At 53.3% G+C, this 140,649-nt stretch overlaps 2 protein-coding genes, 1 long non-coding RNA gene and 2 pseudogenes across 5 annotated transcripts; 3 read left to right on the forward strand and 2 right to left on the reverse strand.

The window, feature by feature from the left end:
• Positions 1-3,021: 3,021 nt before the first annotated feature.
• On the forward strand, positions 3,022-11,285 carry LOC100405634 (putative keratin-87 protein; annotated as a pseudogene). The gene is made up of 7 exons (XR_013522336.1): positions 3,022-3,824; positions 6,248-6,456; positions 7,067-7,127; positions 8,108-8,203; positions 8,704-8,865; positions 9,129-9,254; positions 10,016-11,285. The product of XR_013522336.1 is annotated as a putative keratin-87 protein (transcript).
• Positions 11,286-13,642: 2,357 nt separating this feature from the next.
• On the reverse strand, positions 13,643-29,188 carry KRT7 (keratin 7). Its single transcript, XM_002752494.7, has 9 exons — positions 28,811-29,188; positions 27,154-27,365; positions 24,969-25,029; positions 23,716-23,811; positions 20,882-21,046; positions 19,378-19,503; positions 16,895-17,115; positions 14,351-14,385; positions 13,643-13,975 (listed from the first exon to the last, which is right to left on the reverse strand). The coding sequence occupies exons 1-9, from the start codon at positions 29,132-29,134 to the stop codon at positions 13,800-13,802; spliced, it is 1,416 nt and encodes a 471-aa protein (XP_002752540.2). The 5' UTR covers positions 29,135-29,188; the 3' UTR covers positions 13,643-13,799.
• A 170-nt stretch (positions 29,189-29,358) lies between these two features.
• LOC118144497 (thiol S-methyltransferase TMT1A-like) lies at positions 29,359-35,171 on the forward strand (annotated as a pseudogene).
• Positions 35,172-35,274: 103 nt separating this feature from the next.
• LOC144577772 (uncharacterized) lies at positions 35,275-82,851 on the reverse strand. Its single transcript, XR_013522337.1, has 3 exons — positions 82,633-82,851; positions 46,133-46,261; positions 35,275-40,420 (listed from the first exon to the last, which is right to left on the reverse strand). It is a non-coding gene; the product is annotated as an uncharacterized LOC144577772 (long non-coding RNA).
• Positions 71,395-93,334, forward strand: KRT80 (keratin 80). Of its 2 annotated transcripts, none has more exons than XM_017976069.4 (9): positions 71,395-71,804; positions 77,726-77,934; positions 82,296-82,356; positions 82,651-82,746; positions 89,098-89,262; positions 89,660-89,785; positions 90,436-90,656; positions 91,144-91,199; positions 91,300-93,334. In XM_017976069.4, exons 1-9 carry the CDS (start codon positions 71,505-71,507, stop codon positions 91,332-91,334), a joined length of 1,269 nt encoding a protein of 422 aa, XP_017831558.3. In that variant the 5' UTR covers positions 71,395-71,504; the 3' UTR covers positions 91,335-93,334. The 2 variants fall into 2 exon arrangements, with proteins under 2 accessions (XP_017831558.3, XP_002752537.4); XM_002752491.6 differs by having other exon boundaries at positions 91,335-93,334.
• Positions 93,335-140,649: the final 47,315 nt, after the last annotated feature.

Below are 140,649 nucleotides of genomic sequence, written 5' to 3' on the forward strand. Positions count from 1 at the left end.
CTCTGTGTACCAGCCCCATGCCCCATTTACTCACACACCTCTGAGCATGGCACTTCTAGGACTTTGCTACACATTCTAAGCCCACCCTGCCAATCCACCGTATCACCGTGTGGCCTCCCCTGTCCTCACCAACTCCTATTTTTCAGCCAAAGCAGATGACCTGCTATTCCCTTCACATCCTCTGGCCTCCCTTGCTTGCTGTCATTGCTGACACCATTCCCTCTTGCCTGAATCCTCCCCTCTCTCAGCTCAGCATTTCCAGGTTTCTCACCTTCTTCAGGCCAAACCAAAGTGTCAGCTCCTCTAAGGACCCTGCTCTGACCCCTGGTCCCAAGCTCCCATGGCATGGTATTGCTGCACTATAGCCAGATCCCCTGCAGCTTTACACCAGGGTCCTGTGTGCGTGCCTGCGCTGCCTGAGGGCGGCAGTCTCTCCTACATGCTCTGAGCCTGGTTCCTGATGGGTATTCAGTAGAAGTTTGCTTCCTGCCCTGGGACCCACTGGGAGACTGAGGAAGAGGCATGGTAACCCAAACAGGACATTAGCTTTTCACTGATAGGCTGGTATCTTGGTGATAAAAGGGGTGCTGGGGGGTAATTTCTAGAAGATCTGGCTGAGAATGAAGAAGCCCTCCTCTTGCCTGGCACTTGGGACAATCAACCCACTCTATGAAGAAGTATGTCCTTAATTGTTTCTGAAATTTCTCGGGCTTCAGCCCATTTCTCTCCCCTGAGTTCCACGCATAATAAAAAGACCACCAGGCATATGTTTCCCTCAGGCTGGGCCAGGGATGAGCATTAACACTGTGGAGGATCACTGTGATCTAGGTGACAAACCTCTCCATTCCAGCCCCTTCACAGTCTACTCTTAGCAGGCACAACCCAGCCTGCAGCTCTTCTGTTTCTCTGGATTTTAAATGCACGGAATTATCTGAGTGGACAAAGGCTGATTATTAACATCCTCATCGATTGTGATAGCATAGAAAGTCCAGTCCATCCACCCACCAAACCCCAGAAAGGGATCCAAGCAAGAATCATGTAAGTGCCTCCATATGTCTAATTTAAATCCCCCATGCTTCAGGTTAAGTCCAATTCCTCTTGTCTGGGAAACACCAAGGGAAGACTCCTTTAATACTACTTATTCCCAAAAGAAAATTGGAGTCAAAATACATAATCCTGAAGCCAAGCATTAGTCACACAACTGGTGACTGACAGAGCAGGAGCACTGTCATCTCAGACAAACACCACCATTCTCAGTTCCAGCTCCCCTTCTAGCCTCATGCATTGCAAGGAACTCACTGCTAACTACAAGCAGACATTCCCAGTCAGGTAAATGGGCACAACAATACCCACCTCAGAAGGACGCCCTGGGAGCTAGACAGTAAAACACAGAAAAGACAGCTCAGGTACAGAGGGAAGTAGGGGGAAAGTCTCATGGGTAACTGCCCAACTTCACCCTGATACAATGGGCCCTAGTAAAACAGTGGTCCTGAATAAGCACATTCCTTCCCCTTCAGGTACACTGAGATAGGGAAACTAAAGACAGCCTCAGGGGACATGCCTGCTGCTGCAAAAAAAATGTATGGAAACAGACACTCTCCCTCCCAGATAAGCACAACAAAGACACAGAGACAGTCCAAGCCTCCAAAAAACTCTCCCACCCTAAATCCTGAAAAAACTCTTAGTCTGTAAGAAGAGTGTGCCTCTGACCTTACTCAGCCAGATGTCCCTCTCATGTTTGTTTTCTCTAAAATAAACCTGTCTGACTGGCAAGCCACCTTTTGTGTTTCTTTCCTCTTTCTTTAATTCTTACAGTCTCCCAGCTGAAGCTGGGGACAGCGCACAAGCCTGTGGAGTTGCGCTACAACTTCTACAGAGGACAGAACTAAGGCTGGCCTTAAGCTGCTGCAAAACAGACCAAGGCTGGACCAAAGGAATCCAAGCCTATGAGAGTGCAGAAAAGACAGGAAAAGGGATCATAGGGCACTCCCTGGAAATGAGATGCCAGGCAGCTCAAAGCCAGGACTGGCTGTGATGACCTCCGGAGTCCTAAGATTTAATTGCTGCTTTCACAATAATAACTCATATTTAAAAGCAAGGGAAGCTGAGTGTGATTTGCGTGCTTCTCTTTAATGCTGGCTGCTGAGTGCACACTCCTGGTTTCCTCTGCAATAATTGGACACATAATTAACCTCCTTTATAATGGATTATGGCCTTCTAGAGTTGGTGACCATGACCAAGCCTCAGTTAAGGGGAAGGCCTTGGATCGACCAATTTCTCCAAGGGCCCAAAGCCCAGCAGTCTGTGCTCCTGCTGCCAACAAGAACTCAACCCTCAATCAGCCCCCAGAGATTCAGACCCTGGGTGAGACCCATGTGGAGGAGGGCCTGGAAGAGGGGTCTTCTCTAAGATTCTAACTCTGCCCCTCTATAGAGCCATCTATGTATGACCTTAAACAAGTCACTGGGCCACCCTGAGCTCACCTTCCCAATCAGGTGGGCACAATAATACCCACCTCAGAAGGATGCCCTGGGAGCTAGAGGAAACAATATAGTATAAAGAGGCCTCAGCACAGTACTAGGCACATTGTGGGCACTCCATAAAACAACTCCCTCCCCCTCGCCCAAGCAGAATGGAGAGAGGTACAGGAAGGCGGGACATTTGGCCAGAAGAGGAGGTATGAGCTGAGACCTGAGATAGACAGAAGGGAAGAGAAAGTTTTTGCCCAAAGGGACACAGGATGAATGATAAATTAGCAATAGAATAGAACAAATAATAGACAAAGAAACAAACATTTACAGAGCTCTTATTAAGTGGCAGGTAGGGCCCTAAATGCTTTCTGGTTATTATCTCATTAGATCCTGGCGACAGCCCTCAATGCTTACTATTATTATCGCTATTTTGCATCGAGGAAACTGAGGCTCAGAAAGGTTATTCAGCTGCCCAAAGTCATGACATGAACCTGCAGGACTGACTTCAGAGGCCCCACCCTCTCGACACGCACGCACACACTCGCCCCCCACACCGTGCAGGGATGTGCAGATAACTAAAGCCAAGCTTCCCCGCCAGCAGGGGACCAGGGCTATGTATGGGACTGGGATCCAAGTGAGGGCCCGATCCGACGAGGCAAGGCTCGGAGTCCCGACAGAGGGGCTGACGAGCGGCGGAGTTACATGCGCACTCCCGCAGAGCACCGGTCCGGCGGCGGAGCTGATCAGGCGCTTCCCGGCCCCATAAAGCGCGGGCGGGAGGCGAACGCCGTTTTATGGAGGCGGCCTTGAAGCCGGGCCCGCTTTGATTCCCGGCTCCGCGAGGAGCGAGGACAGAACCCTCCAAGCTCGTAAACGCCTGGCCGGCGAGCTTCCTCCCCGGGTCCACGGGCAGCCGTAGAAGGCGCGGCGCGGGCCTGGGGTCCAGCCGCCCGCCCCTGCCGGCGCGGCACCATGTCCGGCCTCTCCTCCCGCCTCGGCGCCCCCTTAGGGGTCGGCGCCTTCAGCTGCATCTCCGCCTGCGGGCCCCGGCCCGGCCGCTGCTGCATCACCGCCGCCCCCTACCGCGGCATCTCCTGCTACCGTGGCCTCGCCGGGGGCTTAGGCAGCCACAGCGTGTGCGGGGGCTTCCGCGCCGGCTCCTGCGGACGCAGCTTCGGCTACCGCTCAGGGGGCGTGTGCGGGCCCAGCCCCCTCTGCATCACCACCGTGTCGGTCAACGAGAGACTCCTCACACCCCTCAACCTGGAGATCGACCCCAACGCGCAGTGCGTGAAGCAGGAGGAGGAGCAGATCAAGTGCCTCAACAGTAGGTTCGTGGCCTTCATCGACAAGGTGGGTGTCCTGGATCACACCCTTCCTAAACCTAGAGATCCTGGGAGGAGATGGGCATTCCCAGGTCGGTCTCTCTAGAAATGGGGAATGAGGACGTCTGATAATTTATACAATTTTAGGCAGTGCTGGCCCGTAGCATTAAATAACAGTGAAACACCTGATGGGAAAATTCATCTGCTTTAATGTCTGTTTCAATCCTTAAGATTAGGTGGGGAAAAGTCTCACTGGATGCTAATATTTTTAGCATCTCTCCAATACTTGCTTTCCTCCTGCTTCTAATAAAGAGAGCAAGCCTTGGGTTCAGAACTGTGTAGGACAACTGTGTCTGCTAGAATTTAACTGTTTCTGCTAGAATTTAAGAATTCGCTTTACGTATGCCTACTAATGATGGTTTTGCATCTCTGGTAGTAATATCAAGTTACTTTTTTTTTTTTTTAATTGAGATGGAGTTTCACTCTGGTTGCCCAGGCTGGAGTGCAATGGTGCTATCTCGGCTCACTGCAACCTCCACCTCCCAGGTTCAAGTGATTCTCCTATCCCAGCCTCCAAGCAGCTGGGATTACAGGCACATGCCACCACACCCCGCTAATTTTTTCTACTTTTAGTAGAGACAGGGTTTCACTATGTTGGCCAGGCTTTTAACCCCATACATGTAAATGTTAATTGAATCCACTTATAGATAAATCATAGCTATAAAATAGCATATAGCATGGCAAAATCCTGAAGTCACCTTTGAGTGTCCACAGAAGAGAAAGGAGGCAGGGAGAGGGTGAGGGGCTGGCCCAAGGGCCCCCAGAGAGTGGGTGCCAGAGCAGGGCTCCAATCCCAGGCCCTCTCCAACTCTCCAGCCCCTGGACTAGAAGGTCCACGGCTTGGGGCCCCAGCTGCCCCACTCCCTCTAGCAGGGGCTGGCTCACCTCAGCAGGCACTGCACCCTGGAGAGGTGACCAAGAAATGGCTTGTGGAATGCACACTAGCCCAGGAGCAGGTGGCCTGGCCTCCATGCCCATTTCCTCTACTAATGTACTGTGTGGCACTGGGCAGAGGCTTCCCTTCTCTACCCCAGTGGCCTCCTCACCAGGGCTGTGTGTGGTACAGCATGTGAGCTGGCCATGACTCTGAAAGGGAAGACGGGGTCCAAAGCAGCCATGAGACCCCATAGCAAGACCACCTAAAATTATGCCATGTAGCCATGTGTGGTGGCTCATGCCTGTAATCCCAGCACTTTGGGAGGCAGAGGCGGGTGGATCATGAGGTCAGGAGTTTGAGACCAGCCTGGCCAAAATAGTGAAACCCTGTCTCTACTAAAAATACAAAAAATTAGTTGGGCGTGGTGGTGGGCTCCTGTAATCCCAGCTGCTTGGGAGGCTGAGGCAGGAGAATTACTTTGACCCAGGAGGCAGAGGTTGCCGTGAGCCAAGATTGCACCATTGCACTCCAGCCCAGCAACAGTGTGAGACTCTGTCTCAAAAAAATTATCCCATGTAATATCCACAGTCCCCATTCCCCATGTCTACAAGTTCCAACCTGGGAATTCCCAGCTGCACTCATGGAGTTGGTTGAAAAGGACCCCAGGGCAAAAGGCAGGAGGACATCTCAGCTCCAGCTCAAATGTATGAGAAGTGGAAAACTGGGGGACCTAGTTTGTTTGCTGACATCCTTTCTGGCCAGCCCAATGTATCGTTGCCATGTGTTCCTCCAGTTTCAGTGAAATCCAGGAAAAGCATACAAGCCTCACTTTGCCGGGGTCCTCACCCACCCCATTTTCCAAAACCTCCCCCCATTCACATTACCTGCCTGGCCTCCAGAGACATATGACACAGTGTTCAACATAAGAGTTCAGGCCACCTAGGACCATCCCTATGGCTCTTCAGGCCCCAGGCATCCTGCCTGGTAAGAGCCTAGCCTCTGTGACCTCCCCAGCTAGAAAGTCCTTTCCACCTTGACCACCCATTCAATCAAATGTTCACCAAGCCAAGGGCTGGCTATGAGGACATCAATAAATAAGCCACAGGCCCTGCCCTGAGGGGCCCATAGTAAAAGACATTCTCCCTACTCTATCCCTCCCAACACTGCTCTACATTACTTTCCTCCAGGAAGTCTTCCCTAATTATCACTACCCACTACCCCCATTTGTCCCCTGTAGCCTGACAGTAACATCTGTCCCTCCCAGGCCTCTCAGTTGCTCACTCATCCCGTCCAGGCTCAATCTGGACAGACCCTCACTCAGACCTGAATAAGCAATTATGAAACAAGGATTCTCCAGCTGCATCTTCCATCCAGGAGAGGCCAGCAAGGGCCATGTGGTCTACCCCTTGCCTCTGCACCTCTCACTGCTAGTTCTGTCTTGACTCTGGCTGTTCCCCAAGGAGGGCTGGGGATATTGGCTCCTCCCACCAACTTTTCTCCCACTTCCACACCAGGTGTGCTCTCTGGAGCAGCAGAACAAGCTGCTGGAGACCAAGCTACAGTTCTTCCAGAACCTCCAGTGCTGTGAGAGCAACCTGGAGCCCCTGTTTGAGGGCTACATCTAGACTCTGCAGCGGGAGGTCAAGTGTGTGGAGGCCGACAGTGGGAGGCTGGCCTCAGAGCTCAACCACGTGCAGGAGGTGCTGGAGGGCTACAAGAAGAAGTGAGTGCAGTGAGAAGAGGGTCTGGAGAAACTAAATGGGATTAAGTCAAAGTATGATAGATTTGGGTTAGACCACAAGAAGAACTTCCCAGCAGGAAGAAAATAGTGACAATAATCCTGTGGGGTGGGGGGGAGTTTCTTTTCTAGGCTGGGAGTTTATACATTGGAGATTCTGAACCGTTCCAGCTGCTTCATCATTATGTGTTTATTTCATTAATTCATCAAACATTTTATCGACCATCTACTCAATGTTGTAGGTGGGGAAGGAGTAAGGAAGAAAGAAAGAGGGGAAAGGAAAGGTGCCAGAGTTGGGCAGGGTTCCTCCCCCCCACCAAGGGAGTTACAGCCCAGAAACAGAGAGGAGGTCTTTGAAAATGTGCAGGGCCCTCACCCTGATCCATATCAGGAGTGAGAGTCCCTGAAATAGAGCTTTGAGTAACATGGGTTGGTTTGAATGCCCACAAGGAAAGGATGGACAAGTTCCCTTCAGTCCAACACTTTTGATTCTTGTGACAACCTCCAAAAGATCCAGTTCCTGGAGTGTGTTTACCTGTACCTTCATTCCCATTTTTTCCTCCCCCAATCTGAGCCTTGTGTATTTTTTCCCCAGGTATGAAGAAGAGGTGGCACAAAGGGCCACCACTGAGAATGAATTTGTGGCCTTGAAGAAGGTGAGCAACCCCAGAATCCTTGTCCCCTCTCTCAGAACTGAGGTCAGAGATAGACGGGTCCTAGAACCAAAGGTTTGAGCTGGGAGGCCTTGGCTAAAATCAGGCTTTCTGTAATTTGGCGAGGTGGAGGGACTCCCTTAGAATCACACAACCCAGCTTCTTTCTATTCCTTTCCCCAGTGCTCCAGTGCTCCCTGGGTGCCACTGGCAGCAGAGTACACTGCTTCAGATGGAGCAATATTCTCCCCCATCTGAGGGGGAGTGCTCCCATACAGCCACTGGCTTTTCACCTCCTTCAGCCCTGCGCCTGCATAGAGTATGCACCCTAGAAATATCTGTGAGTGAAAGAGCATGTGAATGGTAGACAATGGCTGCATCCTCAGGCCAGCAACAGCTTGAAAACAGGCGGGGACAGTGACCATCATCCCTGGCCTCTTAGACTTGACTCTGTACAAGTGCCATCACATGGACTCTGATTAGGCCCTCAGCCACCTCCGTATGAGGAAGGCCGGATTTCTGTGAGAAATGAGGCACAGAGGTTAAGGGGACTGGTCAGAGTCACACTGACTTGGAAGGGACAGAGTTGATCCCTGAGCCCTCTTCTGACCACAGATGTAGATTTATCTTCCATGAGATTTCAGAGTGGAGAGGGATGGGACTTCACTAGAACTGACCCATTGTACACTAGACCCTAGTTTTGGTGATAGTGCACAACATGGGTTCTAGAGGAATCATCCCAGTGGGTACCAGAGGAAGTGCCTGCAAACCTCAGCATCCCCCTCCCTTACCCAAACCTGCTGTTGACCCCACTATTAGCTGTATAAGGGGCTTTGCCACGGCATGATACCAGGCTTTGTGATGAGCATCTACAGAGGGTCTCCAGGGAAGCTGCTCAGCCTGATGGGGCACCCCTCCCTGGTAGGAAAAAGCATTCTGCATTGTCTCTCCAGGGCAACTCCTGTGCCCTCTTCTCCCCTTTAGGACATGGACTGTGCCTACCTATGCAAACCAGACCTGGAGGCCAACACAGAGGCCCTGACCCAGGAGATTGACTTCCTGAGGCGCCTATATGAGGAGGTGCGGGGCCACAGAGCAGTGGGGCAGCAAGGAGAATGAGTTAGACATTGGAAAAGGCTTGTCACCATTCAGCTTCTGAACCCCATGGTAGGGCCAGGGGAGAAGCCCCAGACAGGTTCGCAGTGAGCAGGTGAAGAAGTGTGGCTTGACCTCCCACTCCCAAGCCCCAGGCAAGCTGGTGCTCCCGGTTACCAAAGTGACAGTTGCCAAAGGTGGCAAACTCTGGTTTTAGACCCAAACTTTCAAGCTGGAAGGCCCTGATTGAAATCAGGCACTGGGCCTCAGACATGGACTCTCTACCTCCGAGTCCTCTAGGTCTCAGGGCTCTGGGCTTCAGGAGTCCTGAGGGGGTTCCAGGGTTGAGATGGAAGACTGTAACTGGGAAGGTGGGGCTTTAGACACTGAGGAAGCAAGGAAAGGGGACAGGGGACGATGATGAGCATGGGCTACCAAGAGTGGGGCTGGTCTGAGAAGCTCTTGCCACTCTCCTTCTCCTGCAGGAGATCTGGATTGTCCAATCCCACATCTCAGACACCATGATCGTCAAGCTGGACAACAGCTGGGACCTGAACATAGACTGCGTCGTTGCTGAGATCAAGGCATAGTACGACAACATTGTCACCTGCAGCCGTGCAGAGGCTGAGTCCTGGTACCACAGCAAGGTGAGTGGGGAAGTCTACACCTGCCTGCTAGACATAGCAGTGGGAGGGATGTAAGGCATCTATTAAATAGACTTCCTTTTCTGGGGATGCTGGTCCCTACAGATGAGAAGAGAAGGGCTGGCTCTCTGAGGCTGGGATGGCAGAGCAGGACTGCCACGTGTGGTTGCACAGGCTGAGCACTGCACAACTGCACAACCATCCATGGTATCCTGAATGGACGGGACGCCCCACCCAGAGCCTCATGAGCATCTCTTCTTCCCCAGTGTGAGGAGATGAAGGCCACGGTGATCAGGCATGGGGAGACCCTGCGCCGCACCAAGGAGGAGATCAACAAGCTGAACTGCATGATCCAGAGGCTGACAGCCGAGGTGGAGAAAGCCAAGTGCCAGGTATGAGGGCCCAGCCCACCCCTCAGTGTGGGAAGAGTAGGGATTTGAGTTAGAGGGATTTGAGTTGGAGGGATATGAGCAGAGGGATTTGAGTTAGACCCCTTGCCAATGTGTGGGGACACGGGCAAACACCAAGCATGAGGACAGCCTCCTCCATGGAAAAGGTTCTCCATTCTCACTTAATGGAGGCATTGGAGCAGTATAGAGGGAATGAGGAGACAAGGGCTTTCCTGCTTCCAAGGGCAGAATGGGCCAGAGGAAACAGCACCAGTCTAAGGGGCAGGAAACCTGGGCTCTCAAACCAGCTCTGCCACTAGCTTGCCCTGAGACTTGGGAAAGGCATTTAACCTCTCTGGCCTGTTGTTCTAGATCAGTGATCGCACATTCAGAGATCAACAGAGGTTGGTAAATGAGCAAAGCAAGCAAGCTGTTCCCAAGGCTCTTGCGTATGGTAGGGACTTTAGCAAACTGGAAAGCACAAAGGGCAGGGCTAGGCAGATCCAGCTGAGGCAGGCCATGAAGAAATGCAGGTCCAGTGTGGCCAGATACTCTGAGCTTTTGAAAGAAGCCATGAATTTCAGTTATTGTGTTAAGTTTCCAAAATTGAAGACACTGCAAACACTCCTGGGAGCACTAATTTGCAACCCCTGGCCTAACAAATAGATAAGGCCTCTTCCTCTGCTAGTCAATGATCAGTGGTTACCTGGCCTCTAACCTGAGGCCAGAACAGACACCCTTAATAACCCTCCCTTGCCTCCCAGAACTTTAAGCTGGAGGCCGCGGTGGCCCAGTCTGAGCAGCAGGGTGAGGCAGCCCTCAGTGACGCCCACTGCAAGCTGGCTGAGCTGGAGGCCGCCCTACAGAAGGCCAAGCAGGACATGGCCTGCCTGATCGGGGAGTACTAAGAGATCATAAACTCCAAGCTGGGCCTGGACATCGAGATCGCCACCTACAGGCACCTGCTGGAGGGCGAGGAGCAGAGGTGAGGACCACAGCTATGGGGAGGGTATCCCCTCAGTTTCCCCAGGTAGTGCTGCAGTGCTTCAAGAGCCAGGAGCATGTCTGCAGATTACTTACTTCTACCTGGAGGAGAGAACTTGCAGGTTAACAGATTTCACCAGCTTTGGTCCCCACAACTAATTTCTGTCTCTTTGCTTTCCCCATAAGGTTGTGTGAGGGAGTTGGTGCTGCAAGTGTCTGTAAGCAATCTATTTTGTGGGTTCCGAAATAAGAGCCTGGGGTTCTGGGCAAGCAATCTTTTTCTTAAAGCTTCAGACAGTAAAAACTTTAGGCTTGTGGGCCATGCAGTCTCTGCCTCGACTGCTCCGCTCTTGCTGTAATATAAAGCAGACACAGCCAAAGGCAACCCTTAAAGGAAGAGGTGTGACTGGGTTCCAAGAAACCTTGATTGACAGTCAGCCCGCATGTGGCCATAGTTGGCAGACTCTAAACACAAAGACGGAGTGGGGCAGTGAGTGATTATTGTAACTTAACTACAGTCAGGCACCACATAAGGACTTTTAGGTCAAGGATGGATGGAATATAGGACAGTAGTCCCATTAGATTATAATACCATATTTTTGACTATACCTTTCCTAGGTTTAGCTCTGCTTAGATACACAGATGCCTACCATAGTGTTACAGTTGTCTTCAGTCTTCAGTACAGTCACACGCTGCACAGCTTTGTAGCATAGAAGCAATGGGCTGTGCTATATCTCAGCCAGGAACCTGTGGCCAGAAGGCTGCATGCAGCCCAGGACAGCTTTGAATGTGGTCCGACTGTGATTGTTTTAAGCTCATCAGCTATCATTAGTGTTAGTGTATTTTATGTGTGGCCCAAGACAGTTCTTCTTCTTCCAGTGTGGCCCAGGAAAGCCAAAAGATTGGACACCCTTGGGGCCTGAGTGTGGTGACTCACACCTGTAATCCCAGCACTTTGAGAGGCCAAGGCAGGTGGATCACTTGAGGTCAGGAGTTCGAGACAAGCCTGGCCAACATGGTGAAACCTCGTCTGGACTAAAAATACAAAAATTATCTGGGCGTAGTGATGGGCGCCTATAATCACAGCTACTAAGGAGGCTGAGGCAGGAGAATCACTTGAACCCAACAGGCAGAGGTTGCAGTGAGCCAAGATCACCGCACTGCACTCCAGCCTAGGCAACAGAGCAAGAGTCTGGCTCAAAAAAAAAAAAAAAAAAAGATTGGCCACCATTGCCATAGAGCCCACGTGTGTAGTAGGCTACACCATCTAGGTTTGTGTATGTGTACTCCATGATGTTCGCACAATGACAAAATCATTCAATGCTGCATTTCTCAGAACATGTCCCTGTTGTGAGGCAAAGCATAGCTATGTCTGCCTAAGAGAGGACCTGGGCTAACAGTATATCAAGACTACAGGAACCAGTGCCCATAGGAGGGTGTTGAGGGGAGCGGATAGAAACAGGGGAGAAGCTCTGAGCAGAAGGAGCCTCTGGCTGCCAGGAGACTGAGCCCTGTACTCCCCCTCCGACAGTGTCAGCAGCTCCCGCAGTGGGGTCGTGTGCAGGGACCTGTGCGTGTCGGGCTCCCGGCCGGTGACGGGCAGTGTCTGCAGCACCCCCTGCACCGGGAACGTGGCGGTGAGCACCGGCCTGTGTGCGCCCTGTGGCCAGAGCTGCGGCAGCGGCCGCTCCGTGCGCTTCGCCTGAGCACCCAGCTTTGTACCGACACCACCCCACCAGCAGCAGCCCCAGCTTCCCGAGGCAGCCCAGAGCTCCCTCAGCCCCCAGAAGAGTGGAAGAAGCGCTTCGGGGCTCAGCCGCCCCATCGGCCCCCACGCTGCGCCTTCTGGTCTCGCATCCCCGCCCGCTGATCCCTTCACTGCTTCAGGAGCACAGGACTCCTGGTCCGCAGCTCTCCCCACCCCGCGTCTAAAGGACCGTTTCCTCGCAGCCCAAGGCAAAGACCCGGGTCCGGAGGCCTGGAGGCCTGTGGCCTCTGAGGGACAGATGGGCCTGGAGCCCCTTGGTGTGGACTTGCTGTGCCTTCTAATCCACGTGCCGGGCAGGCCACCTCTCGAGCCTGACTGGCTGGCTCTCTCCCTCTCCTCTGTGCTTGTCTCAGCATTTCCAGTAAAGCTCCTGGTCACATGCAGTGCGCCCTGACAGTCTCTCCTCCCTCCTGCCGGCTTCATCTTCCCATCCAGGTTTCCCATCAGGGGCAGACAGAGAGCTGTGCGGAGCAGTGGAGGAGGGCTGGCCCACCCCCGCACCCTGCCCCACCCACAGGCACTGCATCCTGAAGGGCGGCCCCCCAGAGTCAGCAGATGGAAGGGCAATGTGGCAAGCCTTAGGAGGTGGGAGGGGCTGGATCTCCTGACACCTTGGGTGGGAACCTCATCACTGTGGCTGCTGGGACATCCCTGGTCCACTTTTTCCACTCTCCACCCTCAGTCCCCACCTCAGCATTTGAAAGTTCCCTGACCATAGGGTCAAATATACACACTTCCCCTCAGAAGCCAACACATCCCAGAGAGCTCCCCCACCTACACCACCACCATCACCCCCTGAGGTCCCAGACACAGAGACTTCCCCACCGCTCCATAGCGCCCATCATACATGCTGCTGCCCGTCAGGGACACATTTCCCCATGAATAGGCCCTGCCCTGCCACAGAACACCTGCCACACTCACAGGCACAGACCTGTGCATTAAGGATCCTGACATACAGAGTTCCCCATCAAGCACTGACCTGACACACAGATATCCTTCCCCACTCCCATGGATCCAGGTGTAAACCCATCCTGCCAAGGTCCTGGGCACAGACCTGTTACCAGGGATCTAGACTCTAGGACCCTCCTCCATGCACACACACCTCCTCCCCCAGCCACCACCCCCACAGAATTGGAGATGCAGAGGACCTCTCCAGGGCCCCACCTGGCTGACCATGAGCCTGGCAGACCCAGCACCAGGAAGGGCTGAGGACGGCTGGTGTGAGAGTTGGCTAGGCCACCCGAAACTGGGGCCTGGGGCAGCTGAAAGTTTGTGGCCTCCTCACAAAAGGAATGTGCTCTGGCAGCTCCAGGCATGGAGGTAGGGAGGCATACAGCCTTCCCACCCCCTTAATAGGGCAGCATTCCAAGGCCCGGCTGCTAGCAGAGCCTGCATTTCCCCATGGCTCTTCTGGGCTTCCTTAGGAGAATCTTTGGGATCAACACCAGCCCTGGAGGCCAAGGCTCACCGTAGGAAAGCGTCCTGCCCCTTAGAGCAGCACCCCATCCCAGCACGTGCCTTCTCAGTCTCCTGCACAAAAGGCTTCCTAGTCACCAGGGGGACCCCGCCTTCTCTAGTCCCCTGTCTTTTCCCCTGCCCAACCTAATGAAGCCAGGATACCAGGCACGGGCCACACGGATCACTCAGGCCTCAGAACGAGGCTGCTTTATTGGATGCTATTCTGACATCACTTTCCAGACTGTCTCTCGGTCTTGGGAACAGGCATGGGAGGCAGGGAGGGGAACCTTCCTGGGACTGTGGGCAGTGGCTGGGGAAATGGAGGGGTGGGAAGCAGCTCAGTTGCGGGCGCTCCTGCGACTGGTGGATGTGGTCCGGATGGAATAAGCCTTCAGGGCCCCAGGACCCGCACTGCTGGAGAAGCTCAGGGCATTGCTGCCCATGGTTCCCCCGAAGCTCAGCCCAATGCCACCACCACTGCCACTGCCACTGCCTCCAGTGGAATTCACCACAGCTGGGAGAGAAAAGAGGAGGGCTCTTTTCAGTGCAAGACTCCCTACCAGGGACCCCATCCCTTCACTGCACCCCTCCCTCCTGCCCCAGCTGCTCTTCCTCACCCCCTGCCCCCTCCATGGGCCAACCCAGAAGGAGCCTCTGACAGGGGTAGGGCTGCCCCCCAGGTGCTCCCAGCCCCACCCAGCCCTCTTGCACTGCTTCCTAGGCCATTGAGCCTGCCTGTATGTGCTCCAGGTGACCTGCCAGACCCTGTGGAAAGAAAGGAAGCTCCTGGCCCCTTCGGCAGGGCCCTGGGCCAATCCGCCATTATCTAGGCCCAGCCCACCTGAACAGCACAAGGGTTGCTTCCCGTGGGCTGCAGCCAAGGACTTACAGATATTCACGGCTCCCACTCCATCTCCGGCCAACCTGGAGGCAGAGGACAGACTGTGAGGGCAGCTCTTTCTAGTGCCGGAGGAAAGCACTCTCAGCCCCCTCTCCTTCCAGGCCCCAAGCAGGATCATTGCTTTTCCTTCTTGCCCCACACTTCCAGCCTGACTTCAGCCTTGTAAAAGACTCGAGGAGGAGTATAGGAAGGGAGTGTTCACCTTGGCCCTTCTATCCACTGGCCACATGACCCCAACAGTGTCTCAGAGCCTCCATTTCCCACTTATACCTTGGGCCTAAATACAGGACCAAATTAATGGGCTTGTTTCTGAGGGTTAAATGACATGATTTGCCTAACGCCCTGCGCACCTAGGATCTGGTGAATGGTAGCTGTGTGTATTATTTACGTAGATGGCTGCCTTTCCTCGCCATATCAAAAAATCCTAAACGTGTCTGTGGCCTATTGATACTTTATCCCCAGCATGAGGCCTGGAGAAGTCATTGCTTACTATATGGAAAAATAATTAATGAATCGTTGACTGACTAAATGGGGTTCCAGCCAGGATCGAGCAGGGAGCCAGGAGTGGGGGTGGTTTAAGCAGCCAATGGGGCTGAAACAGGTCTTGCAGTAGAAATTAAAAATCCATTCGAGACAGCTGGGTATGTTTGTTTTGTGACTCACAGCCCCGTTGTCACCAAGCCCTTGGCCTTGGGGATCAGTTTGCTCTGTGGGGGGAGGGAGGACCTCACTTTGGTGGAGGGAATGAAGAGAGCTTCGCTGGCCTCTGTGGCCCCAAGCCCAGGAAGCAGGCAGAGCAAAGGCAGAAGGAAAGAGAAGTTTGCTGAAAGCTTGCAGGGGGCTTGCTTAAATGGCCTCTGCTGGTGCTGGGAGTTGCTGGCACCTGTGGGTGGGGAGAGGGAGCCAGGTGGCAGCCAGGCAGCAACTCAGAATCTCTGGTCCAATGCCTAAAGAACCCAGATGGAAGAGGCTGGAATGTCCGAGGCTCTAGTAGTCTGTGTGACTTCTCTCATTCTAAGTCAGTGTTTTTTGGCAACTGTATTCTTAAAGTAGGCCTCCTAGTTTGAGTGAGTTTCTGGACCACAACTCTGAAGTTAAGGGATAAAAGCAAGGTATCCACCTCCAGATCCCCCAGGGTTGGGGGGGACAGTATCCTCTCAGAGTACCCAGATCTAAGCCTGGTTATAGCAGCTCAGACTGAGATTAACGGGATGTCTCTACAAGCTGTGTGACCTTGTGCACACTACTGACCATTTCTGAGCTTCAGTCCCCTTTTCTTCCCATGGAGGAAGCTGGATCAGGTACTACTCTGGAGTCCCCCAATGGACTTCTATGAGAAGGCCCAGGGTATGGGTTCTAAAGATATGGGGGCCCTGTGTCCATGGGGGAGGAGGAAGCAGAGAGAGGCAACTTGGCTGGAGCTCCCTGTGCCCAGATCAGCTTCTGTGTTCCCAGAGGCCTTTGGTGTTCAATTCCTCTTCCCACAAAGACTTGGTGCTAACCCAGGGAGGAGGCAGGTCAACTGCAGGACAGAGCCCCTTCCTCTTCCTCTCCGCCTCCCACTCATACCCTGCTCCCCTGTTCTTCCTCTCCTCCCAGCACCTAACCCTCCCCCAGCCCTAGCACCCCTTCACTCCCCAGTCCCTTCCCCGCTGCTCCATCCACCCCCCATCATGTCTCTCCCTGGCCCCTCAGGAATCATGCTCAGAAAAGAAAAGGTTCTTGTTTACACTCAGCATTTTACAAATGCAAGTTAGTGGTCTCTGGGGGTTCCCTTGGCAGATATTTTGTCTCCTCCACCAGTCGGCAACCTCCCTGAGGACAGAAACATGACCTACATATTCTCTGTCATCATGGTGTCTTATAACTAGCCGAGAATGAAGAGGTTGAGTTCTATCCCAGCAATATGCACATGCACACGAAGGCCCAGCTGCATAGACAGAGGTGCCATGGGGTTCATGAAGAAGTTCCACCAGACTCACCCACTCCAGCCTCCTCTCTGACTGCAAGTGAGTCTGCAGATATCTCTGGGGACAAAACTGCCCCCGCCCCCACCACAGTCAGTCAACACCACATGATGTAGCACTTAGTCTGTAGTGAGGAGCAGCCTGGCATCCTGGAAGATCCTTGGAGTGGGAATCGGCACCCCTTGACTACATACTGGCCCTGTTCCCTCAATTAATGAAACTCAACCACAGCCTTCCCCTCTGGAGACTAAGGATTCAATCCTCTCTGACCTGACTGCCTGAATGTGTGCTGAGGAACAAACACGATAATCCTAAGAGCCACACACACAAAGGGACTGTTGCCACTTCAACCTGCCCGCTGAGCTTCACACTCTACGGTCTTTCCTTCTAGAAGGTCATCTCATTGAAGGCAAAGACATAAGCCTCAGCTCTGGGTTCCCTGCATCCCCACACCCAACGCCCTTCAGAGGAGGGGCATACAGGAAATGCTTGTAAATGAATGAATGTCAAGCCCCAGACCCCATGGAGCCCATAAGGATCCCGTTTCCAGCTTCCTTGTCCTTACCGGCTCTCCTCGCCCTCCAAAAGCTTGCGGTACGTGGCAATCTCGATGTCCAGGGCCAGCTTGACGCTCATCAGCTCCTGGTACTCACGCAGCTGCCGTGCCATGTCTTGCTTGGCCCGCTGCAGGGCAGCCTCCAGCTCCTCCTGCTTGGCACGAGCATCCTTGAGTGCCAGCTCCCCACGCTCCTCAGCCTCAGCAATGGCGGCCTCCAACTTGGCACGCTGTGGGCAGTAGTGCAGCTGTGAGCTGAGGCTCACCAGTCTACCTTCCTTCCTACACAGCCTGCAGTGAGCACCTGGGCAACTTGCTTAAGGTGGCTTCATTGTCACCACCTACTCCCCCAAGCACCAGAGAATCCCAAGGGTTAAACACATAGGTTTGGATATCCAGTGCCTCGGCTCTGGCTCTGCCACTTACTAGCTATGTGACCATGGATGAATCAACCCTGCTAAGCCAGTCTCCTCTTTTCTAAAATAACAAAAATCGCAGTGTCTACCTCATCAGGAGGTTTTGAGCATGAAATGAGATCATATACAAGATGTCCTTGGTGCAATGTCTAGCACATAGCAAGTGCTTAATAAATGCTATCGTGATCATTTTTAATGAGTGCTACTATGATTTTCAAACCCCCAGTCCGCCAGCCCCAGCCCCCAGCGGCAGGAGTTCCAAGACCCCGGGATCTTAATTGAGTCCCCAAATGTCAGGCAGTTGACAAGGACCAGAAACCACTTATAAAATAGGAACCAGTTGAGAACAGGCCCAGAACAGGAGGGCTTGGAGCATAGAGACCCTCCTAGATGCCCCCAGATGCCATGAGATGCATGACTCACAGACCCCGGGTTTGGTCGGTTCCAGACCTATGCCTGCCTGGAGCAGCTGCCACTTCCTGCCTGGCCTTAGAGTGCCCTCTGCTTGGGCTTAGCCCCCACTGCCAGGAGCCTGAATAGTCCTAGGCCTCATCTTGTTTAGCTCAGAGAGCCACCATCCCTGTCCCCTGGACAGACTTCTCCTCTCCCTTCTCACCGGCCTTTCTCTGTCCTCAGATGCTCTTCCCTCACGGAGGCAGCCTGCCCCTCTGCCACAGACAGCATTCCCCAGGAGGCCCTCTGATGCTCTGCCCCTCAGCCACAGCTCAGTGCCCTGCCCTGTCACACTGGTGCCCCCAGAGCCAAGGCCATCCCTGCTGCCTCTGGAGACCCCTTCTAGCTTCCCCTGATGCCCCTCAGTGGTGTAGACACCAGCTCTAGGCCTGGATCTGCCCTGTTGTGTGAGAGGAGAACCAGATGTGGTGGAGGCTGCAGGGTTTGGGAAACCACCATTTGTTATTCTGGGCTTCCCCTCCCGGCCTGGAAGCTGGCCCACTTCATGGGGTGACTCGTGGCCCTGCATTTGTGCCATGAAGCAGGCTCCACCCTGCTGTAAACAGGCCCACAGGGCTCCAAAGGGAGGCCATTTCTGGACAAATCACTCCTACATCCCCCCCACCCAGCTCATCTGGAAATCAGCTTTGCGGAGCTTCCACATGTGCCCCCTCCCACCTCTCTCCACTGCAGACACCTGCACAGGCTGAGCTGCCCTGGCCACACTCTACTCAGCCAGGGCTAGGGGCCCTTTCCCCATCAACACCTCCAACCCCAGCTTCCAGCAAAGCTCATCCTCCCAGGCAGTCTCGTTTGAGACCCATGCCCCTGCCATGTGCCAGGTACTGGAAGAGACGAGCAATGAACTAGACAGACAAGGTCCCTGCTCTCCTGGCATTTGTTATATTCCAGTGGAGAAAGGGATCATCAATCACTTAATGAATAAGACAGAACATTTCAGAGAGTGGCAGGGGCTTCAAAGAACTTCAGACAGGCTGCTGATAGAGGGGCTGGGTGTTTAAGGATGCCGTCTCTGAGAAGGGGTCTTTTCCTAAACCCCAGGGAGAAGAAAGGAACAGCCATGGACAGAGCTGGGAGAACCGCATTCCAGGGGGAGGTAACGCCAAGTGCAAAGGCCCTGAGGCATGACCATGCTTGGCAAATGCAAGACACAGGGAGCAGGTTAGCATGGCCAGAGCATGAGGGGAGTCATGGAAAGTGAGGCTGGGTTGGGAAAGGGCCATGTGAGCCATTATAAGGTCTTCCGCTGGCCTCTGTCCCCACAATGAACGATGAGCTCCCAGGGACAGTGCCCTGCACCCAGAACCAGGTGCTCAGTACCTATGTGGAGCCAGGGGTGGCTTTCCTCTGGCCAGCCAGCCTGAGTCTCCCTCCACAGGCTCTGTGCACATCCAGAACCCTTCTCCCATCAGCCCATGCCAGGACCTGGCCAAGAACATTCTGTCCTGGAGATCTCACAAGGGAGTCTGAGACAGCAGCACTGGGAGAGTGGAGCCTTTGGCCCGGAGAGGGGAGCCTCCTGCTCCTCATCCTGAGTTTGGCCTCAGCTGGCCACACCCACATGCCCCAAGGAGCAGGGGAGGCCAGGAGGGCTTGTCCCACCTGGTTCTTGATGGCGTCGATCTCAGCCTGCAGCCTCTGGATGGCCCGGTTCATCTCTGCAATCTCGCTCCGGGTATTCCGGAGGTCGTCCCCATGCTTCCCAGCCTGGGCCTGGAGGGTCTCAAACTGGAGGGGCCATACAGAGAGTTATGGCAGGGAGGTGGACAGTGAGCACAGGTAACTCATCCTTCTCCCCACCCAAAGAAGGCTCATCCCAGCTTATATTTTCAGAAGGACCATCTGATTTCCATCAACCTTTGCCCCATGCCAGGCGACCAGACGGTGGGCAGCAGTGTGAGGAAGGCATTCAGTCTCCTCCCAGCCAGGCAGGACAGACGAGGCTCCCCAGGCCCATCCCTATGGATCTTAGGGCTCTTCCACTCCCACCATGCCCTTCTGCTGGAGAATCACCGAGAGTCTAAGATTCTCACCTGTTCAACACCCAGCCTGCCCATCTCACAGGTGAGGAGAGTGAGTCTCAGAGGAGAGAAAGCATCATCAAGGGACCACACAGCCAGTCAGTGGCAGAACAAGGGCCTGAGCCCAGGTGTCTTTGTTGGCACACCCGTGTTCTTGCCCATGAACGTGAATGACTCCCTATCTCTGCAGGGGCAGACCTCTCAACCCTTGCCTTGGGACCCCTTCTCCAGGAATGCTGGTTCACCCCAGTACCCCTCTTGCTCCCTCAGTCCCTGCACCATCAACTGTCCTGCCACCACGATGTACATGTGATGATTAAGCCTCCCAGGTCTAGGACCCTTGCATTCAGGATCTAGTCCCTGCTCTTCCATTTACTAGCTGTATACAGTTAGGCAAATTACTTAGCCTCTCTGTGCCTCAATTTCCTCATCTTTAAATGGGCCTAATAGGCCAGGGGTGGTGGCTCACACCTGTAATCCCAGCACTTTGGGAGGCTGAGGCAGATGGATCACCTGAGATCAGGAGTTCCAGGCCAGTCTGGCCAACAGGGTGAAAACCTGTGTCTACTAAAAATACAAAAAAAATTAGCTGGGCATGGTGGTGCATGCCTGTAATCCCAGGTACTCGGGAGGCTGAGGCAGGAGAATTGCCTGAACCCAGGGGGCGGAGCTGCGGTGAGCCGAGATCGCGCCATTGCACTCCAGCCTGGGTAACAAGAGCGAAACTCCGTCTCAAAAAAATAAAATAAAATAAAGTAAATAAAATAAAATGGGGTAATAATGCTGCCTATCTAATAGGGCTGTTCTGTGGATCACATGAGTCAACAGTGGCAAAGCATTTGAAAACTGCCTAGTACTGTGTAAGTATACCACATTTTAGCTATTATAATCACTAATCCATATCTCTTTCCTCTGCCCTGTCCTCCCACCATGGGATTTCCTCCAGGGAAGAGCGCCACAAACTTCACCATTGGTGCCTACCAGAACAGAGGGACCCAGGCCCTCAAGGCTTGAGATAAGTTGAGTAAGGGAGGCTGCCACCAAGGATCCTGGCAGGAGTAAGTATGCCCCCAGTGGCTTCGTACCTTGGTCTGGTACCAGGCTTCAGCCTCAGCCCGGCTGCACTTGGCCATCTCCTCGTACTGAGCCTTGACCTCGGCGATGATGCCGTCCAGGTCCAGGGAGCGGCTGTTGTCCATGGACAGCACCACGGACGTGTCCGAGATCTGCGACTGCAACTCTGTCAACTCCTGCAGGGACCAGACAGAACATCAGGCTCAGGGCAGGATCCATCCCCACCCACGCCCACCTGAGATTCCCCACTCACAGAGGAAAGAAAAAGAGAACAGCCTGGGCTGAGTCACCAGGCAACAAGGGCCCCAGCCCAGCACATTAAGTTATTTCATTCTGCCCAGCCTTGGCTCCCTGAGAGCCCCTTAGCAGTGTCTCGAGCGAGAATCAGGCAGGATTAAAGGGGATAAGGAAAGGGACAGTGTGGTGCGCTGTGCCGACTTCACACTGTGACGTGCTGTGGGCACAGGAGCTGTATTGTGAGGGAGGCTGTGGGGAATGGATGAAATTATCGTACTCCACCCTGCTACAGAATACTCTGCAGTCTGTACACTGATAGTATGGTTCCAAGTACCTGTGGAGAGTGTGTCCATGACGTTCTGTTGCATTAAAAAAGTATGATGCTATTTTTATTGAAAATATATGTTTTCATATCTCTATGTACATGTAAGCACAGAAAAGTCTGGAAATGTAGACATGAAGATGGTAACAGTGGGTATAAGTAATCCATTTTCTCATTTTTTTTTTGAGACAGAGTCTCACTCTGTCACCCAGGCTGGAGTGCGGTGGCACAATCTCTGCTCACTGCAACCTCTGCCTTCTGGGTTCAAGCGATTCTCCTGCCTCAGCCTCCCAAGTAGCTGGGATTACAGGTGCCCGCCGCCACACTCAGCTACTTTTTGTATTTTTGGTAGACACAGGGTTTTACCACGTTGGCCAGGCTGCTCCCGAATTCCTGACCTCAAGTGATCCACCAGCCTCGGTCTCCCAGAGTGCTGGGATTATAGGCGTGAGCCACCGCACCCAGCCAAGTAATCCATTTTCAATTTATGATTTACTTAATTTTTCAGATTTTTTCAATAAGTATGTATTACTTTCACCATGAAAAGAAAACAACTTTATATATATATATATACACACACACACACACACACATATGTGTGTGTTTACACGTAAATAATGTGGTGGACACAGGAAGACCTGCGTGCTGAGATTAGAAGCACCTGAAGCAAGCCTCAAAGAAACCTCCCCTGAAAGCGGGCACAGTGGTTCATGCTTGTAATCCTAGCACTTTGGGAGGCCAAGGCAGGAGGCTCACCTGAGGTCAGGAGTTCAAGACCAGCCTGGCCAACATGGTGAAACCCCATCTCTACTAAAAAATATAAAAATTAGCTGGGTGTGGTGGCAGGCACCTATAGTCCCAGCTACTTGGGAGGCTGAGGCAGGGAGAATTGCTTGAACCCGGGAGGCAGAGGTTGCAATGAGCCAAGATTGCACCACTGCACTCCAGCTTGGGTGACAGAGTGAGATTCCGTCTCAAAAAAAAAAGAAAAGAAACTTCCCCTGAAATTTACAAATGTGTGGACATTTGCTCTGAGGGGCTGGATGTGCAGACAAAGACTAGACTGAAGAACTGGTCTGTAAACTCACATGCTAATTATGCCCAGCCTAGCCTCTGCCAGGTGACTGGCTACCCTACCTTCTGTCTAAGGCCAGAGACTCACATTGATGAGAGTGGAGAGGTTTTTTAATTCCCTTGAAGAAAAAGAGCTGGAAACCCTGGAGGACAAGGGTGAGAGGGAAAGAGTGAAAAGGGAAGGGAGGACAGAAGAATGGTAAGTTGATGGGCAGCTATCCACCCAGCCCCTTCGGGAGTAAACGCTCAGGCACTCCAGTCTCTCCTGACTTGGGATCTCCTGCTGGCCCCACCTAGCCCACCTTTGAACCCTGTCACAGCCTGGGGTCCCCTGACCTCCTCCTGGTTCCTTTCAGTCCCACCAATCCCCCTTCCTTAGAAATGTTTCGACCATCTCATGTCTCTCCAAGGTCAATCCTGATTGACTCACCCCCCAGCTCTTCCTGTACCCCAGCCCATCTTGAATTCCTGAGTCCAGCAAGGACAAAGAGCAGGATAAGTGCTTCCAACCCCTGATGAAGGAAATAATGTATATTGTGGTCCATTTCCAAGACAAAGTGCCTTAAATTGGCTTAGGGCAACAAACTACAGAAGAAATTGAATATTCTAGGCCCCTGCTTGGATAGCCAATGCCTGCTTGTCGGCCCCCCAGCCTTTCTTGCCCTCACCTGAACCAAAGAAGTTTAGTCTAAGATGAAGATTTACTAGCCTGCAAAATAGCTCACTTTGTCTGCTCTTATCAGCCTGCCCAGCTACTTAGATCATAAGTCAAGTACTTAAATAGCCCTTGAGCTGACCAGGATTGCAATGCATTGTGGGCTGCAACAAAAAGCAGCAAGCCAACCCCAAAGAAAACACCTAAAGAAAGCCCCTACCCAACAACCAATAGGCTACATCCAGGAAGACCATGACCCCATAGTACTCAGCCTGTGAGGAACTGGGGAGGGACCTGCGCACTAGGGGATGAATTGCTTGCTGTGGCTGTGCTGGGTGTGCCTGCCCATCAGACACCTGATCTTGCAAGACCATCATTAAAAGCCTCACTTTAGCTGTTCTGCAGGTTTCTGAGTCCACGCTTTGGGTTTGGATGGGTGAGTTTGTTTCTCACACTGACACACATCTGGACTAGCCCAGAGGTAGGGGGCTGGACCAGATGGCTCCCTGGTTAGAATGGGTAGGATAAGGCATGTCACCCAGCCCCATGGTCCTCACCGTCTCATGGAGGGTCCTGAGGAAGTTGATCTCATCATTCAGGGCGACCACCTTGGCCTCCAGCTCCACCTTGCTCATGTAGGCAGCATCCACATCCTAGGGGTTGGGGCAAGATGGGGCAGAAGGAGACCATGGCCTCAGTACAGGGAGCATTTAGTAGGGGTGGAAGCAGGCCTGTCCTGTCCAACCCACAAGCCAAACACTCCCGCCCTACCCAGAAACAGTTTCTCTAGCTGCCTGACATGGTCACAGCAGGAAGCTTGCCCTGCTGACCCACCAGACTGCGTGGTGCGCATCAACACTGGTATCCCAGAGGAGATGAAGCCCCAACCTAGCACTTGACCAGTTCCTAAAGACCTAGATGGTTTCAACACACCCCTAGCTCCACCTACTAACCGTGTGACCTAGAACAAATCAACTTCAACTCTGGGAATCTCAAATTCTCATCAGTCAGTAGCAGAACACAAAGTCATTCGGATTTCCAGCCCTCTTCCCAGAGATGGAAAATCTCCAGCCTAGGTGTTCAATTTGCAGCATGATAACTAAGATGCAGGTGGGCATCAGATAATACCCCAGGTGAAGATGGTGTCTGGGCCTCTTCCAGCTGCACTTTCCTGAGGTTAAACTCCTATGGAGGCCTCACTTTTACTCATCCCTGAACCTCCAAGGGCCCAGCTCATGCGGCAAGTTGCACTTCTGTAGTTTAAGCTTGGAATACCAACTGCTCAGTGTTTTGAAGAGAATCTTCAAGGCATGTAGACAAGACTCCTAAGATGCTTCTAAGGACTCCCAACCTTGCACATCTCCAGGAAGAGAGAGCTCACACTGCCTCAAGGCAGCTCATTGCATTCATTCAGCAAATATTTCAGGCCAGCCAACCATCACTTTTGTGATTAAAATGTTCTGGCTTGAATAGAGCACATCCTTGAAATCTCCCTCTATGACCTCCATCCTTTGCTCTTAGTTCTAACCCCTAGAGGCCTAAAAATAAGTCTAATCACTCACCACACACAAACACGCGCGCGCACGCGCACACATGCACACATACATACGCACATACACCCACAGGACAGGCTACACAGTAAGGGCCTGGCTTCCAGACTTCTCCCTCTCCAGGCCTATTGCTTTCCTCTTGGACAGCCCAGGCAGGCCTTGGCCCTGGGGCCCCATTGGCTGCTTAGGTGAGAGGGTTCTGTGGTCCTTTGTCCCATATGTTTTTAGACAACTCTCCTCCAGCCTGTCTTCCCGCTCACCTTCTTCAGCACCACAAACTCATTCTCAGCAGCCGTGCGGCGGTTAATTTCATCTTCGTACCTGCAGTAGAGGAGGGCCTGGTGTTGGTGCAGCTTTGCCTCCACCCCCTCATATGCAGCATGAAATCTGCCCTGCCTCCCTTCCCCTATTCTTTAAAGACACACCTGAAAAAACGTGTCAGCTACAAAATTAAATTTCCCTGACTTCCACGTGATCATTCCTAGGGCTTTGAGTCTTGGCATGGGGGTTGTTGGCAGGGCACATAGGAAACATGGGAATCACAGCACAAAGGCTGAGTGTCCGGGGAGAACGAAAGCAAATCATAATCGCTATATGCATGGCCTGTGTGCTACAGGCGTACACTATTATGTGCTTCCTGTGCATGAACTCCTTTCATCCTCACATCAAACCTATAACGATGGTACTGTGGTTAGCAGAGAAGGGAACAGAGGCACAGAAAGGCAGAGTCATCTGCCCAGGTCACTAAGCTACTAAAGGGCACAGCCCAGACTTGAACCCTGGCAGCTGACTCCAGCCATGCCCTTACCACTACCTAATCCCAACCCTCAGGGGCAAAGTAGGGGTCTGAAGGGGAAGAACCTTGTAGAATCAGGACGAGGGATACACAAAGTCCTGAAAGAACCAGGTCCTCACTAGATGATCCAGCCCCCATCCCTCCTCCCACAGCTCCCATCACTTTTCCTCCCAAGGAGCCACTCCTAGCCCTTAGGAGGACCTGGGCAAACAAGGCACAGAGGAAGAGACCACACTGGCCTAATCTAATGTTTATGTAGAGACTCAGAAAAGGTGGTTGGAGTCTCTACATGGGGCAACCTGGGGTGGAGAACAGGACATCCAGGTAGGCAAGGCCTCTCCAGAAGCCCAGGCTCAGGGTGGGAGGCTGCCCACACCCAAAAAGTTGCACTCCTTCAAGTCCTATAGAAGCTGTAGCAATATCTGCAAGGCTCCTGTCCACCCCTGCCTCGGCAGTGCACGGCCAGGTCCACAGGGTGTACAGATCAGAACTCCTGAGCAGCTACACACAGGGACCCTCCCATATCCCTTCCCCAGACCCCCGTCCAGCTCCTCTTTCAGTCCCAGCCCGGATCTCAGCCTGGCTCCACAGGAATGTGCTCTGCAGGTCTGCAGTGGGGGAAGTACGCAGGGGTGGCAGGTGTGCACACGCATGTACACAGTGTGAGTCCTGACAACAGGGCTGCATGGCGGCCCCAGGCTTTCACTGCTCTGCACCTGTCTGCTTCCACCTGCTGTGGGACTAATCCTGTTGACTTTTGCCCCAGGAAAGTGGGGGTGTGGGGGGGTACTCCACAGAGACCTTGTTTGCTCTCCTCCAGTCAGAGCCAATGTACCTGCTCCTGCTTAGTCACACAGGCACAGGCAGGGGACAGAACTCACTCACCGCCCCCCAGGTGTGTCTGGGTGGGGCACCGGAGTTTCAGGCTTTTGTTTCTATTTAATGAGAAAAGAGCACAGGGAGCACCTCAAAGGCCTGTCCTCAAAAGCCCCAGTCCCGGCCTTCCTGGGCCTCCTTCTGGCTCCTGCCCTGACCAGACCCACCCTCAGCCTCCGATGAGCGGCCCTTTGATGGCTCATGATGACAATTTTCCCTCCCCACTTCTTTCCTCCCCAAGCTGGGTCCGTGTCCCCTTGTAGGAGTCAAGGACCTAAAATTCAATTCCCAGCTCTCCCAGCAACCTTTGCTGTGTGAGCTCAACCAAGTCCCTAAACATCTCTGGTCTCTAATTCCTCACCTGAACAACAGAGGGTTGTTCTAGGGCAATCTGTGAAGGTCATACAAGTTCTGAAACACCCCTATCAGAAGACACCTTCTGCCCCACTCTCTCTCAGGGCCTTGGTCAGGCACACAAAGGAGATAGTGCAGGTCAGGCATGCAAAAGAGATAATGCAGGTCAGGGCTGGGCTGAGACATGTCACTGGGACTGAGTCAGGGGAAAAGACCAGAGTAACTTGGAAACAGCCCCCAGGGACAAAGAGGAGAGAGGAGAAGCAGGAAATGTGTGGGTCAAACTGGCCCCTTAGGGAGTTATTGGATTGAGCAGCTGCTTGCTGGCTCCTGAAGCAGGGGGACTTGCAGAGGGTCAGCTGATGAGGGCCACATAGGCCCGGGGCAGGGGTCCTCGCACGGGGCACTGGGGGCATTACTTATTCTTGAAGTCCTCCACCACATCCTGCATGCTCCGCAGCTCCACCTCCAGGCGGCCCCCATCCACCTGCAGCGCCTCAAGCTGCCCCCTAAGGCCAGCAATCTGGGCTTCAAAGATGTCTGGGAGGCGGCTGCTCTTGGCTGACTTCTGCTCCTGCAGCAGCGCCCACTTGGTCTCCAGCAGCTTGTTCTGCTGCTCCAGAAAACGCACCTAGAAAGGGCAAGGAGGAGGAAACTCAAGAGGAGCCAGAGCACTCCACCCACAGTAGGATTGAGGAGCATCGCCACTAGCCACTTAGCAGGGCCACATTCCCGCTGGCTGCTCCCCTGCCTGGGGCCCCCAGCCCCTCCCCTTGGATTCCAAATCAGGTGTCCTACAGAGTGATCCAGGAAGCAGAGCTGCCTGGTTCATGGATGTGCCCCAAGCTGGACTCCCAGGAATGTGCCCTAGAGCCTCCCCTCCACTTCACTCTCCATCGCATTACAGGTGGTCTTATCCACCTCCCTCTCTGAAGAGCCACCTCTTCCTGTCTATGGATCATGAGGATGACCAGGCCTGGCCCTTCCTTTGATCTGGGACCTCTTCTCTTCCTTCTTCAGTATCCTTTCTCTCCTTCCCCTTTCTCCAGCAAGTCCTCAGGACAGGTCAATCTATGGTAAAATGAGCCCAGCCATGGAGCCAAAAAAGGCCCTTAAGGAGTGGCTGGTTTGACTGGGGGTGGGAGGCAAGAGAAGCCTCTGCAAAACCAGCAGCTCAAGGCCCCAGGCCTTGGGAACCAGAGAGTAAGACGGTTTGGGGAGGTCCCCACAGAATCTAAAAGACCCATCTGGGTGAATGGTGAAGGAAAGGAGGACATGACAGGGGAGGTCTGGGAGTAAACTCGGTCCAAGCCTGAGGAAGGGAGCCCTGCCTAACAGGGCCAGCCCTGAGTTCCTGGCTTTGCCTAAACTCCTCCCAAATCCACCAGTGAAGTCTGCCCCCAGGCCCTCCCTATGTGTGGCAGAGGCCAACAGCCAGGAAAAATATTTCCAAAATGGCCCCTTTTGGAGGCCCCTCTCTGCCACTCCCTGCCCCCAACTGGGCTGTCTTCAGGGGCAGGTGTAACCTCTCCTCCTGCCACCTAAGGGAGGCTGGAGGACCAGGCAGGTGGGGGCAGGGCGGGAGCTTCCCCCACCACAGCCCTCACCTCCAGCATCTGCACCCTCATCAGCATCTGAGGGAGCCTGTGTCTCCCCCTCTGGGAAGGGCGTGCCTCCCAAGGCCATCCTTGACTCCACACGGTTCCCTCTCAGGGAAAGGGTCCTAGAGAGAGAAACTCCCTGGCCTTGGCCTCTGTAACTCCCAGCCTGATACCGGGGGCAAAACTGGTCCAGGGGACCCACACCAGCCAGCGAGGGCAGTCCTGCAGCACCCAGGCCCGCACTCCTCGAGGAAAGAGAGGGGCAGCTGGGCAGCTTGCTGGAAGGGAGGGAGGGCTTGGAGACCGAGGGGATGAAATAGCCACAGAGTTCACGCGGAGGAGGAAGGCCGCCCAGATCGAGCCCCCAACATTGGCGGAAAGAGAGAAGGGCGGCCGAGCGCAGGCAGGAATAGTTAGGGCGGGTGGTGTGAACCGGGGCGCGGCTGGAGGCGAGGCGAGGTCCAGTCCCGCTCACCTTGTCGATGAAGGAGGCAAACTTGTTGTTGAGGGTCTTGATCTGCTCACGCTCCTCCTGGCGCACCCGCTGGAGGGAGGGGTCTGTGTCCAGCCGCAGCGGGGCCAGCAGGCTCTGGTTGATGGTGACCTCGCGGATGCCGGCGCCCACCTGGCCCCCATAGGCGGAGCGCATGTTCACGCGCGGCCGCGAGGCGCCCAGGCCGTAGAGGCTGCTGCTGCCGAAGCCACCGGGGCGCGCGGAGCTCAGGCGCACCTGAGCACCGCGGCCGGAGAAGCCGGCGGAGCGCGAGCTGAACAGCGGGGAGCTGAAGTGGATGGACATGGTGGCTGGGCCGGGCTGGACCTAGCGGCGGGAGAGGAGGAGCACGCACTCGCTGACCTCGGGGACACTCGGCGCCTTTTATCGCAGGCGCTGGCGGCTGGGTTTCCACAGGTAGGGGCGGGGCTGGCCGCGGGCCACAGTTTGCTGCCAGGCCCCTCCTGGAGCCGCCCTCCACTCTCTGCCCGCCCGCCCCGCCGAAGCCCAGGCTTTCAGTCCCAGCAGTAATGGTCCGGAGGAGGCAGGAGCGTCATCCACAGACGGCCGCAGAGAACAGGGGGACCGCATTTGAAGCTGATCAGAAACAGGGGCTCCGCAGTTCCAGCAGCTCAATGAGGGAAGGCTTCCGGGAGGAGGAGGCTTGGAGAGGAGGTGAAGAACATAGAGATTCCTGAGCCCGGAGTAGAGAGACCCAGTGGCAAGAGACTCGGGGAAGGGGTGGCCAGAAAAGTTCCAACCCAGGAGTCAACGCTCAGATGCCCCCACCCTCCAGGCTGCTGAAGCCCGAAAGGCATTCCCTGCTGCTCTCCTTCACTCATTTGTTCAGGAGTCAGACCCCACCTGGCCCAGCTAGTTTCCCTGGCTGAGTTCCCTCCTACTTCATTTCCCATGGAAACTAGGCTGAGGGGGACAGGATGGCATTTCTGGCTCCTCCCCTCCCCACTCCAGTAGGCCTCGGGAGCCCAAGGGCCTTGGGAATGATTACCCCGGACCTGCACCTCCCCCACTCTCCACCATATTCCTGCCCATTTATTTTATGTGTTCCGGTAGAGGAAGCGGACGCTTGTGTGTATTTGTGATACTTTGTGGATATGTATACACATCTGTGTGTACACACCTGCAGGACTCTGCACTCTGCTTTGCTCACACTCCCAGGCATATACACATGTGTGTCTGAGCCTGCTTACACAGATAGGGGTCTGTGCGGGCATCCTGGCTGAGGGGGCAGCTGTGGCTACACAATGGCACACATTCACATGCCTGCCTGAGTGCCTGTGCCTCTGTTGGCACTTAACACCCCTCTCTCTCCCTCCACCATTTTTCTGTTTAAAGGCTCTCAGCCGTCATCATCTTCCTCCCGTGAAGCCACCACCAAACATTTCCCAGCAGTTTCAAACCCAGTCAAGGCGAGTGAGCCTTGTGCTGGAGCAGGGAATACCCGACAAAGCCTGAGTGCTGGCCTCACTTCCCAGTAGGCCCAGCCATGCCTGTCACACCCTCTCTTCTCAGGCCTGGCTTCCTCTGCCTTTAGCCCACCTCTAGCCCCTCCCAACGAGCTGGCCGGGGTTGTTACCTCAGACCACGCCCTTGGGGGAGCTAAGGGTGAGGACAGAATGTCCTTCCTGGTTGGCCATTTCAGTTAAAGCACAAGGACTTCCAGCAAGGCTAAAGAATGTCACCCCTTCTCAGTGATCTTAGTGGAGACTCACCAGCCCCCTGCCTACTCCGGACCCTAGCCATGGGCATTGGGTCAGCTTAGGCCAGAGGCAGAGAGGTGCTCAAGGAGACCTGCTGTGGCATTGGCCGCAGAGCATGTATGTGTGTGTAAGAGAGAGAGAGAGTCAACCTGGAATTGCGCCTGGTTGTAGCTTGAACAGCCCATGGATTACCTGGCCCTGTGATATTTGCATTCATAGGAATCTCACTGCCCTCCTTCTCCAATGCCCAAGCGGGCAAAAGAGACCAATTGTTTAATTTACACACACACACACTCCAACTTCCTTACCCCTCAGGGCTCATCTTCGACTCTTTGTTTCACCACTGCCTCTCACACCAACACCTGCCTTCCCATACCTCCCCGACAAGTTCTGCCTCTGGTCCTCTCATCCCCCGCCCCCTTCCCCTTGCAGGATCTGCACTCTGGAGGCTGTGCCCACCTAGGCCAGGAGTTCCTGCACCCACTTCTCCCCTAAAGCCTGGCTGGGAAGTCTTTGTCAGGACACTGCCGCTGCCTTGGGGCCCTGGACACGTCACTGCCCCTCCCTGGGCCATGGATTTTTTCACCCAAGATGAAATCCCCAGATTCCATACCTGCAGAGGGCTGGGGAGGACAATGGCAAGGAGAAAAGGTCTCTGGGCTTTTTCAGGCCCACATCTGGGTTTGGGGGTGGCACTTTGAGCAATATTTCCCCATTCCAGGGCCTGCCTGACATTCACCCCTTGGCCTCTCCTCCCCTCCCTGAAGCATTCCAGGCCGTTCCAGCACCAGCCAGTCTCTTCCTGCCTCTCTATTCACAGGCCAGCACTAGGAGCCCACTCGGTGCCAGGCAGTGCACACAAACATCCTCTGGAGGGCTTCCCAAGGCACCACCAACTTGAGAGGCTGCAGACAAGATTCCTGCCCACAGGAATTCACAGTGCAGCCATCCATCCAGCCTCTGTCTCCATTGGCCTCACCGAGACCACCTTAGGAAATCCTGGGCAGAACTGTGAGGCAAGTTAATCCTACAGTCTTTCCCCACTGGTCATCTGCCTGCCCAAACGTGGGCTCCCATCTCCATAGCACTCTGTTACACACACAGCCAAGCACACCCCCACTTTCTTCCCACCACCCTCCTAGCTGTCCCACCTCACCCTCTAGAACCCGGCTGTGAACTCCAGGCAGGCCCCAGTCCTCTTGCTTTGCCTGGCTCCGCTAAACCTGCCCTAGAATCCTCTGTCCCCGCAGCCCCTGCGACTACTTTCCCAGAGAGGAGGCATGCTGTTTGCCTCCTTGCTGTACTTTGAGAACTATTACTCATTGTCTATCCCCTAAAAACATGTACTCTGACTCATAAAGAAAAAAATAATTTTTTCATTATCTTGGAATGTGAATTGGACTGTGGCATATTTGTGAAAAGATAGAGCAGCCTAAATGCCTGTGCATAGGGAAGTGAAGTGGTCAATTCATTTAATCCTGTGAATTGATCATTCAATGGAATACTTTCTTCATGTACTGATTAAGTTTTTAGCCTTTATATATTGATTGCACAGATCACTGTGGTTCTAAAACTCCTGTGAGTTTTAGAACTGCCATCCAGTTCCACCAGGCCTGCCTGAGGCTGATCTCTGCTGGCCCCACGCCACCTCCTGACCTGACTCTCTTCATGCTCACTGGGGACTCTGGCACCTGGGTCCTGCTTCCTCTCCACCCTGAGCTCCCTCGCTCTCAGTGCAAATGGCCCAGCCAGCAGCTTATCCTTTGAGTTCCTTGAGCTCCTCAATTCTTTCACTTGCATCCTTTTTCTCTTGCCTATACCTGAGGTCACACTCTAGATCCTAAACTGCAGGGCCATTGATGACAACTCTCACTGTCATGGGTGGATTCCTCAGCTACACCGGAACCCCCAGTCCTGAACTTGGCTGTTCCATTTTCTCCCCACCTCCCACCCTCCTTTCACCTTTCTTTCCAGCTTGGGTTCCCTAACTGTTACCCTCACGCTCTCACCCCTGACACTTCAGTCCCCACCTGGATAAACCTCTAGCCCTACTCTGCTTAAACCTCAGACTCCTCTCCTCGAGCACTAGCCTGCAGAGCATTAGTAGAGAAACCACATCTTCAAGGTCTGGTGTGACCACCAATGCGGTCCCCAGCTCAGCAGCGTCCATTTTGCCACTGGGCACTTCTCTCTGCCTTTGGTCAACAATGTCTCCTGAGCCTCCTGGTTGCTATTGCAAAGCTTCTCAACTCCCGTCCTATCCCCTACCCTTCGCCCTCACCTCTCATCCTCAACAAGGAATCACAGCATCCTTCTTCACTGCAAAAATCAAGACCATCTGGTAAAAACTCCTTTACCTTCCTTTCCCCACCCTGCTACCCTTCCTCCCTCCCTCAAGCCTCTAAGGACAGACTCTCCTTCCACCTATGCCCCAGACACTGTTCTCTCTCACCTCCCCTCATGCTGCATCCCATCAGTTGTTCCCCTTCCTATACTTCCACCGATTCTTTCTCCCCACGTCTTCCTCTCCCTCTGGCTACCTGCCCCTTTCCCTTCATAGCTAAGTTTCTTGGTAGAATTGGCTGCATGAATTTTACTGGAGCTGTGGGGGAAGAAGTCAAAGGTCAGGAGCTGAGGTTTCAATGGGGAGAGGAAGGAGAAACAATGAGTGCCGATTACCAAAACTAAGCAAGTTCCGTAGGAAGAAAAGCTGGGATGGAAAGTAAGCTGGAAAGGAAAAGATGGATTTTAGAATGGGGGAGACCTGAGCATATAAGTTGGCAGAGGAGGAGACAGAGACATGTTTAAGATCTCTTAAACACGAGAGAGTGAAGCTAAGTAATAGAGCAAGGTCCAGCGAGGTGGGTTTAAGAGTCTGGGTGAGGAGAGAGAGCATGGGGAGAAATGCCAGATATAAGTGAAGGGGAGGAAGGCAGCAAATCACACTGCCACGTGTGTACCTATGCAGCAATCTTGCATGTTCTTCACCTCTACCCCAAAACCTAAAATGCAATTAAAAAAATACAATAAAGGCCGGGTGCGGTGGCTCAAGCCTGTAATCCCAGCACTTTGGGAGTCCGAGGCAGTTGGATCACGAGGTCAACAGATCGACACCATCCTGTTCAACATGGTGAAACCCCGTCTCTACTAAAAATACAAAAAATTAGCCGGGCATGGTGGCCCATGCCTGTAATCCCAGCTACTCAGGAGGCTGAGGCAGGAGAATTGCCTGAACCCAGGAGCCTGAGGTTGCGGTGAGCCGAGATCGCGCCATTGCACTCCAGCCTGGGTAACAAAAGCGAAACTCCATCTCAAAAAATAAATAAAATAAAATAAAAATGAAAAAAAAAAGAGTCTGGGTTAGACCAGTCATTGTGCCCAGGAGAGACACCTTGATGTCTATGGCAAAAAGGAGGAGCTGACGGCAGCCAGCGATATAGATATATATCCACAGGTGGAAAGGAGGCTAATTCAGAGAAGGCTCTACCGACTCTAAGAGAAGGACTAGTTCTGCTGCCAGGGGAAACAGAGACAACACTTCGTAGGTCTGTTCTGTCCAACTTCTCTACACTTGAACATCCTGCACATACACTTTCTTTGGTCTCAGTCCATGTGACGGTTACTCTCTATCAAAGAGATCAGTAGTCTCAACACTACAGTGCTGTGGCAGAAGGTGTGGGCTCTCGTTCGACTCAGAACACCTCTTCCTAGCTACATGACCTTGTAGCTGACCTCCATGAGACTCAGTTTCTTCATCTGTAAAATGGGAACTCAATAGTGATTATCTCATGAGGTTTGAGTATGGAAGGAGATAATGTATACAATATACCTAAAGCTCTCTGAACACATTTTAAAAAGTCAACAAACTGAAGCTGTTGTTGAAGTGATTGTAGCAGACGGTCCCTGAGACATCTGCCATGTTTGTGCATATTCCTAGCCTCTCTTCCCGATGGGGGCCCAAGAAGAATGGGACTAGGGACATCACCTCCCTTAATTTGTCCCGTATTTGGCCACTACGTGGTTCTCAGGGAAGGCATTCTACAGTGTCCTACCTTCCCTCAACATGCTCCCCTCCTCCCCATACCTGTGGCTGTGGGTGCGCCTTCCTATACACTGACAGTCCTCACTCACCTTCTCTTTCTGGCCATTGGCATCCTGGCATTTCCCATGTACTTGCTGGACTTTCTGGGCTTGTGGAGCTGGATGTGCAAAAAGTGGTTCCCCTACTTCTTGGTGAGGTTGTCTGTGATGTACAATGAACAGATGGCAAGCAAGAAGCGGGAGCTCTTCAGCAACCTGCAGGAGTTTGAGGCCCCTCCGGGAAGCTCTCCCTGCTGGAGGTGGGCTGTGGCACCGGGACCAACTTCAAATTCCACCCACCTGGGTGCAGCGTGACCTGTATTGACCCCAACCCCAACTTTGAGAAGTTTTGATCAAGAGCATTGCTGAGAACCGTCACCTGCAGTTTGAGCGCTTTGTGGTAGCTCCCGGGGAGAACATGCACCAGGTGGCCGATGGCTCTGTGGACATGGTGGGTCTGCACCCTGGTGCTGTGCTCTGTGGAGAACCAGGAGCAGATTCTCCACTAGGTGTGCAGAGTGCTGAGACCGGTGAGTGAGTGAGGGAGGTGTGCGAAGCTGAACAGAGCATCAGGCTGCACGAGGACACCTGTGGGTTCAGGCACAGCTCACAATGAGGGCGACTTTTGACAAGACATTTTACTCATTTGTTTGTTCATTATTTATTCAGCAGACATTTCGAGAGATTTTAAGAGTGCTGACTGCGTGCAGCAACACAGTTTTCCTGGAGTGGGAAAATTGGTCTCAGAGGGCTTAAGTGAGCTATGAAAAGACACATGGCTCACAAAAATGGCAGAGACACAACTAAAACTGAGGCACCTTAATTTCTAGGCCAGAGATCTTCTCAGCATGCTGCTCTACTGATGGCCTTCAGCCTGGTGTCTCCCAAATCCCATCACAGAGTCCAGTTTCCTAAAGGTGAGAATTACCAGTCCCCTGTAGTACATGCCAGAACATCTCCCTTCCCTAACAAATAAAAACTTGTAAGTACGCAGATAGCCATCTTTATTTGCATCGCATGTTATTCAGTTCTTACTCTGGGGCCTCATGAAGTCACCTACATGCCATTCTCTAGACCTTTTCCCTAGTGACAGTCATTAGTCATTGTTTCTGGGTAGTGGGGAAAGCATACAGGGAAAGAATGTAAGAGATGGAAGAAAGGAGTTTCTCCAAAGACCTTGCTTATGTCACCATGGGGTGTCTTTGAACACTATTAACTTTTCAGGGTTTCTTACTTCATTATTTATAATTGCGAAGGCAATTCATCAATGCAACCTCATTATTAAAAATAATTCAAGAATTAAAGAACACTGGCAAGGTGTGGTAACTCATGCCTGTAATCCCAGCACTTGGGGAGGCCAAGGCAGGCAATTGCTTGAGCTCAGGAGTCCAAGACCAGCCTAGACAACATGGCAAAACCCTGTATCTTCAAAATATACAAAAAAGAAAAAGAAGAAGGAGGAGGAGGAAGAGGAGGAGGAGGAGAGGAGAAGAAGAGCTGGGCGTGGCGGCACGCACCTGTAGTCCCAGTTACAGTTACATGGGAGGCTGAGGTGAGAGGATCTCTTGAGCCCAGGAGGCAGAAGTTGCAGTGAACCGAGATTGTGTCACTGCACTCCAGCATGGGTGACAGAGTGAGACCCTGTCTCAAAAAAATAATAATAATAAAATAATTAAAGAACATGGGAAAGAATTGTAGCTACTCAAGTTTCCCCTCCCTGGTAGTTGGAAGTTTTTCTATCTACCACAAGTCTACTAATAGTTACTTTCATCTTTCGAGTTATATTTGAACTCATATTTCACTAGCATCATACCAAAAGCATACAGTAACACCATCCCCTCAATTTAGATCACACCTAGAGCACCTTCTATTTCCTGTCCTCACCCCCACAGCCCTTCTATCCCAAATCCTGGGTTTGGTGGGAATAATCCATCATTTTAGTTTCAAACTAATACTAAGGGTTTTTCTTCCTTGTCTTCTCTTTCAGAAACTCTTTCTAATTTACAGTAGTTTAAAATCACTTTCTCATCACTCGTGTATTTAGTACACGCTTCACTAGATTTATTGCTCTCCACTGTTTCTTGTTTTTATCTTCCTCTATTGTGAGTTTTAAATTGTTTTGTTCGTTTTTCAATTTAAGTGTCAATTGCTTAGACTAACTTCTTGGATAGTTTCCTTAGGAATGGTTCATGGAATATCTCTGTATATCTGAAAATGTCTGTCTTCTCCCGTCACACTTAAATAACATTTTGGCCACGATTCTTAGATCTGAGAACTTTCCCCAGAAATTGTGAGTATTGTTCTATAGTCCTTGGGCCTCCCAAGTTGCAAAAGACGCTGTTAGTGGCCTTCTGATTCTCTTTCCTTTTCAGGTAACTGGTTTTGTCGTTGGTTGTTTTTGCATCTGGAATTTTTTTGGATTTTTTTCCTTTCCTTTGAAGTTCAGAAACTTCACAGCATGTGATTACCTATGGGTCTTGTTTCATATTTCTAGGCACTCAAAGAATGCTTCTGAGCTCAATACTCAAGTCTTCCCTGGGTCAGAGACGTTTTCTTGTTCTGTTTCTTTCTTTATTGATTCTACTCCATTTGTTCCTTTCTCTTCTGGAACAAATACCCACAAGATCTCCTAGCTTTAGGATCACTGCTCTTATCTTCTCACTCATCATTTCCATTTCATTATGCTTTTGTTCTGTGTCGCAACATCGTTTCTCCATTTGACATTCTAGATGACCTCCCCCATGGCCCAGCAGTATTTATTCTACATTTTACTTCCTCTGTTGAATTTTAAGTTTAAGATTTTTTTTAATTGCCAAAAGCTTATTCTTATTTCCAGATCATTTCTTAGTAATATGCTGCTGGATTTGGTGCTGTGGATTGTTTTAAAGTACTATTTTCTAGGTGGGGCACAGTGGCTCATGCCTGTGATCCCAGAACTTTGGGAGGCCCAGGTGGGTGGATCACCTGAGATCAGGAGTTCGAGACCAGCCTGGCCAACATGATGAAATGCCATCTCTACTAAAAATACAAAAAATTAGCTGGGTGTGGTGGCGGGCACCTGTAATGCCAGCTACTCAGGTGGCTGAGGCAGGAGAACCAGTTGAACTCAGGAAGTGGATGTTGCAGTCAGCCAAGATTGTGCCACTACACTCCAGCCTGGGTGAAAAGAAGGCAACTTCATCTCAAAAAAAAAAAAAAGAAAAGTTCTACCTTCTTTGTTCCATTGTCCTCAGTAGGAGGCACCTGTTTTACTGTTGGTTTTCTCTTTCAGGCTGGCAGCACTCTGAAGAGTGAGGAGAGCCCGCAAGTTATCTGGCTGCTCCAGGTATGAACAGATAAGGGCAATTTTCTTCCAGCTCAGGTAAACAGAGTGAGTCTCTCTCTAGGGCAGCCAGCGTCCATAGATTTTACGGCCACGGCTGGATCCTTCTCTTGTCCTGAGAGAGTGGATCCACCCAGCTCAGGTAACTCAGAGGGTCTTGGCTCTGCTAGACAAACAGGCTTCTCCCAAGGCCTTTGGCTCCAGGGTTCAAGGAACCTGAAGCTTCTGATGAAGCTGCTTTGAGCTCTAGCAAAAGACCAAATTTATCTATCCACCGTCATTAGCTCATTAGCTTTTTATCCTGTTAGCTGAGTATCCCAGCACAATGGGGAAAAAAAAGACCTTTCTCAACTTCAGCCACCACTTCCCAATATGCTCTTCAGACAGATAAACATCGATATGAATATATACATTTTTATCAAAGCTATACATGCTGGCCAGGCATGGTGGCTCACGCCTGTAAGGCTAACACTTTAGGAGGCCAAGGCAGAAAGATCATTTGAGTCCAGGAGTTCAAGATCAGCATGGGCAACATAGTGAGACCCTGTCTCTACAAAAAAAAAAATGTTTAAGACCAAAGTGGCATGCACCTGTAGTCCTAGCTACTCAGAAGGTGAGGTCTGGGAGGATCACTTGAACCCAGGAGATAAGGGTTGCAGCAAGCCGTAATGGTGCCTTTGCACAGCCTGGATAACAGAATGAGACCTTGTTTTAAAAAAAAAAAAAAAAAGTTATGCAAGTGTGGTTTAAAGATGCGAACCATAAGACTTATTTTGAAAAATAACAGCTCTTACCTCCACACAATGTCCACTCCCCAATGGCAACCACATTCAAGTTTTAGCCTATTTTAAATTTTATATCCATATCTCTAAATAACATGTTTATACTGCTACTTCTCAACTTCTTAGGTTTGAGCATTAACTATTGACTTCTCACTCTGCAAAGTAAGCATTTACTTCTCTTTAACAATGATCCCAGGACCACCACATCTCCCACCTCCCCTCATCCTTATAGAATTATTTCATTAATTGATACACAGAGCAAAGGGGTAGAGTATACTTCACTTACTTTTGGAACCATTTAATCCATATGTTTCCCTACTTTCTCTTTTCCCGGAGTTAATAAATCATTCCAGAATCTCCTTCATGGACAGATTAATTGAACATATCAACTGTTCTATGAATTTTATCATCTGGAGCCATTTTTCCCAGAGCGTCTCCCCAATCCCACCTGGACTGGATGCTCTCTAGACCTGATGCACTGTTCTCACCTTGGTACCTCATGTCACCATCATCAGGCTAGGATTTGTCTCTTGCTGGAGACTTTCTGTCTCCTACAGTCTATCTCTTCCTTGGTTTACTTTTTAGTTTTGATAGAGCATATCCTCTGGTAGCTTTCTGAGGTTTGTGAGGAAAATGTGTTGAGAGTACATGTCTGAATCTTTTTATTCTCAAGACTAATTCATAGTTTTGGCAGCTGTGGAATTTTGAGTTGTACAGTGCTTGCCCTCAATATTTTGAGGGTGTCCATTGCCTTCCAGCCACCAGTATCACGCTGAGAAGTCCGAAACCATTCTGATTCTAGATTTCTTATGTGAAATCTCCCCCCAACTATAAGTTTGCTGAATCTTCCCGTCCCAGTGAAATGACTTGATCTTTTGGGGATTTAAGGCACTATTGCAATCAACAAACTCGTATCTTTCCATTCTGGAAATTTTCTCAACTATATCCTTGAGTTTCCTTCCTTTACATCCTTTGTTTTCTCTTTCTGGAACTCTCCTTATTCCGTTTCTGGAACTAACTCCTGAACTGGGTTAGTTTGCTCTCCTGTTTCCTAGCACTTTGTCCTTTTTCTCTACTATCTAGATTTCTTTCATATTCCCTTCAAAGCCTTTTACTAAATTTTGCATTTCTGCTATCGTTGTTTTAACTTCCTAAGGCTCATCTTATTTTCCGACTGCACGATTTTTATTGTATTTTGTTCTTGTTTCCAAGATGAAATATCTTCTTTTTCTCTCTGAGAATACTAATAAAAGGGAGAATATTGGTATTAATTAATATTGATAATTTTATTTTTATTTATTTTTACTTTAAATACATTTTTAATATATTAATTTTTAAAATAATTTTTTAAATATTTCCATCTTTCCGCTTAGTGTCTGCTCACAATTTGTTATTTTTTTATTTTTTGGATTGTTCTTGTTGTTGCTGTTTGTGGTCTAAGCTTACATGAGAGGCTCTTCTCCAATGAGGAGTGACTTATGGATGACTCACGTTTCAGGGGGTATCACTAAAGCCTAGTCACTCCACAAGCATGAAGGAGGCAGGTCAGCCTTGGCGAACCAGCTAAACCGTTCACATAGAGAAATCACAGTGTCAGTGTTCTGGGGGTATCTTTCTCAGCTGGTCATGCACAGAGAAGAATCTTCCAAATCACTGCCTGGAATGTATAAGCTTGGCTTCCAGCCATCTGAAAACAAAATGAGAAAAGAGGACAGAGGGGTCTCAGCATTCAGTTGTAAACTTTCACTTATTCTTTTATCTTTTCAGTGAAGTGTCTATGCCCTCAATAGGATGTACCCTCTATTTAGCCATCTCCAGAGAATAAACCTCTGCTGAGGTGAGGATGGACAGAATTTGGTTATTCTGAGTGGGGTAAGGGATCCTAAGTTCCAATAGCCTATTAAACAGACTTCAACCAGACCTCTAGGATTTTTTTTTAATCGGCTTTTTTTTTGAGGTACAGTTTCCTCATGTCTCTGTGTACACTGTTAAATAAAACAAAAAGAACACATGCTGTTACCACAGGACCTCAGCAACTCGGGGGCTTAAGGCCTGTCCTTTATCAGTCAGGTTCAATAAGAAGACAATACCCATGTCAGTTACTTGAACAGAGAGAAGTAATGTCATGAATTATTAACTGAGGCTGGCACGTGGCTCACATCTGTAATCCTGGCACTTTGGGAGGCAGAGGCAGGTGGTGGATCGTTTGAGCCTAGGAGTTTGAAACCATCCCGGGCAACATTCCAAAACCAGGTTTCTACAAAACATTTTAAAAACTCGTCAGGTGTGATGGTATGTGTCTATAATTCCAACTACTCAGGAGACAGAGGCAGGAGGATGGCTTGAACCCAGGAGACAAAGGTTGCAGTGAACCAAGATCACACCACTGCACTCCAGCCTTGGTGACAGAGTGAGACCCTGTCTCAAAAAATAAATACATAAATAAGAATTATTAACTAGGCATAGAGTCGTTGACTGGGTAAGTGAAAGAGTAACTAATTCTAAAATATCACAGAACTAGCAGAAGTAGCTACCATAGATAGGGCTGTGGTGACAGAGGGAAGAAGTTAGAGGTTATAAAAACTTGGAAACCAGCCGCTCATGCCTGAAATCCCAGCACTTTGGGAGGCCGAGGTGGGCAGATCACCTGAGGTCAGTTCGAAACCAGCCTGACCAACATGGAAAAACCCCATCTCTACTAAAAATACAAAATTAGCTGAGCATGATGGCACATGCCTGTAATCCCAGCTACTCGAGAGGCTGAGGAAGGAGAACCACTTGAACCAGGAGGCAGAGGTTGCCGTGAGTCAAGATCGCACCATTGCACTCCAGCCCAGGCAACAAGAGCAAATCTCCATCTCAAAAAACAAAAACAAAAACAAAAAAAACTTGGAAACTTAGAGGAGGAGCCCCTGAAACTCAAACTTCTAAGTTGAATTTCAGGGGCTCCTCCTCCAAGTTGGGTGCCAAAAGCAGGGCCCTGTGGGCCTGGGACCCAGAGCTCTAAGAAAGGGTACTAGCTGGCTGGTGCTGGCATCTCTGAGTGGGAGGGCACAATGAGGCTAATTCTCCAAGTGCAAGGAAAACTGCCAACCGGATGGCAGGGTGAAGACACACCACTCACAGAAGCAGCAAGCAGAGGGGATGCCCACAGAAAGCAACGCCTTGCAGTCTCCCTCTGGCGCCCCCTATCTGCACATCCCAGCCAGGAGCCAGCTGACAAGGTGCACGTGAGCCATAGAGTGGGCTCCAGCACCCTAAAGCTGAGAGTCTAATCTTGAGTTTGGAGCTAAGAGACAATAACTTCATAACTGTCAGCTGGCAATGCCACCTACTCTGCATCACATTTTCCCTGAGCTGAGACCTACCCATTTTTATGGCATTTGCACCCATATCACCAGGGCTTCTCCAGCACAGCCCCTGAAACCATCAGCGGAGTCATGGGTTAGAGTGACTGAAGTGCCCTGGTTCTGGCTTTCTGGGGGAGTCATGTAATACAAACAGCTTCCATTCCTACCATCATTCCTGGTACACAGCAGGTACCCCCAAATATTTCTTGAATGAAGCCAAGCCTGTATGCAACTATGTGCTGATTAAACCAAGATACTTTTGCCTTAAAAAGCATCTACTATTTTTTTAAATAATAATATGCTATTATGGTATAAGTCTGGCATTCAAATTAGGGCAACCCTTTAGAAAAACAACCTGGTTGAAAGTCATATCCATGAAGATGTTAATCACAGTGCTATTTATAGAGTGAGAGATAGTAGCTCATGTGTTCTACAACAGAGGTGTGGTTACGTTGTGAAACCATCTGTCATTAGCATACTATGTCTGCATGTAAAATCGGAGTTATGGGAATGATGGCGTACTATCAAAAAAATACTTATGCTTTGGGGAAGTTGGATACCATGATGGGTGGAGCAGAGATTTCAGAGTCAACACCGTCTGGGTTCCCATGCTAGCTCTATCGCTTATCCGAAGTACAACTGAGACTCCTTGAGCCTGGTTTCTTTATCTCTAGTATCAGGAAAATGCCTACTTCCCAGGATTATGTTAAGGATTAAGTGAGAAAGAGAAAGCAATCTATACAAATCTTGGTACATGCCAGGTATTTTGTAAGCAGTGAATGTTTTTATTGTCTAAAGTAAATCTGCAGAATGGAAAGAGGTAGCACCATTACACTCACAATTATGCTTACAAGAAAAACAGGTGCACTGCAGGAAAAAACTAAAAGGAAATACATTTAGATACTAAACAATGATTGTATTGAGGGCTGGAATTATGATTGACTCCCTTTCCCTGTTCTCCAGATTAAGTCATAATTCAGTATATATATTGGATCTCTGCCCCCAGCTTCTGACACAGAGCTCCTAAACCCTTGTAATATCCTGAGTGATGGGATGCTAGGAGCACCTTTTGTTCCAATATTTAGTCTTCGATCCCTGTTCCTGACACAGAGCTCCTAATTTCCTGGACAATAGGAGTAGGGTTTTTGTTCTAATGAGCTGACTGCCGGTGGGCTCCTGGATAGTATCAGGATAGGGGCTGGTCATAAGAAAGGTCAATGTCTGATTAGAAGCTTGGAACTTTTAGCCCCATACCCCACACTCTGGGGAGGGGAGTAGAGCTAAGGGTTGAGTAATAATCTTTCATGCCTATGTAATAAAGTGTCCGTAAAAATCACACCTGTAATCCCAGCACTTTGGGAGGCTGAGGTGGATGGATCATAAGGTCAGGAGATCGAGACCATCCTGGCCAACATGGTGAAACTCTGTCTCTACTAAAAATAGAAACATAGTTGAGTGTGGTGGCGCGTGCCTGTAGTCCCAGCTACTTGAGAGGCTGAAGCAGGAGAATCACTTGAACCCAGGAGGCGGAGTTTGCAGTGAGCCGAGATGCACTCCAGCCTGATGATAGAGTGAGACTCCGTCAAAAAACAAAAAATAAAATGTCTAAACTACAGGGTAGGCGAGCTTCCAGGTTGGAGAATACATCCATGTGCCAGCGCCAGGAGGGTGGTGCATCACAACTACTTGAGGACAGAAGCTCCTGCACTCAGGACCCTTCCAGACCTCGTCCTGTTTCCTCTTCATCTGGCTATTCATTTCTCTCTTGTACAACCTCCTCTATGATAAACCAGCAAACCTAAGGAAAGTGGCTCTGAGTTCTGTGAGCCATTGATTATTGAACCTCAGGAGGGAGTGGTAGGAACCCTGGATTTGTGGCCACACTAGACAGAGCTGTGAGTGCCCAGTACTTGCGACTGGCATCTGAAATGGGAGCAGTCTTGTGGGACAGAGCCTTGAACCTTCAGGCTCTCCCCTACCCTGGGTAGTTAGTGTCCAAACTAAAATCATGGGACACCCAGTTGTCTGCAGAGAACTGGGGAATTGTTTTGTGTAGAAAACCCACACATTTGCTGTCAGCAGTGTTGGGCGTAGAGAAATGGTTTCCTTTGCATATATTATTAATGAAATTTCATACTTTAATAACGGCAAAACAGGCTGAGCACAGTAGCTCGCTCCTATAATCCCAGCTCTTTGGGAGGAGCTCAGGAGTTCGAGACTGGCCTGGGGGAACATAGAAAACCCCATCTTCACACACAAAAAAAATAAAATTACAAATAAAGTATTGTTTTTAATAATAATTTTTAAATTATTCTTTTAAAATTTAAATGTGGCATGAGCCTGTGGTCCCAGCTACTCAGGAGGCTATGGCAGGAGAACGGTTTGAGCTTAGGAAGCAGAGGTTACAGTGAGCAGAGAGCATGCCACTGCACTCCAGCCTGGGTGACAGGAGTGAAACCTTGTTCAAAAAAAAAAAGGCAAACCTATCATTTTTAAGAAGTTATAAGCAAAACACTCCAAAGATCAAGAAAAGCAATGATTCATTGGTCAGCAAAAAGTCCAAAGAGTTGCCTGCCTTCCTGAATAATGCAGTCCCAAAGCTATTAGGTGGAGCCAGGAAGGCAGGCATCATGCCGGGACACCAGTGGGGAGGGTGTTTGTCCCAGTAGAGACAAGGGAACCTGTGCTGGCAGTGGTGGCTACACGGAGAGACTGGTTATACACACAGGTATGATGGAAGACACGCTGAAGGAGAATGGCTTTGTAAGTTTGGAAAGGGAGAAATTGAATTAACCATGTGATCATGGGTTTGGAATTAGAGATTTCAGTGTGGACTCAAGGCCTTCAAGATAGGCAGGTAGACAGACAGACAGACAGATAGACAGATATACAGATATAAATTGTGTAGATGTATATTTACATAAACACATAGATATGTACATATACACATATTTGCTAACTCCACTGATGGTTTTATTTCCCATAGAATATTATTTATTCAGTCAATAGGTTATATATCTTTTTTTATTAAAAGTCTCATTCTTTCCATGTTGCCCACCACCCAAACAAGCCTTAGAGTTGCTGGTTTAGAATGTTTAAGCTTAAAGGCAACATCCTGTCCCTGACTCCAGTCCAAGAATCACTGACAAACTCAAAAGCAGTGAGGGGAGCTAATGCCAAGATCTCTGTTTCTATATCCCATTCTCCATCAAGAGAAATGACTGTACCTTGGAGAAATGGCCAATGCCACGGGTGGGACAGGGAAAGCGCAAGATGAGCTAGGAATATCTTACTTCAGAAAGCGAGGAAGTACCTAAAGAATGGGGTGGGGGTCAAAAAAGGACACAGAAGCCTGCTGAAGGGGTGACCCCTTGGCCAAGCTGGGAGATTTTCAGCGTCAAAATAAATAATGAGGCCAGGTGCTGTCATCGCAGCACCTTGGGATACCAAGGCAAGAAGATCACTTGAGGCCAGGAGTTCAAGGCCAACCTGGGCAACATAACAAGATTCAGTCTTAAAAAAAAAAAATTAGCCCAGCATGGCAGTACACACCTGAAGTCCCAGCTATTTGGGAAGATGAGACAGGAGGACTGCTTGAGCCCAAGAGTTCGAGGTTACAGTGAGCTACAATCACAGTGCTGTACCCCAGCCTGGGTGGCAGAGCAAGAACCTAGCTCAAAAATAAATTGCAATTAATAAAATAAAACCAAAATAATGAGTAAAATTAAAATCCCTGAATCTATACTAATATAAATAAAATATGAATAAATAAATGCAGAGAAGATAAAGTATTTTTTCTTTTATTACACTTCTTCTGTACAGAAGATGCCAACTAATAAATGCAGAAGTAATAGTGAACTTGGCAACTATAACAGTAATAATTAGGCCAAGAAACCTCCATGATGCTAAAACTAGTGGGAGGAAGTTTGCTGAAAATCGAGATACCTAAGGATCTCTCCATAAAGTGCTTTTTACACTTGATCTTAGCCAAAAGGCCGAGAAGTGATCATAAAGTGCTTTTTAATTACAAAGAGAGAAAAGTAATTTACCTTGGAGAAGACTGGCACACACCATCTTAAGCCATCAGACTTAGCATCACCGGTCATAGAACAAATTGAGATGGTGCAGGGCCTGACGGGATGCCATGGGAAGAATACAGCATGGTGTCTCAGATTTTCCTGCCAGAAATGCAGAACCAGAATCGATTCATGAAGAAACATCGGCAAACCCCATCAGAGGGACGTTCTACTAAATAACTGGCGTGTCACCCTCACAAGTGTCAAGGTCACGGAAATCAAGACGAAGGAACTATTTTAGATTCGAGAACACTAACCAGACATGACAGCTGCACGCAAGCACGCCTGAGTCTGAACTGGAGCCTTCGCTCTAAAGGACATCATCAGGACAACTGGGAAAACTCATGGGGTCTGAGGACTCGATGGCAGCAACGGATTAAGATGAAATTCCTGGTGTTAACGGCTGCACTGTGGTTGTGTGAGAAAGAGAATGTCCTTGTTTGTAGAAAATACACATTAAAGAATTCAGGACTGAGCGGCCATCAGGCCAGCAACTTCCCAAATGATACAGGAAAAAAAAGGTTCTTGCAACCTTTTCATAAGTTAGAAATTATTTCAAAGAGAAAAAAAAATGTCCAAAAACTTTATTTTGGCTGTGGCTGAAAGCTCCAACTCTTCCTTTATCTTACTAAAGGCAAAGGCTGCAGCCAGTTCAGGTGGCCAAACCTGTTCATCCTGACTGACTCGGGGCAGGTTGCCAGGTGCGGGCAGACAAGCACCTCCCAGTGCAGGGGTTCAGGCCCCAGGCTGGCCAGGGAGGGCTGGCGGCTGGGTGCAGGCAAGGATCCAGTGAGGAGCCTCAGCACTGAGCACTCCAGGAGGAGGTCAGACGCCTGTGGCCTCTGGGGCTTGGAATAGAAAGCAAAACAAATGGGGATTTTTCCTACCCTCCACTGGGACCAAGACCTTCTCATCAGGCCCTAAGGCTCAGAGAAGGAGTAGCCTGGGGAAGGGAGGAAGGGAGAGGAAGAGAGGGAAGAGAGGAGCACCTTTGCTCTCGTATTGTCACATTTTATATATATATATTCGTATTCATTTTATCTAAGTCACCAGACCCTGTTGTCCTTGGCCCTCTATGCCATTTCCCTACACTGTTTCCCCAGCAAGGGTGGCAGGGCCCGGCCGGCGCAGTTGCCAGTGGAACCAGGAGAGGGCTGCCTTACAAACCCGTGTTCAGCGGCCGTCACTACGGGTTTCTGAGGTTTGTATTTCCCTACAGCAAAGCTGCTGCTTCACTTTTTGCATATTTTAACAGGTTTGATGTTTTCCCCAGGATAGTCCCATAAATTTCAGAAATGGAAAAGCAGTGTTTGCTGATGCGTATCTTCTCCATACAACTGTGAGCTGCTAAAGGCAAGTGCTGTGCAAACTCACTTTTCTACCCACTCCCTCCCAGTGCCTAAGAAGGCTCGGTCCACAGCAGGCACTCAATGAACGCTTTGTTTCTCTGTTCGGGTGTGTGTGTGTTCCTGCACTGCCTTTTTCTGCACATCTGGGAGGCAAAGAGGTAAGTCCCATCATCACGCCACTTCCCTCCATGTTTCAGCCTGCAAAGGCTCTCTCTGAGGCACCTAATTCTTAAATAAGGTCGTTCATATTATTGACTGTCTAGAGCGGTGTGCTTAGTTCCTGAGAGATAGATAAGCTATTGTCATCTGCCACAAGAAACAAGAGAGATAGTGGTTCCCAGCTATAAGGAGCTGGGCACTGGGCATGTGCCTAGTGTGGCTGAAACGTTGCCTACTGCACAGCACAAGCTCGCCTCCACCCGACCCTCTCATGAGCACTGTCCATTGTACTGAACAGTCACAGTTTGCAGCAACAGGGGATGATGGACCCCGCTCGGAGTCAGAGGTGTGAGAAAGAGGGTTAAAATGGGAATTTCCACTCCTCAGATGTTCTCTAAAACCTGGTGGAAAGCACAACTGGGCCCTCACTAGTGACTGCGATGATCTAGATAAAGAACAGAGGCTCTCTGGAAATCAGAGATGGGCTCTGAACTGGCAGGCTAGCTTCAGGAGCTCTGATGCAGGTGATGGGGGTCCCCAGGCTGGGCAAGCTCTAGAGCTGGGGGTTCTGTCCCCAGCAGCAGCAGCTGTGAAGACAATGCCTTTGGGGACATGCTGGACCTTTTCAAGCTGTGCTATCTGAAAAGCATCTATGCATCATACAGCCCACGTCAACAACAGAGCTGGAATGCTTCATCCAGCCCCAGGGCCTTAACTTCTGAGATCCAGTTACTAGCAACGGGCATCGTGATAAGGTGGCAGCCAGGTGCATGTCTGATCCTGCCTGGGTCCAGCATCTGACCCCAATGTGACCTCCCTCCTCTCCAACCTGGGCCTGACTCATGCTTCCAGAACAGGAACTCGAGGATCCCTGCTGCCCAGCCATAGTTGACTCATAGCTGGTCCAGGAGTTGCTCTGGAAGGGGCTCAGGACAGCTGTCAGCTGTCGAGGAGGGCACACTTGTCATTTCCTGAGCACCTACCATGTGCTAGGTACCAGGCACACCTCTGAATTTTATTGGTACCATTACCTTGTAGGGGATTTCTGATCATTCCTAGAAAGGGGAAAAGTGAGGATCAGGCAGAAGTGAATTCAAAGGCCAATCTCCCAGCACTGAGCACAGCCATCCACTCACCCTCAGTGCATTCCCTGGGGCCAGTCAGCACCATCCCTGGGAACTGCTGTTTCTTTTAAAAAAAAAAAATGGGCAGGGCATGGTGGCTCATGCCTGTAATCCCAGCACTTTGGGAGGCCAAGGCAAGCGGATCACTTGAGGTCAGGAGTTCAAGACCAGCCTGGCCAACATGGTGAATCCCATCTCTACTGAAAATAAATACCACAAAAATCAGCCAGGAGTGGTGGCACATGCCTGTAATCCCAGCTACCTGGGAGGCTGAGGGCATGAGAATCACTTTAACCCAGGAGGCAGAGATTGCAGTGAACCGAGATTGTAACACTGCACTCCAGCCTCGGTGACAGAGCAAGACTGTCTCAAAAAAAAAAAAAAGTGTATATACAGGGTCTCACTGTGTTGCCAAGGCTGGTCTTCAACTCCTGGGCTCAAGCCATCCTCCTGCCTTGGCTTCCCAAAGCCCTGGGATTACAGGTGTGAGCCACCTCACCCAGCCCCACTGTTTCTTCACTCATTCCTCCAGCCCACAGTTATCAAGGGCTTCCTCCCCTCTGCTTCTTGGCCAGTCAGTCCCAGCAGGCAGACTTTGGGAGGCCCATCAACTCTCCTGAAGGAGCCAGGCTTGGCTGGGAAAGGGGGCATCTGGACCCCAGGTCCACCAAGGTAGAGGCAGGTGTCCCCACTCCTTGCAACCCTCTCTCAGCCATGGGGTGGGGCTAGCATGGCCTCCATGGCTGCAGAGGGGTCTCTGGCCTGGACTGTAGCAACATCTTGGCCGCACACTCCTGCACCCTGCAGGTGCTTCGGGGAGGCATCCTTGCTCTTCCCTGGCATCAGCCCTACAGTGGGTGAGCAGGTGAGGAGACAGAGGCAACGAGACTACCTCCCATTCCTGTGGTTTCAGGTGCCTGGCTGATGTCAGGCCGGAGTGATGTGGCAGCAGGGTGGGAGGGTATCACTGTGTCTGGGGCCTGAATGTGGCTGAGGCTTTTCCTTAAAAGCTTATAAATCTTAAATATGCCCCCTTTCAGCACAACCACTTCCCTCGAGCCTTGCTCACTGCTCACACTTGCCTTTATGGCACCACAGACCTCCCCCGGGGGGGGTCTCATATCCCTCGAAAGTGCAATGAATACAGGTGTGTGCACATAACTCACGCAGGCAGATAGTCCCTCTCAGGCACACAGGTGCATGCTATGAGCAGCCTTATGCAAACGCCCACAGCCCCTCCTACCTCACACATGTCCACGTGGCTTCATGCTATTCCCGTGCTCACTGGCATCCCCAGGCACAGATGAGCACACACTTGGCAGGGCACTGAATCTCCAAGTATGCAGGGAACACCTGACTTTGTGCTATCACGCATGCTCCCGAATGTACACACTCACAAATACATAAAGTCTGCAGGAGCCTGAATTCCATCACACACCTGCACACCCACCCAAGCAGGAGGTACACACTCATATCATGCACACACACCAGACGCACACATGCATGCATGAACCGTAGACTATGCCCAGGTGACCACACAGCATTCACATGCTTATCCCCCCCGCTAGACATACAGGTGGGACCTTCAGGACATCAGGAGTGAGAGTACAGCAGGGAGGGAACTGCAGCTGGCATGATGCTGCAATTCCCAGCCTCACCTCTGGGGGCCGCTGTTGGGTCCACAGCCCAGCCCTGGGCTCCGAAGGGCAGGAGCCTGCCTGAGGCACAGTCCCACTGGCCTGAGCCAGCAGGTGGCACAAGCTCAGGCTGGGCTCCGCCAGCCTCTAGGAGCGAGGAGAGGGACATCGTGATGGCCCTGGTCTCCCTGCAGGGTATGGGATGAACTCTGCTGCCCAGATGGGCAGGGGCTGCAAAAAGAAAGAATGGGCAGCTTGAACTCAGGGAGGGTGTCTGTGGTGGGGCAAGTAGTTGAAGAGAACGCGAGGGTGGAGGAGGAGATGGGAAAGGGAAGGGCAGGAGGTTAAGGAAGAAATAAAGGAGACAGTGGGCAGGACTGAGGGGAGGCAAACAAAAAGGTTGAGGCCAGGAGGGGAGTGAGAGAGAAGAGAAGGAAAAGGGAGGAGAGAAGAGGGGCCAGAAGGGGACAGAGCAGCACGGGGGTGTGAGGAAGGAGGAGAGGGACAGGCACGCCCTGCATCACCAGCCATCCAGCATCCCTGTCCTGCCAGCCCCGTCTCCCGTCAGGACAGACAGGCCAGGGCCCTGCTGCGCTGTACCGCCTCCCTTCTCCAGACCCAGCACCTCAGCATCCCTGGATTTTGAGATCCAAAAGGCAGAGCTCAACTTACCCTGCATGGAAGGCAGTGACTCACACAGATGAGCCTGCTAAAGCACCTTTTCTAGCAGCAGAGACCCTCCAGGGAGGATGGGGGCTTGCTTTCCCCTCTTACAGGTCTGGTGGAAACACCCCACTCTTACCCCAACTTGCGGTGACCCCCGAGGGGGAAGCAATGAGCAGAGCACTCTGCTCCAGCACCTGCTGCCTGCCTAACACACACATGAGGACAGCTTCCAACAAAACACAGGTGGCAGACAAAGGTGTCCCAGAAAGGCAGGTGGGGGAGGCTGAGAAGAACTGGGGAGTGGACACCGCTCATCTCCCACAGGCTCAGCAGCTCCCTCAGGACATGGGGAAAGCTAGGAACCCTGAGACAGCACTGGAAGTTCTTGTCGCCTAAATCTCTCCTGCCTGCTGCACGTGGACCCCATTTCTTCCCATTCAGCGCTCTGCAGAGGCAGAAGATGAGCAGCAAAGATCTGTAACCTTCGGAGCTGGGTGAGTGCAGGGTCCTCACCCCATTATGCCTAAGCTATACCCCCATATTCCCTGTCCTCCCAGCCCTGAAGGACCTAGTCCCACTGCACAGGGGTGGTTCAAATGCCCAATACGCTGTAAGGGTCTGAGAGAGCACCCTGTGTCACAGAGAAGGGGAGGTGGCCTTGGATCTGGGATCTTGTTTGCAGCTCTTTATCATGGACACACTCCCAGAACTTCCAGTCCCTCCTCCTGAAGTACTCCCAGAGCTGGCCAAGAGCCCACCTCTGGCCCTGGCATGGCCCTCAGGGGCCTGGTGGGTCATGGGCTTGCCTCTCCCAGTTCCTGTGTCCCATAACTCAGGGACCAGATGGAGACACCATGACTGTTGACTAATCAGATACCTGACTATGTGGGAGAAAGGCCTTGCCCGCTCCATTCTTCAGATGAGAACACCAAGGCTCGGCAAAGTGGCATGTCTTTCGGAGGGCCAGTAGAGCAGACCAGCCTGGGAGGACTAAGGGAGGTGCTGGAGGAGCGGAGGCCACAGCTCCACCACCTGCTCTTGTAGTCCAGCCCTCCACCTCACCCTTCCCCCTCCCTCAGCCCTGCCCAGGGAGCAAACCCCGACCTGGTGAAGTCCCCACACCCTCCCACCTGGGCAGGCCCACCTCAGACTGCCTGCGCCAGACCCACACACTCCATCCCCACCTCCCTCCCCAGGAGCATGTCCCCCTCATCACTCCACTGTTCAATGAAATCCAATGACAGACCCCCCCATCCTCCCCATTCCAGTAGCACTGCAGCCCCTGCATCTGACCACATCCCTCCCTGCTAAAAACTCTTCAACAGCTCCCAGCTTCCCTTGGGACAGAAAGCTCACTCCTCACAACAGCATTCAATAGCCCCTTTTACTTTTCTGGCTTCATCTCCAACCACTGTCACCCTCACCCGCCCCCACCGCCCACGCTCCACTGCTCTTAACACCCTGGTCTGCTCTCCAGCCACACAACTGCTGGCAGGTCCCCAGCTCAGCCTGCAGGGCCCAGCTATGTCTCATCCCCACGAAACTTCACACGGCCATTTTTTAGGAAGCTCAAGTGCACCCTCAGCGTTCCCATGGCCCCCAGGCTTCCTCCCTTTCTGGTGCATAGCCTCTGTGTGCTTGTCTGAATCCCTTTCTAAACTGTAACCTCTCTGCAGGCAGGGGCCCAGCCAACCTTGCCAAATGATTATCCTCCACACCCAGCACACCACTGAACAGCTAGTAGATGTTTAAGAAATCCCGTCTAACATTAGACTCTAATTATTTCATTATTCATATTTATTTCATCCTCATGGACCAAGGAGACACTCAGTCGGGGATTGGGGAAGCTGGCAGTCAAGGTCCCTTCAGCTCCCACCTCCGTGCTCACTCTCTGGGAGATGGGCCCCGCCACAAGGTTCCCCAGCAGTGGTAGGCCCACCACAGTGCCTGAGGCTCCAGGGACTGTCCCTGGGAGAAGTGGCTTGCCATCTTTTCAACACCAACCTCCCCAAGCTCCTTAATCACTTCAGACCCTACACAGCGGACGGGTGACCAAGAGGACATGAGACCCCCCTGCATCCCCTCTCCACCTGCCTACAGTCCCTGGGGCCTCTGCAGAACCACCCAGAAGCCCCAAAGTATGACATCACCAGTTTAGCAGCCTTCCCCACTCCCGTCACTTCCTGAAAGAGCAAGAGCAAGAAGATGATGCATGTGAGCCCTGCCCTTGGGAAGCTTCCAGGCTGGGAAATGAGGAATGAGCCTGACACCCAGGGCCCAGAGACCCAGCACAGAGGCGGTCCAGAAGGCAGACACATGCTTCTGGGTGGTGACGACAGCACCATCATCACGGCTACCTCTTGTTAAGTACTTACTGAGTGCAAGACTCCAAGCTAAGCAATTAATAGACCTTTCCTTGTTTAATCCTTACCATAACTCCACAACTCCATAATCCTTATTCTACAGGTTGAGAAAGGAGGCCCAGAGAGACCCAGCAATGTGTGCAGGATCACGCCGCTGTCAGTGGTAGAGCTGGAGTTTCAGTCCAGCTCTGCCAGCGCCAAAGCCCGTCGTCTTTCTACCCCATTTCAAGCTCCAGGCGGGGGTGTGTTACTTCCCTTCCAAAAAGCCTCATGGGAGCACCATTACCAATAACATAAGCCCCCCACAGCTGAGGCTACCCTGGTTCGACCCCTGTCTGCCCCTTCACCATTGCTCCCAACCCCCCATCACACCTTAGATTTTCACACTGCCTTTTTTTGAAGTTTTCCCCTCTGAGTCTTGGCTTCTGCTGTCTACTCTGGCTCAAAAGCCAGCCCCACTAACAGATGACAAAACAGAGGACTAAGAATGTTAAGTAACTAGCCCAAGGTCACGCAGCTAGAAAGCAATTGAGCCTGGTTAGAACCCAGGTCATTACAGCATCAAGTAATCAAGCATTAATTTGTGTTACAGACAATTAGGGAATGAGAATTAGCAGGACGTGTCACTAATGGCACAGAAGATGTTAGGGGAGAGGAATCGGGCAGGTTCCAGAGTGAAGGAGGGCCAGGCTAGGCCTTGAGAAACGGGTAGGTTCTAGTGGGCAGATTCTGGCCCACCCACCTTGAAAGGGGAGGGCATGAGAAAAGTACAGAGATGTCAGCAAAGAGAGGGAGGGGGAGGAAGAGGGGGTTGTTAAAATTAGGGGGAGAATGTGGCATGGTGGACAGAACTGTGACTGGGGGTCAGGGGACCGAGCTGTGTCCTCCAAACTTGCTGCATGATCTTGGGCAAGGTCCATCCATCTCTGGGGTGTGCCTTGTCTATCAAGGAGGGATGGATGCACCTAGGTGTTCTCTAGGGTCCCACATGGCCCTGACATCCCAGGACTTGGGGTGTGTTGCCCTTGGACCTTGAGACACAGAATCTGACCCCAGACCCCTGGCATGGGGCACAGGCTTGGACACCAAGGGCAGAGAGGGCCAACAGCCGACATGACACCTCACAAGGAGCACCCAAGGGCTGTGCCCAGCCACACCCAGTCATTAACGCGCCCCTTCTCCCCGTGCACCTGTGCTGTTAAGCATGTGTGGACTCACTGCAGTGGATCCAATTCTGTGGAAGCTGAAACGTGGCAGGGGCAAACAAGTCAAGGTAGAAATCGTGGTTAGAGGGAAGAAATAGGATACGCCCACCCCTAGCTAAAGTCCTAGACTTGTTTATCCTCAAGGAAAGGTGAAGGGAATGGGGGTCCTTGCAGAAGGGGCAGAGAAAAATTCCTGAAAGTAAGGGTGAGGGTTTTAGGATTGGAATACATGGTCTGCCAAACTAGGGGACATTTGAAGAAAAAGAATGGTCCCCAATCTAGGTGCATTGCACCCAGACGTACCTCCCAGACCATCAGCAAAGGAAACAGTCCTCTCTTGGGGGCCTGTACTCACAACAGACCCTGCTGGAGAGCTCAGAGCCTGTGGAGGCGGAAGACGCCTCAAGACTGTGGACACACATATCTGGCACATACACACACACGTGCACACACAGGTGCTTGCACACAAGCCTGAACAAAGACCCCAAGGTGGGCTGCCCATCCTCTTACTTCCAGATTGAGCCCGGAAAGCAGCTCTCCCTCTCTGGGAGACACGCCCCTCACGTGCCAAGGACATGCAGCCCTGGAAGTCAGAACGTCTTGCTGTCTCACCTCGCTCCATCTTGTCACAGTTCTGATGTGCGTGCTTCTTTTCTGACTCAAGAGGTGCCAAACAGAAACAAGCCCACCCACCTCTGCGTCCTAACGTTTGCCCTCTGCAACATGAGGTCAGCTCTTACCTGCCCTACCTGTTTGACCTCCAGACCCCTGTCTTATTCACGACTGAATGCTAAATGATGGATGATGGGCACTCCGGACCCCACGTGATCCTCTAGTGGCCAGCTTCACCCCACCCTCAGGATTTATCCCACAGCTAGAAGCTCAGAGCAAGCACCAGCTCCTCTGCTCACTGGCTGGCAAAGCTCTGCCTGAGTTTCTGTGTTCTACAAGGTCAAGTGAAGATTACATGAGAACTGCCTGCAAAGCACTTAGCACAGAGCAGGGCGCAGAATAAGCCCTTGACGTTGAGTAATACACTTATTATTAGTATTTGTCCCCAGTTTTAACTCCCTGTGCCCTTATCCCACCATCCCATATGTTGAGTAGGAAGTCCTTCTTGAATTCTAATCTCAAGCCTTCATGCCATGGATTGGGCCAATGTTCCCCCTTTATCGGAGCCTGGGGACTGAGGTGGAAAAAGCAGAAATGGCTGGTTGGAGGAGCCACCTCCCTGCAAGGGGCCAGGTAGGAGATTACAGAGGCGCCAGGCCCAGAGCTCCAACATGCACCTGCCGCAGCTCCAAGGGAGATCGGGGACCTGCCAATTTACCCCGCCCCATGATCTCATGGCTATGTGTGCCAGGCACTGGCTCAGGGAGCAGGTACTGACAGCAGCACCTGGGCAAGATGCCCAAGACAAGAAGACGGGAAGGCTGGAAAGAGCCGACAACAGAGCTGTCCCCATGGGGCTCAGACACGAGATTCCCCTGGCCTCCACATGAAGCCTTTATCTAGTGACTCAACATCTCTGTCCTTCCTCCCAGGCCCTTCTGTGCTCCCCAGTAGCCTCCCTGTGACTGTGGGGTAGGTGAGGGGAGGCTCTCACCCTCAACAGGGTCCAGTGCCTCCCCTGCATCTCTTTCTCCTGACCCTAGACAAGACACCCTTGTTTTAAAGCACAGGAGGTTTGCTGGGCAGGAGATAGCTGGCCAAATGCTGTCACTCCTGAGGCTGCTGCAGACACACACCTAAATGCCAGCTGTAAAGAACTATAATCCCCAAAGAGATGCGTCTCTCTCTCTCTCTCTCTCTCTCTCTCTCTCTCTGTTTCAGGGTGTCCCTACAGGACACACAGAGCAGGAGTCAGGAGTCACCAAGTTCTTCTGTGTCTTGAGCCTCAACCTCTCTTCCCCCAGCCAATTCCTGGATATGTCTCTCCCCAAATTAGCCCCTCCACCCACCCCAAAACCCACGGTTGGGAGTCCAGAGACCCTCCCCTGAGCCTGCCTGGACAGGCTGCAGCTTCTGGAGTACAGCATGGGCAGGCCTGGCTGGCAGCCCCAGGGAAGGAGCTGTCTGGTCCTTCTGGACCGCCAGGGGCTCCCTTTGCCTCCTGATTACAGGAGGAGGCCTCCACATGGCCCAGAGCTCTGCCTTCAGGGTGCTCTCTCCGCTCCCCAATTCCCTGTCTGCTCTCAGGCCTTCAGCTCCAGCACAGAGAGACACACGTGCCTCCTTGTCCCCACCAAGGAACTCCCCACCTAGGTCCTACCCCTTCCAGCTTCCTGCTTCCTGGCCCTGCTTCCTGGCCTACCCTTCCTGCAGGGAGCCACCTGGGCTCTGCCTGTCTCTCCCTCCCCAACCACCACCCCAGCACTAGAACCGGAGGTGCACTTGCTGCCCCCACCTCAGACCTCAGCCTCAAACCAGCCTCCCCCACCCCAAGGGAAGTCCTCAAAAATCAAAAACCTCATAACCTGGGTCCATCCACCACACACACACACACACACACACACACACACACACACACACACAAACACACACACACACGCTCTATCCTCCCTTCCCAACCCCTGGCCCCCACCTCCCTTTCTGTAAGGAAAGCAAGGAGACTCAAGTCTCCTCCCACCCAGGAGCTCTGTGAATCTGGGGTTTCTCTCCACAGCCTCAGGTCCGGGCTCTTGCCCAGGAGGCAGCCGAGTCTGAAGGCAGCCGACCGCAGGGCACACACCCTCCTGACTGGCCCCTAACTCCTGAGGAGGGAGGCAGCTGGCCTTGGTAGCATTCCCCACTCCGCTTCCCAGAATCTCTCTCAGCCCCACCTTGACAGAAGCGCACTCCTGCTCTTTTCTTTCCCCAGCATCTCACAGAGAAGACACTTGGATGGGCCACAGGCCAAAACTGGGCCAAAACCCTGGTGAAGAGGACCTGGCTCAAGGTCACACCACATTTCCACATCATTTTCCAGTGGTACCAACTGGGCTGGACAGGCGTGTGACTGGACAATCCCCACCCAGGAGGCAGGGTGAATTCCCAGAGTACCAGGTCACTGAGCCGTCAGTCACTCAGGGGTAGGGCTCTAGGGACTGGCTGGTTCTGGAATGATGCCGCTGGGATGGCAGATGCCGGTTGCTCCCCTGCCTGTCCTAACCTCAAGGAAAGCCTTGTCCCTCCTGGACCATCACACACTCCCCGCTCTTGGAAGCCTTCCCTGGCCAACCCCACCCAACTCTTACTCCACTGCTTACTCCCGTCCCCTCGGTGCTTAGATCCCAAGTTACCCTGTGCCCATTTGCCCTTGTTTATGTGTTACTTTGCAGATGTTTTCACAAAGCTACACATGCCACAATCATCACTATTTGTAAGAGTCTCCAGTGTGCATTAAGCCCATTTTGCTGGAGGATTAGTCCCTGCCCTTAAGGAGTGCCAAGGAAGACTTTGGATTCTAAGTCACATCTCCCCTGCTGCAACTTTTTCCTCTTGATAATCTCACTGATAAAACTTCCAATAAGGAACATTTCTCCCCATGAGCAAGTTCTTGCCTTCACTGCCAGGGAGGCCCCAGCTAAGGTTATACTGGGGAAGGACTCTCTGGGGAGTACCTGGAAGAGGTCAGCTTCTCCTCAAAGAAAGCTTCTCCAGCTGGTGTACTGCAAGCCCTTCCAAGACCAAGTTCCCTCCACCCGGCCTTTGGAACCAGCCTGTGTGCCAGTGCTGTGTCCCCAGTAACACACATTTCCCTTGGAAGCCATAGGAGGATGCAGAGAGAGACCAAACTGAGATTGATTCTCAGCCCTAGCACTTACTAATTGTGTGGACATAACTGCTCTGGACCTCAGATTTGCTGTCTATAAGATGAGCACCATGATATGAACACTTAGGGAGAGTCATAAAGACTGAAGTTGATCTGTGCTGCGCCTGGCGCAGAGGCCTCCCTCAATAAGTGACAGCCATTGCTATTGGGGTGCCCCAGCACCCCTTGCCCCCACCCATCACTGGCTCCCAGTTGGGCCCACACTGAGGGTGTAGCTATTGTGTTGGGGAAAGGAAAAAAAGGCCATGCCTGAGCTGCAGGCCCCCCCCAACTGGTCTGCTTTTGTGGGACACATTTTCTGATGCCCTCACCCTACCCCTGGGCTGGCTGGCTAAGTGTCCAGCACATGGGGAAAGGAGCAGGATTCAGGACAGCTTGGTTCAGCCCTGAAGCTCATCCAGGCCTAGGTCCAGAAGCAAGCCATGCCAGGGCTTCCCTTGTACCCTCACCTGTCCTGCGGCAGCCTCCACCCTGGAGGCCGCTCCTGGATGGCTTAGCACTTTGGATGTCAAGTGTGGGCCTTCCCGGGCACATGAAATGAGGGGGCACTTCTGTGGGTTGTTGGGGGCAGGAAGGGATCTGTCCCCAGCTGGATCTGGGTTCTCCCATTTTGGGACCCAGTCATGTCAGGGCAGCACACATGGGCACTTAGCACACACCTCATGATGGAGCAGAGGAGGAACAAGGCAAAACCAGGGAGTCCCCAGGCCCCTGCTCCTGCCCTGCCCAGAGACAGTAGAGCAGGTGTCTCCAGCTCCTTAACCTCAACACACGGGAAGAAATACATTTTACAGCAACCGACACATACATTCACAAAACTATACTCTGTAATGCAGTGGGATGGTTTCCTATCATCACGACCCTCTAGTGAGTCACAGATGAGCCTGAGAAATCCCTCTGTAAGTAATGTAAGCAAGCCACAGTCCCTGGCTGGCAAGTGAGGGAGTGCCGCACCAGGACAGGGACACCAAGGCCGCAATGCAAACAGCCGGGGAAACCACCCCTTCCTTTTTCCCTCACTCAGCCCCTCTTGGGTGAGGAGAGAAGCAGAGGACTGTGAGAAAGATGCCGGAGCTGTCCCACTCTGCAGCAGGCGCTTCCCGTGGCTTCTCACTAATCCTCACCACAGCCCTGAGCAGCAGCATTGTCTGTCCCATTTTGGAGAGGAGGCAATGCAGGCTCAGTGGCTTTAAAAAGATTCACTGCATGCTTGCCATGTGCCAGCAATGTTCTGAATGCTTTCTGTAACGCACAGCATTTACCTAGTCCCCAGAGCAACCCTAGGAAGCAGGTACCAGTGCAGCCGCACATGGCCGAGGAGGACACCACAGCTCCCCAGCTCCAGGTCCCACAGCCAGTTCCAGGCCTGCATCTGTCAACCCGGAACACTTTTAAGAAGTCCCTCCTGCCCCAGACAGAGTCCTAGGCTTCCCTGCAGACCCAGGTAAACTTCAAGTCGAAGGAGGCCTGCCTATAAGTGGAGAACATCAATAGGAGGGTGCAGATTGAAAGCTAGAAGGGAATATGAACAAGCGGCTGTGGCTGTGGGCTCGCAGAAAGGGGTAGCTCTCCTCCAGAATCCAGAGGCTGTTTTAATTTAATGTTCATCATAAAAAAAATATTGACGGCGCGACTGGATGAGGCTCCGCGGTGGCCTCCACGCAGGCAGCCTGCTCTGGACCCTGTGGTTCACTGGCTGCTCCAGACCCCCTCACTCCCCAAGGTCAGCTGCAGACCAGAGCCTCCTGGGCACAGAGAGACCTGCTCAGAAGGGACACCTCCATTTCTCAGAGGTGAGGAATCCTGGGAGTTTCATGGTGGAAAGGCAGAGCCCTGTCTTTGAGACCTGATGTGCATCTGGTTGCCAGGTTCTAGGGGGACCTGTGGGGAGAGGCAACAGCTGCCCAGCTCTGCCGGAGACAGAGGGCAGGGCCAGACCTGGGGCTTCCCACCCAGGATGCCATCAGCCCACTGAAATTCCAGCCCACATAGGCACCCTGAGGGCTGTCAGGGAGGGGTGAGATTTATGACTTCCCCACCCCCCAATACCCCAATGGGAAATGTTTTGAGCTGGTCAAAATCTCTCTGGTCACAGGGCCAGTGATCCTGAGGCTCCTAAATAATGGGGCAGGAGCCAGGTCATTAGGCAGGGGAGACTGTCATTAGCGCAGGTGATGCCACCACCGCACAGACAATGACAAACAGTCATTAGCAGCTGTGTCACTGGGGTGAGGCAATGCTGGCTGGCTGGGGGGGTGGCGCTCCCCCGGCCACGCACTCACACACACACACGGGGAGGAAGCAGACATTTGCCAACACCCACACAAGGACATCTATAGACACACGCACTTGCACACTCCCACAGCCACACATGGGGGCATGAGTGGGTGTGTCTGCACACTCATATGCTTACACGTCCACACACATTCACATGCAGGATGTGAGACCGCATATGCTCCCATGTGTTCCTACAGTCACAGGAGCACGAGAAGACATCACATTTGCACACTCATGTGTTCACACAGAGGAATGAGTGAGGACCCACATATGTGCTCACACACATTTACATATGGGCACAGGGTCACATGTTCACACACTTACGGTCATAAATTCACACACATACACAGGCACACAGCAGGGCCGTGAGCAGAGGGCATACTCGCATGCAGAGAGACACATTGCCCAGAGGCACACAGTGTCTGAGATGCCCCCCAACACACACATACAACAGGGGCAGGGACCTCGGATCCTCCCCACACCAGGCACCCAGACATCCCCTACCCTGAGATAGACACACAGAGCCTCAGGGGCCCCCGAGGAGAGACCCAAAGACACCCCCTCATCCCACCCACCCTGCTTCAAATGACGCAGCAGCCAGGAAGGAAAAACCCAGCGAAGTGTGGAAGCAGCTGGGTGTACCTCGGCAGAGGTCGTATCAGCTGCGCTGTTGCAGTGCCCTTCACACCTGCAGCCCTGATGGCCAGCACAGACCTGTCCCCCACATGAACCCCCAAGAAAGCGGCTGCTGTAGGCATGCTTCTCTGCCCCTCGCTATGGGAGAGGGACAGGAAGGGGCAGGCTGGAGTTGGAGGAGGAGGGGGAAGAAAGCAACGGAAACCCAGCCCCTGGCCCTGAGTTGAATCTCTCTCCCATACTCACCAGATGGCTTTTCCCCACCAAGCTGCAAAGCCACCCTTCAGAAAACACAGGCAGGGAGTGGGAAGAGAGGCGGAGAAAGTGGTGGACACAGCCACCAGACCAAGGGAGCAGCCTGAAACCCAACCCTTCGCTCTGGGTTCAACGCCTAGCTCCACCACTTACCAGCTGGCAGGATTAGCTTCCCGCAGCTGCTGTCACAGATTTCCATGAACCTAGGGGCTTCACGCAACACAATTGTATTTCTTTATTTAAATTAATCTTACTGACTGGGTGTAGCGGCTCACTCCTGTAATCCCAGTATTTTGGGAGGCTGAGGTGGGCGGATCACTTGAGGTCAGGTGTTCAAGACCAGCCTGGGCAACATGGTGAAACTCTGTCTCTACTAAAAATACAAAACTTAGCCAGGTATGGTGGCACATGCCTGTAGTCCCAGCTACTCAGGAGGCTGAGGCGTGAGAATCACTTGAACCCAGGAGGTGGAGACTGCAGTGAGCCGAGATCTCACCACTGCACTCCAGCCTGGGCAACAGAGTGAGGCCCTGTCTCTAAATAAATCTTACCACTGCAGCTCTGGAGGCCAGAAATCCAAAACAGTCTCACTAGGCTGAACTCAAGGTGTGGTGGGGCTGCGTTCCTCCTGGAGACTCCACAGTGGAGTCCATTTTCCTGCCTTTTCCAGATTCCCATGGCTGCCCACGTTCCTGGTCTCCTATTCATCTTCCTTGTGCCACCTCATCTCCTGCCTCCCTCGTCCAGTTGAAAGGACCCTCTTGACAACACTGGGCCCACACACATAATCAGGATAATCTCTGCACCACGAGATCCTCAATCCCATTTGCAAAGTCCCTTCTGCCATGTAAGGGAACATGCTCACACGTTCTGGGGATTAGGATGTGGACATCTTTGGACATAATTCTGCCTACACTGGGACAAGTCATTTAAGCTCTCAGAGCCTCAGTACCTTCAACTGTAAACTGGATGCCTTCGGAGCAGCTTGTGGTAGGAAGGGGTTGGGAGGACCCCTGAGGCCAGTGAGGGTCCGTGTGGGCTTGGGCGGGGGTTGACAGTTGAGGTAAGGACTCGGGGGTGCAGGTGTCCATGGGGTTCCCTGGATCTGGGCGGTGATGAGCCCTGCAGTGAGGGGAGCCACCCTGAGCTGAGGACACACAGCTGCGGTGACCCGGCACGGGGGCAGGGTGGGGCAGGCGTGCTTCTCCTGTTGGTTCCTGCCCTCCTCTCCCTCATCTACTGCCATCTGTTTGCAGGGCCCCAAGGCCAGGGCAGGCAGGAGACCCCAGACCAGGCTGCTATTACCCTGGGAAGTGCAGACTGCAGAACGATGACCCAGGCAGATAAACCCCACATAGAGGAATGGAGGCTGGAGTTGGAAGAGGAAAACAGCCTGTTGGAAAACAGTCATTAGCCCCTGATCCCGCCCGGCACTGCTTGTCCTCTCAGGGCGTAGCCAGGGGCCACTCAGAGAGGAGCTGAGGTCATTGGATTCCCACCAGCCCGCCCTGCGCCATCCAGCAGCCCAAGCCCGGGGCCGGGTCCTGAGCCCACCTGCGCCCACCTGCGCCCACTGGCCCAGTCTGCCCCCTCCCTCTGCTCCTCACCTCATCTCCACTTGCTGCCCTTCCCCAGCCCAAACCCAGCTCTTATTCCACCCAACAGAGGGACTGCAAGGCCAGGGAGTGGCCAGGCATCTGGAGATGCTTATTTGTAAGTCCAACTAGCTCCCCTGAGCTTCAGCTGCTGCCTTTATCTGGCCCAAGGATAGACTGAAACCATAGTCTGCTCCCTTTTGAATGATCTGTGAGCCTGCCAGGGTGGCCACAGCACTCTGAGTGCTGAAGGGTGAGGTGGAACATCTGGGTGAAAACCCCATTCTTCTGCAAAATGAGGGTGCAAAAGCCCCGGGCCTGCCTACTGGTGCTGGGGAGGTGACATTGGTCACGTGAGCAAGCACTTGCTGTTCTCCTAGACACTGATGCTTCCTCCTGAGACACGGTGGGCAGGGCTGGCCCCACTGGCCCTTCACAGACCAACTGCCTTGGAGACTCCCCACGTCTTGCTGCATCAAGAAATCCCCAACAGGTGCTGGAGGAAGCATATAGAAGGATGGGGAGGGGAAAACACAGCTTCCTGCACATCACAGGACTCTGATAAATAGGTGCTGAATGCATAACGATCAGCTACAGAGTTCCTACTATATGCCAGGCACTGTCCTCACTGCTGGCACTACCCCACACCGCAATTGACGAAGCTGCCCTTCTCCAGATATGTCCTGAGCCTCCTGGGCAGGTACTGAGGACCCCTGGATGGACGGAACGTCCCTATGTGGCAGGCAGCGTGCAGGCTGGTGGCTCCACACCCTGCGTCAGCTGGAGCAGTGCCCAGCGCCACCCTGGGCCGCTGCCACCCTGGCAGGCTCACAGATCGCTCAAAAGGGAGCAGACTATGGTTTCGGTCTATTATCAGGCCAGATAAAGCCCGCAGCTGAAGCTCAGCGGAGCTAGTTGGACTTAGAAATAAGCGTCTCCAGATGTCCTGCCACTCCCTAGCCTTGCAGTCCCTCTTTGTTCTTTTCTGAAAGCAGCCTCAGGGAGGAAGACACCTCCTAAATAGCTGTGTACAGTGTCAGGGGTAGAAGGGTGAGGAGGCTGCAAGCAGCTGAGCAGCTGGCCCGGAGGCAGGGCTGGATGGAAAGAGACTCCAGAGCTCAGAAATTGCTGGTCTCAGGGACAGGGGGGCATCCAGAATTGTGGGGTGAACACTCATCACGATCCTGCCTCGCTTATCTTTATATTTGCCCCAGTGCTCAGCACAGGGATAGGCACCCAGTAGAGACTCAGAAATGCCCAAATAGCAGAGATAAGGAAGATTGACCGGTTTCTGCAGTGACCAGGATTCCAGGCATGGGAAACCAGGAGCAGGAGAAACAGCCCTGTCTAACGGGAGAGGAAGGGAAGAGACCCTTGCCTAAGAGAGCCATAGAGAAAGTGCTAATAACAGAGGGCGTGCCCTGTCTTAATTGAACAGCTGTTTACTGCATACCTGCCATGTGCCAGTGGCAACAGAACAGTGAACAACGCAGCCCCTGCCATGGGGGAGGCTGCTTTTGAGAGCTGTCTTGCTCAAAGGACAAGCAAGGGGGCTTCATGCAGGGAGGAAGCAGGCCGAGGTGCTTCTGGCCCAGTGTGAAGCCCAGCGACAGAGGGATGGAGGGGAGCTCCTGAGTGTCTGAGGCCTAAGAAATGAGGGCTGTAGGAACCTCCCTCTTGGGTCACAGACAGCCAGGCACAATGGGTGGCGTGGAGTGTGAGCACGACAGGATCCCTGTTGCTAGGACCTGGCCTCTCCTCCTGGGAGAGGACACAGATTTAAGGACGTGGTGTTTCCCGGGGAACCAAGGCAGTCTTTGCTGCCCTCAGCCCCCACTGTGAGGCGTGAGCAGCCGGAGGAAGTGGGGCTCCCCTGCCAGTTTCCCTTTGTGCAATCCTCCTTCCTGCTCCTCTCCACCCAGAAGCAGGCCTGGCAGCCGTGCCGAAATGCCACTGGCATGAACCAAGCACCCACACAGCAGGGCAGGGTTGAGGGTTCCCCAGGAAGGCTGGGGCTGCCCTACACCTGGACCAGAGGAAACTGACCAACCCACACATCCTCCATCCCTGCATCCCACCTCTAAGGAGAGGGCCCTGGGGGGCCTATGACTTGGTCCCCACTCCACCCCATGTGCATGTGTGACAAAATTCTAGGCCTGCTAGGGCCTCTGCCATCTTGGGGAGGTTTTCTTCTGCTTCTTTGCTTTGCAAGAGGGACCCTAATCTTGTCACCCATCCAAGGCATTTGGCCATGGCCAGACTCTGGGCCAGAAGCTGAAGGAGCAGGATGCCAGGCCTCAGAGTCAAATGGCAGTGGTCTGCCTGACCCCTCCAGGCAGAGGACCCAGTGTCAACCTGGGACTCATCCCAGTGAGCCCAGTACAGCTAGCAAGGGTGGGGCAGGGGCCCCAGAGCTGGCTTCCAGAGATGGCGGACACCCCCCTGACTTGCTCCCACATCCCATCTGGGCTCTGTCACTCTACAGTATCCCGAAGCTCTTGCTGTTGTACCCTGTGTCGAAATCCAGTGTAACAAGGGCCTTGGGAGGAAGAGTGGCTTTCCAGAAAGAAATAGTTATCAAGCAACTCTGATGCATGCCAGACACTGTGCCAGGCATTGAGACACTAGAGAAACAAAGCCTCCACACAGTCCCTGTGCCCACAGAGCTGTGCAGGGGAGGCAGATGCAAATACGTAAACACCAACAATAAATAATTACAAATTGGGCTGAGCACCATGAAGATGGGAAAGTGTAATTAGCCTGTGCCACCTCTTCCCAGCCCCAGAGGCCTGGCCTCATTACAGAACACACACACCTGCCCAACCTCCCCACATGCTGCTTGGCCAGGGACCATGGATTGCACTGGAAGCTAAGTACCCGGCAGAGCAAGAGTGTTCACCATAGTTTGAGGAACACTTGTTGAACTAAACTGGAAAAAAAAGAAAAAGAAAAAAAGATTATCCGGTACAACCTAATTTTACAGGCCATCGAGGCCCAGAGAGGCTAAGCATTTGGCCCCAAGCCACACAGACCAGACCAGAAACCAGGTCTCCTAAGTCCAGATCCAGTGCTCCTGTCACATCCCATGATGCCTGCTGGACAATCTTGAACCCTTTCACAGGCTCCAAGAATCTGCAGCCTCCTGGCCCATCTCAGATGCCTGCTGTACAGATCAGCACTGTCCGAAAGGACCACATGTGATGAAGGAATTGTGCCAGCTGTTCAGTCACCTGGCACCGCTCAGCAAGTGCAGGGAAAGGTGGCCAGTGTGGTAGGGTCATGGGGTGGGGAATGGGCAGGGCTGTGAAGAGAAAAAGGCATGGTGGAGGTGAGACACAGCAAGGAAGAAGGATTGGGTTTGACATTCCAAGGAATCTTCCATCCCCAGAACCATGGGGAGCACTGAAGGATACCGTGCCCAGAAAGGACATGCCTTGATCACAGCCTCCATGAGACCCCAAGGAAGTCACTGCTCCTCTGAGCTCGCCAGTACCTCCGGCACTCCAGTAACACCAGCTGGAGTGGTCATTCATTCATTCAGTTGTCATTCTTTGTCAAAACCCCACACAAACAATAATTTCTCACATCTGCAGCTCATAAGGCTGGCCAACCTAAAATACCCTTCCCCTCCCCTGCCTGGACAGCTCCTGCTCTTCCTTCAGGCCTGAGCTCACTGTCCCCATCTGGGAAGGCATGTGAGATACCCTCATCTGGGCCAGTGCCTCTTCCATGTCTCCAAAGCCAGCCTGGCATGGGGAGGAGGCTTCATTTCTCCATCTTGGCTGTTACTTCTCCTTTCTTGACTCTTCCCACACCTACACTTAGGTCCCCAATCCCCAGCTCTGAGACCCTCAGAAATTCTGACCACGGGCAAGGCACAGTGGCTCATACCTATAATCCCGGCACTTTGGGAGGCCGAGGTTGGCGGATTGCTTGAGGTCAGGAGTTCGAGACTAGCCTAGTCAACATAGTGAAACCCCATCTCTACCAAAAAATACAAAGGTTAGCCAGGCATGGTTGCATGCACCTGTAATCCCAGCTACTCACAAGGCTGAGGCAGAAAAATTGCTTGAACCCGGGAGGTGGAGGTTGCCTGGGTGACAGAGTAAAACCCTGTTTTGAGAAAAAAACAACAACTTCTAACCAAAGTTAGAGTCTGCCAAAGAACCTCAGTCCCCAGCCTAGGGGATCCCACTCCCAGGACCAGCCCCTGGACAGCCCTGCTCAAAGGGAAGATCCAGAGAAAAAAGGCCAGGAGTTGCTGACTTCCTGAGGGAGATGGCACTGACAGATCATGACCATAGAGGGGGACACGCATTTAGGAGAGAAGATGAAAGACCGACAGGAGCTAAGCAGGCTCCTCTGGGAAGGCTTCTCGGAGGAGTGGCTCTCCTTCCCATCGCGTCCTGCAGTGATACGAAGATTTTCCCCCATAGATTCCAAACCCTCTGCTGGCTCCCCTGCCCAGAGAGTCCCTGTCTGTCTCCCTAAGAGTCACATCCTGCCCCAGAACCCAAGCCAGGCTAGGATGTGCCCACGGGAACATTCAGCCAACAATGATGTCTTGCTATCCAACATCTCCAGAGACCTGCTGCTCCACAGGCCAGGAGGCCTCAGGCCAAATGGGGAACAGGGCGGAGAGGAGGCGCTGAAACTCTGACACTTGGATACCATTCTCATAAGGACATCCAGCTGGGCTGCAGGGACACAAACCCAGTGGCCTCTGCCCTCACCCAGGGCCAAAAGGAAGAGCTGCAGGCCAGGACTCTGAGTGGGCAGGCAACTCCGAGAGGGACAGGCAGACAGTAAGATGAGAGAGAGAGAGAGAGAGCACAAGAGAATGGAAAACACAGAGGAGGCGGATGAGAATGCCAGGGAGACCCATCACAGGTTGGGAGGGAGTGACGTGGAGAAGGAAATGGGAGGAGAGAGGAAAAAACAAGAAAACGCCCCCTCACTTCAGGACCAGTTCCAAGAGGCTCTGGCAGCCCAGCCCAAGCCTCTTCCCGGGTACTCACCTCCAGACAGCCCTGCCCTTCCCAGCTCCTCACCTCCGGACAGCCCTGCCCCTCCTCTGCTCTTTCTCTGCCTCCTGGATCATCCGGATTGGTCCTGTCACCAGTGACAGGGGACGGGGCAAAGGGGATAGGCTCAAGAGGCAGGGAAGGGAGACACAGATTCCTGTCCCTGGTCCATGTGAGAACGTGAAGGGCAGGGCTCTGGAATCCCAGAGGGTACAGGATGCCCAGGTGTTCTTTCTAGCTGGGGTTGCCTGAGCCCGTCCTCACCTGAAGCCCCAAGCAGGTTGGTTTATTTGTACATCCAGGAGGGAGTTGGCGACTGCCTGGGTACCTAAACATCCTCAGAGAGACTGAAACCTTCCCCTGCTGTCCAGCTCCCACTTCCCGACCCCTACCAGGCCTCCTGCTTCCCTGGGTGGGGGTCCAAGCCCCCAGGTGGTTGAGGCTCTGAGAGTGATATCAGGTCCTCGGTGAGGGTGGAGATTGGCACTGGCCAGGACAGACAGCCCTGCCCAGAGACAGCAGCCTGGACCAGGACCCCTAGGATGCCAGTTCCGGAGTAGAAGGAATAGTGCTCCTCACACCCAACTGTCCAGGTTCCCATCCCTCACAATCATGCGGCTTAGCCTGGGCACTCCAGCCCTCTGCGCCTCCTCCTCTGTCAGTTGGAGTGATGAGAATTAAAGCATCCACCTCAAGTGGGGGTTGTGGGGAGGATCACAGGTGCGCTGGAGGAGGAAAGGAGATGAGGGATGAGCAGGGGAGAGGGAGGAGACAGGGCTGGGCTGTTTGTGGAGTTTTGTTTATTTGGGGCTTTTTGTGGCTGTTCCTGTTTGGCAGCCAGAACAGTGACAGTCAGAGACATCTCCACCAACTGCACCCAGGGGAGACTGCTGGAAAAGAAGCAGCAGGCAGGCCCCACATACCTCCCCCAGGCCAGGGCCCCAGGCTAGCATGCCTTTCATTCCTCTAGGAAGGAGAGGACATCTGCAAGGAAAGCCCCCTGATGCAGGGCCCCAGAGGCAAGCCCTGCAAAGCCATCCCTAGAAGCCAGGGACTCGGCAATTAACCACCACCTGTCAACTCTCAGGGGCTGACTGAGGCCAGAGGAAGGAAGCAAGAAACAGACCTAAGTCACGCACAGGCACTTGGCTGTGACTCCAAGAGAATTAGGTGGCGGTGCTGCCCTAAACTTCTCCCCGGACAGTAAGAAGGCAGCTTCCTTCTCTCGCCAGCTACCCTTTCTCAGGGTCCTAAAATGTAGAGGCTCGGATGAAAGAGCTCCTCAGTCCAACTGTCCAGGTTCCATCACAATCGCGTAGCTTAGCCTGAGCACTCAAGCGCCCTGTGCCTCCTCCTCTGTCAACTGGAGTGATGAGAATTGAAGCACCCACTCAAGTCAGGGTTGTCAGGAGGATCCAGGAGCTAATTCATGCAAAGCATCTGGGACATACCTGATGCGTCTGCTGTTTTTCTGGCCTTGGCAGAGCACAGATGCCGCTGCTGCCCCCTCCCTTCCCCACAGAGCACACAGGGGTGACAGGGTGGGGGGCAAGGTGCTGCGCTTGACCACATGCCATTCGGATACCAGGCCAGAGTGAAGACAGTGGGAGGCCGAGGCGACCACAAAAGTGGGTGCTGAGTGGGGAGGGCAGCGCACCTCAGTCACCCGGCAGTGCCTCGCCACCATACCCAGCAGCAGATCCTGCGATCAGGCTCAGGATGGGCCCGTGGCCTCCGGAAGGGTCCTGTGCCCTTGTGAACCAGAAGTGCCCAGTATGTGAGAAAGAGGTCTGCCCTGGGAGGTGGAGACCCAGGTCCTGGCAAGTGGTTCTCCCCATCAGGGGCTCTCTCTTCCCCTGGGCCCAGCAAGGAGCTGCTACCCCTTCCATCTCTGACCATCCGTGACTCTCCCAGACACGCTCCTCCCTCTGCTCTGGCCCCTGCCACTCAGAGCAGGGGTAAGACAGGTCCAGGAAAGACATGCAGAGCCAGCCACCAGGGCCAGAGCATCAGGACCATCAGGGTTACCCGCTGGTAACCCCCTGTGGGTAGAAGAGTGAGGTCTCAGGAACTGTGGGAAGATACGGGGTGCCCTGGTCTGGGTGGGCCTCTGCTGCCCTGTCAGCAGATGTCCTCTCATTTTGTCTGTGGGGGCAAAATGGTGTCTTTTGTATTTCTACTTCACAGATGGTATAAAGAGGTCAAAGGAGGCAGAGAAGAAGGAAGAGAGGGGAGGAAAGAGCCTGCGGGAGGCAGGGATTCTATTACCTGGGAGCAGAGAGGTCTTCGGCCATAGCCGTCACCCCTGCTGGACTCAGTGCCCGGAAGGCAGCACCATTTGTTGGGGCCAACCTTTTCCCTTGTCCTCCGCCAAGTGCTTTGTGTATGCTACCTCCTGTGACGGGGGTGTTTTCATCCCCACTTTACAAATGGAGACAAACGTCAAGTCACATGCCCGGAGTGGCGAGCAGCCCTGCTGAGTCTCGAACTCAGGTCTCACATTTCCAAAGCTGAGAGTGCTTGACCTTGACCATCTATGTCCTCCCAGCCTCTGAGACAGTGGCATGTACCTAGTAGGTCCTCAGTAAATGCTAAAGTGAAGGAAGGAAGGGAGGAAGGGAGAGGGGGGTAGAAGGAAGGGGAAGATAAGCCAGGAAGACTCTTTGGCAGCTAGAAAATAATACTAAGTGCTGTCTTCCAGTGCCAGGCTGGCACGGTGCCCAGGACAGCTGCCCTATACTCGGGAGCTCAAGGCCTACGCTTGCCTCATCTTTTCCAGAAGTATGTGAGCCCAGATACGTCAGCCTTCAGGTATGCAGTGAGGTCTGTGGTGAGGCGCTCTCTCTTCTCTCCTTCCTCCTTGAATGGGCCTTTCTTTTGCCAACTCCCCACCCCTAACCCACCCAGCCAGCCCAGCCTTGGCCCCCTCCCCAGAGCTAGACCTGCTTTCTTGAGGGTGGAGGGTGGCTGTGGAGCAGCCCCCTAAGCAAGGCAGATGCCTGTGGGAAGGGAGCCCTGCATGCTTCGGGGGGAGGGGCAGGAGCACCACATCATCCAACAGGTTGGTCAGGCTGGGAGGCGTCCCGCCCTCCTGCAGCTAATTAGCACTGTGCAACAGGTGTCTGCTCCTCAGTCCCCAGCCTGCCCCAGCTGTGACCAGAGCGACCAGAGCCCGCCGCTCACCGCCTTATCCCCAAGGCTCACTCGCTCATCCCCCCCTCTGCTTCCGGCCGGGGGCGCCATGACCTGCCGCTCCTGCGTGGTTGGCTTCAGCAGCCTCAGCAGCTGTGAGGTGACCCCGGTGGGCAGCCCCCGGCCTGGAACCTCGGGATGGGGCAGCTGTGGGGCCCCCGGGCCAGGCTTCAGCTCCCACAGCCTCACAGGCTGCTGGTCAACTGGCACCATCCCCAAGGTGACTGTGAACCCCAGCCTGCTGATACCCCTGGACCTCAAGGTGGACCCTGCTGTTCAGCTGCAGAAGAACCAGGAGAAGGAGGAGATGAAGGTCCTCAACGATAAATTTGCCTCCCTGATTGGCAAGGTGAGCACAAGTTGGGATGGGGGGGTCCCAAACATGAAGGTCTGCCAGGCCCAGGCTGGTAGCCCGGCTCTGTTTCCCTGAGCATCGATCACCACGCCCCACCCCCATGCCCAGCCAATGGCGAGGTGGCAGCCTCCCTCTGAGCAGGTTGGAGGAGGGAAGTCCCTGATCCATCCTGGCATAGGGGGAGAAAGGGATCCCAGGATGGCCTTCGAGGGATGTCTGGATGATAACATGCTGCATGGCCTGGGGTCACCCACCACCCAGGCAGGGACTGGGAAGGAGCCCCTAGTGTGGCCAGGGGTGCCCTCTTGTGCTGTGTCCTACTCTGAGGCAGGTGGACAGGGAGATGGCCTCCCAGGCTCCACACTCCTGTTTATCCCTCAGGCCTCTGGCCCCGCAGCATCTCTCAGCTGCCCCAGCAGAAGAGCCGGTGGGGTACAGGGGGCATGGGGGGCTGCCGGAAGGAGGCTGCTGCCCAGACTGCTGCGAGTGAGGGTGCAGCTCCGGTATCAGGAGATAGGAATGCAGGGGACAAGGCCTCAAGTCAGAACCAGGCAGCCAGCTGGTCCTTCCCGCACCCCGCACCCCACCTCCCGGACTGCAGGGAGCAGAACATCCTCGGCCTCACAACCACATTTCCTAGACTCCGCTGCCCATGGCTGGCCACAGGTCTGGGGCACTCGTGTCTATCTCTGCTCTCAGGGCAAGGGAGCGCCCAAGGAAGTCCTACCCACTTCCCAAATCTGCTCTTTACTTACCTTCTCCAAGAAACCCCTCCTGGCTCTGCACCCTCCTGCCTTGCTCAGGAATACCCATGACAGTACCAGCAGCCATTGGCTAATTGCTTACTATGTGCCAGGCACTGTGCTGATGCTTTTCATGTTCATCTCTATTTCTCTCAACAACCTTATGGGAGAAGGTAATTTTATGCCCATTTCACAGCTGAAGGAAACTGTGCATTTCTGACCCTCCCAGTAAACAGAGGTCCGGCCTTCAGGCCCTGGCTCAGTCCTCATCTGTTCTTGGCCTCTGAGTCTGTGTTCCTCTGCATGTTGCTGGTCGCTCCCGTAAGGTGGGAGCTCACGGAGAGGGGCAGAGGGAAGAAAGGAACATGCCTTGAGCATCTACAGGGAAATTCAAGCCACAGGGCTACCCTGCAGTGGCTGTTATTTTCCCAACAGTGCAGATGAGGAAACTGAGGACCAGCAAGGCTAAGTGCCTTGCCCAAGGTCACACAACCAGCAGGTGGCCATCTGGATTTGAACTCAGGTCTGTTGAGACACAAAGTCAGTGGTCTCTGTGGTGGGAATCTTTTCTTTTCCTCTTCCATTCATGTGCCTAGACCAGAGTTTCCTCATTGACACCTGGGGTACCTCTGAGTACGCAGAGGGGAAGGACCACCATCCACCCAGCATCCCTTGCCCCAGCCCTAGGTGCACAGGGCCCTGCACTGCTGGGCTGGTTCTCCCTTTAAAAGCAGGGGAGGCAGGTCCATGCAGAGCCACCTTCTCACCAAACACAGTTTAATCCCTTAGAAGGAATGCTTCACTGAGCTATGTAATTTGGCTCAGATGGGTGGCTTTTCTCCCACAAATGCCAGTGCTGTTATCACCCTGTGCCGATGCCACGGGGATGGGAGGATGTGAGCACAGGGAGGAGGCCCTCAGGGTTGGGGTCCTGTGACCAGGACCAGAGCGATGCCCTTAAAGTTCTTTAGCAGAATTGGAGCCTCCCAATCCTTAGCCTTGACCTTGCAGTGGGGTGCCCTTCAGGGTGGGAAATGGGGAGCTGTGGGTGCCAGCCCTTTGGGGGCCCTGGTTACAGGACCTCTGCCCCAGGGAGTCCAAGCTGACTCTTCAACTTTACGAGAAAGACCTGGTAGCCCCACCCTTACCTTACCTCCTTGTGGAGGCTGTGAGGACCCAGGTGGAGGCCGGCAGTGGTTAAGATGTGAAATCTGGAGCAGCATTGCGGGGTTGCAATCCCAGTCCACCACTGAGCAGCTGTGTCATCTCAGGCAGATTACTGAACCTCTCTGTGCCTCAATACACATTAGGTTAATGGGCTCATCAGAATCAAATGGGAGAATTTTTGAAAAGCACTTAGAATATACCTGGTACATGTCAAGTGAATTATAACTGTTAAATAAAAAATGAAATCAATGGGGCTGGCCCTGGGAACAGCTAGCACCCAGTTAGCCCCTTCCAGGCAGGAGCCTGGAGAATAGGGGGGAAGCTCCCTGCTGGACAGAGGAGTGAAGGGACTCAGTGGGCAGGGGGTACAGCACCAGGCTGTTGAGCAATGGCCAGAGGAAGGCCCAGGGGTGAGATGTCGTGACCAGTGGGTGGGGGCTCTGGGTAAAGAGAGGAGAGGGGTGGGGGCCTTCTGGCCCTACCTCATTCTGGGCCCTCTGAGGCACTGAGAGAAGCCTGGGAGCACTGAGGAGGAACAGAGTCTCTCAGGAGGTGGCAGAGGCCCCAGAGCCTTGTGGTTTCTTCCACTTGCTGGCTGCGTTTTCCTGGGCAAGCCATTCACCCTCTCTGCACCCCAGACTCCATTGCTCCGCTCTGCTCTGCCGATGGCCCTGAGCTCGTACCAGTGGAAGAACTGGTGAGGCCATAGTCACGAGATGAAAGGGGATGAGGAGAAGCAGCAGCAGGAGAGGCCAGGGGAGGCAGGGAGGGGGCAAGGCCGACCTCCAGCAGAGGCTGCTGGCTGGGCTACTTGCCTTCATACACGGCATGTAGGACAAAAGAGGGCCTGGAGAGGGGGCAGGAGGCAGAACTGCCTAAGGTCATCCTGGAGAGGCTGTAGAGAGCAAACCCGTGAGCAATGGTAAGATGCCCAGAGACAGAGGGGTGAAGACAATGTCTTCACTGAGGCCTGCGGGACTTCTGGAAGGACTGAAGTCAGCCATCCCCCTGCCTGTATGCAGAAAAGCACAAACCAGACACTCCTGATGAGACTTTGAGGTTCTCTGGCCAAAGCCAACATCTGGCTAAAAACCGGGGATTCAACGACCCCCTCTGAGGAATGGGACCTTCATGGCCTAGAGGCACTGGCCTGTAAGCTTGGGACCTCTGAGACATCTGGACTGTGTCCCTCCTGGAGCTCCAGTTCCCCTACAAAACATCATGTCTCTCCCCTAACCTCAGCCTCCAACCTGGCCCTACTTTTCAACTGGGCTTCAGTTTCCTCATCTGTAAAATGGAGAGGTCCCTGCTACAGCTGCTACTGTATGATCTAAGGGCAGGGGGCCGTGCAGAACAGAGGGGAGGAGGAATCAGAGGCAAAGGCTCAGCAGCCTTAATGGGTGTGAGGCAATTAACCTGGCACCTCTCAGAGCGCCAGGATTATCAGCCCTCCCCAGGTCTTTGCTCCGAGAGGGAGGAGGCTTTCTACAGGGAAGGTCCTGGGTGGGGGATGAGTTTCCATCCCCACCCACTGAGACAACCAGAGACTCCCCCAAGGGCAGCAGAACACGGGGGGCTGTCCCTAATCCCCTAAGACCACAGATGCCTTCTGGCTGGACTGGCTGGCCAAACGAGCACCATGTCCCAGCGAGCTAGTGCTGAAGCATAGGGAATTGAGGTTAGACTGAAGGAAGAACTTCCTGGTGCAAAGATTTTTCTGCTGCTCATGGGTGGAGGAAGGAGCCTCACATCTCTCCTCTCACTCCACCCTCAGTGTAAACATGGGGCTCCTGCTTGTCAAAACGGAGGGAAGGTGGGGTGAGCAGATACCTGCCCCCCCAGCGCTCCCTCTCACACACACAAGGCAGGGCAGAAACCCTCTTGACCTCCATCCCTACTGAACCTGTTTGGCTGTGAGTGCAGCAAAGAGCAGGCTTAAGGCTGGCTTCAAGGAGAACCTACCAGTACAGATACGCAGGGGAATGGCAGCCCACAAATACCGTCAAATGTACTTGACAGTATTCCTGCTGCCATTGTGTACCGTGAATGACCAAGGGTCATCAGAGCATTTCAGGAAAAACAAGGACAGCCTGAAGAAGCAGAGCAGAGGGAGAGAGCAGTCCTCACCCAACCCTTCGGGAGCCCACCAAGGTGCAGAGTGGGCAGTGGCCATCAGATGGGCCTGTCTGGGAAGCTCAGCCACCAAGTTGCTTTGTGACCCTGGAGAAGTCACTTGATACCCCTGGCCTCCATTGCCTCCTCTGTAAATGAAGGGCCAGCCCAGCTGATCCAAAAGGCTGCCGGCAGTTCTTTCAGACTACGATTCTGGGAGCCTGTGCCAGCAGCACCAGCAGTGGTGGGAGAAGGCCCAGCCACTCACCTGTGGCCATAGTAAGCATCACTGGGCTGGTTATCACCACAAACAGCCCACACTGACAGGAGCTAGGCCCCAGCCGGGCCTCCCACCTCCTCCCCTACCCACATCCCTGGCACTGATGGGGTAGAGGCCCCAAGGGGAAGCAGATGGCTCCCAGTGTGATGGGGAAAGTGATGGGTCAGGACAAATGAGAAACAGGTAAATTGAGGACCTTTCAAGATATGAATCATGGAGAGCTTCCTGCAGGAGGAACAAAAGAGAAGGATGGGAGGGCCTGGTGATGGGAAGGAGAGTGCCTGAAGGAGGCTGGAGCCCAGAGAGGACAGGCAGGGTGGGGAGGAGGGAGGCAGTGGGAGTCCCAGGCTGAGCTGGGCTGGACTGGGTGGAGGGAGGGCGAGGACCTGGAAGGACCCTGCCAGCAAGAGGCATATGGGAGGCTGAGTCTGCGAGGAGCAGCAGGGCTCAGAGCCCTCTTAGGGTTTCACCTTGAGGCAAAACTGTCCCTAAATGGAGGAAGAAGCCAGTCCAGGAAGGGTAGCTGGAGTCCCAGGGCCCACAGGGACTCCAGCAATGCACAGGAGGCATGTGTCATAGTGGCTAAAACATTCTAAACACAAAGTACCTGGATTCCAGGCCTGGCTCTGCCACTTGCTAATTTTGTGACCTTGGGCAAGTTCCATCACCTCTGATTTCCTCATCTGCAAAATGCAGCTTATAATAGTGCCCACCCATGGGGGTGCTGCCGGGAGTTCATGGGTCAAGCATTTCAACAAAGCCTGGCACTCAGCAGGGGCCACGTGAGCACTTGCTGTTGTTCCTACCCCAAAGCACATCCCCAGGTGTCCCCTCCGTCTCATGGGGAGGGTGGCGGGTCAGGACAGAGGAGGAGCAGGTAAACTGAGGGTCTCGGTGCTGGAGGGAAGTGGGAGGCTTTCAACATATGAGTCACAGAGGACTCTGGCAGAAGGGAGCTGGAAGAATAGGGAGGAGGAAGGGCCTGGTGATGGGAAGGAGAGTAGAGAGGACGGGCAGGGTGGGGAGGAGGCAGGCGAGCCCCAGGCTGAGCTGGGCTGGACCGGACGGAGGGAAGGAGAGGACCATGCAGGCAGGTGTGTTCACCCCTAACTTCTAGCTGGGGAAACAGAGGTTCAGAGAGGCTGTGTTACCGAGAGGATGAGCACTTAAGCCCAGTACTAACCAGGCCCTACCATGCTGAGTTTCCAAGACAAGAGGAGACCAGGCTTGTCATGTCGGGAAGGGGGCAAAAGGGCCTCTGACACTCCACGTTCCCTGAGTTCTCCCGCCCCAGCCCTAGGCAGGCACAGAGAGCCTGTCGCATGCTTGGCACTCTCACCCTCGTCCCCACTCCCTCTGCCAGCCCTGCCCTGCCCTCCCCTGGAAGCCTTTGCTAATTGGCTCCACCTCGCTCCGATCCTGTCCTTATCTTACCATCTTCAGTTTTAACAATCAGTCATTGGAGATGCGTTCTGCTGAGTGAGGGCCCTGGGTGGTGTGCACAAATGAGCTGCCACTTCCCAGGGAGTCCCCCGGGGGCTCTTGGTCAGCCTGGGACCTCAGCCCCTGACTCGTCCACACCTGACCCCTTCGCCACCCTCCTGCTCTCCCAGGTGCAAGCCCTGGAACAGCGCAACCAGCTGCTGGAGACACGCTGGAGCTTCCTGCAGGACCAGCACTCAGCCGCCTGCGACCTGGGGCATCTCTACGAGGAATACCAGGGCCGGCTGCAGGAGGAACTGCGCAAAGTGAGCCAGGAGCGGGGACAGCTGGAGGCCAACCTGTTGCAGGTGCTGGAGAAGGTCGAGGAGTTTCGAATCCGGTAGGCAGAGCCCCATGGGAGCCAAGAGCGAGGCCAGAGGGCTGGGACCAAGCTATGCTAAGATGGGAGGCGCTTAAGCCAGAGAAAGAAGAAAGACGTTCTGGAACGTTTCTCTACCTATTTATGAGGGACCGGTCTGTGCCAGGCAATATTCTAAATACCGAGGCTATGGCTGTGAACCTACAGCTGCCTCCTCCCTAATAGTGACTCTTGCCACAAAGTCAGTCTTGTGCTGGCTCCCAGCTAAACCCGTGCCTGCTGGCCCTCGGGCATGATCATAACCCACCCCCTGCCTCGAGCAGTCCCCTCTTGTACCTATGAGCTCACTTGCTCTTGCCCACACATTGCTCTGGCAATGGGAAGTTACGTTACTAGCTAGAACAGATGGGTTTCTGTTTTAGATGTGGCTTTAGATTTTGATCTCAGTTGGGTTGGAAAGGAGAAGAAAACCACCAGGATGCAGGCAGGGGATGGAAAGAGTGGGGTTTATTTGAATAGAGAAGCAATGCACGCCACTCCCAGGGAAGACTTGGAAAGAGACAGATACAGAAAACAGCCTCAGTATGCAAGGCACCTTTACAACTTGGTGGTCGGACAGACAGACAGACAGTGGCTGGGCAGTACATCCCAGCATTTATGGACCCAACTCGGGCATTAGGCCAGGATGAGGTTTCACCTTTGCCCTCACCCATCACTAGCTTTGTGACCTCCAGGAAGTTGCTTCATATCTGAACCCATTTCCTCCTGTATGAAATGAATGATGATGGGTGATGGCAACCTAAGGTAGGTATCTAACCTAAGGAGGGAGTTGGGAGTGTGGCACAGTGGCTGGCAGTTATGAATGGCAGGTTTTTTCTATCCCTAGAAGGCTGAAGTTCTCAGCACACAGCAGGTCTTTGACATGGGTTTGCTGAACTGAATTTTCCAGTCTAAAAGGGAAACCTGGTCATTCGGGCTGCTTAGAGGAGAGGTGACTCTCTCTGGCCAGGCAGTGGGCAGGGCTTCAGGAACAAGGAGGCTGAGGCAGAGGAGAGTGGCTGTGCCCTGCACCCACCTCCTTGGGTCTGGTCTCCTTGCAAGGAGACTGCCAGCCAGGGTGAGAGGAGGATGGTGCAGGCTGAACCCCTGGCCTCCCTCCTGCAGTGCTGTGGCCCAGCCCCAAACCCTGCTACTCTGAGGTAGCCTCCAGAGCAGCTGGCCAGGGCTGGAGGGTGGAGGGCACCTGTCCAGGAGTCCAGAGACCCGAGCTGTGGCTGAGTTTGGCCATCGCCTCTCCCCAGCCCTGCCCTCTCAGGCCTAGGGAAGCACACAGGGCATCTGAACACCCCTCCTGGGAGCCCCAGCTTCCCAGCACCTGACCATGACTGGGCAGTCAGGTCAGTTCACCAGAAGCTGTGACCCACTTCCCTGATCCCTAGTAGATCTTCAGCCCTCAAAGGAACAAAGAATGCCAGAGCTAGAAGGAGTCCTGGATCCTCCTTTCACAGGGAAGGAAGCAGGCCCAGAGAGGGCAGGGCTTGTCCTCAGTTACACAGCCTGGTATGCTAAGTCCCATCCCTAACCTCAGCCAGCTGCTGGGTAAGGCTGCTCCCAGGAGCTCCACCAGATCACATCTGTGGAAGCACTTCATACTGGAAGTTCTATACACACGGTACCTGTTGTGTTCATCTGGCTCAGCCCCCTCATTTGGCCTGCTGCCTGGTTTCTATCCGCCTGCTATCTGTCTCCACTGCTTAGGCTCGGAGCCTCTCTTCCTCTCTTTGGATAGGGGATCCACCCGAGTTGGGAAGGAGAGACTGCGCAAATGGCCTGGCTGGAGGGCTTCTGGGTCTTCAGACCAGAGCCTGGGGAGCTACAGTGTGGCTGGCTATGCAGAGCCTAGGGCCCCGGGAGCCCGGAGACGCCAAGCTGAGCCCCAGGAGGGAAGGGCTGTGCCCTGTCTCTACAGAGCCGATGAGATCAGCCTCACTCACTCCCAGAAATAAACAAGCTGTGGGGTGGGGGGCGGGGGGAGGAGGTGCAGGTGTGACAAGCTAAAAAAGGCCTGAAAACGGGTTTGGGAACTGGTGGCTGACAGACTGGCAGAGGACTGGGAGTGGAATAGGGGACCTAACCCTCTATGGGGACAGAGACTTCCAAAGACTTTGAGGTTGCAGAAACCCCAAGGATCAGCTGTCTACCCCTCCTATTTACTAAGGACAAAGCAGCGACTCAGCAAAGGGAAGCGACTTGCCCAAGGCCACATAGCAAGTGACTCAGGGATGCCACATACAGCTGTGCAAGCTGTGCACTGCACAAGAGTACATGGCTGAGGCAGTGAATAGGGGCTGAGATCCAGCCAAGCATTAGGCCATCCGGACTGGTACAAGGTCAAACAGCCCGTCAGGAAGGGGGCTTGTTTCTCACTGACACAAAGGCTGGAGATGAAATGGTATTGGCCTTAAGGGGACTGACTCTAGACTGGAACCCAGTGTCCTGCCTCAGCCTAACGTTCCCCACTGTCCTCTCCCCTGGGGCTCAGGGCTGGCTCCCACCCCACCCACGCAGTACAGCTAGAGGTCCAGGGCCAAGGCAGACCCAGCCTAGGCAGGACACCACAAGGACGTCCTCTCAGTCCACACTCCTGGTATCCTTCTCCACCAGGGGAGGTTTCCCAGGGCAGCTGCCAAGCCCCTGTCTCCCTCGACTCACTCTGCCTATGTTCCCCCAGGTGAGGTGAGTGGCACAGAGTCAGCCACCTGTGCTCCACAGCGAGGCTTCCTAAGCCGAGGCAGAGGGGCTGAACCCCAGCAGCTGCTGCCCCCGCCACAAGCACCCTATGGGTTGCCCTATTTAATCCTCAGCGCCACTGTGATCATGGCAGCAGCACATAGGAACTCACCCAGGGATGCAGCTGGCCAGCAAGGAAGCCAGGATTTCAGCCCACGTGGCCTGGCTCCAGGCCCCTTGCTTCACCAGCATGCTCTAAGAGCCCCCAGCCCTTCTTTGAGCCTCCATTTCCTCATCTGTAAAATGAGACCAATGGGACTTCCCTAACTGGGGGTTCTGAGGGCCACAGGTGACAGTGCAGGTGAAGCCCCCAGTGCCTGTCATTCCCCACTCAAGTCCCATTTTGTTCTCTCTGGGAATGCCTAGACAGCAGAACGTTCTCCCCAGCCCACTCCTCTGCCCAGACCCCCAGGACCTGCACCATGATGGCCCCTAACAGACTCTTGGCAGCCAAGGCAGTGGCCAGGGAGAGTGTGGGCCCCCAGCACGCTGAGACCAGAAACCCACATGCCCTGCAGTTGAGTCCACGCCCCTCAGCCCCTCGGGTGGGCTGGTGGGAGAGAAGAAGGCATGAGGGAAGCCAGATGCAGACAGCTCACATGGGTGATGAGTGACGTGGCCCTGCTGGGAGGCCAGGGCCTGAGGTAGGCAGGCAGCTGTAATCAGAGCCTCCAGTAATTCAGGCATTCCTTGAAAAGGAGTGAAGACAGAAGCTGCTGAATCCCCACAGCTGCTGGGGCCAGCAGACACTCACTTCAGGGGCTGAGACAAATGTTTTGACTGAAGGAAGACGGTTGGGCCAGGAATCTGGGGGTCCCGCCCTCCCCATCCAACAGTGTCCTTGTTCCAAACACAGGTGGGCATGAGTAAGGAGAAGTCCAAACTGAGAAGAGCGTTGCGCTTTGTTGAATATGGCCTATGCGGTCTGTAGCTGGCTGTCACCGCATCGGGGTGGGCTTTGTCAGCCCCCTGTACACATGGGCACACACACCCCTTAGAGACAGGAAACCAAGGGAGGAGGGGTGAAGCAACTTGCCCAAAAACACACCAGGGGTCCATCTGACAGCAAAGTTCACGCTCTTCCTATCCTCCCTTTGGAGGGAACATGATGGGAAGGTGTCCTACCGGCTCACAAAGAAGAGGGGAGGCGACTGGGGCTGCAGGGAAGGCGTGGAGGTGGGAGAGGTGAGGTGTGAGCAGGATGCTCCCAGCAGACTTGATTGAACCTGAGACTGTCAGGGAAAAAGGTCGGGTAAAGATGAGGGAACAAAGTGCCAGGGTGAGGGGCTACACAATCAGGGAGGCCTCCTGGAGGAGGTGGATGTGGAGCAGAGCCAGGAAAGGGAAGAAGCCGTTGGGAGAGGGCTGGGTCATCAGGAAGGAGTGGGGAACGGGAAGCCAATGCCAGGAGGTCGGGGGAGAGAGAGAGGACCTGTCATAGAAGACTCAAGAGGGAGAAGGATGGGCTGCTTTTTTCTAACTGGCAAGAGACCCCAAGTGGGATAGCAGAGGCCCTGAGCTCCAACCAAGGGGAGTTCACCAGTCCCAAGCCCCAACCACATCTAGCTGAGCCACACCTCTCTCCCTCTCAGGTATGAGGACGAGATCTCCAAGCGCACAGACATGGAGTTCACCTTTGTCCAGCTGAAGAAGGTAGCCTGCCCAGCCCGCCCCGGGGTCTCCTTTTTCAATGGCCCTGGGCCTCTTTCCCTCCAGATCACCTACTCTCCTTCATGCCCAATCAAAGCCCTCAGAGGCTTAAGTCCAAAGACCGACAGATAGACAGGGAAATACCCCCATCCCCATCCAGTTCCTTTTTCCAGGCTCTGAGCCAGATCTCCTCTGGAATCACCCCAACTCTCACCCAGGAGGCAGTCTCCCCAGCCCACTCCCACCCTGGGACCCTCCATTCCCTCTCCCACCACTCACCAGTGCTCCCAATCCCAGGACCTGGATGCAGAGTGTCTTCGTCGGACTGAACTGGAAACCAAGTTAAAAAGCCTGCAGAGCTTCGTGGAGTTGATGAAAACCATCTATGAGCAGGTGAGTGACACGGGGCCAGTGTCCTGCCAAACCCAGAGCTGGCTGATCTGTGGGTAAAGGACACAGGGGACGCCCAGCCATCCAGCGGGGCATGGAGCCTCCAACAGTCGCTTACAATTTCCAGTCACAGCAGAATAATTTCCTGAACCCCTTCCTGTGATGATGTCACTAATCCTGCATGAGGCCTGGCCATTCAGCTCATGGAACATGGGCCGCTTCCCCAAAGGCCACTCTTTTTGGAAGAACTGTATCTTTGTGTGCTAGAGTACTGAGGGTCTTGGGGGACCAAGTGCCTCTGGCAAGGGTCAGGAGGCTGGCCTCAGGGGCATGGATCCTAGGGGCCTGGAACCAGCATTCTGATTGAACTGCTCTCTCTCTAATCCCTGTAGCCTAAACCACAGGCACCCATGCCAAAGGCAGGCTAGTTCTGATAGGCCTGCCTTTCCCTCTTCCCCATTTTTGGCTAACGACCTAGTAAATGACAGAGGAAACTGTCACATTTGTTTCCTAAGTCCTCAGCCGGGCCTGGTGCACAAGGGCCCAGAACAGCGTAGCCTGCCTCGGCACAGCTGTCAAATGGGCACAGCCGCTGGCTTCTGGGCATCGGTCCTCCATGCCAGCTACTGACTCTCAGGCCCCCTTCAGGATATGCATCCTCCTCTCCACACTGCTTCTTTCAGGGGTGAGGAGTTTTAGAAGTGGTGCTCCTGGGCTAAAGTTGCTTCCACAGAAGTCTTCAGCTCAGCTAGGAGCAGGCAGCACCACTATGGGGATAACAGGGCTTGGCCACCTAAGTGCCTCACACTGCTGGTGCCAAGCTACAGCACTGCAGCCAAGGTCAAGGCAGAGATCAAATCCGCCACCACAACCTAAAGATTCTGCTAAAACGGCCCTCTGGTCTGCTGACCACAGCTTCTTGGCTGCGCCCTGTGGAAAGGAAGATCAGGCCTTGTGGCCTTATCATGGGCCACACTCTTTTCCAGCAGTCCCAACCCCCAGAAGGGGCTTCCCTGGAGCTGAGTCTTATCTGTGGCCACGAGATGGAGCGCAGGAGAGAGAACAGCAAACCCTTGGGAGCAGCAGGAAGGCAGCCTGCCCAGGCAGTCCAATCTCACCACAGCCCTGAAAAGTTTCCTGGCCCTAGCAAATTCCTCCACAGCCAGGCCAGCAACTGTGGAGCTGACCAGGGCACGATGTCCACTGGCTGGGTGGGAACTGGGCTAGGGGCTCCTCTGCTCAAAGTCACTGTGGCTGGTACAGCCCAGACAGGCATCAGCAGGGCCAGCTCCCGTCTCCACTGGGCTGGATCTCTGCCACCCTTGCGCCTCCACCCACTTGTACCGCCTCTGAGAGGCTGAGCCTATGGGTGACCGCAGAATCGGCCGAGCCCAGGGGTTCAGAATCTGCACTCCACCTGCTCACTGATTTCTCAGCAAGCTCAGAGCTCAAGCTGTAAGGCAGGATGCCGCCCTGCAGCCGTAGAGACATAACTGGAAGAAAGCTGGGCATAACCAGTGATATTCCTGAGCCTTGCTGGGTCGCACCCCACAAGACTTCTTGGCCCCTGCCCCAGTAACCAGGCCTGTGGGTTCCCTTTGGATTTTGCAGACCTTGGACCCCAATCTCAACTTGGCCTCTTTTTCTTTTTTACGATTTCTGTGACTTTAGGCAAGTTATTTCTCCTCTCTGTGCCTTAGTGTCCTTATCTGTAGCATAGAGAGAGTAGCAGGACCAGCTTCAGAGGGCTGTGAGGAGGACTCAGCCTGCTCATTCATTTAACAAAGGTTTATTGCATGCCTGCTAAGTGCCAGGGACCGATACCACAGCCTGAGCAAGGCTGTTCTCTCAAGGAGAGCATGACTTACCTGAGAGAAGTCATAAGCAAGGTAGCAAATATCTGGACAAGACGGCTTCACAGGGTGACAGACGCCGGGATGCAAAGAAACCGGGCGCTGCACTGGAGCTGGAGAAAGGGGAGGGCCTTGGAACCTATGGGTGGGGCCTCTCAGAGGTGGTAGGATCAGGTAGAGGCCCAAGGGTGCTGGAGATCCAGCCCAGTGGGGACTGGGGATGACACGAAAGAGCTGTGCGAAGCCCCTAAGGCAGGAGGGAGCCTGGCGATTAAAGGAAAAGGAAAAAGCCTCTGGTCAGAGCAGACAGGGCAGGGTGGGAGCCTTAGGTCAGAGACACCTCGCAGGGCTGGCTCATGACATGGACCTCACTCTGAGTGTGACAGGCAGCCTCCAGTGGGCACTGGAGTGGGGCGGCACACAGAGGGTTTCAGCTGTGGTTGTGCTATCCTGAGCCTGCCATGAAGAAGGGCCTGCAGAGAAGGCAGTAGGGGCCAGGGCACCACAGCAGTTATTACTTTTGGAAGCAGCAAGGTGGGGCTGAAACGTGAGGTTTGCATTTCTCTCCATACACCGCAGCAGGCTAAGAGGGCAATGCTGACTCTTTGCCAAAAGGATTCCCCACCCCAGGGGATGTCTAAGTCAGTGCTGTCTGATAGAAATACAATGTGAACTGCCTATGGAATTTTTTCTAGTTGCCACATTTAATAACGGAAAAATTAATTTTAGTAATACATTTTATTTAGCCCAATATATCCAAAATGTAATTATTTCAACATCTACCTCATTGGACAGAGCAGCTCTAAGCAAAGACTGTGCCAGTCACACCTGCCTCAGATGGAAGAAAAAACTGGCAGAATGTGAGTGGCCCAGGAGGCCCCGATACTCTAGTTTCAACTTTGGAGCAGACACCAGATCAGAAATAGATGCCCACCCCTGTGTCCCAGAAAATAGCCCTCTCCTGTCTCCAACACACATATGCATATGCACACACATGCACGCACACGCACACACACACACATACACAGAGCCAGGATCCATTCTGAAAAGCCCTTCCCAGCCAGCTGAGCAGGAGCTCACGGCCATGATCTGCTCAGGCCTCATCTACTGCAAACCCTCCGCCTCTCTCCCCCAGGGGCACAGGCTGCAAGGTCCCTGCAGCTTCTGAGGCACAGTCCAGCTCCCAAGTGTGTTTGGGGCCTGGCTGCATCCAGCTGGAATGCCACCTACCCCACCCCTAAGCTCTGGCTCCAGGGAGATTAGCTGTGGAATCTGCTGACAACCCCCTGCAGCCAGGCACACCTTGTGGGAGGCCCATCCCTGCAGAGAGAAGCCAGTGCTGCCTGCACTTTCACAGGGAGGCTGCCCAGGGAACACTTCATCTCAGCTTTCTCACTTTTACCAATTGCCATAATAGAGAGTCCTTAACTACTGTTTAGTGAGCACCTAATGTATTCCAGACACTGTGCTAAGTGCCCTGCAGACCTAATCTCAGTTAATCCTCATGACAACTCTATGAAGTAGGGATAATGATTAAGAGAGCACAGATTTTGAACAGCTTGGATTTGAATCCTGGCTCAGTGACTGTGTGAACTGGAACAGGCTATTTTAATCTCTATATGCCTCAGTTTCCCCATCTATGAAATGGGGACAATAATAGCATCTACCTCATTGGGCTGTTGTGAGGATTTGTTTTGTTAACATATCCTAAAATACTTAGAACAGTAACTGGCACACGGTGAGCATTCCATAAACATTAGCTATTTTCAGCTCTATAATGGACCCATTTTACAGACGAGAAAACCAAGGCTTAGACACATTTAAAAACTTGACCAGGGTCACCCAAATAATAAGCAGTGACGATATTCAGAGAGTAGCATTTTACTCTCTGTTACCCCATAAGAGCCACAATCTGCCCCTATATGGGGAACACAGTGAGGGTCCTCACACACGCAGCAGCCTCCTAAGGGAAGCCGTAAACTGTATTTCGGCTTAATTCTTACCCATTTGGAGGTGCACGTGCTCTCCAGGGGGCCCACCCTGTGGGGCACCTCCACACCACACAAGCCAGCATTGTCATACTCTGCGCAGCCCGCAGGGGCCTGCATGTCTGAACAGGTCTGCGGATGTTCTGAATGTTCCATTTCCTGCTTTTGTTTACCAAGCTCCTGCTTAGCCTTCCTGTTCCCAGAAAATGTCTCGCTGGTCTTTTCGCCCTGACTAGGAAGACCTGCTATAGTGTGTCCTCACAGTGCACTGGCCTTTCCCGGGGCCAAGACAAATGCCAATTAGGCCCTCATGTAGAAGTGTGCTGGAGGGCTCTATCTGGGGGTCCCCACACCCACTGATGCCCATAATGTGTCAACCAAAACAGCCTCAAAGCTGCAACTCTGAAACTGTCCCCAGCAAAGCCCCAGCCAGGGTGCTGGTGCCACGTGGGAGATGTCGGCTAGTGGCCGGGGCAGTGGAGGTGAGGCTGTGGTACCAATCAATCTTATTCTGGCATAGTTTGGGCCATCTGCCTGCTTTCGCCTAGAGATTTCTATTTTCATTCGAAGATCAACCAAAACCCCCAGCAGGAAACACCCAAGGGCAGCTGGCCACTGACTTCAGGGTCCTGCCAGCTCCAGGACAGAACCAGGTGTCCCCCAGAGGGGCTTCCAGATGCCGCCACTGCCCCACCATCCCTGTCACCAGGAGGCACTGGTGGGCAGCGTCCGTTCCCCGACAGCCCTTTGCAGCTGCCACACAGCCCTAGCTGGCTCCTCATCCCTGTTGTCTACAGCTCAGAAGTGCAGCCTCTGCCTGGGACAGAAACCAGAGGCCTCAGCACAAGCTCTCTGAGCAGAGCAGAAAGAGGGATGGAGGATCAGGAGGCGGCCCAGAGTCAGGAACCAGGGTCACAACACAGTCAGGAACTAAAAAGCTGAGCCTGGATCCCAGCAGGCCTCTGAGTGCACCGGCCAGTTTGCAGGAAATATTGGGGCTGAAGAGCACATAGAACATCAGCACAGGGTACAACAATAAAACCCACTTGTGAGGGACTCCGCCAGGCAGGCGGCCAATGTGTTCAAAAAGAATGATTCCGAGAAACGGAGATCACAAGACACCCAGAGACATATGGACCAACTGCAGTACACGGCCCTGTTTGAATCCTGATTCAAACAAACACATTTAAAACATGATGAGTCGGTCAGCAAAATGGGAATGCTGCCTGAAATGTGATGATTGAAAGAGGGGTCAAGGGTGGCCTGTGAATGCCAAAAGGAGCACGATGTGTCTGTGCCCAGCACCTGCCCCTGCCTGGCCCCTCCCCGCCACTGACTCCATCAGTGTGATGCTTGGTTGACTCCCCTCGCTCCTCTCCCACAGGGAGGCCCTACCCTTTTCAGCATCTCCAGGGCAAGCTGCCCCGGGGCCCCTTGCAACCTCTTCTAGAGATCCCTGGTCCCGCTGCCTCCCTCCACACCCCTGAGCATTCTGGCTAGAAAGCTGCCAGGCTGCGGGCAGAAGAGAAGGCCAGTCTAGGGCCAGAAAGACAGTGAAGAAGGTGTCAGCCCCTTGTCTCTGCCCACTAAAGCCTCGCAGCAGCAGCAGCAGCAGCAGGGGCTCTGGGGCCAACCTCACCACTCACCCCTGTCTCCACAACATCTTTGTGCCTCAGTTTCCTCCTCTGGGGCTGCAGCAGTGCCAGCCTGTCGAGGATGTGTGGAAAGCACTCAGCACACAGTCCAGTCATAGGGAATTCCTCAGGGAAAGATGGGTTTGGCCATTTCCAGAAGTCCCCAGGGATAGGGAAGTGAAAATATTGTGGTTGTGAGGGCAACATCCCTTGGCTAGAGAGGGAGCGGGTGGTGAGTTTCCAGGGGGACCCTGAATTCAAAGCACCGGAGGCCGCGCCCAGGCCCCTCACAGGCTGTCAGCTTTCAGTGGCACCAGGAGAGGAGAGTGCAGGTTTGTTAGCCTCCAGCCCACCCCCACCCTGGTCACTCACTGGCTTCCCTCCCAGCATTTCCAGATGAACTGAGCCACTCCTTTGCCAGACGTGGGGGCTCAGGGATGAACACAGCTCTGCCAGGCCCACAGGGAGCTGTACCACGCAGCACAGAAATAATGAAGCAGTAAGCAAAGGGGCCCAACTCACACCCCAGAACCTGACTTCTTAGGCGCTTTCGCATCAGCCAGGAGGAGGCTGTCCCTCCCAGGGACAGCAGGGCAGCAGGGCAGGCCATGGGGAAGCTTGCAGGGCAGCCTTTGGAGCCAACAGTCCCGGCCTGCCCTCCACTCAGAGAGGGAGACCATGGATGGGTAAGCAGCAGGCAGTGAACTGCCTCCCAAGAGTTCTGGCAGGGAGGCGTTCAGCCTACCATCATCTCTCCAGAGGGACAGGAAGGGAGCAGCTCCACTCTTCACTCACCCCGGGGACAAAGGGACTGTGTGGGGCTGAGGGTCCTTGTGCCCTCCTCACCAGCCCTGAGCCCCCACATCTGTGCCCCGCCAGGAGCTGAAGGACCTGGCAGCGCAGGTGAAGGATGTGTCAGTGACCTTTGGCATGGACAGCCGCTGCCACATCGACCTGAGCGGCATCGTGGAGGAGGTGAAGGCCCAGTACGATGCCATCGCAGCTCGCAGCCTGGAGGAGGCTGAGGCGTACTCTCGGAGCCAGGTGGGGCTGACCATAGAGGGCAGGAGCAGCAGCCCGGACAGCTCTCTGGGCAGCAGGAAGGACTAGGCTGGCAATGGCTAAGGTCGCCTGCAGCTCTGTCATGAGAGTCTATGAGAGAGGAATGGAGAAGCACAGGGGTGGGGCGGTGGCGGAGACCATAGAAGCTGGCCTGTGCCCTCCAGGCAGTGCTGTTATCAGCAATGCCAGGCAAGATGTGGACATGGCCCATGGGGCTCAGCTAGTGCAGCCAGGAGGAAGCCACCCAGAATGGGAGGTGGTAGGGGCAACAGAGGGAGCCTGGCATGGGGGTGGGCGATGCAAGGAAAAGCAGACGCAAGTAACAGGTGCTGGGAGCGGCACTGAGCTGCCCCTCACTGAGACCTCCACACACCTCCAGCTGGAGGAGCAGGCCACCCGCTCGGCCGAGTTTGGGAGCAGCCTCCAGAGCAGCCGCAGCGAGATCGCAGACCTCAATGTGCGCATCCAGAAGCTTCGGTCCCAGATCCTCTCCGTCAAGAGCCATGTGAGTATCTGGGGGATGTACCTGGGGGGGGGGAGGAGAGCAGGGAGACACACAGTCATGTGTGCTGAATACAGCAGGACTGAGTGACCCTGGGTGGGTTGCTTAGCGCCTCTGTGCCTCAGTTTCCTAATCTGTCAAGTGGGATAATAGCACAGCCTTCTGAAGTACTTATGAGGATTATGTGAGCTTTGCATGCAAAAATGCTCTGTAAACTGGTCAAGGCTGCTGGAAGGTTAGAAAGCCCCCCCTACCATGCACACCCAGACAGAGCCCACTGCCTCCCTCCTGGGGAGGTTTGGGGGTCATTTAATCAAAGCCCCCCACCAACTACACAGAGAGGAGGGAGTAGAGACCTAAGTCCCAGCTTCCAGTCAGAACAAACCTTCAGAGCGGACACTGCCCTGTAAGGACCGCTGGGATGGGCTCCTTCACTGGCTTGTGGTGCTCTCCTCTGGCCTTGGGAAGGTGTCTCTTCAGGTCTAACTGAACTTCCTCTTGCTGCGTGCCAACCCGTTACCATACCCGGTCATGCCATTGCTCAGCCCTCCCTCCTCACACCCACCCCACCAAGGACAGAGGTGACTCCTGGCCCTGGCCCGCTCCTCTGTCCCCTGCTCACTGGCCCTTTCCTTCTGTCCTCCTGCCTGCAGTGCCTGAAACTGGAGGAGAACATCAAGGCAGCCGAGGAGCAGGGTGAGCTGGCCTTCCAGGACGCCAAGACCAAGCTGGCGCAGCTGGAGGCCGCCCTGCAGCAGGCCAAGCAGGACATGGCGCGGCAGCTGCGCAAGTACCAAGAGCTGATGAATGTCAAGCTGGCCCTGGACATCGAGATCGCCACCTACAGGAAGCTGGTGGAGGGCGAGGAGGGCAGGTGAGAGCCAGGGCCGGTGAGGTGGGGCTGGAGGGGAAGGAGGGCTGCAGGCCCAGGCCTACACAAGTTCTACACAGCAACTACCTGTTCTCCTTTCCAGCATGACACAGTGAGCCTGGCAGGCCTGGGTTCAAGCCTGGCTCAGCCACTTAAAAACTGGGACCTTGGCCCAGTTCATTGAATTCTGTTTTCTCATCTGGAAAATGGGCTGATAAACATGATTCACCTGTGGCAGGGATGATTAATGTGATTATGCATGCAAATGCCTGTCAACGCTCAGTGCTCAGTGCTCTTAGCCATTTATGCCATGGAGAGGGGACAGAGGCCCAGAGAGGACCGGCTGGCTAGTCAGGGTCACACAACAGGGCAGCCCCAGGGCTGGGAGGGACCACCAAGAATCGGCCTCCACTTGCCAGCTCCCAGGGGAGTTTAAGCCACAGGCACTCTTCACATCCCATCATATCCCCTCTCCTACCCCACCCCCCAGGATGGACTTGCCCTCAGCCACCGTGGTCAGCGCTGTGCAGTCCCGGTGCAAAACCGGTGAGTCCTCTTGCCCCAATAACCCATGGTGGGGTGGGGGTTAGGTGCAGGGGCATCGTGATCTTAAAGGCATCATTTTAAGCGGCCCCCAAACCTCCAGCCCCTTCCCTCCCCTACCCCTTATGTTCCCTGTAGCTGCCTCCAGGTCAGGCCTCTCCAAGGCCCCCTCCCGGAAGAAGAGGGGCAGCAAAAGCCCTGTGATCAAAATCACCGAACTGTCAGAGAAGTACTTTTCGCAGGAGTCGGAGGTCTCGGAGTAAGGTGGCTGGACCCCAGGAACCCCAGGGCACTCCACTGCAGCAGAAGGGACTTAAGCTAGACTCAAGAAAGCAGCTTGAAGCCTCTAGGTTGGGAGAAGAGGCAAAACCTGCCACTGAACCGAGCGGAGGAGGGTTGGAAACTGCCTGCCATTTTGGGCTGCCAGGGTGGGAGAGGAGCATCAGCAGCGGTTCAGAGCCATTCCGCTCCATCTCCACCGCTCACAGCGCCAGCCTTCCACCCTGGCTGGAGGTGTTCCTGATGGGTGAGCTGGAATTAGGGGTCAGTTTTGTCTCTATCTCCTCACTCCTCTTAGGCTCCTCCTCCAGCATAGTGCTCTGCCGAGGCCCCTCTGACTCTTGCTCAATCCTTGCCCTGGACTCCTATCTCAAGCCTTGCCTTGCCTCTGCCTCAGAACTGAGGCTGGAACCCAGCTTGCTCACCTATGGGCCAGGGCCAAAGAGGACAGTGTGGGCCCTGTCCTGTATCTGGAGTTCCTGGGAAGACTGGATGCTGAAGACTCTCTTGGCTTTCCTGTGCTCCTTGAGCTCCCCAGAGACCTGACAGTATTAGGGAGTGAAGGGAGGAGGGGCCCTGGGTGTTTGGGACCTGAGCCTAAGCCCTGGAGATCAGCCAGGAACACCTGCGCCCCTCCCCGCTCTTGTGGGTCCCTCCTACTAGGCCATAGTCAGAACCAGAAGGGCTGCCCCCAGCCAGCTCCCAGACCTTCTCCAGAAGCGATTCTTGCCATAATCAACTCCCTTGGAGTGGAAGCCAGAGGGCGACTTGAGATTAAGCAGGAGCATCAGATCCTCCTTCCACCTCCCTGCCATGCAGGTATCCCATCCAGCCTGGAATCAGAGCTCTCTGCCCCTAGCCCACGTTGTTCCCAGCCTGAACTCCTGGCTTTGGTGCACCAGGTCCTGGATACCCCTGGTCCCACCCCTGCCATGAGATGAAGCCCCAGGCCCACTTCCCATGAGTCTCACTTCTCAGAGCCTCTGTTCCCCTCTCCATTGGGCCAAACAGCCTGGCCCTCCTCCTTGGCATTCATGGAGGAGCCCAGGAACTCCCCACACCTATGGGGTTAGAGCTCCTCCTTCCTTCTCACTCCATCCCCTTCCTCCCTCCTTGCCCACTCCCCCTGCCTCCAGCAGGCCAGGAAGAAGGCACAGTCCAGGCAAGTCTGGGAGCCTCCAAGCCCTTGAGGACCAGCTGTGGAGCCCAAATGACAGCCTGACAAGGGCTCCTAAGAAAGGGAAATTCTGCATCCCATCAGAAGACGGGGTGTTGGCAGGCATACGCCTATCTCCTCCTCTCGGCTCTCAGCTCCGGGGCTTGTAGAGGCATCCCAGCAGCTCCAGCCTCCCACTGCACAGCTTCCTTCCCTCCTCTCTCCTCTCCCCTCCCTGCCCCTCACCTCACCTCCTCTTCTAGAAAACGTTGGATTCTAGAAATCTCATTTTTCAGGACATGCTGGCCAGAGGTCTGGGCCCATCCCAGGCCTCAAGGCCATCCAGGCCTGTGGGGAGCACTGGCAGGTTACTGACTCTCTGGCCATGGGAACTCAGACATTCTTATCCCTGAAGTCCCAAAAGAGGGTGCTGATCGGTGCTTTTTCTCAAGCTCTTCACTGGTTTCCAAGGGAACAAATCCTCAGTGGGGATACAAGATATATTAAGTATATATTATTTTTTCATAACTTATGTGGCTTTTAACTTATTGCTTCCCTTCCTGTTTCTGCATAATCCATCTGTATATACTATCTGGATAGATTACACGTGTTCCAGCCACCTCACCTGACTGGCGACCTTGGGGCAATGTCCCCTTCTCCCTGCCACAGAATGAATAAATGTTGAGATTTGTCCATGGATAAAGCTGTGTGTCCGTTTTTATCTCTCTTCTCAGGACTTGTCAGTCACTGTCAATCAGGCTGACTATGGAACATTAATAATTCTCCAATTAAGGGGAAAAGAGTCCAGGGACCTAGTTATACCTTCAGACCAGTGCAGCTTGGACACACAAAGGCCTCCAGTCTCACCTTCTGATATGGTTTAGATGCTTGTCCCCTCCAAATCTCATGTTAAAATGTAATTCCTGGGCCAGGCATGATGGCTTATGCCTGTAATCCCAGCACTTTGGGAGCCTGAAGTGGTCAGATCATGAGGTCAGGAGTTCAAGACCAGCCTGGTGATGAAACCCCATCTCTACTAAAAATATGAAAATTAGCCAGGCATGGTGGCACACGCCTATAGTCCCAGCTACTCGGGAGGCTGAGACAGTAGAATCACTTGAACCAGGGAGGCGGAGTTGCAGTGAGCTGAGATTGCAGCACTGCATGACAGAGCCAGACTCTGTCTCAACAACAACAAAAAAAAGAAATGTAATTTGCAGTACTGGAAGTGGGGTCTGGTGGGAAGTATCTGATCATGAGAGAGGATCCTTCATGAAGGGCTCAGCACCATCCCCTTGGTGATGAAGGAATTCTCACTCAATTCACTAGATGTGGTTATTTAAGAGTCTGAGACCTTTCCCCTCTTTCTCGTCATGTGATGTTCCTGCTCCCCCTTCACCTTCAGCCCAAGTTTCCTGAGGCCCTCACCACAAGCTGAGCAAATGTTGGTGCCATGCCATTACAGCCTGCAGAACTGTGAGCCCAAGTAAAGGTCTTTTCTTTATAAATTACCCAACCTCGGCACTTCTTTTTTTTTTTTTTTTTTTTTTTTTTGTGAGACAGAGTCTCACTCTGTCACCCAGGCTGGAGCGAGTGGCTCAATCTCAGCTCACTGTAACCTCCGCCTCCCTGATTCAAGCAATTCTCCTGCCTCAGCCTCCTGAGAAGCTGGGATTAGAGGAACCCACCACTATGCCCAGCTAAATTTTTGTATTTTTAGTAGAGATGGGGTTTCACCATGTTGATGAGGCTAGTCTCGAACTCCTGACCTCAAGCGATCCACCCGCCTCAGTCTCCCAAAGTGCTGGGATTACAGCATTAGCCACCTTGTCCAGCCAGGGATTTCTTTATAGTCTGTTTAAGAACACCCTATAAGCACAGCCAGGCCCCCTGGGCTGACTAATACACTGTCCCACGTGGAGCCTGCACCAATGTTGACCTATGTTCCCAGCACCTCCTGACATATCCAGGCACCACATAGGCCATTTTAGCCAGCACATATGCCGGGGATTCCCCAGTGGTGGCAGTTATTCACGAGGTCATCAGCTGAGGCTCAGAGTGGCAAGGACCACAACTTTGGTCACTAGGGAGGAGAAAGGAAGCATTGTGGTGGCCTTGAACCATTTCTTACCTTCAGACTGCCTGCTCTGGGGCAGAAAAAAATGATCAAACCTAAGAGTTGGTGAGGCGGAGACCAAAACACAAAATGAAGGTAGGTTCGAGCAGGCACCCAAGAGGTGGTGCCCAGCCCAGATCAGAGCCCAGAGGCCTGTGCCAGGACTGGCGAGTCAGTGCCCTGGTGGCTCCAGAGAAACCTCCAAGAAAGACCCAGGACCAGAGGTCTGGGCAGGCCCTGTGTTCTGCGGGCTGGCTGCACACTCCCCACCTGCCCCTTCTCCTGGTCTGTTCTGGCCTGAGGGAAAATAGCAGGGGGCTGGGTGGTGGCTGGGAAAAGTGTCCTTGTCCTTCAGCGCTGATGGTGGAGACCCACACAGAAGCAGAGAGACAGCCACAACTAGAGCCACCTGGACAAAGTTTAAGACCTCAGTACTGGGGCCTGCAGTACAGGCAGGGAAGTTAGTCAAGGACAGATTCCTGGAGGAGGGGAGGAGGCTGCTGGGAAGGAGGAGTGATAGGTCTAGCAAAGAAGGGGGTAGAAACGCCGGCCCAAGGGAGGGAAGTGGAAGGGATTTGCTCAGCCTTCAGCCTGGGGCTGTGCATTACCCGACAGGAACAGGGGAGACCTGAGTTGAGAATGAGGAAAACTTGGGAGCACACACTGTAATGTGGGGTGACCCCTGAAGCCCCCACAAGGTGTAAGCCAACTGGTGCAGGGACTGCGTCTTACTCAGCTGTGTGCCCCAGTGGCCGGTAGTGTGCCAAGCATGCAGTCGGCACTTACTAAATGCTGCTACTTGAACAGAGGCCTAAGTAGCCAGTGGCTGCAGGTGCAGAGAGATGAGAGGTGGGTCTGTCGCTGAGGATGTTTCAAGCATCTGCTCTGTACTGTGCCCTGCAGTCAGCACAGTGGGCGGAAGGAGGGAAGAAAGGGGGAAATGGGGTCCTTGCTCTCAAGCGCCTCTGAACTGATGTGGGGTAGCCAGGATCTGGCTCGGGGCCCCCTGTCGTGCCCAAGTCCCTGCTGTTCTGGTCAGCCCTGAGCTGTGTGGGACCTGGGGCAAATCATGTCCCTCTCTGGAGTTTCCTTTATCTGTGAATAAAGATGTTAGACTGAGTGACCCCGCAGATCCCTTCTACGCCAGCACTGCGAAATTCTGTTGAGCCTCCCTTCCCACCTCAATTCGTCGGGCGGTCCCTGCTCAGGAGGTAGCAATAATCATCATGGAGACGATGGTCTGTAGAGCAAACCCTGGTTCCAGCTGTGTGGTCTTGGACAACCTCCAGGAGGTAAACAGTGCCTGTCTGCTTTGTAGATTTGTTGTGAAGCTTTAAAGCGATGATACATGATAAAAGAACTTAGTGGCTGGGTCCGGTGGCTCACGCCTGTAATCCTAGCACGTTGGGAGGCCAAGATGGGCAGATCATGAGGTCAGGAGTTCCAGATGGCCAACATGGTAAAACCCCATCTCTACCAAAAATACAAAAATTAGCCAGGGGTGGTGGCACCTGCCTGTAGTCCCCGCTACTAAGGAGGCTGAGGTAGGAGAATCGCTTGAACCCGGAAGGCAGAGGTTGCAGTAAGCCAAGACTGCACCACTGCACTCCAGCCTGGATAACAGAGTGACACTCCATCTCAAAAAAAAAAAAAAGAATTTAGCACAGTGCCTAGCATGTGGTAAGTGCTTAATAATAACAAAATAGTAAGCACACGGAACTTTGGGAGCCCTTCCCCTTTCCCCCTACCCCGAGTCGGGGTGGAATCCGCCTGGCCCAGGGGGCCTGATCTGCAGTGGTCAGGCATGTGTCCACACAGTCGGCCACCCTCACCTTCCCCTTCCCTCCAAGAGAGGCTAGGGCTCCAGGACCTGTCTCAGGGGAGCTGAGGATTGGAGAGGGTGAGGAAACTGGCCCAGCCCTTCCCTTCCCTTCTGGAGCTGACTGCTCAGGCTGCATTCCATTCCGGCAAGGTCAGCTCCTGCCCTGACAGCCTGCACCACAGCAACCACTGCCCTCTGCTGGCCATGACGAGACCGTGCTCCTAAGGAGCCTGAGTGAGCCCTGCTGGGTTCTAGGGAGGGGAGGAGATAAGACAGCTGGGGCAGGAGCTAAACCCACAGCTCAGACCCCACACACTTAGGCTCAAATTTCAGACCTGAACTCAGAATCCCTCAGGGCTGAGCCACCTCTCCTGGCCTGGCCTCCCCTCCCAGCAGGAGCAGGCTCAGTGCTTTCCACAAAGGGAGCTGCCACAGCCCACAGGCCTCAGGGACCTTGACCCCACCTGGAATCCCCAACCCCAACCCCTAGATCTGGCTCGTCCTCATCTTCCAAGTCTCAGCTCAGATGCCTCCTCCTCACAGAGACCTTCCTTGAGGCCCGCCTCAGATAGTCCCCTCCTTCCCCCACAGTCCTCTTCATTTTCATGTCATTATTACTGTGTGTGCTCTTCGCCACACTCAGCACAATCTACTTTCTCAGGTAGTTGATGTTTTCTCTAGTGCATCAGTTGGGGTCCAGCCAGGAAAAGGGAAACCAAGCTAGCTATTTCAAACACGGGCATCCAGTGCAAGGAATTTGATAGGGAGGCTATTGAAAGCTGAAAGCTCAAAGTGGGAGAGCTGCAGCGCTGTAGAAGCCAGCGCAGACAATAGACAATACCTCCCCGGAGCTAAAAGCAGCGGCCTGGGGCCAGGGGCTGGTTCTTGGGCCTAGGGGCAGAGATCGGAGGGAATACAATGTTTTCCTTCTCTTAGGAACAGCTGGGGCTTAAAGAACTGGGTCATTGTCCTGACAAGGTGACCAAAATCAGTGCAGCTTTCAGAGGGCGGCTACACATGTGCTCCCGGGTAATGTGTAACACCCATAGGTCCCCTGCCAGAACCTGCTATTCACAAACAATAAATACCCATCCGTTATTTGCTAGCTTTCTTGTATTTTCCATTTTCTTTCATTTTTGGAGACAGAATTTTGCTCTGTCACCAAGGCTGCAGTGCATTGGTGCAATATCAGCTCACTGCAACCTCTGCCTCCTGGGTTCAGGCAATTCTCCTGTCTCAGTCTCCCGAGTAGCTGGGATTACAGGTATGTGCCACCAGGACCAGCTAATTTTTGTATTTTTAGTAGAGACAGGGTTTCACCATGGTGGTCAGGCTGATCTCAAACTCCTGAACTCAGGTTATTTGCCTGCCTCAGCCTCCCAAAGTGCTGGGATTACAGGCATGAGCCACTGCGCCTGGCATTTCATTTTCTTCAAGGGGAGAAGTCCCACCGCTCCATGTCCCAACTCAGGTATGTGAGTTTGGTAGATGTCCCCAAAACACCCACTTCTGTCCTAACGAGAGCAAAACAGAACCAGAATGCCCCTGCCCCCTGGGGTGGTTTGAATGTGTCCCACAACAATCCCAAGGAAACAGTGTTGAGAGGTGGGAACTTTGAGGGGTGATAAAGTCATAGGGCTCTGCCGTCTTGATTGGATGAAAGTGACATGGACGGTGGTGGGGGCGGGGGGGTGTGGGTTGTTAGAAAACCAGGTCTGGTCCTCTCTTGCTGTCTCACACACTCTCACCCTGTGTGCCTTCCCCAGACAGAGGCCCTTGACCTCAGACTCCCAGCCTCCAGGACCATGAGACAAACCAATTTCTAATCGTTTATGAATTACCCAGACTACAGTATTCTGTTATAACACCCCAAAACAAACTAAGACAGGAAACTGGTACCAAGAAGTTCGTCTGCTGCTGTAATAAATACCCGGAAATGTGCAAGTGGCTTTGGAACCAGGCGATGGGGAGAGGCTGGGGAGCGGCTAGGAACCAGGCGATGGGGAGAGGCTGGGGAGCAGGCTAGGAACCAGGCGATGGGGAGAGGCTGGGGAGCAGGCTAGGACAGGCGATGGGGAGAGGCTGGGGAGCAGGCTAGGAAAAACCCAGACTGCTGTAAAAGGAGCTTTACGGGCAGTTCCAGTGAGAGCGCAGAACACAACAGCTGCAGGGAGAACCTAAATCTCCTTAGGGATTACTTATGTGGTCATGATCAGAATGTTGGCAGAAATCTGGACAGAAAAGGCCAGCCCGATGAGGTCTTGGGGGAAAAGCAGACTATCTTATTGGAAAACAGAGTAAAGGCATCCTTGCCATACAGTTGTAAAGAACCTGGCAAAATTGTGTCTATGCCTGAGGACTTTATGGAAGGAGAACTTTAGAGTAATGACCCAGAATATCTGGCAGATGAAATAGCAAAGCAGCAAAGGGCCACCGGTGCCACGTGGCTTCTTTCATCTACTTACAATAAAGTGAGAGAAGAGAGAACAACTCCAAGATGGAATTTATAATTTAAAAGAAAGCAGAACAGAAAGATGAGGAAAACTCTCAGCTTGGCCATTTAAAGAATAAAAAAGTATGTTTGGGAGGGAACACTATGGGTGTAGCCAAGTGACCATTTGCTAAAGAGATTAATATGGATAAACGGAAGCCAGGTTCTATTCATCAAGACAAATGGGGAAATGACTCTGAAGGCAGTTCAGAGATTCTTCAAGGCAAACTAGGAGCTAGAGGGCAAGGTTTCCAGAGAGCTGCCCAAGGGAAATCAGCACTCACTGTCCCTTCAACCTTGACACTCTGCTCCCCAAACCCCAGTGCAGTGCCCCTTGGGTGCCCAGTCATGGCTCAGGCAGCCCAGGTGCAGTTTGACCCACCACTCCAGAAGGTACAAGCTGTAAACCTTGGTGGCCTCCCTGTGGTGCTAATTCTGCAGGTGGGCAAACTGCAAAAGCTGTGGGGCCTTGGTGGCTGGCCTCCACCTTTTTCTTTTCCTTTTTTTTTTTTGATAGAATCTTTCTCTGTCACCCAGACTGCAGTGCAGTGGCGTGATCTTGGCTCACTACAACCTCCACCTCCTGGGTTCAAGCAATTCTCCTGCCTCAGCCTCCTGAGTAGCTGGGACCACAGGAGCGTGCCACCACACCCAGCTAATTTCTGTATTTTTAGTAGAGAGTGGGTTTCACTATGTTGGTAAGGCTGGTCTCCAACTCCTGACCTAGTGATCTGCCCACCTCAGCCTCCCAAAATGCTGAGCCACTGCTTCCAGCCCACCCAGATTTCAAATGATGTCATGGACAGCCTGAGGGTCCAGGCAGAGACTTTTCACAGGGGCAGAGCCACCACAGAGAGTTTGTGCCAGGAATGCCTAATGGAGCCATGGAAGCAAGGTCACCTCAGAAACCCCAGAACTGGAGAGCTACCAGTGTGCAACTCCAGCCTGGGAGAGCTGCTGCATGTGCCAAGTTCAGCAAAACCATGGGGGCTGGGCTGCCCAGCACTTTGTGGGCCTAAATCCCTCAGTGTGGCCAGGAGGCAGCACATGGAGTGAAAGATTATTCTGGAGTCTTAAGTTGTAATGTTGGCCGGGCATGGTGGCTCACGCCTATAGTCCCAGCACTTTGGGAAGCCAAGGTGGGCAGATCACCCGAGGTTAGGAGTTGAAGACCAGCCTGGCGAACATGGCAAAATGCTGTCTCTACTAGAAATACAGAAATTAACTGGCATGGTGGCACACACCTGTAATCCAAGCTACTTGGGAGGCTGAGCCAAGAGAATCACTTGAACCTGGGAGGCGGAGGTTGCAGTGAGCCAAGAATGCACCACTGCACTCCAGTCTAGGCAACAGAGTGAGACTCCGTCTCAAAACAACAACAGCAAAAAAAAAAACCAGATGTAATGTTATCTGCCATTTTGGGTTTTGGAATTGCTTGGAGCCCATTACCCCTTTCTTCTTGCCTATTTCTCCCTTTGGGATGTGAATATCTGCCCCATGCCTGTCCCACCATTGTACTTTGAAAGTAGATCACTTGCTTTTATGTCACAGGCTCACAGATGGAGGGGAATGTGCTTCAGGATGACTCACACCTTCAGTCTCATCTATATATGATTTAGACATAGACTCCAGACTTTGGACTGTTGAGTTGATGCTGAACAAGTTAAGACTTTCAGGGCCATTGGGATGGAATGAATGTATTTTGCATATGAAAAGGACATGAACTGTAGGGATCAGGGCTGGAATGCTATGGTGTGAGTGTGCCTCCCAAATCCATGTATTAGAGCTTCATTCCCAATGCAGCAGTGTTGAGAGGCAGGACCTTTAAGAGGTGCTTAGGTCATGAGGGCTCTACCCTCATGAATGAATTTATATTATATTACTGCAGGAATGGGTTTGTTATAAAAGTGAGTCTGGCCTTCTCTTGTTCTCTATCATGCATTGTGTCACCATGTGCCACCTTCTGCCATGTCAGGATGCAGCAAGAGGCCTTCAGGCTATCACAAAATGCAGCCCCCGATCTTGGACTTCCCAGCCTCCAGAACCATGTACCAAATAAACTTCTATTGTTTATAAAGGACCCACTCTATAGTCTTCAGTTACAGCACAAAAGGGACTAAGACATCCCCAGGCCCTTAGCCCCTAAAAGGTTATGCCAGCATCAACTCAACTGCAACCTTTAAGTCGCTTCCCCTACCCCGACCCACCGTCAGCCCCCATCATGATGGCAGGGGCCACTGTAGGGCCAGTACTCAACATGCACTTGACAAACATTCATTGACAAATATTTATTCATGGTTACAATGCGCCAGGCACATTCTATGCAGCGGTGAACAAATCTGCCCAAATAACTGCCCACATGGAGTTTATGTTCTCATGGGAAGAAAAAAACAAGGAAGAAACGTATTCATGTAAAAAATGCAGTTGACTAGTTGTTGATTAAAAGTGCTATAAAGAAAACTAAAGCAGAAAAAGCATAGGAAATGTTGAGAGTAGGGAGATCAGGAAAAGCCTCACTAAGAAAGGAACATTTTGGCCAGTGGCTCACACCTGTAATCCCAGCACTTTGGTGGATTACCTGAGTTCAAGAGTTCGAGACCAGCCTGACCAACATGGTGAAACCCCATCTCTACTAAAAATACAAAAAATTAGCTGAGTATGGTGGCAGATCCCTGTAATCCCAGCTACTGGGGAGGCTGAGGCAGGAGAATCTCTTGAACCTGAGAGACAGAGGTTACAGTGAGCCAAGATTGAACCACTGCACTCCAGACTGGGTGACAGAGTGAGACTCCATCTCAAAAAAAAAAAAAAGGAGGGGGGGTTGGGGGTTACATTTCAGCACTAACAACAAAAAAACACAGGAGATGAAGAAGCAAGCCATGCAGAAGCTTGGGGAGGAGCATTGAAGGCAGAGGGAACAGCAAGGGCAAAGGCCTGGAGGCAGAACCTGCCAATCATGTTTGAGGACCTGCAAGGAGGGATGAGGGGAGAGGAAGGGGGTCCAGCCTACTCTGGGCCTCAGGGGCCATTGTTGAACCTCAGCATTGACTGAATGAGATGGAGGGCTTGGATCTGATCTCTGCAGTAGGGGCAGGTGGCCAGAGCAGTGCCATATTATCCGGACTTTGCCCAGCCTGCATTTGATAACCAATACAAGGAGAAAGGGCCTTCCCTGCCAGTCTCTGCCTTTTATCCCATGATTTCCACTTCGCAGAATCAAATAGGGGGAGTAGTGATCATGTTGATCCCAAGTATCCTAAGATGCTCTCCCCATTAGAATGTTAGCTCCCTAACACTGGCAGGAGCCACCAGGTGTGAACTGATCATCGCTGTGTCCCCAGTGCCTTGCAGTAGACCTGGCACTTAGGAGGTGCTTGGAGAAATGTGCATGCACACTGATGGAGGAGGCTCCAGCAACCTGTCATAACCTCCAGAGTGACACTGTGTGTCAAGGCCTGAGCTGGACACCTGGCAGACATGGCCCCATTCAGATAGCTCAGGCCACCCAGAGGCAGAGCTGGAGTCAAACCTCAAGCGTGTCTGACTCCAGAGCCCTTGCCTTCCTTCCCCTCTTCACTGTCACCGGGGGCCAGCGTACCCCACCTCCAAAGGGACGTGCAGGCCAGTGTGGTCGCTCTCACCTCCCTCTGGCTCATCAGGCCCAGAGTGTTCTCAGGGAGTGAGGGGCTGTCCCTGTGTCTGTCCTCTGAGGCTCAGGGGGTCTGTTGGAGAGGGTGTGCCCCTGGGGAGGACTCCCTCTTGGGAGTCTTTATGTATTATTATTATTATTATTATTTTGCTAAAATGCCCCTCGTGTTGCAAAGTTCATGTTCTTCCACCCTTTCCCCACAGGTGGGTCTGTGCCCTTGGTTCAGCCCTACCCTCCCCACTCCCATCGCCACCTGCCTGCACCAGGGCTCCCTACCATCTGCAGGCTCTGAGCGCCCCCTGCTGACCACTTCCTCATCCACACCTTCACGCCCAATGGGGAGCTGGATACCCACGGCCTGGGGTCTGGGACAGGGCAAAGAGCTGGCCTCGAGCTGGAATTTGGCCTTAGCCCTGCTCTTCAACACCTGTGAACCTCAGAGGAGGCTTAGCGTTCTCATTTTGCCCCCTACCTCCATCTGTTCCTTCAGAATATTGCCTGGTACACAGATATGGGGATCAGGCACAAACATGTCCCCCTGCCTGGGACTCTCTTACAGGGTCCTTGGGGCATTTCCCTAGGTAGCGGGGCTGAGTCTTGAAAGAGGTGGGTAGGCCGGGTGCGGTGGCTCACGTCTGTAATCCCAGCACTTTTCAAGAAGGAGATGGGAGGATCTCTTGAGCTCAGGAGTTAAAGACCAATCTGGGCAATATAGTGAGACCCCATCTCTATCTAAAAATAAAAATAGAAAATAAGAAAGAGGTAAGTACAGGGGCAGGATCGGGACTCCTGTGAGGCCTCTGCCCTGCTTGGGGGCTGAAAAACACCTAGGCCTGCCTCCACCCCGGGGCTTAATCCCTTTCATCCCATCTGTCACCTTCTTGTTCATCCCACCTCTCCCAAGTGCCCTTCCTTCAGATAATCCTCAGAAGTCCCTGTACCACCAGCAAGGCCATCCTGCCATGGTACCGACTGAGTGGCACTGACATGCAAATAGATTTCACACATATGCTGAGTCAGGAGCCTGAGAAGGGGATAGAGGTGGGGCAAACGGGAGTGAGGTCAGCCTTTGGAGATGATGGCGTACACCTGGAGACATGGCTATCCGCAGATATGCACACACATGTGCACAGTCTATGCACATACCTACTCATAAATGCAGGCACTCTGCACGAGTGTGTGTTCTTATGCATCCGTTCACATGTGCACACCCACACATACATGTGTACCAAACATACATGCATTGTGCCAACGTAAGTGCATGTGAGTGTCTGTGTGCATACCTCCATCCCTGGGCAGAGGTGTCCATGCCCGCATGCAGGTGTCCTTAACAGGTGCAGGCCGACTCAGGCCCACCATCAAAGCACACATCCGCGCACGTGCAAACACACAGCCCTGGATCAGTGCTCACAAGCACACAGGTCAGACAGACCTCAATGTGAACCCTGGCCTGGCTTTATCATTCAGTTGCTCTGTGACCCTGGGCATGTGCCACTTTCAGAGCCTCACTTTCCCCACCTATAAAACTGGATAATAAGGGTGCCTGCCTGAAGGGTTGTGAAATGAAAGGAGATGATACATGGAGCAGACCTGGGACACAGTAAGTGCCCAGCAAGCGGTAGCTACCAGAACCCCAGCCTCAGACCTGTATATAACTGTGACTATAAAGTAAGGCGAAGGGCCCCCATCTGTGGCATGAGTCCCCCAGCACAGGCACATACACGCGCACACACACAGGCTGCTCTGTGTTTCTGCTGTTTACAGAAGTGCTTAGCTACAGAGATCAGGAGCACGTGGGCTCACTGGGAGCCCCACCCTTCCTCCCCAGCCTGTCAGAACAGGGCCTGGCAGGGAATCCTACATTCCTCCTCCCCTCGGCCACTGACTTCAGGGGTACAAAATGGAGGCCTTGGAGCCCTACCTCCCCCAGTCCCCCATAGGCTTTGCCCTGCTGCAGTGGATTGTGGCTGCTTTAAGGAGCTCCCTGAGTTCGGGGGAGCCTGGGGTCCCTCTGGAGGCTCTCCAGCCTGCCTGACAGTCCTCTCCCCAGCTCCATCCCTCTACAAGCCTGTGGCTGCTAAGACTGTTTCTGGTGGGAGGGAGGCTCATAGTATCCCACCACACACTCTCCCCATGACCTCCTGGAAAAAGGAAGATGCCCAGGGTCCTCCTCTCCCTAGGATGCTAAGTCCCCTTGCAAAATCCTGCCCTGATAGGCCACTGCCACCTCCACCCTCATGGCCCCCCCAGTGCCTGAGCTTTTAGGGAGAAGAGTTCCCTGTCCTGTACTCAGAGTGGAGAACAGCCTGAGCTAAGGAACTAACTCTGAAGACCTTCCAGAGGACCAGGGAGCCAATACCCATGTGGCCCCACATGGTTTCAAGGTCAACCCTCAAAAGTGTAGCTCTCTGTCCAGGCGTGGCTTACACCTATAATCCCGGTACCTTGGGAGGCCAAGGCAGGTGGATCACCTGAGGTCAGGAGTTTGAGACCAGCCTGGCCAACATGGTGAAACTCCATCTCTACTAAAAACACAAAAAAGAATAAAAAATAGCCAGGTGTGGTGGCACACACCTGTAATCCCAGTTACTTGAAGGGCTGATGCAGCAGAATCATTTGAATCCAAGAGGTGGAGCCTGCAGTGAGCCGAGATCGTGCCACCGCACTCCAGCCTGGGTGACAAAGCAAGACTCCATCTCGAAAAACAAACAAAAAAGTGTAGTTTTCAGCTGGAAGCTGCTCATGCCTGTGTGTGATCCCAGCACTTTGGGAGGCCGAGGCAGGTAGATGGCTTTGAGCACAGGTGTTCAAGACCAGCCTGGGCAACATGGTGAAACCCCGTTTCTACAAAAAATACAAAAATTAGCCTAACATGGTGGCATGCACCTGTAGTCCCAGCTACTCAGGAGGCTGAGGTGGGAGGATGGCTTCAGCCTGGGAGGCAGAGGCTGCAGTGAGCCGAGATTGTGCCACTGCACTCCAGCCTGGGCGACAGAATGAGACCTTGTCTCAAAGAAGAAAAGAAAGTGTAGCTTTCAGACACCAAGCACTCAACTTATCAAGCCTCAAAAGGCTAATATGGGTCCTTTCCCCTTGCCTGTCCTTACCCCAAGCAGAAGAGAAACACAAACTTGTGCCCGTTCTGGTACTGCTTGGCCTGGCCTCTCCTATCTGATGTCTCCGAGGGAAAGTTGGGGCACGTGGAGACTGGAAGAACCGCAGAAATTGCTGCCATACTTAGCAGACAGTGGTCCCCTTCCTTTAGTCCTCTGAGAACTAAACGCCAAAATGTAGCTGGTGCAGCTCGGTGAGGCCCAGCCCCTTCCGTTTCCCCCAAAAATAGGTCAGAGCCACCTCAAACCTCAGGTCTGGGGGTATAGTGGGTAGCACAGGCATCCTCCAGGGGGCGACATCCTAAAGCCATGAATGTAACCTACCCCCTCATTTTGCATATGGAGAAACTAGGCCCAGAGAGAGGAAGGGCCTTGCTCTCAGCCACACAGCCTGTCTGCCAACAGAGCAGGACTTTAAACCGGGAGCTGGACCTGCTGACTCCTCCCTACCATTTTTGGAGACAGTCAGGACTCCAGGTGACCCTCGCGCTCGAGAGTTGCCCTGTGTCCTGGCACTGCCTTGCTGGTGGAGAAGAAAAAGAAAGAGGGGCTATGCCAGTGACACAGCTGATGCTGTCTGTCAGGGCACAGGCTGAGGGGGGCCTGCCCCAGGGCTGAGCCTTAGCGTTGGTGGGATTTACATTGCCCAGACAAGGTCCCTTCTGGAACTTCCAAGGCCAGACCATGCCCAGGAGAGTGTCACTGGTATGGCCACAGCCAGGCCTGGGCTTGGGAAGGGGACCTGAACCTATTCTGAGACCCACATCCTCTCTACCACCATGGCTCATTTCAAACCATCTTAGAAAACGCAGAGATAGGGAAATGGGAAAAGAGCACTAGGCTGGGAGTCAACTGCCCTGGTTCTCATTCTGCTTCTGCCACTAACTTGCTGATGGAAACTGGGCCTCAGTTTACCCATCTGTCAGAAATGAAGTTTGTACTCCCCTCCCCCAATCACTCTTCTATGCTGCCAGAGCCTGCCCTTCAGGGTCTCAGGTTCTCCCTCCAAATGCCAAGAATGTGCCTCTCACTCCCCTCTCTGTCCTGGCCCTGTGGGTCAAGGACAAGGTCAACAGTGGCTGAGGGGTGAGCCACTCTCCAGCCCCGTCCAAGCTCCTCATGGCCCCAGCTTCCCCTCAGAAACGCCAGGCAGGGGAGGCCAGGCCAGCCAGTCCCACAACAGGCCAATGTTTGTGTTTCCTTCTGCGTCTCCCACCTTCCCCCCACCCGCCTAGCCTGAGAGCCCACGGCCAGCCACGGGATGTGGCTGGGGCCCCAAGAGGCCTCTTCCTGAGGAGCCTTGCCCTGGGGGAGCTGCCAGTCTGAGGAGGGAGGTGCCTGATGCCATAAGCCTTACCTTCTGGTCAACACCAGTGTTTCGCGGTAGGGTCATCACCCTTTTTTGTTTTGTTTTATTGGGATTTTGCGTTTTAGAGACGGACCTCACTATGCACAAGCTGGAGTGAACTCCCGGGCTCTGAGGATCCTCCTGCCTGAGCCTCCCAAGTAGCTGGGACTACAGGCATCACTCTCTTTTAACAGATTAGGAAACTGAGGCCCAGCCAGGACTCCAGCACAGACCAGGACAGGTCGGAAACCGATGAAGCTGGGACTAGGGGCCTGGCCCCCCAGTCACCCACCTACAGAGCAGGTGTGTCTCACGTCGCCCTGGGTTCCTGCCCGCGGAGGGTCCCCGAACCCGAAACCCAGGCACCTGGGACCTGTCCCCCGCGGCGGTTCCCTCCCGGACCACACGCCCGCGCCGCACCCACCCTCAGGCGCCCGGCGAAGGGTGGGCAGGGTGGGGCGCCAGGTCCCTGGGCGGGGCTTGAAAGCCTCTGTTCCCGCAGCTCCGACACCTGGTGTCCGCCCGCCCGCAGGCCAACGTGCCCGGGCAAGAAGGCTGCTCGGGGCCGCCCAGACGGGACAGGACGGAACGGGACGGGACCGGACGGGACACCGGCGGCGTCGCCACATCTGAGCCCCGCCGCCTTCGGGACGCCCCGCCTGGGGCAGGGGAGGGGAGTCTTGCAAAGCCGGTCGGGCACCGCCCCCTGCCGGCCGCCGCGGGCTGCTGCAGGCCCCGAGCAGGCCACGGGTGAAGGCGACGATGCGTCCCAGCCGCCAGCCCTGGGGAGCCTCTCGCGTTCCCCTACCCCCATCAGTCACTCATCAAACACTTCCTGCCTGTGCCCGAGGCGCGGGGGGTTCTGGAGCTGAACGCAGCCAGAGCCTCGCAGAGGCCTCACCCTCCACCCTTTTAGACCTGCCAAGCCTCCGAGCCTCTCCACCAGGAAGACCACACCAGCCACACCCTCCGCACAGCCCCAGCCAGGCTGGAAGCGACCTCCAGTTTCTGGACTCCTCTTGCCCAGGAGGTGGGCAGAGCTGGAGCCTCCTTTTTCTGACTCAGCATCTCCAGCACCCCTCCAAACCCACCTGCCTGCTACCCCTCCAAACCCACCTGTCCTGCTACCCCTGACACCAACTCCTGCCCACAACTCATCCAGTGTCCCCCACCTGCAACCCATCCAGGCCTTGCCTTGCCTAGGCTAAGACCCCTCAAAATAACAGCACAGTACTTACTATGGGCAATACCATTCTTCCTGCTTTATCATGTTTCAGGCTGCCCACAACATACCTTGCACAGCCCCTGCCACCACACAGAGTGGGTACATGTATATGCACACACACACACCCCTTGGTGCCTGTCGGTAGCTCCACGTTCCTGGAACTGGGCTTCTGCGCTTCTCCTTTCTGGGCCTCCTTGACACCAGCAGCTGTGCTTCAGAACCTTGGACACTGTCTGTTGCTCCCTGGGCCAGAGCGTCCCCTTCCCCAGTACTGAGTTCCCAAGGAGCTCAGACAGTTCCTTGGGTAGTAGATGCTGGGGAAGGAACACGGTCTCGAGTCCCAGCCACCACACACTGCTGTGTTGCCCAAGGCATCACATGTCCCTCTCTGGGCCCTCAGTCTCTGAGTTGGTTGGAAGAGGCCATTTCTAAGACCCATGTGAGACCTGTGCATCTGGGGTTCAGGGCAGGCCTGGGCTGACTCACTTTAAAATCTCTCCTCTCCTCTCCTTTCTTCTGCTCTCCTCTCTCCTCTCCCAGGGTCATGGGGCTTTGCATCCAGTAAGTGCTCACTAACAGTTGTTCACAGACTGTAACTCTGCTGTCAGGCTTTCTCTGATCCCAGGCCCTGGGAGAAGCCACACCCTCTGGCTCCCATGCCCTGACCCTCCTGGCTTCTAGAACCTTCTCATGAATCCTGGTCCAGGCCCAAAGAAGTGACCTGGAGCGGGTGGTGATCTGAAGAGGCCCTGTAGTCTCTTCTCTCTAACCCTCTCCAGGGCCTAGCACCAGCCTACAGGCCAGGGGAAAAAGTCCAAGTTTACATGTGGTGTTCAGACGCTCCATGTAAAGCACTGTGAACCAGAGGTCCCGGTGGGTTGGACCTACAGGGTCTACTCTGGAGATTCCATTTGAAAGTCAGGAAGAGTCGGCCAACCATGGTTCTCAGCATGTGTGTGAAGGGCTGCTGGCCTGGGAAGAGGGTGAAGACCCACCCGTGTGTTTCCCCAGAATGGAGGTTGATGGGAGGTAGGTGTCAGTTCAGTGCCACCAAGACCTTTCTTTTTTTTTCTTTTTTTTCTTTTTTTTCTTTTTTTTTTTTGAGATGGAGTCTTGCTGTCACCCAGGCTGGAGTGCAGTGGTGCAATCTCGGCTCACTGCAACCTCCGCTTCCTGGATTCAAGCTATTCTTCTGCCTCAGCCTCCCAAGCAACTGGGACTACAGGCACTGCCACCACTCCTGGCTACTTTTTGTATTTTTAGTAGAGACAGGTTTCACCATGTTGGTCAGGGTGGTACTGAACTCCTAACCTCATGATCTGCCCTCCTCGGCCTCCCAAAGTGCTGGGATGACAGGCGTGAGCCACCGCACTCAGCCCAGCAAAACCTTTCTAAGAATTAGAGCTTCCCACAAAGGTTGGTGCCATGATGAGGTAGTGAGTTCCCCCTTGTGGGAACCATTCAAGCTCTTACACACTTACTGAGCACCAACTAGTGTTGGGCACTGGCGAAGGCACTGGAGACACAGGCTGGCTGGGGACATGGAGGACGCAGGCACCAACTATATGCAGCGCCAAGGCTAGAAGGTGGGCAGCAGGCAGTGCTTCCTGGAGAGGAGAGTGTGCGTGATGTGAGGAAGGTCAGGGGGCCAGTGGGCTGGGGAAGAAGAGCAGAGAAGGGCATCCCCAGTGGGAGTTCAGTATGCAGCCTCAGGTTGCCCAGACCCCACAGATGGGGACAAACAGGAGAGAACTGGGGCCCCCGTACCTTTGACTTCCAACTTAGTGTGGCCTGAGCACTGGGCAGTCTGCTGCCTCCAGAGGACAGAGCAAGAAGAGAGGGGACTTGAAACACAGCAAGAGAGACTGGAGCCAGGCAACAGGCAGAACTTCCTGCTAGGACTGCCTGGATTCCAAACTGACATGACACTGGGGGACTCCCTGAGCCCCAGGGCTTTCAGGAGGAGGTGCAGCCACAGGGTGTTGGAAGGGAGGGGTCCTTTGTGCATTTGGGCAGGGGGGCCACAAAAAGCCTCTGAGGACCACTCCATACAGAGAAGGCTGGGAACGGGAGGGGGCAGCTGTGCGCAGTGGCCATGCTCACGTGTTTGGCCTCATTTTCTTCACACAGCAGAAGTTGCCTTGTCAGCCCTCCTGGAAAACCTCTGTGCAATTGCTATGCTAGGAGTGGGCAGGCCAGGAGGCTCGAAGGACAGAGGAGGAGGAAAGGAAGGCCCACGGCAGGGCTCCTCCATGAGGCCGAGGCTTGGAACCTGTTCCAATCCTGTCTCCCCGGGCCTGACAGACAGGGAATATTGAGAGCAGGCAGCCTCTGCCCAAGGGCATGGGACAGGAGGAGGGGGCAGGATCCTGGGCAGGATCCTCTAGGCCAATCTGGGCTCCACAGTGGGAGGCTGGACCAGACATTATCCAAGGATGGCCCCTCTCCAATCTTCCCAGGACCTCCGGAGACAAGACACACCCGCTTCCCTTACTGTGCTGACCAGGGGTCCGAGGCAGAGAGCACTGGCCACGCTATGAAACCTTACTTCCCAAAGCATCTCGTAGACAATAGTCAAACTAGACCATGCTGGAAAGACACTTTGGAAATGTGGAGTCGGGGCTTTTACCTCCAAGGTCAAGTTCCAAGATGGTGCCTTGGCACCCACAGGTCACCGCCGCCCAAAGATGCAAAACAGCTTGTACCTAAGGCCTGGCCTGGGGGCTTTGGGGACAGTTGGCAAGTGAGGCACTAGCTGACGCCTGGGAATTGAGGCATTTCTGGCAGAGAAACAGGTCTAAGGACGCAGCACCAGCTTCCCCAGGCCCTGTCTCTATAAGGCCCCGTCGCTTACGTAGCTAAGTGGAGCAGGCTGCCCTGCCTGGAGAACTGACTTGCCCTGAACTCCCAATCCCCTGGAACAGAGAGGGGAGCCCCATAGGAAAGCTCTGGGCTTGGAGCAGGGGGCTAAGACTACATCCCTGGAGATGGGTGCACCCGCTGGTGTTTGTAGGTGGGGAGACACCCTGTGGGGCTAAGAAGCCTCAAGGGACTTCAAGGCCCTTTGCACATCCACTGATAGTATAGAAGAGGAAGCTCAGGCTTGGGAAGCAGGGGTCACCTGGACAGAGGTCACACAGTCCCCAAGCTGACACTCCTGAGGCTGCCCCTTTGGCCAGGCTCTCCCATGCCAGGTGCCCCCACCCGAGTCTGGGGCAGGAAGGCCAGAGCTCCCTGAGGTGAAGGGGTATGGGGTTGCTGGGCTCGGGCCAGGACTGAGATGCCACAGAAGCTGGTGTCCTGCCAGGGCGGGGCAGGCGGGCCTGGAGGCAGAGGCGGGCCTGCCCTCTCCCCACCTGGCAGAAGCATTTCTTACCTAATAAGGTGCTTTCTCCTCTCCCTGAAACAGCTTCTGACAAAGCAGGGTGGTGCAGGGGGTGGGGCGGTTCCTGGGGCCACACCTGCCTGTTCACCCCACTGCACCCGGCTAGCCCTTTCTCGGGGCAGCAGGGTCCATAGCAGACCCTGGTCTGCCTGAGAAAAGCAGGTGAGCTCCAGCTGGCCTTCAGGGACCCAAGCCTGGCCTAGGACGCAGGGCCCCTGTGTGCCCATCCTTGCCCTTGTGGGAGGGGGCTGTCCACAGGCAGTTCAGGGCCCAGCTTCCCCTAACCTGCCCTGCTTCCCCTCACAGCCAGTATAAGCCAGGCTGGCTCTCCTGCCCGAGCCCACACACACAGATATGCGCACACTTCCTGCACTGTCCCCAGAGACGGTGAGGCCTGGCTCCCCCAAGTAGGGAGCTGCCCCGTAGGGCCCCAGGACCTCCCACTGTTAGCCCAGAGAAAGCAGGTCAGGGTCCCTCCAGGGAGTCCAGCAGAGCCCTGTATCTTCATCCTCAGAGGCAGTGGAAAAGTCTAGGTGCCAGGCCCCGGGCCTGGGAGGGACAGTGACACCATTCCCCACGGGAAAATCTGGCCCCAGGACCTGTGGACCCTGCCTGATGCTGAGCGAGGGGTGGTGTCGGGGTCCTCGTGATGAGCTGCATTGAAGCAGAGGAAGGGCCAGGCCCAGGCCACACAGAGCACCTGAGGAGGAGCATCCTGGTGAGACACACGTTCATCGTGACTCTGGACAACTATTAGCCTGGTGTCCTCATCTGTAAAGTGGGAACAATGCACCCTCCTCTCAGAGCTGTTTCAAGGATCCAGCAGGTGCACAGTTTGGATAGACGGCACATGGTCACCTGTATCGGGCAGCTGGGGAAGGAAGGTTCTGTGTGCCCCTCAGGGTCTCTGGCTGTGCCCGCAGGTCCCCCTCCAGGTCCAAGCCAGGGAGTGACCACAAAGAAGAGAAGCAAGGCCACAGCTGGGTTTGCTCCAGGGGCACAGGGCCCTCAGTCTCCATGGAGCTTCTTGGGAATGCCTCACAGCACCACCGAGGGAAAGGCACCAGTGACAGCACCTGCACAGGGGAGGGGCCCTCCGCTCCAGGGCGCCTTGTCCTGAACTCCAGTGTGTGGCTCTCTGTTGAGTGTGGCTGTGTATTGTCTCTGGTGTCTCGCCAGCAGCTCGGCCACACCCGTTGACTCAGGGCTGCAGCATGCACCCTACCTGGCCAGTGGGAGAACAAAGCCGCCAGCTCAGGGCCTGGGCATCCAGCCTGAGTCACACACAGGCACACCCAGCCAGGTGCCCCCACCCCTCCAGACCCACCTCAGCCCAGGGTTCATGAGCCCCCCCAACCCCTGCTGCAGTGGGGGAACTGAGGTAGCCCCTCACACTGACTGGGCATACCTAGATGCAGCTGGCTGAGAGGAGCTGGGCCTGGGAAAGCCTGAAGGTCTCAGCTGAGACCAGGATTCACAGCCCACAACCGGGCTCCCGACTCCAGCTCAGCCCAGCAGCAGGGAACAGGCCCCGGGTACCGGGAGCCTCAGGCCTGAGGCCCAGGAGCCCCGCTGCCCCACGGTGCAGACTTGGGGGGAAACCAAGGTCCTCAGTGAGAACCCTGGGCCTGGCTCAGTCTGGGTTGAGGACACACTGTGGACACAGCCCTGACTCCCTACCCTCGGTCACTTTCCAATGTGGAGGAATCATGACAAAGTGAGAGGCCCAGGCCTTCAGGCGACTGCTCTGCTTAAGACAATGAGGAGCCCCCCAGACTCCCCGCCGAGACCTGGGAGTGAGGTTTGTGGGAGAGGGGCCAGGCTGCTCTGTAAAGTGCCCCAGCACCAGCAGTGGCTCAAAGAAGGTGGGGAGGTCCCAGACAAGGATCCAGAGTGAGGCCGAGGCAGGAGGGCAGGCAACAGGGGGTGGGGGAGGACCCTCGATTCCCGGGCAGGGAGGAACCCCAAACCCCAGGCCCTGTCCAGTGTGAAATGAGGGCCCCTGCTTCAGCAGGCACCCCAGCCCTGGAGAGTCTGGGGCTCCAGTACAGGCTGCCACTTCCTGGAGCCCCAGTCCAAACCAGAGGGTGGAGGGGTCTGTCCACCAGCTGAGTCTCCAACCAACCCAGCTCAACCACAGCTGAGAGCACCCCTACAAAAAGGGAGAAAAGGCCAATCAGGGTCACCACAGGCAGAACGGGCAGGTCCTTAGACACTCTCAGCAGGCCCCATGCACCTGATCCTACCCCAGAAGCCCTTGCCTGACCCAGCCTCAGCCAACCACGAGCTGCGCCCAGTGCTGACTGTGAGTGCTCCTCACCCTCAGCCCCGAGCCCATCCCTTCATCTGCCGTGGTACTATTCCCAGCCCTAACCCCAATCTGAACCCTACCCCAAACTCTACTTGCTTCTCTCCACTCAAACCCTACTCCATCCTCAAAGCCCAGCCCCAAGCCAATCCCATCATAAACCCCAGCTCTGACCCTCACCCCCCTCAGATCATCTGTGTGCCCAAAATTCCATTGACAGCCCTACCACTGCTCCAAAGCCTAACCAGCTCTCCCAGCCCTGCCTTCCCAGGCCCTTCCTACTCCTCCTCCCTACCCCACAGCCCAGGAGCACTGCAGCCCTCTATCCTCTCCAGTAACCCTCCACTAAGCCCCCCAGCCTCCACACTCCCCACAAACCCACTTGTCCTCAGTCTGCCCACATTGTCCCTATCCTGGCCCACCGTCCAAACATCAGGAGCATCTGCTGCACCCAGCTGTGAACACCCAGGCTGGGAGCTGACACAAAGGACCGGGGCTGGGGACATGCCATGTCCCCAGTAAGAACAGCAGATGTGCTCCCAGCACCTACTGCTTATGACAAGACTTGTATGGGTTATTCCTACTCAGACCTGCTGGCTGGCCTCAGACCTGCTGGCTGGCCCCAGCCTGCCTGCCCTGCAGGGATGGGGGATAGCTCAGAGTAGGCACCTCTGTGCCTTCCCAGCTCAGGGCCCCACTGCCCACAGCCCCAAGCCCGCTCCTCTACCCCAGGCCCTGGGAACACGAACCTCAGGGGAGGAGTCACACCCAGGTGCCAATACACGAGGGGGCTCACTCCCCCTCACCCCACACCCCTAGCCCCTGCCCCACCCCCAGAGCACCCCAGCCCCTGCCCTGCCCTAAAGGTCGCGCAGGCTGAATTGGAGACCCCGCACTCTCCCAGTAAGACTGGGACCGGAGCGAGTGGGAGCAGGGATGCAGGGCCCCTGACTGGCCTCCCTCGCCTGCCCTCAGGCCCAGGCTGCATTCCCAGAAAGCCCAGACCTGCCACTAGGGACACAAAAGCCGAGCTCAGCACCCTCCTCCATTCCCCAGGAAGCTGCTAGGGCTCCTCCCTCAGCCTCAACCTGAAGCCCCCATGCTGTAGTCACTATCACAAGGCTCCAGGGACCCCGCTCAGGCAGGCCCAGGTGCCCCAGACTCGCCAGGCCCACCCAGCCTTCTCTCACCCCTCAGCCTTCGAGGCAAGGTGGCCTTGGTAGGTCCTTCCCTTGTCCTGCCGCTGTCCTGTCAGAAGCCCCGGCCCATGGAGCAGGGCCCCACACCCCCACCGTGGTGGACAAGAAAGACCCAGAGAGGTGGCAGTTATCACTCAGTGCAGCTGGAACATAACTCTGTCACCCTGCAGCAGGCCTCACCCCGGAAGCCCAGACAGGGGCAAGGGGTGTCTGAGGACAATGGGAGCTGGAAAGAGGCAGAGGATCCAGGGATGGGTAAGGGCCAGGCCCCTGGGCAAGAGCATCACCAGATCTGTGCCAGGAAGTTCTTCTAGTCATCTTACCTTGATTCCTTACAATGCAGTCCAGGAGGAAAAGGAGATTCTGCCCCCAGGGACCTCTCCCTCCCTCCAGCTGCCATCCAGGCCCAGGCCCCAGCACCTCTGGCCTATTGACCCCTGGAGCCCCCACCCCCACCCCCACCCCGGCTAGTCTCCCTGGCTGGGGCCCTGCCCTCCACTACAAGCTCTTCACTAGCAGTCAAGGCCCCAGCACTCAGCTGTCCCACGCAGCAGCCTGACCCCCACAGAGCCCACCACACCAGACCCGTTGCTCTCCTAGAGATCCCACAGTTTCCACCTCCCTGGTTTTGCTAGGCTGTCCACAGCCTGGAGAGCACTCCCTGGTGAAATCTTGTCTTTCCTACGAAGGGAACGGGGAGCATCCCCTCTCTGGGCCCAGACCCCTGCGGTCCTGATCTGATGGCCCTTTCCCCGACCCTACCCCATGGCTTTCGGTGGACCTCAACTACCCTCCACACCACCAGTTTCCTGAGGGCACAGCCTCTCTGGCACAGCTCTCACTGCGTGGCACAATCCTTGGGGACTGGCTGTGACACCTCCATCCCTCCTGTCACTGTGTGGAGGCCAGGCCCTGGGTGCTTCCCATTGTCCTTACAATAGTCCTGCAACTCTGCTGTCCTTGTCCCATTGTACTTACAAGGACACAGAGGCTACAGCAGTTTTAGGGATGGAGCAAGGTGAAGAGTGGGGATCACTCCTCAAAGCTGGCCCTCCAAGGGAGTCTGCTGAAGATCTGCCTCGAGTGGGTGACGAGGTGGGGGTGCCCTGGGGAAGGGGCTGGAGGGCAGACATGGCCAGGCCCAGCCTTTCACCTAAGTCTAAGGAATCCTACCATGAGGTCCCCAGGCTTCACAGAACCCACGCCATGACCTATGCCCCCCGACACATGCAGCTAAGCTGCACGTATACACCCAGCTCCTGTAGCCCCACACCCCAAGGCCTGCACCCACACATAGACGTGCTCCTCCCCACCCCCTCTCCAGGCCTCCACCACCTACACCCAGACCTGCTGGGCAGGCCTAGCCGGCCCAGCAGCCAGGAGAGGCTCCCCGCCCCCACTTGGAGCCAGGATGCTGGAGTTCTGTGGGGCAGGAGTGCCCCCAGCTGACAGGTATGGGACAGACAGGGGACAAGGACCCCATCCAGGCCCCAGGCCAGAAAAAAAGTCCACCTTGCCCCAGGACCCCTGGCCACCCACTTCTTCTAGACCTTACTGAGCACCCAGGCCACATCAGAGGGCGTGAGCCAGGAGAAGAGGAGAGGGGAGGACAGGCCTGGCACCACGTTAGCAAAAGCACAGTGGCCAGAGGCAGGCGGCATGGCTGACCTGTACGTGTCGGCCTCAGGTTGGTGATGGGAGGCCGGGGGCTGGAGGTGAAGAAAGGATCTAATGTGACTCCCTGGTTTCTGGCACTGGGGATGGGGAGACCAAGGGGCTGGGAAGGAGGCTGAAGAGCTCCTCTCAGACATGTTGGGTCTCAAGGGACTGAGCAGCGTCCTAGTGGAGGCCAGCAGGAGGGGACACTCATATCTGAAGCTCTGCTGAGTCAAGAGACATGGCAGGAAAGTGGGAGATTCCTTATGGCCCACTGTCCTGCTGTCTGGCCTCTGCCCCATGCCCGGGCGAGTCTTCTCTTCTCAAAATGGGCTTGGCGCAGGTAAGCCTCTTCTAAGGTCCCTTCCTGCGCTTGTGCTTATCGTTACCCGCCCACCCTCTCTCCATCAGGCCTCTGTCCCCTGCAGAGCCCTCCTGAGGACACGTGCTGCGGACATGGGTTCTATCAACTCCTATTCATTGTGCACCTAGCACAGTGCTAGGAGGCCACCAGCCTGTGGGGGGTGAACATGGGTCACTTTGACATCAGTGCCCAAGTCAGAGGGACTCCTGGGCCTCAGCCACGTGCTGCAGGGCCTCGTGTTGTCCCTCAGAAAGTCCACTTATCACAGGGCCCAAGGGTACTGCCTTGCACATAAGCAGGAGCAAACCCACACTGGCTGTGCTGGTTCCCTGTGAAGACACCCCTGCCTCGGTGGCATGAGAACTCCGCTCTGGAGAGCTCCCATCTTTTACCCATAGCCAGCTCAGTCCTCAGCCCTGAAAGCCTCAGTTGTCTCTGACAAGATGCTGAGGAGGAGGGATGGGGGTGACTCTTCCCTCTCTAAACACCATGCCCCCACGCCCTGAGGCCACACTGTTAAGTTCAGAATCTTAGAGGCCTTCAAAAACAAGCCTCCCTCATTCCCTGTTCTCAATCTTCTTAACCTCTAAGGGACCCCTCTTAGCAGCCCTTCAAGCAAGCAGGGCTGACACTGAGCCTACCCCATCCACTGAAGCCCCTTGCTCTCCAAACACCTGCTACACAGACCTCCAGCTGCTGCCACCAGCCAGACACCAAATGCGCCATATACACCAGATATCATCACTACTGTACCCAACACTTTACTATATTGTATGCTCTAGACTATCCCATTCCCTATACTATCCCTGTAATAAGGACAACTGAGGAGGAGACTGAGGGTCAGAGAGGTTGAGTCATCTGCCCAGATCCCACAGGTGGACTGGAACCAAGCCACATGCAGCCCAGCCCTTCAAGGTAGTGCCTGAGTCCCCAGCACCACTCCACGGAGAAGCAGCAGAGCCCAGGGTCTGCACTCTCCTACCCCTGTGCTTGCTTGCACTCATGCCCACAAGCTGCCTAGGCCCCAGCTGGCTTCCCCCAGCCCCAAGCCCACCTTTCCAGACCCGGCCCTCTCATGTGTCCTCACTGAAGCCTTTCCCCACGCTTCCTGGCTGAGTGAGGTGCTCCTTCTCTGTGCCAACCCCTAATGTGACCCCTTTCTTTCTCACTTTAAGAAACATTCACTGAGGACCTACTATGTTCTAGATGCTGCAGATCCTCAGATACCATTGTGGATGAAGCCCAAATCCCTCCTCTCGTAGGGCTTGCCTCCCAGGTGAAGAAGAACCATGACCCAGCACAACACTGCGAGGACTGCTAAGCAGGCAGGAAGCCCAGGCAGCCGCCCAGGGCCCCACTCTGCTGTCACTACCTGGCAGTGCTTGATAATTTTTAAATGAAAGTCCCCACGTTTTCATTTTGCACTGAGACTACAAATTATGCAGCCAGTCTTAAACATGGTATGTTAGGCAGCAACCGCTATGGAGAGAAATAAAACAGGAGATGGAATGGGGGGATGTGAGATCTAGTGGACCCCGGGTTCCTCTTCAAAGAATCAGTGTGTCAGGACATTCAGCACTCTTGTTCTTTAACTCTCCATTGTAAAGTTTAACTTCCTTGTCGTTTCAGTAAACAACCCTTTCCACCAGTTCCAATCAGTAGTTCACATCTGTTCCCCAGGTCCCCTGCTCCATCTTGACTTACCCCAGCCACCTGCTCCAGTCACCTGCTTTGACCCCGGTTACCTACTCTGATCTATCCCATAACTGTCCTTCCTGCCAAACTACCCACCCTGCCACTCCAGCTGATACCCCTGCTCTCTTTAAAATAGCCAATGAGAATTAGCCTAAACTGTGCGGGCTAACCCTACCCAACAGGGTAAGGACACAGGAGCAGGGGCGACCTCTGTCAGGCAGAAGTACCCTTTCCCCTCCTTGTCCAGGTGTACACTCGCCATTGTTCCATCTGTGAGCCGCAACCTTCTATAGAAGTAAATTGCCTTGCTAGGAAATATATATTTGAGTGCTACTTCTTTCGAAGTACCGAAAATTTACATATAGCAAGGGACAAGGAGGAGGGATCATAAATGTAAATACGGTGGTTAGGAAAGGATTTACTAGAAGGTAATGTTTCTGAAGACCTGAAGGAAGTGGGAGAGCCAGCCAGGGGGCCAAGTGTGGGAGGGGGTGATGGATGGAGGGAGTGTGGTGGGAGGTGGGGGAGCCTGAGAGGCTCACATTAAGACCTGGCTTTCCTTTGCTGAGACCAGAAGATGCACATCATAGCATAGTGGGCCACACAGCAAAGGGACATGATCTGAATATGGACATGGCAGGACCTGTGCCACAGGGGCAAGGGCAGAGGCTGGGTGATTGCTTAACACTTTCTTTTTTTTTTTTTTTTTTTTTTTTTTTGAGATGGAGTCTCATTCTGTCTCGAGGCTGGAGTGCAATGGCACAATCTCAGCTCACTGCAACCTCCGACTCCCTAGTTCAAGCAATCCTCCTGCCTCAGCCTCCCGAGTAGCTGGGATTACAGGCATATGCCAACACTAATTTTTGTATTTTTAGTAGAGACAGGGTTTCACCATGTTGGCCAGGATGGTCTAGATCTCCTGACCTCGTGATCTGCCTGCCTCCGCCTCCCAACGTGCTGGGATTACAGGCGTGAGCCACCGCGCCTGACCCAACACTTTCTTGAAATCACTTTTCTGTCTCCCAGTAGCCTTATTGGACTGGGGTGGGGAGGGGGAATGCAGGCATTGGAGGGCATGCCCAGGTATCTGGTCTGAGCAACCAGGAGGGCAGAGGAGCCACTCAAACTAATCCAGAGATCGTCAGAAGAAGACAGAGTGAGCAGGGTGAATGATGGGGAGACAGGGGGCCCACAGATGGCAGCTTTCACTCAGAAGCTGACCGTAGGCCCTGCCAGAGTCAAGGGCCCACCCAAAGCCACCTATACCCCACCCCATACTGAAGCCCAACCGTTCCTAGATATTGACAGGGAGGATAAAGGCCTGGAGCTGCCTCCCACCCTCTCCCACTCTCTGGAATCAGGGCGCCTTCTCCTCCTGATTCCCTCAGATCTTCCCAGTGCTTCCTGTCTCTCTCTCAATCTCAGGAAGCATGACGGCTCCGGCAACAGTGAATTAGCATTTCACTCACAGAGGGGACCTCCAGATAGGACAGCACTGCCCCGTCCAGCCTGAAACCCTCTGCAGCATCCTGCATGGCAAGTGCACTCTGCTTAAGCACTGCCAGTGCCCAGTGACTCACTCCCTCACCAGGAAGCCCTTTCATTCTTGAACAGCTCAGATTACAAATCTGCCCATCCATCCAGCTCTCTCTAAGTCCCTGCTTGGTCTCCACTGAAGACACATGGAAAGCAGCAACTCCCTCCTCCATGTGATGGGGGCAAGATGGAGAGAGAACTAGCTCCTGAAGCACCTGCTCTGTTCCGGGCAACTGGGTTGCAGGTATCGGCAGCCAGCTACGGTCCCTGCCCTCAGGGGAGACAGGGTATTCTCTCAGACAGATCACTACCTGCAAATGAAAAAAGAAAAGAGGGAGGTTTCAGTGGCTCATACCTGTAATCCCAGCACTTTGGGAAGCTGAGGCAAGTGAATCACTTGAGGTCAGGAGTTGGAGACCAGCCTGGCCTACATGGTGAAACCCGATCTCTACTAAAAATACAAAAATTAGCCAGGTGTAGTGGTGGGCACCTATAATCCCAGCTATTCAGGAGGCTGAGGTGGGAGAATCACTTGGACCCAGGAGGCAGAGGTTGCAGTGAGCTGAGATCACACTACTGCACTACAGCCTGGGCAAAAGAGCAAGACTCCATCTCAAAAAAAAGAGAGAAAAAAGAAAAGAATATTGAATTTTATTGAGCAATGACCATGTAACATACATGATTCTAAGCACTTTATATAAAGCAAATTATTTCATTATTCCCAAAGCCCTACATAGGTCAGGTTCTGTTATTCTCTTTATTTCACATATGCAGCCTACCCAGTCATGCAGATACTGACAGTGGATCAGGATGTGAACTCTGAAGCCATGCTCAGAGGAGCAGGCAGCTGGAATTAGCACCTAACTCTGCTTGTGTTAAGTTTGGGCCAGAATTTCACATTTCAATTTAAAGCAGTTCTCTCTTCCATCGTCTCCAAAATACAAAATGCCTCTTTTCCCCAGAACACCTGGACCAGGTAGGCAGCGGCATGGTCCAGCAGTGCCATCTAGGGACAGAAGCATGCACTGCAGAGGTTTCAATGCAGTGGCACTGGCCCCGGGGCAGACTGGGTCACAGGTTCTGGCTACCCAGAATCCCTGGCGCCAGCCACCTCCCAACCACTGGGTACCCTTCAATACTGCACACTTGATCTGCTTCCTAAAGTTACCAGTCAGAAGACAGCTCACTGCAGAGCTGTGCTGCTAAAACTTTGCTGTTTGTTCAAGGGTCCCATCTCCTTTGTAGCATGAACACAGGTGATTTTAAGAGTTCTGAAACTCAGCGGGGTGTGGTGGCTCACGCCTGTAATCCCAACATTTTGGGAGGCCGAAGTGGTTGGATCACTTGAGGCCAGGAGTTCAAGACCAGCCTGGACAACATAGTGAGAACTTCCCCTCCCACCCACCGTCTGTACTAAAAATGCAAAAAATAGCTGGGTTTGGTGGTGCACGCTGGTAATCCCAGATACTCGGGAGGCTGAGGCAGGCAGAAGTGCTTGAACCCGGGAGGCGGAGGTTGCAGTGAGCCAAGATGGTGCAACTGCCCAGGTGCCTGGGCAACAGAGTGAGACTCCACTCAAAAAAAAAAAAGAAAAAAAAGAGGAGTTCTGAAACCCAGTAGTTTAGCAGAAGGCCTCATACAGTCCCTGAGCAACTAAGTTGTTCTTGTTTCTGGTGTCAGGCAAACTAGAAACAGTGACCTCATCAGGGCCCCGAAAGAGACAGGGTGTCACCCACTATGTTGGCTACACCCTTCATAAAGCTGGGTGGTGGATACATAGATGTTCATTGTATTAAACTTTGCGTATATTCATAGATATGAAACATATTGTTTAAAGTTTATTAATTCTTTAAGACAAACTTTCCATTTTGGACCAACTCTGTATCATGCATTTGAACAGAGCACCCACAAGGAACCACAAACAGCCCTGGAGGAGAAGCCCACAGGGAAATCTCAGTCTGTGGCTCTGCACCACCCACCAAGGAATAAAATCAGCCGAGAAAGTAAATCAGGATGTTGCATGCAGCTCCAGCCTTAGAAGTCTGCCCACGGAGCTGCTGGAGTTCAATATACAGAGCTATATGTTGTAGCATATTCCTTTGAAAAATAATTTGTGGCCAGGCAAGGTGACTCACGCCTGTAATCCCAGCACTCTGGGACGCCGAGGCGGGTGGATCACGAGGTCAGGAGATTGAGACCACCCTGGCCAACATGGTGAAACTCCATCTCTACTAAAAATACAAAAATTAGCTGGGTACGGTGGCACGCACTTGCAATCCCAACTACTCTGGAGGCTGAGGCAGGAAAATCGCTTGAACCAGGGAGCTGGAGGTTGCAGCGAGCCAACAAAGCACCACTGCACTCCAGCCTGGGTGACAGAGCAAGACTCTATCGCAAAAATAATAATAATAATTAGTAAACACCTACTATATCCTAAGCCCTGTGTGAGCTGCTGGGAATCCAAGAGTGAGCTGGACGTGTCTCCTGCCAACAGAGCATGACCTCTGTGTTAGAAATTAGTCCTGCCCATAGACAGCAACAGACAAGATAGAAAGTGGGAGGTGTCATAGGGGGATCGCTTCCACCTCGGGAAGGTCTTGGGAAATCATTACTTCCACCTTGGAAAATCCAAAAAGGCTGCTGGAGAGGAAAGGCATAAAGCTGGGCCTTTAAAGATGGCTAGGTGCTGGGTGCTCATGCCTGTAATCCCAGCACTTTGGGAGGCCAAGGCAGGTAGATCACAAGGTCAGGAATTCGAGACCAGCCTGGCCAACATGGTTAAACACCCCATCTCTACTAAAAATACAAAAACAATTAGCCAGGCATGGTGTCAGGTGCCTGTAACCCAGCAACTCAGGAAGCTGAGGCAGGAGAATCTCTTGAACCCAGGAGGCAGAGGTTGCAGTGAGCTGTGACCATGCCGTTGCACTCCAGTCCAGGTGACAGAACAAGACTCCATCTCAAAAAAAAAAAGCTAGGGTTTGATTTGCTGGAAGGAAGAGATTCGTTCCAGAAGGAGAGAACAGTGTCAGAAAAAGCCCAGAGGGAGAGGATCCAGGGGGAGGTTTAGGGAACAGCCAGAATGAGAAAGATTTTAGAAAAGGAATCCTATATTAGGCTCGAGAAGTAACTGAGTTCCCTATGACGGCAGCCTTTGATGGACTTTATACTTGACCCAGCAAGAGCGGGGAGGCATGGGAGATGTTTGATCAGGAGAGTGCTTCAGTCAGGGTTGCAGTTGTGTACTGGGTGAAATTCAGAGCAGGGAAATTGTACTGGGTGGTCAGAGCAGGGAGCAACTGGAGGCAGGGAACCCCTGAAGCTGACCAATGAGCAGACACCATGGGTCTGTGCCGGGAGGTGAGCAGAGGGGGAAAGGAGTCCCACCATGGGTCTGTCCTGCCAGTGAGTCTCTCCAGGGCAAGGGGTCTTACTTGGCAGACCCTCCCCCAGTCAGAGCAGATGGGAGTTAACCGGCCCAAAGCCAAGGGTGCCCATCCCTCCCCTGCCTGTCTCCATTCACCACCAGCCCTCAGTCCTCTCTCAACATCTTTCTCAGTCCCTCAGCCTCACACTACCTCCAGCCCTCTGAGCACCCTCGGAGAGAGACAGTTCAGCATGCATTCAGTACCTTGTGTGTTGACAGCATCCACGGGCCCTGAGGGGAGAAGCAGGGAGAGAAGCTTAGGCCCGATCTTAGGAGCTTAGATCTGAAAGGAACAGAGGCAGCAAGATGGTAAAGCTGCACTCTACAAGGTGGAATTTTTAGGAGTCCACATGCCCTCTCCTCCCACTCAAAAACATTCTCCCCACCCATGAGAGATGCATTGCTTAGATCCAAAATGTTGGTCCTTATAGTGGATTGAATGGTAGCTCCAAAAAGAGCTGGGCACAATGACACATGCCTGTAATCCCAGCACTTTGGGAGGCTGAGGCGGGATCACCTGAGGTCAGGAGGTTGAGACCAGCCTGGCCAATATGATGAAATCACGTCTCTACTAAAAATACAAATATTAGCCAGGCATGGTGGCAGGCACCTGCAATCCCAGCTATTTAGGAGGCTGAGGCAAGAGAATTGTTTGAGTCTGGGAGGTGGAGGTTGCAGTGAGCCGAGATCACACCACTGCACTCTAGCCTGGGTGACAGAGCAAGACTCCATCTCAAAAAAAAAAAAGAAAGAAAGAAAAGAAAAGAAAAAGATATGCCCAGTCCTATGAATTTGACCTTAACTGATAGAAATGTCTTTGCAGATGTAATCAAGATAAGCATCCCTAGGTGAAATCATCCTAGGTTGTCTGGGTAGGACCTAATTCCAGTGACAAGTGTCATTAAGAGACAGGAGAAGACATGGACACATAGAGAAGGAAGATGGAAGCAGAGTTTATAATGATACAGCCACAAGCCAAGGAATGCCTTCAGCCATGAGAAGCTGAAGGAGGCCAGAAAGTTCTCCCCGAGAGCCCTCAGAAGGAGCACAGCCCTGCACACACCTTGATTTGGGACTTCTGGCCTCCAGAACTGTGAGAGACTCTGTTTCTATTGTTTTAAGCCACCAAGTTGGTGGGAATTTGTTATGGCAGCCACAGGAGACTAATACCATCCTTAAAATGAAAACTTCTCTGGGAGGAGGATTCCATGGCTGCAGGTCTTTAAAAATTTCAGAGCTGGGTGGGGCGCGGTGGCTCACACCTATAATCCCAGCACTTTGGGAGGCCGAGGCAGGTGGATCACGAGGTCAAGAGATCGAGACCATCCTGGTCAACACGGTGAAACCCCGTCTCTAAAAAATAATAATAATAAAAATGAAAATTTCAGAACTGGAAGGGGTCATAGAGGACATCAGATCCGGCTGTCCCAGTCTGACGCTTGACAGACTTAGGCCCAAAAAAGGGGAAAATCTTTTCCCACAAGGTCAGAAGTATAGATCAGCTCCAAGACCAGGGCTCTGCCAGCCCACCCTGTGCCCAGGTTCTGTTAGAGAGAAAGAATATTTGCCATTAGGCCATAAAAGGCAGCAAGGAACCAGAAAACAGGGACCTTGGGGCTCCTAAAAACACACTTCCCAGTTTTCCCCGATTCAATATAGATGTGACTTCCCTCTTCCACCTTCACTCTGGCCTTGGGGTCTCAGGAGTGGCACTGTGAACTCCAGCTTGACTCAGCAAAGTACAATGGATCATAGGAGCTAAGTAGAAATAAATAAGAAATAGAAAGTACAGAAGGAGGGCCGGGCACAGTGGCTCACGCCTGTAATCGCAGCATGTTGGGAGGCCAAGGCAGGTGGATCACCTGAGGTCAGGTATTCAAGATCAGCCTGGCCAACACAGTGGTACCCTGCCTCTACTAAAAATACAAAAACTATTCAGGTGTGGTGGCACATGCCTATAGTCCCAGCTACTCAGGAGGCTGTGGCAGGAGAATTGCTTGAACCCAGGAGGCAAAGGTTGTAGTGAGCTGAGATCGAGCCACTGCACTCCAGCCTGGGTGACAGAGCAAGACTACATCTCAAAAAAAACAGAAGTATAGAAGGAAAAGTAGATGCCAAAAACTAGAAGGCATCATAGACAGTAGCAATAAATTGATGATGATAAGTAATTGACAGGTATTTTCACGCACATACAGATAACATAAATGAGCGGTATATGGGTGAAAGTTCTCCCCTGCCCCTCTCTCCAGCCCATTCCTTTTGCCTTGGTGTGTAAATGGCCTGTGCTCTGGTCCTGCCCCAAGAATGTATCAGGATAATCTCCTGGTCATACACACTCTATCCCCTCCAGCACACCCCACTCCCAGAGCCTTTTATTCCCTTCCTCTACTCTCTGCCACAGCAAGGCTGGCCTTGCAACTTCGTTTCTTGTGAGCTGTCTCTTCTGTGCTTCTAGGTTCCATCCTAGCTGCAAGTGGACCCCATCATCCAGAGTCCCTGCCAGGGAGTGAAACCCTGTCTCTCAGGAGTGTGCTCCCAAATCAGTAAGCTCCTCCCCAGCCAGCCAGCCTCCCTGCACCAGCCCCTCTGGCTTCTTTTTTTCTGTCGGAGCTCAGCACCCTTACCTGTCACCACCATGCAGTCAAAGCACATGCTGTTCCCTCTGCCTAGAATGCTCTACCATCCCCCACTGACTCTCCAGTGAACTCCTCAAACCTCAGATCCACTAAGGCCACATGTCACTTGCACACAGACTCATGTCCAGTTCCCTTTGCTGCTGGCTAAGTCTCTGCCTCTCCCTTGTAGGCTCTGTTGCAATTTTTCATCATTTGAAGAATTGGCTGACAAATGTCTGTAGGCCCCTGCCAGACTGTACACCCTGTGCAGGCAGGGACTGCTCATCAGTGTACCCTCAGTGCCTTACAAAGTGTCTGGCACATAATATATGCTCAAAAAGGGTTTGTTAAAAGCAGGAATGAAAGAATCAATGAACTGACCATCCTGGTCAACATGGTGAAACCCCGTCTCTACTAAAAATACAAAATCTTAGCTGGGCATGGTGGCGCGTGCCTGTAATCCCAGCTACTCAGGAGGCTGAGGCAGGAGAATTGCCTGATCCCAGGAGGTGGAGGTTGCGGTGAGCCAAGATCGCGCCATTGCACTCCAGCCTGGGTAACAAGAGTGAAACTCCGTCTCAAATTAAAAAAAAAAAAAAAAGAATCAACAAACCAACCAACAACTGAATAGCTGCTCTGGCCAAGAAGCACGGAGGTCACAGCTGGAGGCAGACAGCAAAGGGGAAGCTGGCAGGGAGGGGCCTTGGGCTGCCTGCGCTCCTGAGCTGTCTGGGAGAAAGTGGCCTTCCAAGGCTTGTTTGCAGAGAGGCTGGAGGAGAGAGGCATTGGTGCAGGGCCATCTGAGACTCACAGTTGGAGCCAGGGAAGTGATTGGCATGGTGTCTGAACTGGGCAGGTATGTGAGGGGCACGCTGAGGGCTGGGGGCTGAGCCCAGTACTTGGATTCAGCTCCTCCCTTCCCAGGACCCCCAGTGAGATGCCAGACATCAGAGATCCCCCTCCCCGGAAAGAAGTGAGCAACTCCTGTCAGCTTCTCTCTTTTGTATATGTGTATATATGTATGATTTCTTTACTTTTAACTTTTTTATTAAGTAGAACACACATACAGAAAATATATATATACATATGCATGCATTCACAAAAACTAAATGTGCTCAATAAATCATACAAAAGCAAATACCTGTTTAATCCCCACCCAGGTGAAGAAAAAGAACTGTCACCACTCCAGAAACCTCTCTCATGCCCACCCATCTATCTCCATATGAGAAATTCCTTACTTTCTTTCTTTCTTTCTTTTTCTTTTTTTTTTTTTTTTGAGAGAGTCTTGCTCTGTCACCCAGGCTTTAGTGCCATGGCAGGATTTCAGCTCACTGCAACCTCCGCCCCTGGGTTCAAATGATTCTTGTGCCTCAGCCTCCTGAGTAGCTGGGATTACAGAATGTGGGAAGCAGAAAAGTTACTTTTTAAAGTTTTCTTTCTTGTTAAAGATAAATGTGCTAATAACTTTGTTAAGCCCTGTCCTATGCAGCTGTTAGACATGCCATGATTACAGGCACACAGTACATTCTATGTCCTTGTACTTTAACCAAGATATCTGTGCTGGACGTGCTCACAGGCATGTCCCAGCTCTCCACTGCTTTTACCTGTTTAGAAAAGTTTTAAGTTGTTAGCCAATGGGGTTTTAGTTTAGATTATGAGGTCTGACTCCAGCCAATGGAGATCAGACACAGCAGTAAGGACAACCCCAAATGCCTAAGGAATAAATTCATGTGTATACCCTTTGTTCTTTGACTCTTGTGGCAAGATGGCTAGTGAGGGTACCCTTCCTTCAGTCCAGGAAGTAAAAATTGCATTGCTGAAAGATCCTTTGTCTCAGGGCTAATTTTTCTTCACAGCACCAAGCATCTATTTCCAACACAGGAGTGTGCCACCATGGCCAGCTAATTTTTGTATTTTTAGTAGAGATGGAGTTTTGCCATGTTGGTCAGGCTGATCTCAGGCTCCTGGCCTCAAGAGATCCACCCACCTCAGCCTCCCAAAGTGCTGGGATTACAGGCGTGAGCCACTGTGCCTGGCCTACCACACTAGAAATCTCTGATGCTATGGTTTAGTTCTGACTGATTTTGAACTTAATTTAACTAGAACCATACAGTATTTTTTCTTTCATGTCTGGCTGCTATTATTTATCTTGTTAAATGTCTCCAAATCTTTATCAACACTTATGGAGCTAGGGGTCTTCATAATACTCACTCCTCCTCCCCATCCATAACAAGCATTATGCAAGCTCACATTTATTGAGCACTTACCAAGTGCCAAGCTCTATGCTCACCCTTTGCATGCATTGCGGGTAGTTCATAGATTCTCATTGCTGTGTAGAATTCCATTGTCACATACACCATCATCTACGCATCATTCATTGTTGCTGGGCGTTTGCATTGTTTCCACTCTGGATGTCACAGATAAAGTTACTATGAACACCCTTGACCAAATCTCTTGGTGCCCATATGCATGCATTTCTTTTGGGCATAAGCCCAGGACACAGGATATGAGAGTCTTCCTCTTTAATACTTAATGTCAAAATAGTTTCCAAAGTATCTCTATCAATTTGTGCAACCCCCAGGAATGTATGGGAAATTCTATTTTTCCAAATCCTCATCAATTTAGTCTTTTTCATTGTAGCCATGCTGGTGGAAATGTGGAGCTAGCTATCTCATTGTGAGATTTTTGTGTGTTTTTTTGTTTGTTTGTTTGTTTTTGTTTTTGTTTTGAGATAGTATCTTGCTCTGTAACCCACGCTGGAGTGGTGCAATTTTGGCTCACTGCAACCTCTACTTCCTGGGTTCAAACAATTATCCTGCCTCAGCCTCCTAAGTAGCTGGGACTACAGGCACCCGCCACCATGCCTGGCTGATTTCTGTATTTTTAGTAGAGATAGGGTTTCTCCATGTTGGCCAACTCCTGCCCTCAAGTGATTTATCCACCTGTGCCTCCCAAAGTGATTACAGGCATTACAAGGATTACAGGCATGAGCCACCGCACCTGGCCTCATTGTGATTTTATTTTGTATTTCCTTGGTAACTGGTGAGGGTAAACAACTTTTTTTTTTTTTAAACAAAGTCTCCCTCTGTCACCAGGCTGGAGTGCAGTGGCACAATTTCAGTTCACCACAACCTCCACCACTCAGGTTCAAGTGATTCTCCTGCCTCAGCCTCCCGAGTAGCTGGCATGTGCCACCACGCCCTGCTAACTTTGTATTTTTAGTAGAAACAGGGTTTCTCCATGTTGGTCAGGCTGGTCTCGAACCCTCAACCTCAGGTGATCCACCTGCCTCGGCCTCCCAAAGTGCTGGGATTACAGGCGTGAGCCACCGCACCCAGCCAACTTTTCATTCTTATTGGTCATCTGGATATTATCCCTTGTAACATGCCTGTTCAGAACTCTCATATTTTCCTAGTGGGTGGTCTATCTTTTTCTTACTGATGCATAACAGTTCATTTTTTATAGCTTTACTGAGAAATAATTGATGCACAAAAAAACGCATGTTCAACATATTCAATTGGATGAGTTTGAGCATATGCATACACCATCACCACAATTCAAAACAAGCACTCATCACTTCAAATGTTTCCTGCTGTCCCCTCCTCTCAGCTTCTCTTGCTCTTCTCCCCACTTTCTCTCCCACCTTCCCTCTGTGATCTCAGAGGCCCCAGCATCTCTGATCTTCAGAGCTCCTGCTTGCATCTCTCATCCAAATAATAATAATCCAACAGTCACAGGTGGTTAACAGCAGATCCTGCCTTTGTCAGGCCCTCCCCGAAATCCTCTGGGACCATTTCTGAAGAAACTGTCCGGTTGCCAGTCTGTCCTCACAGAGAAGGGCCAGGCTACCTTCTTATGAGGTAAGAAGGTTGCCCTAGACTCGCAAACCCAGAGAGCTAGCATATACCCAACTCAGACCTACCTCAAAGGGGATCAGGAACATTCTCAGGGATGCCCCTCTGCTCACAGTGAAGATGGCCTTAGACATGTCCATGCCAAGCAGCTGAGCCCCCACCCTGAATCCCTCCATTCCAGTGAATCCCAACCTCCACCTTCAGTGAGAAAAACATAGCTGGCAGTTTTACATCAGGGCTTACTTCCCCCATGCTCTGCTTCCTAGGTTTTCTTGGGTTTCTAAATTCTTATCAACACCCTGTATCAATGTTTATGGAGCTAGAAGTCTCCATAATTTTCACTCCTCCGCCTAATCCTTCCTCCATCCATAACAAGCATTATGCAAGCTCATATGTCTTGAGCACTTACTAAGTGCCAAGCTCTATTCTCACCCTTTGCATGCATCTTTCCAAGTAGCAGTTACCATTACTATGCTGACACACACAGAGCTTAAGTGACTCCTGTAGGGTCACACAGCTTCTGACTGTGCAATCAGTGCCCAGATTCCCGGTCTCCCTGCACCCAGAACTGCTACCGGGGCCTCTACCGCGAGCTCAGGGCTGACTGCTTGGCTTCTCTCACAATACTGCTCTGTTTCCTTCTTGCAAAGACAGTCTTGTAAGCCCTCTCCCTTCCTGCCCCAGCTGCTGGGACACGGGAGACATCGCCAATACTCAAGTATGGCAATGGTGCCACCCCTCATGGCCACCAGGGCTGCCGCTTCCATCGTTTTCCATTTTATCAGTGACGATAGACTGAGAATGTAGGAGTCAACGTTGTTCAAGATGTAAAATGCTAGGCCACAGAAAACGGAGACTGTGAAAGGCGGACCTGAGCGGCAACAGATGCCACGATTACCACGCGAGGCAGCCAAGCGGAAGAAGAAATCTGATTCATTACTATCTGCAGGAAGCAGACTGTTTGCTCTGCAGGGACGAAGTTTCCCCTTACAATACATTCTCATAAAAATCACTCACTGGGGCCTTCCTGTGAGGAACGCTGAGTGATGCAATGGCTTGGCTATGTCCTGAAAAATCACTTTTGCGGCAAAAGGAAGGCATACTTCATGTGACTGCTGAGCAACACAGAGGATACCGCATCAACAACCCTCAGGGACGCAGAGTCCTCCAGAGAGAGGCCAGCATGGTCCAAGGACACACTCTCCCAGGGCAGAGGGTCTGGTCAGGGCCAGAACTCGGAGAACCCGGCAGCTGGCTGGACAATTCAGCCCTTCAAAGCCCTGCCCCAAACACCCTCCACCCACTTTTGTTTACCAAAGAACCGGTTGTCCCTAGAGAGCAGGGCCACATCTTTCTATCTCTGCAACTCAGCCCCTGCCCCACCCTCGATGCCTGGAGACGGAGGGTGGGTGGGAGGACGGATGATTGAGTCCGGTCCCTCAGCCCCTCGCCTACTGTGACAGACATTTCTTTTGTCCCCTAGCTTCTGTAGAAGTCGTGGAGCCTTAATTTTTAGTTGGGCACATGGCTGCCCATGGTGCTTCCTGGCACCCGTTGCGACTGGGAGAGTCACATGCTGAGTCCTGAGCAACTGGAGGGGAGTGGAAGTGATAAGCTGGCACACCTTCTCCCTGCCTCAGCCCCGCTCTCTAGCTAGAATACAGAGAAGGTGATGGCTGGCAGTCTCAGAACAAACTTGTCCATCAACCTTCAGAACAACCAGACAGAAAGAGCCTGAGACACTGGCCCTGTGCAGCTGTGGGGAAATGCCTGGATAAGCCTCCCTGGAGGCCCCCTGCCATGTCTGTTATATGAGAGAGGACCACGCTTCCATGTTAGTTAAATCACTGTTGTTTTGAGTGGTTCAAATGCAACAGGCAAGTCTATAGATGAGCTCATGTCCCAGGAGCTACCCATGAAATGCCACTGCCTTCCCCAGGGCCACCTGGCCGGCACGTGAGCATTGTGTCCAGCTGCATGTCTCCCAGCATGATCTTCACTTCCAACACTCCCAGGAGGACAGCTCCCCACAAAGGTCTTCACGCTCTCCCTGTTTTACAGATGGGGAAACTGACACTCGGAGGAATGGCCACGCCTGTCTGAGGGCTTAGAAGCAATGGTCGGTGGAGCCAGTCCCAGATCCAGGCCTGCCAGCTGCATGGTGTTTGTTCCCCTGAGAGAGCTGGCTGTTCACCCGCTCAACCAAGGAGTCTTGCAGTGCAGGCCCTATTGGGGAAATGCCTGGATAAGCCTGCATGGAGGCCAGGTCAGACACCCAAGGCCTGCAGGACAGGCTGCAACCAGGGGGCAGAGGGAAGCTCCTTTGCATTATAAAGGCAGAAACAGTGGAGATGGGGGGTTGGGTGGCTGGAAGGGAGAGGGAAGGGGAAAGGGAAGACAGGGAAGACTGGTGCGAGCAACTGCAGGAGGCTGCTTTCCCTACCTTCAGTGAGGTCTTCCTACACCTCACAAAACGCTGCAGTCATGGGATTTCTGCAAGCCAGGTGAAGACCCTGAGCCTTATGATGGGGTCAACTTGTGACCCAGCTGCCATGTGAGGGTGGCACATACGGTGGAGAAGAAGTGAGATACAGAGTTGGCAGACCTCAGAAGGTGCATCCGGGAACGTGCCTCTAACAGGGGCCTGGCTGACCCCGAAACCCACTGATGTTGGAGTTGGCAACCAGTCCACCGCAGGGCTCTTTTGGGGACAGTGACCCCGTGCTGCACTGAGACGCTGCTATGGTTTTTTTTGTTTTGTTCTTTGTGGGGTTTTTTAGACAGAGTCTCCCTCTCACCCAGGCTGGAGTGCAGTGGTGCGATCTCAGCTCACTGCAACCTCCATCCCCCCAGGTTCAAGCAATTCTCCTGCCTCAGCCTCCTGAATAGCTGGGATTACAGGTTTGTGCCACCATCCTGGCTAATTTTTTTGTATTTTTAGTAGAGACGGTGTTTCACCATGTTGACCAGGCTGGTCTCGAGTGCCCGACCTCGTGATCCACCCGCCTTGGCCTCCCAAACTGTTGGGATTACAGGCGTGAGCCACCGCACCCATCCGAGTTTTGAACCACCTCCACCATCATGGCCTGCAACAGCCATCTCTGGATTATGTTTTGGAGTCTGCGGAGGACGTCAGGAGGTTGGAACTGGGTGTGATGTGTGACGGGGTAAAGCCTGGAGCCTCAGCTGGGAGCATGGGAATGGCCAGGGGTGACTGGGAAGGCTGAGTTGGACTTGCTGCTCCCGCTTCTTTACTCCCATATCTGGACGGGACCATGGCTCAGCTGGGACTGTCAACTGAAGCACCTCCAGGTCCCCTCACCATGGCTTCTCATAGCTGCAGTGAGGTTCTAAGAGGGAGTGTCAGAGAGGGACACATGAAGAAGAGCACTTCAAGGGACCCAGCCCAAAGCTGCCTGGCCTTTAATGTCCTGCACTTGGAAGTCACGTGGCCTTCAGGTGCCGTGGCTCAAACATGTAATCCCAGTACTTTGGGAGTCTGAGGTGGGCAGATCATTTGAAGCCAGGAGTTCAAGACCAGCCTGGCAAACATGGCAAAACCCTATCTCTACTAAAAACACAAAAATGAGCTGGGCGTGGTGGTGGGCGCCTATAGTCCCAGCTACTAGAGAGGCTGAGGCAGGAGAATGGCTTGAATCTAGGAGGCAGAGGTTGGGCAACAGAGTGAGACTCTGTCTCGAAAAAACCAAAGAAGTCATGTGGCCTTGCATCCACTGTGCTCTACTGGTGGCAGCAGTCACAAGCCTGCCCAGTTTCAAGGGGTGGGGACAAAGACCCCACTTCCATGGCAGGAGTGTCAAAGAATGTGGGAGCTTGTTTTAAACTGCCATGCTCCATAACACCATAAGCAATGCCCTTTTGAGGTCTCTCCTCAGCCAGCTCAAGTCTATGAATTTCAGGGTGTCCTAACATCAAAACAGAACTCCCCTTCTCACAGCTGATGCTTGGAATTCCCATTGAGAGATCAAAGCCTCTGATCTGGAGGGGACTTTTATTCAAAAGCAGCTCCTCCCAGCCCCTCTCCCACCACCACCCTTGGGACAGCACTGGGCTCCTGGGAAGGACCCTGGAGAGATGGAACTCTCCTTTTCTTACCAGGGTGGGGTTGGCAGAATTCTCTGTTCTCTGGGCACCATCAGGAGACCTGGTCTCTGTCTCCACTGCCTTTGTCCTCCGATTTATTTCTCCTGCTGCTGTTTTGCCACCTCTAGAGCCATAGATCGCCCCTTAAACCTCCTGGCTACTCAGCAGGCTGACATCTCTGTTGGCAAGTGAAGGATTTGAGTGCCACCAGCTCCCTTTGCCAGGGCATCCCTTACATCTCCTGAGGACATATTTACCAGGCATGCAAATGTCTTTACTGACGTGTTTGAGCAATTTCAAGAGGGAATTATTCCTCTTCTGAGAGAAAACTGTTACAGTCCTAACTGACTTGGACTTTCCCTTGAGTTTCACGTAAAAATGTATCTAAAGATCCCGGGCCTTCCCAAGAAAGTGACTCCCTGCCCACGGTATCCCCTCTCCAGCTGCTCTTGGGGGTCCCCCCACCCCCCAGCAACTCCCTCCTTCTCTCCCTGTCAGTCAGGAAACTGCCTTGCTCCCAGCCTCCTTCCTCTTCACCTTCCTTCACCACCAGCGTCAGATCTGAGTCCTCCAGCCCTAAATAGCACCAGGCCTCCGCAGGGGGAGGGTGGGGGAACAAGAGTCAACTCCTTGCTGTTGCCCTCAGCAGCACTGTGAGAGGGGCTTGGAGGGGGAGGTGGGCAGGGCCCTGGGGCCACAAAGAACCCAATCCTAGCATTTGGTTCCTTCTCAGGACCGCCACTAGAGGGCGCGACAGTCCTGCCGGTTCCTTCCCAGGTGGCTCCAGCTGCCACCGACATCAGAGCATCTCCCGGGGACTAGAAGTTCAGACTAATGAGACTGAGAAAAGAGCATTTCCACATTTGCAAGGCGCCTGTTCTGCTCCGGAGGTCCCCATTATTCTGTCCAGGATCCTTTATTGCTTCCTGGTCCCCGAGGGCCTGCTGGAACTAGAATTCGAGAAGGATTCTGCTGCAAGGCTGGCCTTCCTGGACTCACAGCTTCCCTGTGAAGAACCCAGCGGTCTCTGCAACGCCCCGGCCACCCTTGCAGAGTGCTGAGAGCTTATACGGGAAATGATTAAGCTGAGACAGGTCCCCAGCCACCCACAGCATGGGTAAGGGAGCATGGGCTGGGGGACCCTCAAGGGAGGTGTTTCAGGCCATAGGCCCAGCCTCTGAGAGGGCTCTAAGGCTGGTGAGAGCAGCATGCTCAGAGGAGATGGAGGCGACTGTGGCTGGAGCTGGGGGGACAGTGGGTGGGGGTCCACCACCTCCCCAGACTTCTCCATTAAGAAGAGACGGTTCCTCAGGGAGCTGAGGCTGGGGGAAGGAGAGAATGGGGGTGGCTCTCCGATTTTCACTCACTCCTACAGAGTGGGTTGCTGCTGCCGCCTGGGTAACCTCCTCAGGGAAAGTGGAGAGATCCTCCCCAGCAACCAGCCACTCCTGCTTTTCCTCCTAGCCAGCGGTCAGAGGCATGTGGACCACAGCAGCTCCATCTTGAATAGGGGCTGGGTAAAATGAGGCTGAGACCTACTGGGCTGCATTCCCAGATGGTTAAGGCATTCTCATTCATAGGATGAGATAGACGTCAGCACAAGATACAAGTTGTTCAAGACCTTGATGATAAAACAGTTTTCAGGAAAGGAGCCGGCCTAAACCCACCAAAACCAAGATGGCGACAAGAGTGACCTCTGGTCATCCTCACTGCCACACTCCCACCAGCACCACGACAGTTTACAAACGCCATGGCAATGCCAGGACGTTACCCTATGTGGTCTAAAAAGCGGAGGCATGAATAAGCCACCTTGTTTACCATATCATCAAGTGACACCCATAAAAATGAACAACCAGCAGCCCTCGGGACTGCTGTGCCTATGGAGCAGCCACTCTCTCATTCCTTTACTTTCTTCATAAACTCGCTTTCACTTTGCTGCATGGATTCACCTTGAATTCATTCTTTTGCAAGATTCAGGAACCCTCTCTCGGGATCTGGATCGGAACCCCTTTCCAATGACACAACCACTCCTCCTTTCCTTGGTGATATCTCTAATTTTATTTCCGGGGTACACACCTCCCCACCTCCCCAAGCCACCCAGGTCTTTGCTGGGAACTGACTCCTCCATGGGCTCTAGCCTGGGCATACAAGGTCGTATCCATTCCAGCCACAGTTCTGCAATCAGAATGGGCCTAGGACCCCATCTGGGTGCAGGAGAATTTTGCTGTAGGCTTCTTAGTTGCTTCCTCGCCCACCTGGGAAAGCCTCCCAAAGCCTCCCCGCCCACCAGGGACCCGCACCAGGTAGTCTGGGCCCTGGGAGCAGCTGTATTCTTGAGACCACAAGGGGGCGCCAGCCTCAGGAGGCTGCACCACGCTCACCTGGAACAGGAGACCTCCAACACCCCAGAAAGCCAAATCGCCCTGCACTGGCCAGTTACTCTGGCTGATAAGCCCCCTTCACTGCTTAGCCCCAAGTAAGTGAGGTGCTTCCTTGCCAATGAAAGCCTGCTGCCAACCCTGAGTCATTTCTCAAGATGCGGGCCCCCATCGGCTCCCCAACCCCACCCCCACCCCTGGGGGCCGACTCCCGAGCTAAGCCTGAAGAATGCAGACAGAAAGGAAGCAGCTGGACCTCACCCAGAGGGGCGGACAGATTAGCAGCAGGTGGGAAGTGCTGCCAGGAGCCCTCAAGGGCATCCTGCGCACGTGTGATGCAGGCAGGTGCATGGGTGAGGGTGGAGTGCTACCAAACCCCAAGAGAGCCTTGTTGGAACTGAGCCTGGGGTGAGCCAGTAAACAAGGTGTCAGGAGGCAATCCAAGCGCCAGAGCTAAGGGCGCCAGAGCATGAAGGTAGAGACAGCCAGGTAGGAGTGGCTGGGGGAAGGTAGGGTGCACGAGAGGACAAACAGGAGGAAGGCAGCGGGAGGGCGAGGTGGTGGTGGCAAGGGTGGGGAGGTAACCTGGACTAAGGAGACTGGACTCTATTGGAAGGTAAATGAGCCCCAGGGTGGGCTTAGGCAAAGTAAACGTGATCACAGAGCAACATGCTCCCACAGGACATTCTGCAGTACGGAAGTGTGGCTACTGAGCATTTGACATGTGGCTGGTAAGACACAGGAAATAATTTTTAAACATTATGTTTTTTTTTTTTTTTTTTCGACACGGAATCTTGCTCTGTCGCCCAGGTTGGAGTGCAGTGGCACAATCTCGACTCACTGCAACCTCCACCTTCCAGGTTCAAGCGATTCTCCTGCCTCAGCCTCCTGAGTAGCTGGGATTACAGGTGCACACCACCACGCCTAGCTAATTTTTGTGTTTTTAGTAGAAACGGGGTTTCACCATGTTGGCCAGGCTGGTCTTGAACTCCTGACCTCGTTATCTGCCTGCCTCGGCCTCCCAAAGTGCTGGGGTTACAGGTGTGAGCCATTGCACCCAGCCCATTATTTCCTTTTCATTAATTCTTTTTTTTTTTTTTTTTTTTTTTTTGAGATGGAGTCTCACTTTGTCTCCCAGGCTGAAGTGCAGTGGCGCAGTCTTGGCTCACTGCAACCTCTGCCTCCCAGGTTGAGGTAGTTCTCCTGCTTCAGCCTCCCAAGTAGGTGGGATTACAGGTGCATGACACCAGGGCCAGTTAATTTTTTGTGTTTTTAGTAGAAACGGGGTTTCACTATGTTGACCAGCCTAGTCTCGAACTCCTGACCTCAGGTGACCCATCACCTTGGCCTCCCAAAGTGCTGGGATTACAGGCCTGAGCCACCTCGCCCAGCCCCTTTTAATTAATTCAAATGTAATTAGCTGCACCAGTTAGGAGGCTGCGAAGATGGTCCAGGTGAGGTAGGATAGGGGCCTGAAGCTGGTGGCAAGGAAATGGGGAGTGTGTGGATCCTGGGATTATCAGGGCGCTGGCTTTTAATATTAATCACTCAGCCAGTACTGAAACAGTTGTTATGGAGGCCTGCGTTCGTTAGACCTGGCCTGCCACCAGTGACCAGAGCCAGGAAACTGTGGAGACCCACTGAAAGAGGGGAAGGAAGGCTCAGGGCCTTGGAGGTCTCCTGGGGTTCTGGCCCGGGCAGTGGGGTGCTTGTGTATCATCACTAAGAACAGGAACCATGATGAATCGGCTTGGAGATGACAAGCATGGTTTTGGACACATGGAAACTGAGAGGTCTCAGGACATCCAGTGGAGGCATGTGGTAGGCTGTTCTGTTTGTGGCTCAGATGCTCAGGAGGGAACTGAAACTGGAGACAGCCCTGTCAGTCATCAGAGGTCAGAAACTGGCAGCCCATAGGCCAGCTTCAGGTCACAGATGGCTGTGACTTTAGACTGGCTCACACCATTGATTTATTGTGGAGCCTACCTTTTTTTCTCTCTCTCTCTATCTCGAGACAAAGTCTCACTCTGTTGCCCAGGCTGGAGTGCAGTGGTGCAATCTCAGCTCACTGCAACCTCCACTTCCCAGGTTAAAACAACTCTTGAGCCTCTCAGCCTCCTGAGTAGCTGGGATTACAGGGATATACCATGGCTGGCTAATTTTTGTATTTTTAGTAGAAACGGGGTTTCACCATGTTGGCCAGGCTGATCTGGAACTCCTGACCTCAAGTGATCCACCCCCGTCAGCCTTCCAAAGTGCTGGGATTATACGCATGAGCCACCTCACCAGGCTGGAGCCTACATTTTTAGATTAGCAGAATTTATGTAAAAATCTGGATTTTCAGCTCCTCTTGAAAACTCAGAAGATCTGACAACATTGGGCCTGAATTTCCTCAGGCCATCTAGAGTTGCTCAGCAGCCCCTCCTCAGGCCAACACCCAGCCAGCAGACACCACTGGTGGGCACTGTATTGCCCACTCCAAGTATATGTGGCAAAAGAGACTTGCCAGACTGTCATCTGAGGGCTTTGGGAGGCCAAGGCAGGAGGATGGCTTGAGACCATCATGGACAATATAGCAAGACCCCAGACCTACAAAAAATGTTGTCACCAGGCATGCTGGTGTGCACTTCTAGTCCCAGCTATTTGGGAAGCTGAGGCAGGAGGATCACTTGAGTGCAGTAGGTAAAGGCTGGGATCAGCTATGACTGCACTAGCCTAGGTGACATAGAAAAACCCCCTGTCACTACAAACAAATTATTTTTTAAATAGCTGGACATGGTGTCATGCACCTGTAGTCCCAGGTACTTAAGAGGCTGAGGTGGGAGGATCACCTGAGCCCAGGTCTCCAAGGCTGCAGTGAGCTATGATTGTGACACTGTGCTCCAGCCTGGGTCACAGAGACAGATCCTGTCTCTAAAAACAATTTTTTAAAAATATGATAAAAGACACAACAACCCCCACACATGTAGTCACAGGCCCCTTTATGGTGTGACTTTGCCACTCCTCCCAGCAAAAGGTGCAGTTGACTTGGCATGAAGTACAGCAAATGGAAAAACAAAAAAAAGCAGCAGCAGCAGGAGGTGAGAGGGGCAGGTACCATGGCTCATGCTGGAATACCAGCACTTTGAGAGACCAAGATGAGTGGATCACTTGAGCCCAGGAGTTCAAGAACAACAGCCTGGGCAACATAGTGACACCCCATCTCTACAAAAAAATTTAAAATTAGGTGGATGTGGTGGTGCATGGCTGTAGTCCCAGCTACCCCAGAGGCTGAGGCAGGAGGGTTGCTTGAGCCCAGAAGGCAGAGGTTGCAGCGAGCCAAGATCAGACCTCTGCACTCCAGCCTGGGTGACAGAATAAGATCCCATCTCAAAAAAAAAAAAAAATAAAATAAGCCAGGCATGGTGGCTCATGCCTGTAATTTCAGCACTATGAAGGGCAAGGCAGGTGAACCACAAAGTCAGGAGACAGAGACCATCCTGGCCAACATGGTGAAACCCCATCTCTACTAAAAATACAAAAAAATTAGCTGGGTGTGGTGGCGGGTGCCTGTAATCCCAGCTACTTGGGAGGCTGAGGCAGGAGAATCACTTAAACCCAGGAGGCAGAGGTTGCAGTGAACTGAGATCGCACCACTGCACTCCAGCCTGGTGACAGAGTGACACTTCGTCTCAAAATAAAACAGGGGTCCGGGGTGTGCAGTCTATGTTCCCTCTCCTTGAATCTGGACAGG

This window comes from Callithrix jacchus, chromosome 9 (assembly GCF_049354715.1).
Source record: "Callithrix jacchus isolate 240 chromosome 9, calJac240_pri, whole genome shotgun sequence".
NCBI classification, from domain to species: Eukaryota; Metazoa; Chordata; class Mammalia; order Primates; family Cebidae; genus Callithrix; species Callithrix jacchus.

What these genes read in the sequence shown, in the direction of transcription:
- KRT7 (XM_002752494.7), bottom strand. Translation starts at nt 29,134, where the DNA reads ATGTCCATCCACTTCAGCTCCCCGCTGTTCAGCTCGCGCTCCGCCGGC. An exon ending in AAGCCTGGTACCAGACCAAG is followed by an intron (nt 19,504 to 20,881) that starts GTACGAAGCCAC and finishes TGGCCCCTCCAG; the next exon opens with TTTGAGACCCTCCAGGCCCA. An exon ending in AGTGGGAGCCGTGAATATCT is followed by an intron (nt 13,976 to 14,350) that starts GTAAGTCCTTGG and finishes TTTCTCTCCCAG; the next exon opens with CTGTGGTGAATTCCACTGGA.
- KRT80 (XM_002752491.6), top strand. Translation starts at nt 71,505, where the DNA reads ATGACCTGCCGCTCCTGCGTGGTTGGCTTCAGCAGCCTCAGCAGCTGT. An exon ending in GTCGAGGAGTTTCGAATCCG is followed by an intron (nt 77,935 to 82,295) that starts GTAGGCAGAGCC and finishes TCTCCCTCTCAG; the next exon opens with GTATGAGGACGAGATCTCCA. An exon ending in TCCTCTCCGTCAAGAGCCAT is followed by an intron (nt 89,786 to 90,435) that starts GTGAGTATCTGG and finishes TCCTGCCTGCAG; the next exon opens with TGCCTGAAACTGGAGGAGAA.